The sequence below is a fragment of the Lynx rufus genome, unplaced genomic scaffold, assembly GCF_022079265.1.
Source record: "Lynx rufus isolate CCGP_SWC_20201006 ecotype Redwood Valley unplaced genomic scaffold, mLynRuf1.p SCAF_5, whole genome shotgun sequence".
Classification (NCBI taxonomy): domain Eukaryota; kingdom Metazoa; phylum Chordata; class Mammalia; order Carnivora; family Felidae; genus Lynx; species Lynx rufus.
Window position 1 is genome coordinate 111,574,957 of NW_025814867.1, and position 144,179 is coordinate 111,719,135.

At 38.7% G+C, this 144,179-nt stretch overlaps 1 protein-coding gene across 1 annotated transcript; it reads right to left on the reverse strand.

Moving 5' to 3' along the window:
• Positions 1 to 60,538: 60,538 nt before the first annotated feature.
• Positions 60,539 to 105,289, reverse strand: LOC124527252 (non-histone chromosomal protein HMG-17-like). Its single transcript, XM_047100452.1, has 2 exons — positions 105,196 to 105,289; positions 60,539 to 60,789 (listed from the first exon to the last, which is right to left on the reverse strand). The coding sequence occupies exons 1-2, from the start codon at positions 105,287 to 105,289 to the stop codon at positions 60,539 to 60,541; spliced, it is 345 nt and encodes a 114-aa protein (XP_046956408.1).
• Between the last annotated feature and the right edge of the window lie 38,890 nt (positions 105,290 to 144,179).

Genomic DNA, 144,179 nt, shown 5'->3' on the forward strand with positions numbered 1-144,179 from the left:
ATAAAAGCCCTAAAAGATGAGAGCTATGACACTTTAAGAGAAAACTGTGGGGGCACCTGGGTGGCTCAATCGTTTAAGTGTCCCACTCTTGGTTTCCACTCAGGTCATAATCTCACTGTTGTGAGACCAAGCCCCCCGCATGGTGCTCCACGCTGGGCTGCTTAAGATTCTCTCTTTCCCTCTTTCTCTGTCCCTCCTCTGCTCCTGCTCTTTCTCTAAAAAAAAATTAATTAATTAAAAAAAAGAGATGTAGGGGCGCCTGGGTGGCGCAGTCGGTTGAGCGTCCGACTTCAGCCAGGTCACGATCTCGCGGTCCGGGAGTTCGAGCCCCGCGTCGGGCTCTGGGCTGATGGCTCAGAGCCTGGAGCCTGTTTCCGGTTCTGTGTCTCCCTCTCTCTCTGCCCCTCCCCCGTTCATGCTCTGTCTCTCTCTGTCCCAAAAATAAATAAACGTTGAAAAAAAAATTAAAAAAAAAAGAGATGTATATATAAAGAGAGAGAGAGAGAGAGAGAGAGAACTGTGACTATAGAGTGGGCCTGGTGACAGCAGGAGGTATAACAAGGAAGGCATCTGCAAAGTTGGGCAGGCCCAGACCACGAGAGGCCTTACAAATCTCGTGATAGAGTTTGGACTCTAATTTGAGGGCCAAGTAATAGCTCTGAAAGATTTTCAACAGGGGTGAGTCACAACCTGGGCTGCACTGAAGAACACTACAGCTGCAATAGACCAATGGTGCAGATGATTCAGAGTCAAGGCCCCAGAAGGCAGGAGGGGTGGAGAGGTGCACCCAGAAAATATGTGAGAAATGTCTCTTCCACTGACAGGAGGGAAGAAGCCAAGGCCAGGATGGCCTGCAGGTAAGATGTGTGATGAGTAACAGTATGGTGAGAGTGGTTTTATGGAAACTTCCTCCCAGGGAGAAAAGAGTGAAGACCTTTGAAACGTCCTTCCAGCACTTTAGGTGATAGGGTTTTAGTACTGAGATAATTTCTTCAATTGGGTGATATGTAGGATAAGCCAGCTGCTCAATCTTAGTAGTCAAAGAATGACACTAGTGACTTAGAAATGTACCAAGACTTACATACATATATATTTCAGATTGTGAAAGTACTTTTGTACACTACAAAGTTGTATGACTATATTAGATAGCAACAGACTTTGAGAAAGCAGCATCTAAGAAAACAAAAATCATGACATCTGATCAATGATAGAATGTAATAACCAACTTCAGTATCAGAAATCTCTCAGTGAAGACTCTCAGTGTATCTTCAACTTTCTGTACCATGTACAACTTTTCCTCCCAAAAAAAGGATGGAACCAGCTTTTCTAGGAGCAAAGCTACACCATTTTCCCATTTGTCCTAAAGGCAAGTTCAAACTGAGAAACCATCTTAAGGCTTGTATGAGTAAGGTCTGACAAAACAAACAACAAAACAAAGCAAAATAAAAAACAACAACAACAAAAAAAAAACCCTGCAAACTCAAGATATCATTGAAAGGCAAAGTTCAGCCTCTTCTTCTGTCAGAAAGTTGATAACAGAAAAGGGCTTCAATGGGAACTGCATGCCTAAGCAGACTTTTCTAACACTGGACAGATTTGGACAGATTTGGAATGTGCTGTTCTTTCTGCTAAAGACGTTTTTCCACTCTTGGCCTTCCAAAACCCAGAGTTCAAAGCTTCACTACTACTTTTTTATGCGGGAGCAAATTGACCACAACACTATTAGAAAAAGACGTGAGTCAGTGTGTTTGGCTCTTTGTTTCTTTGTGGTGATCTTTGGAAAGGAAAGATTGTAAGGAAAGAAAAGCAGGGAAAGACTAGTTTGCATCTTTTCCTTGAGGGATGTTTGCTTAAAAAATAATAACCCCAAATCAGACTATTATTGGGACTTACATTAAGCATTTTCAAATTTTGAAACAGGAACAAAGTCCCCCAGACCCTTTGTTTTTCTCATTACACAAATAGATAAATTGAGTCACTGAGCAGTGAGGTAATTTCCCTGATCTCGGCTGCATTAGATGAAAAGAAAGCATGAACTCAAGGTTTTGGATTCCAGGTAACTACTTTGATCATGCTTTTATTGGAAGCTGACAACCAAAAAGTTAATAATCCGTTATACTGCATGTTAGGGACATGAGGTTTTCTAGCTTAACATAAATTCTACTTCATATAATTTATATGCATAAGTGTGCGTGTATGTGTTTACACACTCATATATATTAGAATAGCCTCAACCTTCCCAAATCTTTTAGGGAATGAGACATGTTAGATAATTAAAAATTTCCCAAAGCTGGTATTTTACAACTGTGAGGATCAAAATATGTTTGTTTTGATAACATCTACTTAAAATATGAAATTTCTTTAATTCTTAAAAGACACCACTAAATATGTCAATAATTACATTCAGCCATGATTCAGTAATTCCCTCAGAAATCATGGGACTTGACCTCATGACTTCTTATGTCTAACTCAGTGCTTTTACACATGACACTACAATGACTTCTCATAGATGATTTAAGATCTTTTGGTTTTTTGCCCCCATAAATGACATGCATTTTGGTATTAATCAAAAGGGGGTTTTAAAAATACCCTTTAAAAATTAGAGTCAGATTTAAAGTGGATTGTGTGTCCTTTAAAATCATAAACTGTACAGAAGACAACCTATAAAATGATTCCTGTTGATTATCAGTGGCGTTTCTTATGTCCCTTGTCCTATCACCACTACAAATCTGTTTGCTAGAGATTAGTAATGGGATGCTATGAGTGATTCTCTGGGGATAAAATGTCACTGATGTAGCAGTTAAAGAGGAGAACTCAGGAATCTCATCTACTGGTTTTACATTCTTGGTCCTTTACCCACAGCTATTTGACTTTGAGGAAGTTAGTTAACTTTCCTACATAGTTTCTTGTCTATAAGGAAAATGATTAGGATAAAATGCAATACTTTATATATATATATATATATATATATATATATATATATATATATATATATAAAGCTTTAGCATTCTGTTTGGCATGGAGTAAATCCACAATACACATTAATGCTATTACTGTTGAATAATATCTTATTTGAATTCTATCTTCTTGAAAAGCACATTCTCAGTCATTGAATCCTTTTTGCTAACTAACTCTTTCAGATCATTCTGCTTTCCTTTGCTGCAGTTTCTGCTTTATGCTGCCAGGATGATCTGGATGTGATACTGTTAAGGCTGAGCCTGAATTAGTAGAATGAAGAGGACTTCAGGAGTGGGATGAGCCAGGTTCATATTCTAGCTCCAACATTCACTATCTGAATGATGGGAAATTTACTTAATCTTTCTAAGCCTCCACTGTCTCATATGTAAATGTAGATAAAGTCATCCTCTAATACAAAGGAAGGAAGGTATATAAAACACACCATAAACTGTAAATTTCTCTACAAAGTTTATTATTGTCACTACCAATGTCTTCATTTTTATAAGTTCCCAAATTAAGATACTAACACTTTTGCTGATGTGGTGACAATGAATTCTATTTTATAGAAACAAGGTACTAAGCCTCTCCAGTGTTTTTGCTCTGTTGAGAAGGAGTCACGGATTCTTTCTTTAGCCACTGGCTCACGTCTGCAGATGAGAATTTTATTTATATGTATTCAAATGTGATTTAAACACATGGTGATTCTTTTATGGCTAAATATAAAAAATTTACAAGTTAAATGTTATTGCTATCTTTACCATTTACTTTAGAGCTTGCTCATGCTACAATTTGTAAATACTTTACAAGGCAGGGGAAAATACACACCCATAATTATTTCTCGATGTTGTCTGGCTCATGATAGTTGGGTAAATTCTTTTATTTTATTATTTAAAAAAAAAAGATTTCATTGAAAGTTTTTCCAGTCACTCCAAATAAACTTAGCTGTAAATGGAAAAGATACAGCTGATTGCTCTGGCTTCTTGAGCGTGTCTTCTGCCCTTGTCCCGCTCTTCACTGAGTCAGAAGGAAGGCATGCGGTGTGGCCGACCTCCGAAATCATTAAACATCTCCTGTAAACTGTTGCTGTTAAAGACTCAATCTGGTTTATTTTCTGAAGCCTTATTAATAAGTTAGAATCTAATCTGCAGCCAGACTGTTTGATCACTTTGCTCTTGGCTTTGCCAGCCACAGGATTTTATTGCATGGTTGGCCTGTTGGCATGATGATTCCTGAAGGGCCATTGGTAAGCCAGCAAGTGCCAGGGGCACATCATTGTTAAATTCCAAAGACATGTGACCTCCCTTGACCTTCTAGTAGAGGGTTGAGCCTTCTTCAAAGAGCCTCAGGGTGTTCACTAGAAATAGAGACAAAAATTCTCTGGGAAAATCTACAATATAGAACTACCTTCCTTCAGAAGGTCTTGGGGTTTCAAGGGGGGAGATAAAAGAAAAATCTATTACTGAACTTGTTTCAGATAACCTGAGATAGTCTTTCTCTGTAGAACAGTCACACATAAAATTGAAGCATTTCTACGTGCAGGTATTTAAAACATGTTTTTCCAACAAAAAGGAAAAAAGAAGAGGTGGAAATGAATAATGGAGATTTCTCTTGGAGAGATTCAGTTGAAATCAGTCTATATTTCATTTTATTTGTCTAGTGATAAAGAACCCACATAGCAGTACACTGCCATTCTGTGTGAGTTTAAGCCACTAAAAAAAAAGGAAATACCATCTGTAGTATTTTGTTAAAATTATATATGTAGGGAAGAGGACTTCTTTAAGATGATAGAACAACTAGAGGCAGGCATGTAGTCAAGCAATGCACTGAACACGAAATTTAAAGAGCACTGCTGTGGTCATGGCATTCCTCTGGGATACATAAAAGCTTCTTATTCAATTTTTTTGGTAGCTTATATGCTCATCAAGGGATACAAGACATAGCACATCAAAATGTAAATATTCTGTGTTGTCCAATACAGTAGGCACTATCCACATGTGGCTATTTGATTTTAAATTTAAAGAAATTATAATAAGGGGCACCTGGATGGCTCAATCAGTTAAGTGTCCAATTCTTGATTTCAGCTCAGCTCATGATCTCAGAGTTTGTGAGTCTGAGCCCCCCGTTGGGCTCTGCACTGACAGCATGGAGCCTGCTTGGGATTCTCTCTCTCCCTCTCTGCCCCTCCTCCACGTGTGTGTGTACACACACACACACACACACACACACATGCTCACTCTCAAAATAAATAAAGTTAAAAAAATAGATTATAATAAAATAAAAATTTAAAATTTTGTACATCAGTTCCACTAGGCACACTTCACGTGCTCAGTTGCCATTATGTGGTCGGTGGCTATCGTGTTGGGTGGCTCAGATATCGCAATTTTTCATCACCATCACTACAGAAAATTCTAGCAGACAGCTCCGATGTCTTCAATACAATGTACAGGCAACACATTAAGTGACATTTATAGTAAGTGCTTGTCAGTTGAGAAGTGAGAAGGATCAATGCAGACTGCAACATTTGGGATGACTTTAAGAAGACCTTGAGTTTATGGTTCCTTGGGCAAGTGGGGGACACTCAGTAGAGAAAAGGAAAGAGAATGTCTGGGCGAATAATAGCCCTTGTGGCTTAGGTCAAATTCCTGCTGTAGACTGGAGACAGGTGAAGATGGAAGCATGGGTTAGGTTGAGAGAGACTGAGATACTTGACTGGCAAATTAAGGTTTTTGTTCTATGTTTCATAATGTCACTCGTATTTTTGAGCAGAGTACTGACAGTCTTGGGACAGTGGCACCACCTAACAAGTAATTTTTCCTTACATAATTTTGTATATGGAAGGCCAATATTTAATAGTAGCTTACAAATGGGACTTCATCTTGTGCCCCATGGTTAGCTCCGGTGGAGTAACACTGTACGTCAATGTGTAACACTAGTAACACTATATGTGTGTGCACTGGTGTTAATGAACTTCGGTAAAACTATGTTTTCTTGGAACCATCTACAGGGATAGAGAAAAGCAAAGTAAGAGGCTTCTCATTCACCATCACTGTATTTTATTCCCCCGTCCCTTTTTTCTTTCCTCTTGTTCATATTTATTATGCTCCTATTATGTGTTAAGTATTGAGGGTGCAGAGGTAAATGAGACCTGAATCCTTCTTCAAGGAGCTCACAGCTCTGCGCAGAGAACAAGCCCGTGCTATTACAGAGTGGACACGGCCATGACGGGACTGTGCACATAGTACTAGGGAGCGTGGTGGAGGTGTGCAATGCAGCCTGGGGAAGGCAGGTTGTAGGCATGTCTTCTCCAAGCAGAAGATACCTGATCTGAACCTTGGAGGAGGAGTACACATTAATTCCATACATTTAGTGGGGAATACTACATGCAGAGAGGGAAGATCAAGGACAAAAGCAAAAAAGTATGCAGAATGTGATCATATGGAAAGAACCAGCCCTTGTTTCTTCTTTTGTCTTTGGCATAACACAAAGGAAGGGCTTGAGGTATACTTACTTCTATATAGACCCTCACAGCAGGTTAAGGAGCAGGTGTAGACAATACAGACACTTTTCTAGGTGACTCACATGGCTGAGGGAATCATTTAAGTTGTCTTGACTCTCGTCAGCTGGCTATGGATGCTAATAAAAGTAACGCCAAAGAGAATGATCTGATGAGCCAGATTCAAGTTTGTTTAACGTGCCGTAATGTCTTTGTTCTGTCTGTTTCTCATATAATCATGGGAATTTCTACTGCCTTAGGAATGACATGCTAGGTTGTCACTCTCTCTCCCAGACTGATGCCAAGCAACTTGGGATCACTTGGGGAGAATTTATGGAGAAACCTTAGCCCTTAAATTTACTCTAGGGAGAAATGATAGCTTTTTTTTTTTTTTCTTTTTGGTTTTTCTAGTTACACAGCCCTTACTTTTTTGGCTCCAAAATGACAGCATGCTTTTAGGAAAAAATACAGAAAAGAAAAAGAAATTAAAATCACAGTATTAAACAAGAAACAGAGCCAGTCGGCAGTGTCTAGGAACAGAGCCACTGAAATTCTCTCACTTTCTTTATGAGTCAGAAGCATTGTCACAGGGAATTGATGTTTTTTCTCCCTTTTATTAACACTAGAAGACACCATGAAAGGCAGTGTGGAGGAGCAGGAAGGCTGAAGTTTGGAATGTGACCTCGATGGGAATACTGGCTATGCCACTTCCTAGCTGTGTGACCCTGGGCAAGTTGCTTGACCAAGTAGAGGCTCCGTTTCTTTCCTCTTTAAATTGAGAATGATAATATTGCTCTTGTAGGGTTGATTTAAGGAATAGAGCTAAAGATACCAGTACAAGGTCTGATCCTATTAGACACTTAATAAATAGTATCTATTACTGTAACTACAAATGATGAGCTTCAGTTCTCCTTTGAGTGACTGTGAACTACTCATTTTCTTAAAGGAGAGGATGCTCCATTCTGACACTTTTAGGACACTGGCCTCCAGGTATAATCTTTGTGAAGGGGAAAGAGAATTACTAGAGTAAGGCTCTAAGAGAAACAGGGAATTTGATAGGGGTCGGAGGTCTGAGTGTTATCAATAAACCAAAGAATCCCTGATATAGCATGATATACTAGAATATCAGTAAGTGTGATCTTATTATAGGAGTTAGCTCCCTATTTATAGTGAGAAAGTAAATGCTCAAGGAAGAAGTTTGGCTAATGATCTTGGTCATTAATAACAGTTAAGGTGAAACAATGATCAGATCAGAGACTGTTGAGCTAATTCATGAAATTACGTAGGCTCCTTGTTTACCAAACTTGTTGCTTATTGATGATCATTACAATATCTAGACAATGAGAAAGAAGAAGGAAGGAAGAGATCATTTCAATCTGTCCAGTCTTCCTCCCTCCCTCTCTCCCTCCCTTCCTGCCTTCCTTCCCATCATCTATCTTCCTAGCTTTTCAAAATCTTAAATTATTCTGGCATTTCTGCTATTGCTTTTACTATGAAGAACTGAGCCATTGAACCAAGACAGGTTCATCATCTTCTTTTGTTCCTTTTTCAGCTGGGCTTGGAAATTACACTGGGATTGTTTCTTACTTTATGGTTTGACATAGCACATAATTTGTGTTATATCTGTGATACTCAATGTGTATTACATAATGACTAGCAATACTGACTTTACTATGTCCCAGTAGATCTTGAAACAATGACGTGGGACAGTGATTCCTAAACTGTTCCCAAATTTTTCCATAGAATACTGGTTCCAAGAGATGCTTCCCAAGGGTGGGAAGGTGTCAGCAAATAAGTTTAGGGCACACTACTAACTGTAACATTTTCGAAAAATGAAAATATAATTAGCATATTAAGGTCTTTGTGAAGTCTAGCAGTGAACAAAACTGATCACGTTGTTTTACTGAGTGTTTCTGAAATGTAATAGACCATAGAAGCTTTTTCTGTATAAACACATAGTAATATCTCAGGTACTACTGTTTCTGAAGCACACTTTGGAAAATGTTGAAGAAGTAACATTTGGGTTTTACATAATATAACATCATTATTGAAAATATCTTTCTTTAGCTAAAGTAGAATTTTAAAACCACAAAAACTCTTCCGTGTGTGGGGAATTAGCTTTTAATTGATGTCAAAATATGGACAAGTGAACATATAGGCCTTTTGAGATTCTTAAGCCATAAATTAATTGTTTCTTTTCCCTCTTCTACTTACCCTTGACCTTGTCTGGATTCTGGACACGTGAGGAATTGTCTTTCGTACTTTAAGAAACAAAAATGCTCTTGCTACATCTTGGAAGGTTATGTGCTTATTTGGAATTTTATTCCATTTTGACCTGATTCTGCATAAATACCATGAGCCATTACCAGGTGTTGTGAGTATAATCCATTCACTATATAAGTAACAGCAACCCTGTATGTTTAAGGAGTATCAGTCTGCAAAATAATTAGCAACACCTCAAGTGTCTCTAAATGACAAAGACAGTGGTTATTTGAAAATTGCTCTTCTATTTAAGATAAATAAATTAAGGCACAGAGATGATCAGTGGCTTTCCAAAGATCCCAGAAAGAGTCAAGGTGTTTCTGAGATTAAAACGCAAGATTTTCTCAAATGGGGACTTCTTAGGCTACGTGCACACAAACTTTATAGGTTCGTCTCCACTGACCTCAGAAATAGAAAGAGGACTGCTCTGTATTCCTGTGGATGTCATAAGTTTTAAAAAGCAAGCAGCCCTTCTCTGGTGTGCCAGGGATTTTTCTTTTATGGTCCTAATTGATCTCTATCCCCCAAAGGGTTCTGAATTATGCAAGTGTCTCAAGTCTTAACAAGCCATCCCCAACACAGCTGTGCAATGGAAATGTTCAACGGAAAGGTATTCACTTCAGTCTAGGCAAGGCTCTGGCTGCTCCCTGGAGAGACCCGGATCCAGGAGTGCAGATTCTGGGCCATCTCAGAGAAACCTGTTGGGCCCATTCTGCCTCCTTCTTTCTCTAGGCTCCCTTCCTGCTCTTGTTGACAGGAGGGTCTGGTCATGGCAGGACACCAGGACTTCCCCTTTAAAACTCATGAAATCTTCTCAGTGCTTGAGCCTCTCTGCTCTTCTCTCCCTGACCCCACCCCCAGCTTCCAGAGTTTCTTTCTCACTGAGTTGAGCATTTAGTCTGGAGCATTTAGTCTTGGCTGGTGGTGGCCTTGGAAAGAACATTTTCTAAGATTGCTTTGGTTTTCTTTCAAATAAACCTCTACAAGCCTGGACATTTCTGGCATTGTTGAAGTGCAGGTGATTTATTCCTAGAGGCTTAAATTGGTATTTTTTTTTTCAAAAAGAAAACCAACAATGTGATATGCTCCTATTGTACACTTTAGCCACTGGTAACAAAGGACACCTGGCTCTGTCTTTTATCAGAAGAATTCAAATCTAAAAGGCCCCCTCTAGGAACAAGTCAGTTTTTATTTTGAGACACTCAGCCCCGTGGCTCCCTCTACTGGTCAATGACTTCTCTCCCCACTCTTTCGAACCTGAGGGGATTGGAATAAACTGGGAGCTAGAAGGGGAACTAGACATGTCGTTAAATTAGGAATTATGGATCCAACAGCATATTTTTGCTAAAGATCTCCTTTTATCTCTTCTTCCAACCTCAATTTTGGCCACCTAAGCCACAAAGTCTTAGGTCTACCTAGCATCTCCCTTCATGTAGGTCTTGGCCTTATCTTTCATCTGCCTTTTAACAAGAGGCCACTTGTTTGGATTTATAGCACTGATGAACACCATGACCTCTGGATTTGAAGACTAATCGCTAAGTAAAGATCATTAAAGAAATATAATGGTGTACAGTCATCACTTCCAATTTATGAACCAAGTTTAGATTTATCTTTTTAGAGTTCACATGGCATGATAGTTGGAGGAACATATGAAGTGGATCAGCTGCTGCCAAGCTGTCTTCCTGCTGCCCCAGGACAATGCTCTTGAGCCAGATTTTAGGATTCAGTGTCCTCCTATGGAACTGAAGGCAGTTGTGACTTACCCACTCGGCTGCAGGGTAGCATAATTTCTGCATAAGCCAGCCATAGTTGCCCTAGTATATGAAACCTGAATTACGGAGGTCATTGGCCCAGTCTTTCAGAAAAACAGCTGTTTTATCTAGCTAACAGAGAGGACTGGAGAGGCGCCCCAACAGGCTGGACACATTTTATTTCCCAGAGAAGCCAACAGCTGACACCCACACCCAGGCCTATTCAGTTTGAGTTGGAAAAGTAGCACATGAAGTGATTGTCTTTAATCTCAGCACATCAAGTGATGCCAATGCCTAAATATCCTGTGATGTAAACACATCAATAGAGAGCTTAAGAGACGCAGTCTTCAAGAAATTTACTTAAAAGAATGTTTTCACGATGATGCTTAGTCATAGACTATGTAAATTTTAACATACAATAAATCAATTTCAGAAACAAAAGTACTATTTCAAAGATATGCAAACAATTGTCAGGCTTTAGGGGAAAGTGAAGAAGCATCTGGGGTAACATCTGTCTACTTATTCAGGGCAAATTGTTTCCAGAAATGATACAAGAATATTCCTTTTACCTTCATCATTTTCTATGTTGGATTAACTTTGTGTATCACCAAAAACTGTATTTGTATCTTAGCAGAGAGCATTGTGATGGCATGACTTCCATGGAGTTAGTATTGCTGGGTCAGTCAAGTCAGGGGTCAGATAAGGCTCTTTTTCCCAGCAGAAGTTCAGTCAAGGGTTCAGAAGAGTTTTAATAAGATGTAATACTTGTAAAGCTTTTACCCATGTGAGTCAGTCCTCAACTGGCGTTATACTGAAAGGAGGCTGACCCAAATAGGATTTTATCTCCCAAACATTTGACAGACTCTTGGATCAGACACATTAAAAATCGCTTCTTTAGCATCTCAACTCTATGGAGTTTCTCTCTCCTCTGTCTAAGGGAATGAGCCCTCTTAGCTACAGCATCCTGTCTCTACACTCTTGGCCCCTTAACGCCTCTCCTCTGACGTGACACATTTCATGCCTACACCCCTCCAACCATATGTCCCTCAAAGTCTCCTCTGATTGTTCTTTACGCATATTTTGTCTTTTTTCTCATTAAAGACCTGGGAAGGTGTAAGGTGGTTATATTGGCAACACATTGTCTATTGAGTGGGAGAAGAAGAAGGTTATTATACAAGAAAACATTTGTTCTGTCACATAAATGTTGGAACCAGATTTTAAGACATCTTAGATACATACTGTGGGGGAAAGACACACTATAGTTATCTAAGACAGACCACTGTTTGAAGAGTTTGACTGCACGAAATGTATTCCTGGTTCTGCTACACACGTCTGGGTGACCCTGGGCATGACATCGACCTCTCTGACTTTTGCTGTAAAATTAACATTAGTTAAAATTAGCCCCAAAGATCCTTCCAGCATTTATATTCTGTGTTTCTCTCAATAAGTTTAATACCCAAGAAAGGGGAATAAGGACTAGATAAAGTGTTTAGAAACGTCACTGCAGAGGGCCTGTTGGAGGCAAGTAGCAATTTTAAATTAGATTTCTTCTAGATAGATGAATGAAGATTGACAAAAATGTAAAGCCTTTTTATTTGCCGGAGTAAAAATTTACAGTCTGTTTAAGAGAAGTATGAGACTTTGGGTAATGAGAAAAGCCACAAATATGAGTGGTACTCTAGAAACTTGATCTGTAATCATTGAAAAGAGATTTCTTCCACTGAAAGAAAAATGGGGTAGCACGGGGCGGGGGGGGGGGTTGGTGGTGGAGGTGACATGTATGCATTTGCAAATCCCATGATGAAGGAGAAAAGGGCAGTTTTCATTTTCTGGGAAGAACCATGGAAGTGGACCCAAAATTAATAGGGGAGATTGAAGGTGAACCATCAGATGTCTTTTAATATTTTATATAATCAGCTATAGGTGCTGTGAGTTGCTTTTGCCATTATGCTACACTGAGCAGTTAGAATTCATTATTATTTTAGCTGATTACTCTATAATCAGTTTTGGGAAACATTTTTGTTTCAGTCACCTCAGTTTGATTCCATGCAATTTCAATGGCTTTGTGGATTTGCCTACACAGGGCCCCCAGATTATAGACATTCTGACCTTGTGTGACTCCCTTTAACCCCCATCCCACAAATCTATTTGCTTAAGGATAGATTCTAAAGAACCTCCTTCCTCAAACGGGGAACACAGTTGCCAAAGTGATAGTGGAATGTCTGATTAGTGCCTTCTCTGTTTGTTGGTGCTGAAGTGTGGTTAATTTTCTTTCCCACTCTTCACTCCTTGCCTCTCTGGAAAGGGCAAGTTTAGCAGAGCTCTCATTTAGTATTGTGGGGTATAAAATGGTGTTAATGACTGCCAGGTCATTGGAAGATCTTTTTCATTATATCCTTAGCATTTTGTAACCATTTGTGAGCTGATCTTTTTATTATTATTATTTTTTAAGTTCTACATGCTTTGGGTAGCAAAAGGTCCATTTCACAAAATGCTAAAGTAAAACATTCTCTAAATTCCAAAGAGCATTCATTCTCCCCTTAACCTTCTCCTTTCCTCTCCTCTCCTTTTTTTTTTTTTTTTTCTTTTCACTCATAATTAGAACAATGCACCTCTCAGAAGACTGGATTCTAGTCTCAAGATCTGTATCTTCTCTAAATTATGCATATGTGTGTTTATGAAGACTTGATGGATGAGAAGGAAGTCAAGGCATGAAAAAGGCTTGGTTTTCAGAGGATTACTGGGAGGACCAGAGGTTGGGAAATAAGTGTTTATCTCAATCACTCTGCAAGTTGCCATACCAAAGAGGGTGACTATAGATAAGAAGGAGTAATTTGCTGCTTCTAACTTCTCACTTGCAAATAATCACCCAACTTTGGGCCCTTTCAGAAGGTTAGGGGTGGGTTTGTTGATGTGAACCACCCATTAATGTTCTGAGGGTTTTTATACTCATAATATAGTTTTTAAAAAGCTGTAACTGGCGAAGTCCTAGGAGTTTTAATGTGAGGTAGACCTGAAATTGTTTTGGTCTTTAGAACTGGGCTATTCTCCTCTGTTAGAGTAGGGCACAGAAGAGATGGACCTTAGCGTATTGGTGGAAATATTCTTATTGATTTAAGGCAAAAACCAAGAGCAGATATGACTATTTGCTCTTCTGCACCTCTTCATATTTCATACAAATAAAGGCAAAAAGAAGTTGCGTTTGTAACAGATTCTGCTCTTTCTCTTCTCCCGGGGCACTTCCTAGGAGACATTCCTCTCGGCTTCCCACTTGGTTTCATCCCCATTCTCCTCTTTGATTTTCATGGGTATCAATGGACATAAAGTGGGATACACTTTCTGGTCGTTGGAAGAATAATACTGTTTTGTAATTGTGACAATAGGAAAACAATCCAAATGTGTGTTTCCCTAGGTTTAGCAGGCCCTTGAAGTGAGCAGAACACCTTCTCTGTGTCTCTAGTGAAAGGAAGCTGCTCATTTTTTCTTTTTTGAGAAACATTAAAGGAGTTGGTCAAGCCAGCTCGATTGGTGTTAGATAGGTATGGTCATGAACCCAATTCAGGAGCAGCTATATAACGGCAGAGAGCAAAGACTCGTGTGAAGTCTCCCCATTGTGTGCAAAGGAGAGACATTGGGATGGCTACTACGTGGAACCCGGCACTGATTTTTCTAAAGACTTAGGAAGTCTCATCTTGCCTGATATGTGCCCTCTAGGGAAAGACTCACTTTAGGAGTCCAGTAAAGGGCCCTGGGAAAGTTAGGTCATGAGCCATCTACATGATCTCACCCAGTTATTTAGGGTGTTGAACTTGATGGCACATGGGGAAGGCAGTTACTGTTAAATGGTTCGTAGCTGGTAGAGTGGATTAGCTGCCAGGAAAAGCAGAAGCAAACTCTGGGAGAACACTTTTCATCCCCAAATTTAGGAATAACAGGAGCTCTTTTACATTGGAAACACTTTTTTTTTCTTCTCCCAGAAAAGATAACTTCCCTCAAGGGAAATCTGGTGAATGAAGTGCATTTTCACTCTTGTGATGATGGGTTTGAGTCCGGCATAACCATAAAAAAGAATTAACTTGGGCATACCACACACTTGGTTTGGCCTTGTCCCATACCTGTGCTCTTGTCAAGGTTGATTACCCACTTACATCAGATACGAAGCAAGCAGTCTGCACTGTGGCTGAAGATGAAAGGTATTTTAATATGCTCAGGTCACATACTATCTCAGCCAATAGTAATTTTATATCATTTTCTTAAAGGAAACCACACTCCTTGCAATAATTTTTTCCAATGAAGCAAAATTTTACATGACAGAAACCTTTATATGTAACCCTTTCATTTGAATCACAGCATTGAATTCCTTCTCTGCCAAGCAGAGTTTTAATACATCTTTATTATTTCCTTTGATATGCAAATGATACGGAGAAAACTTTGAAAGACCCTCAGTTAAACTTCTGTTGATTCTACTTTCTTTAATAGTGAAGAATTATTTACAGCTCTGGTGACTTTTCCCTTTTTAAGTGAAACAATATACACAAACCAAAAAAGAAAAAAAAAATGAAGCTTTTCCTCTTTTACTTTAAGAATCTTAAGGGCTGAAATAGTGGGTTGGTTTCCTGACCAAACCTTTGGTTTGCCGTCTCTAAGCAGTCTTGTGCAATTAATTCCCCAGAGGAAATATTTGAAGAGGGTTTTTCTCCCACATGAGAGAGTTTCATCCCACACAGCCCACAGATTTTGATGACAAACTTCATGGACCAAGTGTCTGGTTTTACAGGAGCAGCTGTGGAGCTACTCACAGAAGCTCTCACAGGTGCACGGTACTCATTCTCCGACCTCAGAAACAGGAAGGTATGGCAGTCTTTAAATATGATGGTAGCTTAACTACTGCGTAGCTCTAGAATCCAGTCCTAATCGGGTCGATGTTAATTACTAGATGAGGGAAAGGAGGGTGGCAAGCAGGGTTCAAACTTCCAAAGCCTTCAAGCTGATTTTTTTTTTTTTACAACTGTCTGGTGTACACAGAAGAATTGTATAATCTGGCCTGTATTTTTCTCTTGCTGTGAAACATATTGAAACGCTTTATGTTTAGGTGTATGTATAGAAATTCATGAAGTTCCTTTATACACTTTCTGGGTTCTGACACCGTTCTCATTTTAGAAAGTCTTGAAAAGATAGCTTTGTGAGAGCACATTTTGCCCCAGCTTGTAAATTTGGGTTTGTTCTTTCCTATCTACCAGCCACCTGATTACTGTCCCTGTGCAAAGGGCACCCGTTCACATCATTTTTTCCAAGCACTTAAACCTGGAAAGATACTTTTTAAAGGACTCACAGAAGCTGTCTTAGGGGGTTTGGAAAACATCGCAAAATTGTTAGCAGACCTTTTGACTGCTATTTTTAGGAAACTAATTGTGTTCTTCTAAAGTACGTTTTTGACAATGGGACAAAGTTTTCCTTGCCCCCACTGATATATGAGATAGTTACAATGAAAAGCGTAAAACACCCCAAACAGATACATTTTAACTTCAGCAACAGTCAGCAAATGGGGAAAAGTGATTTAAAAAGAGAGAAGCTTTTTTGCAGTATTTATGCTGCTGTTTCTTGCCCAAAATGAACTTTTATTTTACCGTTCAAACAGAAGTTTGTTTTCCAACCAGTTGCTAGTTAAAGGAGCAGCTGATCTGGCATCCACAAGAATCAGGTCGAACCAAACGGTAAGCATGTTGACCAGAGGAGACGTATTTCCCACCCCCGCAGCAACCCCCATTAGGTCAGATGCCTGCAGAAGTGTTCTCTTACCTTGAGCACGTAAGATCCGGGAGAGAGGCTGGGGGCTCCCACAGGAGAGGACCGGGAGAGTGCTCTGATCCTCGGCTGGTAACATGCACTTGGCTTTTATGGGCAGGTGGGAGGGGCTGCTCCTCATAGTAGGTGGGCAGGAAAGGAGCGGCGGGCGGGCAGCCCTGGGTGGAGCTGGACACTCTTCTCTGGGGAGGGGCGGAGAGGGCAGAGCAGGAGCCCGAAGGAGGGAGGAGAGACGGAGGGGGGGGGTGTAGAAGCGGTGGAAGGAATGGAAACGGGAGAGGGAGGGAGAAACAGAAAGAAAGAGAGAGAGAGAGAGAGAACGAAGAGAAATAGAGAAAGGATGTAGATCACAGAGGGAAAAAAGGTTGGGGAGAAAATGAACAGAAGACAGAGAGACCAGCAAGATCTGGAAGGAAAAGGGAATTGAATTATTTTGTTTTTGTATGACTTTTTTTTTTTTTTTGAGAGGGGAGTTGTAGGTGACTGTGATGACTAAAGGTGTTTTCTGTGAATTTGAAACACTAAATAACGGTTCAGGGAAACGGAAGGGTTCCTGAGCGAGCCACGGAGGGGAAGCGGGGCGTCCGAGGAGCACGGCCCGAGCGCTGGCGGACACCCACCCGGCAGCGGCGGGCGCGGAGCGGAGTGCAGTGCGCGCAGCAGGCGCCCCCCGCGCCCCCGGCGCCCGCAGCCCCCGTGCGTCCCGCCTGCCCGCGGGTGAAACCCGCCCTCCACTCCTCACTCCCACCAGTGCTTATTTGACAAGAAAGGTCTCCCTGTGCTGCCGGTACTGTGCAGCATCCCGAGGCCCCTCTTGAGACTTCTGCAGCATTAAGGTAAATCCAGCAAAGGTTCGGGAGGATCAGCTGAGATTGGCTTGTGGGGAAAGGAACCTCAAACCCAGCCTCGGTTCTCCAACATCTGCTTATGTAACAGGATTTCAGGACTCTGCCCTCTGGTTATTTTCGGTATTTAAAAAACTCTCATTCCTAACAATTGGAAAACGTCTTGGTGCCACAGCTCACTCTCTGTGTGTCTTAAACATTCAGAGAGAATTCAACCGGCAAACGGCAGAAGGATCAGGCTGAAATTCTTAAGAAATACATTCAGAGAAAGAAAAACAAGCTCCTTTAGCTGCTGAGTGGTGACTCACTTCCCTGTCCAAGCTCGATTTTTGCCACCAAAGGAACTAAAACATTTAAAAAGAGAGAACCTGAACCTGAAGAATGGGCGGGGGGGGGGGGTACTGAGGGGAAAAAGGGAGGAGTGGGGTAAGTGGGCTGGGAAGAATAAAAGGACTTTCACTGAACAGCTCTCTACATGAATGTATCTATATATATATAGAGAGAGATACAATGTGATTCAGGGTTCACCACAACCTTATGAAGTAAGTATTGTGTAGTTTTGGTTGGTTGTTTGTTTTTAAAGAAGTTAATCTTACAGGGGTGAAGCAATTAGCTCAAACCAACAAGATGAATGGAGAGTCACAGCTAGTGAGCTTGCAAAACTCGTGCACTCTGTGCAGGAGGCTGTCCTGTAAAACACCTAGCCTGGTCTCAGGTTAGATCCTGATGTCTGTGGATCCCCAGGCTCTGAGAGAAGGAAAAATGACGGCCAAGAGCTGGGTTTCTTAAACTAGGTTCTATGACATCTCAGGCAGGGTAATTCTTTGTGGTGGGGACCTCTTCTGTGCACTGCACAATATTGAGCAGCCTCTCTGGTCTCTACCCACCAGATGCCAGTATCACTCTCCTTCCTAAGGGGTGAATACCAAAAATATCCCTATACTTAGTTAAATGTCCCTGTGGTGGTGGTGGGGGTGTGTGTGTGCAAAATTCTCTCCTCCCTGTAAGAAACATTGGTCTAAAGGTCACACCTATAAAAAAGGATTGAAAGAAATCCATTAGGAAAATACCCAATAGTGGCATTTGGGTAACAATAATACTAGTTGTCACATGTCTTAAGTTTACACTAGACTTAGTTTTTTTACATATTCATACTCCCATCTGTCTGCCTCTAGAGCCCAAAGCTTTGATTGCTTTATTTGTAACTAAGCTTATTCTCCGTTGGATACATGTGAAAATCAACAAAGTAGAACGCCATGTGCCTGGGTATGAAGGAGGATTAGATGAAAAATTTAAAGTTTATCATAAACAAATTTGACATTGGAATAATTATTCCAAATATTATGATTTTTTAGACATTGCTTATTTGTTTTAATATTTATAATTTTTCATATCTGTGTATCCCTGCTATTTTACATTATAGTCAGTAAATTTTTGGCTGCAAAGAAATTGTATCTAGTGGTTAACTAGCTAGCAGAAAATAAGTACTCACTGGATACATATCATGTAATTGAATAAACGACACTATGGAGCACTGACACATAGAGAGTGGGCAATATTTATTGGCTTAATGATTGAAAAAAAGAATGAATACTTAGAAAGGTAGAATTTTCACATTAACTTTCATGCCCACTTGCTGTTTGGTTTTACTGTTTTCTCATCCTCCATAATTCAGTTTTCCTCTTTCCAAATAGTATGTTTGTCTTTTGAGGATGTGGCCAAACCCATTAAATTAAGTCTATGAAATGAATAACCCTTGTTACTGGTCCTAGAAAGAGAACTGCCTGATGCTGCTGGGGCAGACCCCTGAAATCAGATGTGATTTTATAGGCAGGGTACCACTTCTGGCACTTTCCAACTTAGGAAAGAAATGTTTTCTGGACAAACTACACAGGACCCAGTTAGAGGAGCATCTGTGTGGTTAACACATTAGTAAACATCCTCATTAGGTTACAGCAAATCATCCTTTCAGTCCCAATTTTATGCCTTCCAAATATTCCAGTTTCATCACAGAGTTGTGAAAAATAGAAACAAAAGGCAAGAAAAGCACGTTGGAAGGGAAGGCAACTGATGGTTGTATTTTTCTTCTCCTTTCTCTTCCTTTACTCCCTCCTTTCAAACCTGAATATGCAGCCAAGATAACAAAAGAGCTCCTTTCATTTTGTTTGGATGGTGCTAATGGTTAGTTCATTTCTCTAGTTCACACTTGCCTGAATCTGATTCAGTAGCAGATCTGGACAACAAGTAAGGAATCCAGGAATGTGATTCCTTTGCTGGTTCTTAGCATGCCCTTCTAGAATCTCTCTGAAGGTGACTGAGGTTTGAAATGACCTAGTTTGGTCTTCTGTGGAAAGAAAGGAATCCAATGACAACACACTAGATGCTCTGAAGTTTCCATTGTGTGGATAATATAATAACAGCTCCAGATTATTACCTTATTTTAAACAGCTTTGAATATGGAATGCCCCCCTTTTTCTTTTTGCTCATTTAGAAGTAATAATTAACAAATATTTAAGAATGGATACCAGACAGTGTTGAGTATTCAAAGCAGAGGAAAATAAGAATGTAGATCTGTTCTCATAGAAGGAAAAAAAAAAAGCATGAAATCCTGTTAGCTGGGTAGCAGAGAGACTTTGAGGAGGAGCTGGCATTGAGCTCGGCCATGGAAAGTAGTGTTTGGATACATGCGTGATGAACAGGAGGGCAAGGAAGGGAATGTGTTCAGCTGAGGAAGACACAGGGATATTTGGAGGATAGTGAATTGGCCAGCATGACTAAAGGGAAGGGTCTATGTAGGAAAATAATGAGGCTAAGAAACAGGGCAGGAGAGGTGGGACCTGCCTATGGAAGGCCTTCTACGTCACCTCAGTAGTCTGAACTGTAGTAATAGTAATAGTAATAGTAGTCATCGTTGTTGTTGTCATAGCTGTGGGCCGTGAGAAGTCATTGAACACTTGTGAGCAGTACAATGGCATGATGGAAATGGCATATTATTAAGATTTCACTTTTCTTTGAAAAGGATCTTTCTGGTAGCTTTGCAGATAAATGTGTATGGTATGTCTAAGGCCATTAGCATACTTAGAGAAAAGGGAGTGTCTTTGTCCTGCGGTCTTGGAGGCCTGTCTGTGTGAGGTGGCAGAAAGAGTGGTGACATTGTCTCTGTCGGTGCCCTATGTGGTTGTAAGGAGAGAGAAAGACAGGACCCCCCCACCTCCCGCCCTCCCAGGGTATGGCCCGGATGACAGATGGTATTCATGTGAAGGGTGGTGTCTGCTCTGTGTCAAGGAAGCCTGACTCTTCTTTCCCTGTGGTAGCTTTGAGGTTCTCAAAAAGTATCTACTCCCAGATTGAGTAGGTCTGATGAACGAGATCACTGAGTTTTCAAGGGCTCCTGGATTAGAAAGCGATGGAACCTGGCATTAAAAGCTGTACCTTCACATGTATGCTTTTAAACAGCTAACTTTCAATTGTTTTATATGTGTTACCCTTGGCAAATTTCAGCCTCTGATTCTTTCTGACACTCCTAAGTACTTTAGAATGCAAATGAACATGACTTTTAGTCTAAGCAATAATCATTGACAACATGAAGTAAGTTTGATGTATAGACGTTTGCTCTCTATGTACCAAATGATCCATCGGTCAGTCAGCCTAAGCTTGTTCTAAGTATCACTAGATAGGATCTTGGCCTGCAAGGCACTCACAATTGCCAGCTCTCCCAGGGCATTTAAAATAGGGTTTTATTTACAAAAATTGAAAAGGCTCATAGCACAGGAGAAAGGCACACCTCTCCTGCATTCCAAAGGAAGGCTGGATTCTGTGAGTCACAGTTTTCCTTGTTGGCCCAGATGGTAGAGAGCTGACTTGGGTGATCCTACAGATGACTATCTCATAGCTCCCGCTGGCTTTATAAAGAGCACTGCACAGAGAGTCAGGAAATCTGGGGTTTAGTCCCAGCTAGGTCACTAACTACCTGTGAAGACTCGGGGCTGATGTTTTATCCTTTTAGGATTTAGTGTCTGTGCATAAAATAAGAAGGCTTAACCAGACATTCTCTAAACTTCTTTCTACCCTTCCGATGTCTACTTTGTGCCAGTCAGTAGATGATTCTCCTACTCTTCCCCCATGAAGTCAACCCAACATTCAGAGATGCACATGCTCAACTTTGGGCATGGGACTAAGAGCTCAGAACGCATTAGTCCAGTGTTTGCTACAAGGGGATTACACCCCAATATCAAACCTTGTCTGTGTTCTAGGTATAGAATCCCGAAGTGGGGTGTACTTCTGTCACTCAGCTGGCTCTTAACTATAAGCACTACTTACAGTGACCTTAAGTCACCCAGAAGTCCCCTGGGTTTAGCTGTCAGCGTCTAAACCTGGAAGCCCTTTAACTCTCTTTCTCTGAATCGAGTAGTAATCCTCGTTTCACCTGGTGGAAGTGGGACCACACCACACCTATTCCTAGCTTCTGAAAATTCTACCCATGGTGCCAGATTTACTTGATATCCAAATTGATCAATTTGATTTCCTAAGAGGCTCTCTATCTTCTCCCATTGTAAATTCCTTCATCTCCCCAGTGTCTCACCCCTTTATTACTTTAATGAGGAAAAGTTTGAATGCCCTTTTCAATATAGTCTAAATTGTTATAGCTCCTTTAGTTTCCCAAACTATTAGATTTTTCTAGCATCTCTGAGCCTTTTTCTGACCCTCACCTTCCCCATAACCAGTGACAACTAGAGTCACTCTGCTCTTTTAAATTATTAATTTTTAAGTGTTTATTTTTGAGAAAGGGAGAAAGAGAGAGAGAGAGAGCAAGCAGGGGAGGGACAGAGGGAGAGGGAGACAGAGGATCAGAAGCAGGCTCCGCGCTGACAGCAGCGAGCCCGATGCGGGGCTCAAACCCACAAACCAGGAGATCATGACCTGAGCCGAAATCAAGAGTCAGGCGCTTAACAGACTGAGCACCTAGATGGCCCATTCTGTTCTTTTTTTATACTTTAAAAAATTTGGGGGCACCTGGGTGGTTCAGTTGGTTAAGCATCTGACATCAGCTTGTGACTCTCTCCCTCTCTCAAAAATAAATAAAAATTGAAAAATTAAAAAAAAATTCACTGTAGGAATTCTCTCATGGGGGCAGTGCAATGAAGAAGGGGTAATATAGTCAAGGGATTTTTTTCTTACTCAGGAGTGGAAAAGTAAAGGCCTTCCAGGGTGCTAGTAAAATATAGTTCACCCTTACTTATGCATCTTAGACTCTGTCTACAGTCTGGGAATTGTCTTGATCCCAGGATTCCCTCGCTAAATAATTCTTAACTCTGCTTTATCTTCTACCCTCCGTTCTTTCTCATTGTGGTTTACTCTCTTAGGTCCTTGTTAATATTTACCTCCTGTTCAGTTATAATAAATCCTATATTTCCTGTTCTGAGTTATGTCTTACACAACTTAAGATTTTCATGAGAAATTCCAGTTTGACCGACAAAAATATTTATCTGAGCTGAGAGATCTAACACGTGTCCTGACCTTAGACTACCACATCCTATCTGCAGATCACCTTGCATGTTGCCCCAAAAGGAGTCTCCCTACGTCCAGCAGTGATTACATCATGCCTTCTTGCAGACACCTTTTTTTAAAAAAAATTTTTTTAGTGTTTATTTGTTTTTGAGAGACAGAGTGCAAGTTGGGGAGGGGCAGAGAGAGAGGGAGACACAGAATCCGAAGCAGGCTCCAGGCTCTGAGCTGTCAGCACAGAGCCCGACGCGGGGCTTGAACTCATAAACCATGATATCATGACCTGAGCCAAAGTCAGATGTTTAACCAACTGAGCCAGCCAGGTGCCCCCCCCCCAGCTTTTTAAAATTTTTTTTTCTTTTTTCTTTTTTTCTTGCAGACACCTTTGATGGCAGCACATTACCCGATTTGTAAAAGAAAAAAAAAATCTGAATTCGTATTCTGGTATTTAAGTCTCTCCTCCATGATTCAAGCCCAGTTTTCATTTCTAATCTCACTCACATACCCTGTGATTCTGTCAGGGGAGACCATTTGCTTTTTACAATGTCTGTGCCGTCGACTCTTCATCTTTTATATGGTGGTAGCTCCTATTGCCAGATTCGCCCATGAACACGTGCTCACATCCTTTATCCATTTACTTCAATACCACCTTCTTCAGGAAATGTTTTCTCTTTTACTGAAGCTCCAAGGGAGGTTGGTACATCTCTTATGACATTTTCCGCTATCTACTGGTTTATACATATGCTCACCTCTTTTCTCCTTAACTTCACTGCTTTCTCCCTGAAGGTTTAACCCCTTTTCTTGAAGCTAGGCCCAGCATAGAATAGGTGGTCAATATGTATTGTGGATTGTAGAACTTTAAAAAAAAAAATTAAATCTTCCCTATCTTTCTCTATTTGTACCCCTTACATTTAGCTCAAAAACCAACCAACCAACCAACCAACAACAACAACAACAACAAAACATTTAGAGCTGCTGGTATATTTCTGGCAGCATTATAGAAGCTGAAGTTCTAGAGACCAATATGGTTTGGTTCCCATTTTTGAGGATTTAAACAGTTTTGTAGGGGAGACAGATAAATACACCATTTTTATTCAACAGGGCCAATTCTACGGGTGAAATAAGTACTGGGGTCTATGACAGGGCTCAGAGGAGGCCTTTGCTCATTTAGGAGGGTTTTGAAATGGTTACTCAGAATGCTAAATGTAAGTCAGAAGATGGAATCAAGAAACATACAAAAAAGAAGCGCTTAGTTCTTGGTATTTGTTTGGGTGAAAATATAATAATATACTTTATGGTTTTTGGTCGGGGATCAGGAGGGACAGTCTGCATTTGGCCTGCAAACCAAGTCTTCCTGCTTGGTAAGTAAGTCCGCTGAAGTACAAAGGTTATTTGAGCAGATGTGTTTCAATATTGCTTTGAAATAAAAAGGGCCCCAGTGCACTCTCCTGGTATACACCCTCACAATCTAAGACTTTTGATTGACTGAATGAGTAAACAACAGTCTGCAGCTAATGCTGAATGCCCTTAAGAACTGTGGCCACTTATTTTTGGACCCTCCGTGATGGCTGGATACCATCTCATGGTGTCTCGTTCCCATCTATTTCCTTTTAAGGGAAACATTTTACAAGATGTCCTTATAGAGCTTCCATGACAAAAAGGGGAACAATTTAGAGTTCTACATACCTTGGCTTCTATGTTATTCATGAGTTTATTTCTTAAATGTGGATGTATAATGGTTAGCCCTTGTCACTTCTGCTTAGAGCCGCCATATGGTTTTGTGAATATACTCAGTGTGCCAATACCAGATCTTTTCATCTCTGGCAGCCTACTTGTTTTCCTAGAAGGAGAGTCACAGTCTTGGAGTTTCACTCCATGCATAAGGCAATAGTTAAGTCTATCTGCAAGAAACCTTAAAAACATCACTGCTATCGACATGTGGTTAAATGGGCTTTAGATTACTATGTAAGGGGGTAGGAAGAGAAATGACCTGTTAAGAAGTGAGACTTAAATTTCTATACAAAAAGTGGCCAGATCTCTTGAAACTCTTGTAAGTTGTTACTTATAGCTTTGTTTCCATTGGACTTTAGAGAAGAGTCTGTGCCACCCTCTTGTAGTCTCATATTATTTTTCACATCCTCATTTCTCCTGTGTTCTAATTCTTTATTCTCTTAGTTTTTCAATTTACTTTTATCTTGTGTATATTTTGCATCCTTTCTGGAACCTTGGTTTTTACTAGACTTTCTGTGTTAGACCTACTGTCAGAGAGTTCCAGGGGGATACTGGTATCGCATCTGGCTATGTGGCAAGGAAGAGCATTGTTCAGGATCAGATGGATTTCCTCCTTTCCCACTTTCAACAACTAAACCAAGACTATTTCTTACTGGACATTTCTGATGATAATGCGTGTTTGTATCAACACAAATGAATATTATTTGCTATTTTAATTTGTGTTATCTTGCACTAACTTCTGCCTTCTGGATTATAAACTCCTCAAATTGAGAAGTCAAAAAGACTGCAAGCTCCTTCAAAGCAGGAAATCATGTTGCTCAAAGCACTGGTGTAGGACTGACTGCACTAGTAAACTCTTGTTGCTTTATCTCCATTTTGAGACTATGAAGACTGCCATCTTTAAAAATCTATGGATATATTTTCATCTGAATATTCCTCTTTATGACAAAAGTATGTATAGGCATACACATAAAAAATGATAAATTATGGGTATTTGGAACATCCTTTTTATGTTCCAATCCGGGGCTTAATTTTTGAAGGGGATGTCTGTATCAGTAGTTTTACTCATAAATTAAGAATTTCACCTGTCATGTTGTTAGTATAGGCAAGAGGTTGGGGTCTCACAAGCGAAAGAAGTTGGCCATTCAGAAGTTCCTTCTGAATAATAATAATAATAACAATAACAATAACAACAACACTCTGTGGGACTCTAGTGCCTAGGAATATTAATAGCTGTTGTATAGAAAGGATATGTTCAAAGCATTTATGTTTCAGAAATTCTGGATTATTAAAATTAATGATTTTTATTATTAATAAAATTTCCTCATTGTAGGGCTATTCCAAGCCTTCAGTGGCTAATGTGCTCTTTCAAATTCTGAAAGGTAGACGTATTATACGTAGTGTTTTCTAAGATTATTCGAGTTATAGAGCCAAGCCCACACTGAGTTGACTCTTTAAGGGACTTTTCACAGAACTAGTTCTCTGTATGCCCTAAATGGGGAAACACTGTCAAAGAAATTGCCACATCCCCACCACTGGGACCACCACTGTCACTCCTCCCTCATAAGTATGGATGGCACTTGAAGCTTTTTGAAACATTTCCACATATATAATCTCATTTCATTTTCATTAGCTGTGATTAATGTAGGGCACCTTAGTAGATGAGAAAAGAGAGACATTATTCTAATAGTTGTTGCGTTAGTGTGTCAGAAAATTATTGAGTTGGGTAGAAGTAAAGAGAACACAGGTCCATGGCTAGAGAATTCTTGGAATTGTAAAGGATAGAGTTTTCTCTTTTTTTATTTTGCAAACATTTTGTTCCCTTTAAACACTCTTCCCAGAGAAAACTGTTCTACTGTGTGTGGTGATGCATAATTTCAGATACTGTCCCATGTGGAGGGAGATATGACTCAGTGTCAATGTGCCAAATCCATTTGTCTGTGTAAAACAGACTAATTCAATATTAGACCATAATATAATTGGGAGAAAATTGGAGAAAAAGTTTGAAATTTGACAAAAGCGTTTTATTTATAACAGGAAATTTTGTGCAGATTTGTTAGAAATTCTTAACATAGACAACTCATTGGGATGGTTTAGAAACTTCCCTCTGTCCCTAATTTGTATTTGGATATCCATATATTTTTGATGTGTATAGTTTGTGCTAAATTTCCATTAATATTTATGATTTGTTTTTCATTTAATACTAACATGAGGCTACTTTCTCTGGGTGGGTATAAATAACATGTTGTGGGCAAGCAAACCAGAGTTTTTTGTTTTTGTTTCCTCTTGAAGGGACATTTGGAAAGACAGCGAGGAAACGGCTTGCGAGTCTTCTAGACAGCATTTATCTAAAAACGCATTCCTTTCTACCCACCTAATCCATTTTTTCCATGTACATCCCAGAAACAGAAGGCAGTGGTATTGTGTAAAGGGAGTGAGTAGTACCAAAGAGATTCATCTCCTGATACCCCAGAATGGCACAGATTTACGCAAAGCTACTAAAGACAGAAATTTAAAAATAACTAATGTAAAAAATAAGTAAGTGCAATGGAGTTCTTCAACATAGTTTAGGCATTGACCTTTGAGAAATTGCAGGGTGAGTGGCTACAAATGCTTTGTAGCATCTGCCTTGGCACCAAAAAGAGACAATATAGCATGGGACGTTGAAGTGCCAACATAGGGCAGAGGTCTAACATTGTATAGATTTTCTCTATGCCCCCATTGAAGGCTCAGGGGCAGCTTGGTTCGTATGCTTGCCTGATGATCATTGCCAGTCCCATGACAGTGGGCCATAGGATTCTCTTGGGGCATTGAACTATTCAAGATGGAGGGGGCATAGCTGGAAGAATCAGTCTAAGATTTGATCTGCCAAGGAAAGTTGAGAGTCAAACATCTGTCTTGTTCTCCAGTACATTTCTAGTACTGTACACAGAGTTATTTCAAAAAACATTTATGGGAAAATATGGATCAACAAATTAAAATGACACAGGCACCAAGTAAGTAAGAAGATGGAAATCAGGGTGTTGTGCTACCAGTCTAAGAGGGCATCAAAGATTAAAAGATGAAAGCTCATTGTACCAAGTTGTCTGGATTAAGTGACATAGTGTTGGAGATAGAAACAGAAGAAACCCAAGAGTGTGTTAAGAGTATGACTGTAGCTTCCCTTATTAAAGGCCTATGGATTGGTGGTAAACTCCAGATAAATACTCTCATGTTTGTAAGTCATATGTATGTATACGTGCATGAGCTTGTTAACTATTCCATAGTAGGGGGGTCAGCTCTTCTCAAGTAATCTTTATAAAATCCCCAATTATGCAGGTCCCATTAGATATTGATAAAGTAGTAGAAAGACCCAATGGGAATTTCAAATCTTATTTCACCTCCTGTGTAGGTAGTGCTCCTAGGTAAGGCAGGACTCTCATCCACAGATTCCCAGTAAACAAGAATGTATTGAGTGGTAGGGAAAACCAGCATAAGGTTAAAGTTTAACCAGAGACAATCTAGGATAATGTACGTGGATATCTGGGAGAACTCATAATTCAAGCGACAGGCCAAATTGATTCTTTCTGGTTCTTGTTTTATCGATGTTTGTCAGTTCTCTAGATTAAGTTTCAAGAAACAAGAGGTTTAAGACTTGTGTCATTCTCATCAACTATCATATTGCATTAGGAATGCTTATAGCTCTGGATTCTATTTATACCATGGGACTGTTTTTAGCAAATCCAACTTGTGGCAGTTTGCCCATTATTTACATGTTGCTTTAAAGCACATTGCTAATGGAGAATGAATGGCTTGCTTTTCCTGCGATGAGAATAGAAATGTCTGGGTTACCATGGGACTGACCATGCACACACTTCACTTGTCACCATCTTATTAAGTCAATTTCCCAAAAGGAATTGCCCAACTTCTTGGCGTCCACATCTATCATCCATACATGGGAGTCATTAGACTATGTAAATGCTGCCTTTTTGGAGTCATCTGTGCTTTATGTTCACTGGGTGGAGTTACTCAGTAATATAAATAAACCACAGACAAAGTCTTAGACAAAAAGTTCTTTGGACTGGGGAATAATATAATTTAAAAAAATGTGTTTGTTGCTTCCATGTGAGTTTTTGTTTATGTTTTGGATTACAGCCATTGCCACCATTGTGCAAAAGCCAAAAAGAAATCTAATCGGGTGTTGCCCACAGGGGTTGTAATTTATTATAGTTTTCAGTTTTCTCTACATGTTACTGACTCAATCGATCCAGATGTGGAATACCTTGACTGGAGAGATCTAAGGCACACACATTCGGAAACACTGTTTCATAATTAAAACATGGTCCTGTCTCTTCAGATTTCTTTAAAGATAAAATCTCCTTTAAAAGTGATCACACTCTTCAAATTAGAAGTTTCCCCAATTCTTTCTCACAAATATTATGTCTAGTTTTGGTTTCCTGAAAAGCATATGCCCAATAATCCCTTTCTAAACACATAATGAATATGATTTCTTACATTTCTCTAGCTTACATCTATCTGCCAGCATATTTACGCCTTCAGCTATGTAAAAGAAATTAAAATCTGAAAAACAATAAAATTTTCAGAGCACAGTGGGGAAGAAATTCTGTGTAATTCTCTCCCATGTTTTTTAAAGGTCTAGCCTCGTACTGCTCCTAGATGCTTCATTGGTTGTCAAATATTTTTATTCTTCTCTTTCTTGTGCCTTCTGTATCCAGACTATTTTTGAGTCCTGTTTATTTGGTCAGCATTTCATTTACGTATCCATTCATTCAGCCTTATTTATTAAACTTCTGTGTTGTGCATGCCACGGGTTAATCTCAGGGCATTATGGGCACTGCTATCTGCAGTATGCATTCCCTATCACTAACAAAGTAAAGGCCTAATCACTTCTCATTCTTACCATTGAACTTACCCTTTTGGGGCCTCAGAACAAGAGCCACTGTGCATAGTGGGCTGGCCTGCTGTAGTTCAGAGTACATGAAAATGGAGCCATTCTCCCATCTTGTACCACACTCTAGTTTCTTGATACCTTGACTCTTCCTCACTCTTAATACTTTGTTACTGGGGTAGGCAGAATAATGGCTTCTCAAAGATGGCCAGGTCCTAATCCCCAGATCCCGCGAGTATGTTGCCTTATGTTGCACAAGGGACTTTGCAGATAAAATTAAGTTGAGGACATTGAGATGGGGTTATCTTGGATTATTTGAGTGGGCCCAATCTAATCACATGAGTCCTCACAAACAGAGAACATTTTCCTAAGTGTGTTAAGAGAGAAAGATGTAAACAGATGAAGAAAGGTCAGAGAAATGCTACCTTGCTGACTTTGAAGACAGTGCCAAGCAATGCAAGTGGTGGCTAGAAGTTAGGTGAGGCCCTAGAGCCTCTAGAAAGGAATGGAGACCTGCTGATCCCTTGATTTTAGTCAGTGAGACCAGGTCAGACTTCTAATGTACAGATCTGTAAGATAATGTTTGTGTGGTTGTAAGGTACTACACTTGTGGTAACTTGACATGATGGAAGTAGACAGTTAATGCAGTTCCCTTCCTAGCCATGGGCTTTTGTACTTCTCAGACTGACTTCTAGCGTCTCCTGCCTAGTGGCCACTTCCTGTCTTCAGCTATCTACCTTTAGTCCTTCTTGGCTCTCAAAGCAAAGGCATCATCCATGTCTCAGTGTCTGCTACTAATGTGCATTCCTCTGCTTTTAGTTTTTTCCTTCTAATAGTTTCTATGGATTTAATGCAATTACTCTTCCTTCTTGTAGTACTTGCCTCCTTCAATATACCTTTTACATTAGTGTGAATTTCAAGGCTTAGTATTATTTGACCCCAAACTATCTTTCTGATCCTATCATGGTCAAGCACATTTTAGTTAAATTGCACTGCTTCTAACACATAATATTGACTCCAAAGACTTGAATCAGTCAGGACAGGCTAAGTCATGCTATAGAAACAAAAACTATCTCAAAATTTCAGTGACTAGTGAAATCTCCACGTGGGCCAGTTGGGGGGGCTCTGTTCCACAGTTCTTCCTGTAACTGATGGAGCAGCTATTATCTCAGCAACTGCTGGTCTCTATGCAGCGGAAAAGAGAGGTGTGTATGAGATCAGCAATTATGTTCAATCCACAAGTAATATCTGTTCTTTCGACTTTCAACCTGTTTTCCAGAACTGGCCATATGGTCCCGCTGGAGAGGACTAAAGGATATAATCCTATCAATTATGTAAAGGTTGGTCATTTCTGTCAGTCTCTATCCCTCTATAAGAAGGATCGGGGAATGGCTTTCCATCAACCAAGTCTGTCCACAGTGATAATCTCCTGCAAAGAAAGTTCCTTGGGGTGCATCTGGTCATAAAATGGTAAAATGGCTAACTTTACTATATCCTCAATACTTTTCTCCCCAATAGATTATGAGTACTTTAAGGGTAAGAAAATGTGTGTTCACTCATATTCCACAATTATTCATTGAACTTCTACTGAATGTAAAGTACAACCAAGTTCTTTGAACTATAATGATGAACCAGACATCCTACAGAGATACAGTGTCCACCAGCTATAGTCAGGGGCTTTGGAGTAAACTGTTCTCCCCAACTCTGACAATCATGAAGAAGGTGAGCAAGAAGGCAGGTGGGAAAAATACAGGAGTCCCCTGAGCTTATCAGTTTTGCACAGCATTTGCATAAGCCTTTGAAGATAGGTTTGTTCTAGTTTACTTCACAACTTAGAGAGGAACTTGCAAGAAACTGAATTTTGTGGAGTTTGAAAACTACCTAAGGAAACTATGCCAGAATGGAAAGAATATATGCTTTGGGGTTAGGTATATCTGAACTGGATTTCCATGTCTGCCCTACATTATTGTGTGATATTGAGAAAATTAGTTAACCTTTTTGTGACTTTGGTTTCTCATTTGTAAAATGAGTAGTAGATTGCTTGAGAGATTAATGAGAAAATATAGAAAATGCATTGATTCTGGGACCTGACACAACTAGGCTCTAAATAAACACTAGGTTCCTTCAGTTTCCTTCATGAGACATAATAGGTACTATTATTTCTTTTTTTAAATGTTTATTTAATTTTTTTTTGAGAGAGAGAGCACACACATGTGCGTGTGTCAGTTGAGGAAGAGCAGAGAGAGAGAGAGGGAGAGAGAGAGAGAGAGAGAGAGAGAGAGAGAGAGAGAGAATGGATCCCAAGCAGGCTCCATGCTGTCAGCACAGAGCCTGACATGGGGCCTGATCTCACCAATCATGAAGTCATGATTTGAGCTGAAATCAAGAATCAGATGCTTAACCAAATGAGCCACCGAGGTGCCCCATGGGTACTAATGTTTCATTTTACTTTGTATGGGTTCTAGACTGTACCTTTAAAAAATTGTTTTATAAAGACACTGATTTCACATAATTCAGCCATTTTAGGTAGTTTCCTTGCATTTTTTATTGAGATATAATTCACATGCCATAAAATTCATGTTTTTGAGGTGTATGATTTAATGATTGTCATGTTAACAAAATCGTGCAGACCATTTAATTCCATAGCATTTCATCACTCCCAAAGACCATTAGAAGTCATTCTCCATTCTGTCCTTCTTCAAGCTCCTGGCAACCACTAATTTACTTTCTTTTTCTAAGGATTTTCTTGTCTTACACACTTTATATGAATGGAATTGCACAATATGTGGTCTCTTAGGTCTGGATTCTTTCACTTAGCATGATGTTTTCAAGGTTCATTCATGTTGTAGCATGTATACATGTAATATCAGTACTTCCAACTACCTTTTTATTGCCATACTACTTTTCCATTGCATGGATATACCACATTTTTGTTTATCCATTTATCAGTTGACGGACATTTGGATTGTTTCCACTATTTGGCTATTGTGAATAATGCTGCTTTGAACATTGATGTGCAAGTTTTGTGTGGTCATATGTTTTCATTTCTTTCGAGTATCCTAGGAGTAGAGTTTCTGAGTTATATAGTAACTCTTTGTTCACTGTTTGAGGAACTGCTGGACTGTTTTCCAAGTGGCTGCACTATTTTATATTTCCACCATCAATGTATAAATTTCCAATTTCTCCAAATTTTTGCCAACATTTGTTATTGCCTGTGTTTTTTTTATTATAGCCTTATTGTTTGTCTTTCTGATCACAGACATCCTAGTGGGTATGAAGTGGTTTTTGTTATGGTTTTTATTTGCATTTTCCCAGTGACTAATGATGTTAAAACATCTTTTCATGTGCTTATTGGCCTTTTGAATATCTTCTTTAGAGAAGTTTCTGTTCAAATCAGTTTCTTTTCTTTTTACACATCTCCTCTTGTTTTAAATTTTGTTTTTGTTTTTTTTTTTTATACTGCTGGTCTTTCTGGTTATCCCCAAATGAACACAGAAGTGGGGTTTGGGTGAGGTACCATTTTTTTTTTTACCTGCAAGCTATTTTGAAGGCAAGAACACTGAACTGTGAGCCTGAGATCCGGGGCCTAAATCTGGCTTTGCCATACCTGTTTGTGAGACCTTGGACAAGTATTTGTGAACCTCAGCCTCCTCATGCAGTTCAGCCAGGTTTATTCTTTACTCCACTAATGTGGTATTTAGCACCAGCTATGTGTCAGATGTGGTGCAAAGTCCTGGGAAACAAAGATGAATAAGGTTTGGTTCCTGTGCCTGATGCCTCGTGATATGTAGACATATTTAGATGAATATTATAATGGGTCTGTCTGGGTGGCTCAGGAAGTTAAGCATCCGAGTTTTGAATTTGGCTCAGGTCATGATCTCATAGTTCATGAGATCGAGCCCCACATCAGGGTCTGCACTGACAGTGCAAGCCTGCTTGGGATTCTCCCTCTCCCTCTGTCTCTGCCCTTCCCCTGCACGCACACTCTCTCTCACAAATAAGTAAACTTAAAAAAAAGGATATTGTAATGTAACAAGATGCAGTCACAAGGAAGAGAATCAAATACTGTGGAAGCTCCTACAAGGGGGCAGCTTGCTGTCCCTGAGGCCATCTGAAGTGACTTCAAGAACAAGCATATCTAAAGTGTCTCCCACATTAAAATTCCCTGAATCTAGGATATCTGTCTCTTTCAGTGTGCATATTTTGTTGTATTTAATGGGGAGATTATATTGTACATAAAAAATATACACTTCCACTTATTAATGTTTATTGAGTTCATTAGAAAAACTGACTAATAGTAGTGTGCTCTCCAGTTCCTGATTCCCAGTTTTGGGAGGCTTTGTCTTTGTACTTCAGTCTTCAGTGTATGTTGGATGAATGAATCATTTCAGATAGAGGGGAAAATTACAGACTAAAGTTTTGGAGGCCTCAACTATAATTTTTCTTTTCACTTGAGCTCCAAATAATAGTAAGATTCACTTTTAGGGTACTTTAATCCTTAATAGGAAAAATTCAGCTTCCTTGTGGAGAATTCCATAATGTTCATTGTTAGCAAGTAGTTATCATTCCCTATTATCTTTACAAAGTGCTTTATACATTTAGCCAAACTGACTACAAATCTGTTCCTTTTCCTCCAATATTGCAAGATTCTTTTGAATTTAAATGTTTAGAGAGTTTGTAAATGGAGGAAAACTTTGGGGTCACTTTAAATTTCAGTTGTTCATTTTACTGAAGAGTAACTGAGCATCAGTTATGTCAGATGATACTGTCCAAGATCCTGGCATCCAGTCTCCCCTTTACCGGGCTCCTTTCTCATCCATATTCTTTTTGCTTTATTAAAAAAAATCAGGTTAAGACTAAATAAGTGGTCTGAACAAAAGTGAGTCTTTAACATTTTTAAAATTGACTTGAAGTTTACAAAAAAGTATTTTGAGCTCTCAAATGCCTTGATAGACTTCAAAAAAGTCTTACTAAGACTAAATGTGTTAGTCGGCTAGGGCTGCAATAACAAAATACCATAGACTGGTTTGCTCCGATAACAGAAATTTATTTTCTCACATTTCTGGGGGCTGGAAGTCTGAGTCATGGTCAGGTTCTGGTGAGGGCTCTCTTCCTGACTTGCAGATGGCTGCTTTTTTACTGTGTCCTCAAGTGGCGAAGAGAGAGACCTCTTTCTTCTCCCTCTCCTTATAAGCCACTAATCCTATCAGATCAGGAACCCTCCCTTATGAACCCATTTAACCCCAAAGCCTTATTTCCAAGTTCAGTCACATTGAGGGTTAGGGCTTCAACAAAAGAATTTGGAGGGGTATACAATTTAGCCCATAGCACGAATGGACTCATTCTTTTAGTTTAACATTTTCTTCCCTCCTTCTCTCCCTCCCTCCCTCCCTTTCACCCTTCATCCTCTACTTACAGGGAATACTGGGGGTGAGGTATTTTATAACATATTTTGAAGGAATGCTTGTCTTTCTTCCTTCCTTCCTTCTTTCCTTCCTTCCTTCCTTCCTTCCTTCCTTCCTTCCTTCCTTCCTTCCTTCTTCCCTCCCTCTCTCCCACCCTCCTCCTTCTCCTTTTTCTCTTTTCCTCCCTCCCTCCCTGTCTCCCTCTCTCCCTCTCTCTCCTCTCTCCTTGTCTCCCTCCCTCTCTTTCTTTCTTTCTTTCTTTCTTTCTTTCTTTCTGCCAAACATTGTGTGTGTGTACATATATAATAACTAAGATACATATTACTATTTCCTAACCAAAGTTTAAATATTGTTTCCAATAACCCCTCAGAGCTTCTATTTGAACATGGAAAAGAGCTAAACTAGGGCACCATAAATTTTATTATTGTAGTAGCTAAGTATTGGCTCTGTTATTATTCAGAATGTTCAAGCAGGATCTGGTTTGAGTGAATATGTCAGTGACCGGCTAGAGGAGATTCTAGTATTGGGTAGTTGTTGGAATAGATAGCTTTGGAGATTACTTCCAATATTAAGATTTTATTATTCTCAGCAGAATTTTGGATGGATTTTTTACCTCCTTTTTCCTACTTTATAGAGAGGCTAACAAGCAATGAAATGCCCCCAAATGCAAGTAGCAGAAGGGTGCAAGGACCAAAGCTAGGTTTCTGGAAAATCCACTGTCAAAATATGGATTAAGAGGTGACTGCGTTATTAGTGATGGTCAATAAGTAATGATGATTTTGGAATATTAATACACTAGTGTTGAAAGGTGAAGATACTATGGCCATCCAAGGAGCAATGATTAACAAAGTGATGATAACACAGAAACAGTTACTAATAAAAGAAGGCTTTATGTGAAAGGAACTGCAAACATTATTAGATTTATTCAATATTTTGGTATAAAGGAAATATAGGGAACATTAACTATCATCTTTGAAATAAATATTATAGCTTATCTTTCTCAACTGGTAGGTGACTATTATTTCACAAATCTATGAAATCCTTGGGAAAGCATGTCATATTCTACAAATATTTCTGATCCCAACATCTAATGCAGTGCCTCACACTCAGTAGCCATATGGTAACTATTGAATTAATTAATTAATGACATTATCTGCATAATATGGGTTACTTATTTCCTATATTTATTTGAAAATTATTCATTTTTGAGTGTATTTTTTGAGAGTTCTATTGAGTTATAACTGACTACAGTAATCTGCACATATTTATAGTATACAATTTGGGCATGTACACTCATGAAACTATCATCACAATCAATATGGTGAGCATATATATTGCCCCGAAAAGTTTCCTCTTGCTTCCTTGTAATTACTTTCTCCTGTCCACATAATTTCTCCACAGGCAACCCCTAATCTTATTATCAATTAGATTTTATTTTCTAGAATTTTATATAAACGGAATCATACGGGATGTACACTTTTTTGTATGACTTCTTTCACTTGGCATAATTATGTTGAGATTCAGCCATGCTGTTTGTGTTGTTGCATATATCAACAGTGGAGGGAAATGTATGTCAATATGGTTTTAGGAACAGCTTCAGCAGGGAGATAATAGCTCATGTCACTAACTCTCCTCCTGTAAGTTGTACTGGAAATTGTAGAACTTCCAGAATTCTGGAGAAGCAGGGACCAGATGGGGTAAATTTAATATAAGAAACAAGTGGACTCAGCTGGGCAAGGGTGTACTGTAGAAGATACTGGTGGTACCCTGCTCAAATCCCTTTTACTAGAGGTATATACCAGCCCCCTGCTGCTGCAGATACTGGCTGCACATAGTTCTTTGCATGATGGTCCTGGACTAAGGGAGATGACACTTTTCTTTCTCTGCCTGGGGCAGCTCCTAGGCCATGGAGTAACTATGCAGGGGTATAAGAGCTCAGCCTTCTACTGTCTGGATGGGATAGCTTTTTAATACACTTTATCCTCCAGAGCTCTCTGTGGGATCAGGCTGGGCTAGACTTCCTCTAAAATCACATGTTTGACTCACTTTTTCTTCTGCTCTGGCCTGATTCCCTCATTGCCCTTACAAGTTTCTCCTGAGAGCAATCTATCAGTAAATCATATATGCAGGAATTCCTATTTCAGTCTCTGCTTCTAAGGAACTTGACTTAAGGCCCTCATTTTTTAAGCATTCCAGATTGTAGTTAATTTAGTTACTACTCCTTCATCAGGTGTTAATTACCATGCTCCATCAGTGTTCCAAAAAGTTGTTGAACTCTCTCAAACTCTGTTGTTTTCTTTCGCATTTTTTTGTCCTTCCAAGATGTACATTTTTTAGTTTCTTTGCTGACATTTAGCACATTTTTGAAGAGAGGAGTTATATGCATGTGGCCAATCTTATAAAGAAGTTTAAACTGTTACAGACATTCAGGTTTATTCTGTATTTTCTACTTAATATGCCATTTCCATTAAAGATATTGTAGGTTCCATTAAAAACTATTTACATGAAAATAATGAAAATTAGAAATTGTAATCCTTTAATTTTTAACAAGATTGTCAGGAATCCCAACGAACAATGTGTTAGGGGTGTAGTCATCTATTTTGCTTTCAGTTTAAGTGCTTCCAAGAAACATTTAATTTAATACAGGGACATATATGAAATGTCTGTCTACCTTGGACACGTTTATTGATCTCTGTTAAGGTAACAAATGCCAACACTTTTATTAGTGACATAAGACAAAGTCATTAGAGTTATAATTACATGCCACACTGAATTTTCCCCACGTTTACTCAGTTATGTATTGCTCTTTTAAAAATATTTAATTACCATGGTCATATTTCTTGACTTGCAATATATGTGTGTGTATATACATATCATTTATGTGTATGTGATATATATCACAGTGATCTGATCATGATAAGCCAAAAACCTATTTGGAGTTCTTGGAGAATGTCATATCAGTTATTTGTGGGTCAATCCCTATTGCATTTTGCTGTATCTATTTGTGTAAGTCTTGTCTCTTTTACAGAGTTGAAGGCAAGAGCTATGCCTTATTTATCCTTCCAGTCCTACAGAGTCGGGTATATAGTCGATATTCAACTGGATATTAGTTTGAAACCTAGCAGATATCTCTGAGAAATTTCCTAATCACCAATGACTTGCAAGTTAGTTGTGGTATTTTGCAATGTCTAATCTCCTACAGGTAAATCATCTCTCTTGCCTCTCCTAACATTTTCTTGTTCCAACTAAAATTGGATCAGAGATTGGGGCACAGCTGGTGTGAGTACAAGGCACCAAAGCACAGCTCAAGTGAAGTCAGTCTTGGTGCAGCTGGCTGGTTCATAGTCATTCAGTTTCACTTCACAGAGCCCCAGTATTTATGTTCTTCCACATCTGCAGAACTCCTTTCAGAGTCAATGAGAATTGCAGGCTTTTAGCACACTGAGATGTCGTATGAGCCTTTATGTTGTGCTTATGGTTTTTTTTAATTAAAAATTTTTTTTTTTTGCCAAAGAACAGGATTAATATTTGGGTGATACACAAATAGTGTTGTAAAATCCACATAATCAAACAACTTCTCATTGGGAAGAGACTTTAAATTTCATTCAGTTGAATGTCTACCACCCTGTTTTACACGTAAGAGAATTGAGGCTTAAAGGCTTCAATTTACTTGATTAAATATAGTTACTGGTAGATGCAGAATTGGTGAGGTCTTCTCAGTTCAGGCATATTTTAGGGAACTGACACTTACAAGTCAGTTAAATGACATATAAGTCATTTAGCAAAGCAAGTTATAATAGATTTCCACTGTATTCAATATTTAAACATTTCAGTTAACTGGAATATTAGAAGTTAATGTTGTCTGTTTCATTAATTTTTTTCCTGAAAGATTAAGAGATCTAACAATTGAATCAAATAATTGAAAATTATTTCAGCATACATTGATATCTGCTACTACCGTGTGTTTGTACAAGGCCACAGGGCCATTTTAATCTTAAATAAATGAAGAAAAGAGGATCATTGCTCCAGGATCATTGGTGTGAGATTCTGGAATTGACTAGATAGAATGCAAGAGATCTTTCTGAATATGTCCTGACCCCAGAACATATATCTAGGAGAAAATTTTTAGACAAAATTCTTTATGTAAGTCTGTTTTAATGCCTTTTAATTTTCGGACAAAATGTTGAAAATGTTATAAAAATGTTTGGATTGTTTAGAAGTCAGAGTTATGTAGGTTCTGCTAATTTATGAGCAGTTCTAAATGTTAATGAATGACTTTTGATCATGCTGGTATCAGAGGGGTTTTATCTACACCCTGATATTGTTTTTAAGACCTCATTCACATGTCTTATCTGTCAACATTAATTTCTTTCTAGAATATCAGGAATAGAAGATACCGGAATGTCAGGAGGGTCTAGCAATGACAGTATCAAAGGCACAATTGGTGAAGTCCATAGATAACACAAGTAGGTATCTTGAGTTAGAGTCAGTAAGAAATGAGGGCTGCAGAGGCAGTGAGCCCAGACCAGGAAACAGAGAGACCCTTAAAGACTCAAGGGTCCAGGCAGTATCAGAAAATGTAGCCTTAGTAATACCAACCGTGAGTCTGTACAACAAGGGGCTAAGAATTTGACTGAAAAGATCTGAAAAAGTAAGACCACACACACCAGGAGCAAGAATGAGCTTTAGCAGAGATGAAGTATTGGTAGGGAAAATTTGAAGTAAAGACTGCTCTTTTTATGTTTCCTTCCCAGCATCTGGGCTATATCTAGTTCAAGTCAAAATGAGACACTTGGATGAAGGCAAGTGCACTGACGGCTGAGCAAGATGGCTTCTATACAGGGACTCTGCTCTCTTGTTTCTTCTCTAAGTCCTTCTATTCCTCACATTGTAGTTATTCCACAAATTCTCACTAAGTGAAAGTTGTATGGATGAAATGCATGCACACGCATGCACACACACATGCTTCCTTCAAAGGAACTCTGGACTGAACTTGAGACACATGTGTTTAGTAGTGAATGGGTTAGTTGGATTAAAATTTTGGATATAACTACATGCTTTACTAAGCCTAATTTGCCATAATTTTTGCTGCTCAGAATAAGAGTTACCATCTTTCAATTATTACATGTAGCTTCCCACTCAGATCTCCTGTCATATGCAGCTCTGTATTCACTGAGGTCACTGCTGACTTGTGTATTCTTTTATGACTCTCTTAGGACTGTTGATAGAAAAGATTCCCTGGGTCCTCTGAGGTCAGTGAGAATTTGAACAACGAAAAGAATAAAATAATGCATTAGGTCTTTAGAGTTCGCTTTTGTAGAGAATCTGATCAGGAAGATGAGCCATCAATAAACATTTTCAAACAGCATAGACTTTTGTTTTAACTGGAGGACACCGTGTAAGTTTATATGGAAATTTTTCTGGGTTATAATGTTACAGAATTTAAGGTGTCATCACAACTAAATGGGAAGCCTCATGATCGTGTGAGGGGGAGCTCAGCAGTTGCGATAAGAACCGTTTTCTTGTTTAGTCCCACCACAATACTGCAGGATGATTTGAAAAAATTACTTCTGTGGATCCCAATTTCTTTGTCGGAAACATAACACTTTTAGACTGAAGCTGTAGGGTCCCTTTCAGCTCTGTTCATGATGTATATTTTGTTTTTCTCACAAAGTTTTACCAAATAACGGATGCTCATTCAATTAATACTGTCTTACTGATGCTGGCCCTCACAAAGCCTTGTGCTTCTAGGAGAGAGAAGTCATCCCATGGGTTGGGTAAAAAAAGGAAGAGGATGTGAGGATGGGAGTGAATAAATCTACAAATTGAATATCTCACTGAAGTTTATCATAAGGATGAACCTCTGGGCTCTGGATATCTGATTGCATGCATAACTGCTCTTGACAAGTCGAATTGCTGGTGACAAAAGTTATGTCAACATCTGAGGTGTAGATTAGCAGTCCCCGACTTCTTAGGGAGGGCTGATAAGTGAGACACAAGGAAAATAAGGTCAACAGGAAGGGCATCCAAGTCAATTGGAATGAAGTCCAATCTACAGAATGTTCTCAGCAGAGGTGTAAGACATTCAATTGTAATTGGCAGAGAAAGTATTTGCTCTCAACATGAGAAGAGCCAGCGAGAACAATGGAAGGTACTGGACAAAAGAAGTGAGACATTCCAAAAAGATAGAAAGACTGATACTGTCATGCAGCACAGACACTCTCCTATAACAGTTTATAACATCTCACCTCTTCTTTTCTCAAAAAGTTTCCTTTTTTTCCCCCTCATCCTTTTGTCTTCCTGTTACCTCTTACAAGACTTGAGATTTAGATGATAGCCTCTATATACCAATGGAAATTTGTACTTGAACCATTAAGTTGAGAGATGCTCACTCAGAGGCCTCTGATAGATTCTCACAACAGAACTGCTTCTGGGGACTTGGGAAATGACCAGTCTCTTTGATTTCCTGGGGAAAGCCACCACAACAAAGTCCTCAAGGTCAAAGCTCAGCTTTACACTGAACAAGAAATTGCAAATTTCGACTTTCTGGTGGGTTCACAGAGAGGTCACCAGGACTAGTTCCTACACGCATTGCCAGTAACAACAGACTAGTCCACAATACAAAAAAAAAATCTCCAGGATATTGTTGCAAAATCTCTGTGGATGAATTTTAAAACTTGATGAAATGATTGATCAAGTGACTGTAAAATTTGATTAAATGGCTTGGAGTATAACAGCTAACATAAACTTAGGTGCAATAAGTCAAAATTTCTCATTTCTATGACTTTTGCAATATTAAATTTATAATCTTGTTGTTGTTTTCCAAGGAGAGGCACAGTGGTCTCGGGCCTCTCCCTGTGTCTTTTTTGCCCTCAAATGTGATTTGATGTCCTTCTACTCTCTTGAATCACTTTTCACTCTTCCCTGCTATTTCAGGCAGTAGTCTCAGTGAACCTTGGAAACCAGGTCTAAGCCTGCATAGACAGACTGTCTGCAAAGCTCATAACTTTGCTGCAAGTCCCGGTCATCACTGTTAAACTCAGGGCTCTTTCTTGGTCTGGCAAAGCATCACAGCTATCTCTGTGTTTGGAGAAGCCAGGTTGTCTGAAAGGAAGCATTGTTCATTTACAGCATTCTGTTCAAAGCATCCTACTTGGAAAGGTTGTACCAGGGGTCACTAGACCTCTTCCAACTACGAGTCTTGGGCAGGAGGGTAGAAGTTTTCACAGGTAAGAAAGTTTACATTTCACCCAAGAAGAAATTCTTTATCTTCTAAAAATAAGGGTGCACATCTGAAACAAAACAGGCTTTTAATTCAAATGTATTTGGCAAATATAGTTTTATAGCAGTGAGGAGAACTTACCAACAGAAAACCCAGGCCCTTTTGGCTTGGAAAGCAAACTACCTATGAAAAGAGCCTGTGCTCTTTTGAGCAGCCTAATCCCATGGGATGAAAAGCCCTTCATACCTCCCAGTCACTTTCATGTAAGTTATGAGGAGAAAAAGTCTTTGCTTTTGATCTTAGTTGTCAGGCTTGGTGTTTTAATACATCACTGTTTTTAATGCAAATAGTTTTTAAAAGTTTAAGCCTTGTCTGAATCCCTGGAGCTGTAAGCTCCTTTTGTATCGATTAGGGGCTGAGGTCTGTGAGGCCTTGGTCGTGTTTTTCCTTTTGGTAGAGTTGTAATAAACTATTCTCCATCGTTTGGACTTTGGGAGTTGGCCCACTGAGCTCAGCAGCCATGAGCCCCTTGCTTTCCCGGGAAGCACGGCAGATAGCGTGCTGTGGAATGCACCGAACTCTGCGAGCTCCAGGGCAGCCTGCTGAGAAGGCCCTTCTGAGGGTCAGTTTGGAAGGGGCCACCAGAAAAAAGGGTGAGGGTTAATGACTCCCTTTGTGAGGCTTCCTGGCAGTGGTACTTCACCTCAAATGGAAATTTCAGAAGTTTCTGTACTGTTCACAAGAGCATTCCTGGAGTTGAGTAGCAGAAAGTTAGGCCAAGCATAATGTAGTGACTACTGAACACAGCTCTGTCTCCAGGAACTCATCATCATCATCAAATAGCATTTATTAAAAGCCCACACGCATATGGTGCAGAAAAAACCACATTAAACAAGCACAGTTGGGTTGCTGGTCCTCTGGAGGGCCACAATTTAAAACGCTAAGAAACGAACTCTTGCTTCTGTTAGGCTGTGTTCTGACAACCCAGGAACACAGAGAAAGGAGACTGCTTACACAGTAACTAATATTAACACTACCACTAATAAATTAGTGTATATATTGTTAACGAAAGACTTTCTAAGTGCCAAATCCAGTGCTATTTGCATATGCTTTTGCAAAATGATCCTTACTGCACTCAATGGAAATAGGCATCAGTAATGTATCTGTTTTATGTAAGAGGCAACTGAAGCTTAGACCGGTTGAATTTGCCCATGAAAACAAAGCTACAAGGAAGTGGAGCCAGGATTTGAACCTAGGTTTATTTAAATCTAAAGATCATGCTGATCTGTATTGCCAGTTTGCAGAGTTTAAAGTTGGCCTTGGGTGGGTTAGTAGAATATTTATATTTACAATATGATAACTTCTTTACTTTTTGTAGCATATTTATCTATGACTTTCTTAAAGTTCAGAAAATACCTTATTCAGCTCTCTTTATTTAAAATTGCACTCTTCCTACCATTAATGGGGTTAAGAATTTTCTTTGGCATGGCAAACAGAGTAAGTGGGGTTGGCGGATCTCAAGAGTTTTTGACTATAATAGTTGACACACCAAATTGAAAGAAGACTGATCTAGATAACTGGCCAGAATTTTGAGATGCATGCTTCCTATAATCTGTGCTAATAACCCTCAGATTGGGAGGAGATATTAGATTGGACTCAGGTAATTTCAATCTCTTTTCTTGGGTATTTATCTCGCTTGGTGTTTTCTGAGCTTGCTGCGTTTGGTGGTTTGGTATCTGATATTAATTGGGGGAAGTTCTCAGTCATTGTTTCCAACATTTCTTCTATTCCTTTCTTCTCTGTCTGGTATTCCCATTACACAAATGCTACACCTTTCATAATTGTCACATAGTCCTTGGATATCCTGTTCTGTTTTTTTAGTCTTTGTTCTTCAGTTTTGAGAGTTTCCTTTTTTTTTTAATTTTTATTTATTTTATTTTTTTAGAGAGAGAGCGTGAGAGAGGGAGGGGCAAAGGGAGGGAGAAATAGCACTCGAAGTAGGCTCCAGGCTCTGAGCTGGCAGCACGGAGCCCAACGCGGGGCTTGAACTCATGAACCATGAGATCATGACCTGAGCCGAGCCGAAGTCAGACGCTCAATTGACTGAGCCACCCACGCGCCCCAGTTTTGAGAGTTTCTTTTGAGATATCCTCAAGCTCAGAGATTCTTTCCTCAGCTGTGTCTAGTTTACTCATAAACCCATCAGGGGTGCCTGGGGGGCTCCGCCTGTTAAGGTCTGACTTCTGCTCAGGTCATGATCTCAGGGTTCGTGGTTTCAAGCCCTGCGTGGGGCTCTGCATTCACAGCATGGAACCTGCCTGAGATTCTTTTTCTTTCTGCCCCTCTTCACCCACCGAAAATAAATAAATAAACTTAAAACAAAACTTGAAAAATAAACCTGATATCCCTGCCACGTCTGGTTCTGATACTTGCTCTGCTTCTTGAAATTGTTTTTTTGCTGTTTCTTGTGCCTTATTATTTTTTCTTGGTGGCTGGACATGACGTACCAGGTAAAAGGAATTGCTACATAATCAGTCTTTAGTAATGTGGTGGTGAGGTGCTGGGGGAGTAGAAGCATTCTACAGTCTTTTGATTAGGTCTCAGTCTTTTGGTAAGCCTGTGCCTCTCGACTGTGAACTCACAAGTGTTTTTCAGGTTTGTTTTGTTTTTGTTTTGTTTTGTTGTTTGTTTTCTCCTCCCCTTAGGTGGTACAGGATGGCTAGAGAGGGCTGGAGTTGGGTATTTCTCTTCCCCAATGTCAGAAAAGAACAGAGCTCTCTGGGATATTTCAAAATGGTTCCTTTCTTCCTCCCTCCAGTGGAAGCAGAAGAGAGTGTCTTCTCCTGATGTTTTCTGAGGGAGTCTGGTTGGTGCTTGTGGAAGTAAATCTCACAATATTGTAAGGGTCCTCTGTGACGGGACCTGTGGAGTGTTTAACTCTCGAACTTGTCTGTGTGGAGCCTCCAGAAATCTGTCAATTACAGTTCCCTGTTTCCTACACTGCACTTGGTTCCCAAGGTAAGTCTCTGTTCCAGGGGGCCGTGACTCCCTGTATTTGCCTCTCTCTAATCTTGGGGGCAGTGGTTTTCCCTGTGTCCTCTCCTCTGTTACGGATAAATGATGAGTTGTTGATTTTTTAGTCTGTTCAACTTGTTGCTTGTTGTTGGGACAGAGTGGTGGCTTCCAATCTCCTTGCATGATGAACCAGCAACTAGATGTCCCATCCCCATCTCTTCTCTTTGCTAGTTTTTCCCAGTTAAAATAGAGAGATGACTGGATAGTATTAGTTGATGTAATTGCACAGAACAGTATCCATTTTAGAATCAGACCTCCATCATTACTGCTGTCCCTGCCCCTGAGGCAGAACAGTGAGTGGACAGAAGGTAAGCAGAGAAAATCTGTTTAGATACACTGTAACAACTGGAAGGTGGTTGGCCTGGGGAGACTGACTAACACTGCGCCTGGTGCCATGAGAGCTCATCTCAGCCAGAGTTTGTTTGGTCCTTCCTATTTTTACTTACTACTTGACTATATGATGATATCTTTCCATTTATAACAGTTTATTCTCACTTGTGTTCATTATGTGGACTTCTGTGAACACCTTTCCTGATAGTTGTAATATTCAAACTCCACTTTTGCTTGAGCATGTTGAATTCCCCATTTAGGATGTCATTTTTTTCTCCTACCTGATCGTCATATTGACTTTTATAAATATCTTTTCCAAGATATTTGGAAAAGTGTGTAATGTTGCTGTTGTGCAAGTGAGTAATGAGCACGGTGACGTACCATCCAGATTCGCCCTATAGGTCTGTGGCACCCATTCCCACACCTGTGGGGAATAATGGCTGTAAACAACTTACAGCTGAGTATCTCTGGACATTGCTCTAGAATAAAGGGAGCTGTCTTGTTCAAGGGTACCTCTCTTCCTGGAGACCGCTCATATTAAATAATTGAAATATGTGGGGGTACAGAGACCCTGCCTCCTTGGCTTAATTCTAGAAAACTCTAAAAAGCTATTTTAGTTCCAGGGCTTCTTGCAGGATTGGCTGAGGCCCCTGTTGCAACTGTACTGCAGTTCAACTTCCTCCTTTATGGGTGTTGTTCAGCCTGTAAGTCTGTTTTCTAGGGAACCCAGCTTAAATACTAGTTGGTCAGTGGTGGTCTGAGCCTCTACAATGGAATTTTAGAGCTGGATCACCTGCTAGCTGGAGGGCAGTGAGAACCCTGTCCCTGATGGTGGCTTGGACACTGAGCCTCTGGCATGTGTGGCAGTGCAGTTAGAACATTCTCAAGTGGTGAATTAAGATGGGATACAGTGGAAGGGAATATTCTGGTAGGAGCAATATCCCACGCCTTTGAGAAGTTGCAGTAAAGAAGTGATTATTAAGCCAATGGAATCAACTAGCTTTTGCTGTGCATAAGCACTGCGTTGGAGAAAAGCAATTAAAAGTTAAGGATGGCTAATCAAAAATTTAAGGTGAAGTGTGCAGGCCAGAGGGCTGCCTTGGAAGCATACAAAAAGAATTTTATCTCCTACAAGCGGAGGAAGAAGAATTTGAGGATCGAGCCCAAGACTTGATTATGAGCTTAGTGGAATTTCAGAGAAGGTTAATTTTCAACTGCCACAAGTCTACTTTAACAAGATTAGGGCCCTGGTTAGAATGCAGAACTTTGAGGCTTGAAATGGGAACATCTGTGTTTATGTCTTTAAAAACCTTGAATCTTCAGATCTTAAACTCTGGACCTGCAGAAGTGGCCAACCCCACATTTTAAATGCTAGTCCTCCTTGCTGCTTGAAGATGACACACAGGGTTTGAGAGACACTACACACTCTTTTCAGGAACCATCCTTAACCCTGGACACCAGACCGAGAACTAGGGCTAATTCACAACATAACCCAGCCAGAGAGGGCTGGGCCTGCTAAGGGAGCAAAGAGAATATATACCCAAGGAACTACTGGGCCCGGCTAATATGTACTGGCAGGAGCCAGGAGGGTGTGTATGATGTACTTATATCATGAAGGTGCTGGATCAAGGAGTGGAGGTAGAACATCAAGTTGGATAAGGGAGAATTTATCTACATGAGAGCATTCTTCCAGGTTATAAGATTTGACACCCTATCAAGAACCCAGGAGATAGAGCTAATATGCTGCTCAGAATCTTCAGAGAAATGACAGACCACATTAAGTGAAGTAGAAATGTTGGGACTCCCGTGGCAGATGGTAGAGGCAGGGATCAAAAGACTGAGGGATCAGGGCCTGCTCAAGTGGATATCTAAATAAGGCTGGAACATCTACCAGCTGACTATGCCCCATAGGAAGGCCTTATGGACATGCTATTTACCAAAGTGGTAAAGAATTTTGGAGACATGCACCTGCATGGCTGAGAAGCTTATTGCTGTCCTGTTTAAGTTGGGGATGGTAAAAACACCACCTGGTAGCAATTAACCATAAACAAGGTAGGTGCAGTTATCATAATGAATAGCATGGTTGGCTTGGCAGCCAGGGGACCTGACTTGCATAGATCTCTGGCGATGGTTAAAAAAAAAAAAATCAATGTTTCCAGGGGCAGGATAGATGGGCAGCCACTAAGAGTATTACCTAACTTATGCTAACAAAAGAAATCAAGAGTGGTTGATCGAGATGTCAAAGCAGACACCCAAAGGAAAGTTGTGCTTCCTGGACCCACTGACACAGGGAGAAGCCTGGTCTCCATGAGGAAGGAGCCCACAACACCGTGGCAAGTATATACAGCAATGATTTACTCAGCCCTTTCCCAAAGGGACTTAGAATATTTACTCAGGTAACTGTCCATTGGGAAAAAAGGTAAAACCTAGACATTTTGAGGGCTAGTGGGTACAGTGTCTGAGTTGACATTGATACTTTGGTATTAAATATCATCATGGTATCCTTATCAGAGTGGGGATATGTGGGAGCCAGGTAAGAGATGGAGTCCTGGCCCAAGACTAGGTCACATGGATTCACTAGAACCATAGACTCACCCCACTGTTATTTCCCCAGTCCCTGAATGTATAATTGGAATATACATACTCGGTAGTTGGAAGAATATACATACTGGTTTCTAAGCATGTTGGGTAATTGTTGTTATAATTTCCACTGGGAAGGATTTAGGGGATGCATCTGAAAATGGCCCCCACTCCACTGTCAAACCAGTGAATTTAAAACAATATATATCTCGAGTAGAGGGGGTGGTGACAGATTTAGTGTCAGGGGAAGGGTTCCTTATCACATCTTCATTTAATTCACCTATCTGGCCCCTACAAAAACCAGATTGGATCCTAGAGGAGAGTGAATTCAACCAAAGGGTAGTTTCAATTATAGCTGCTGTATTTTTGCCAGAGAAGAACCTCAGGTACAAAGCATGCAACCACTGATCTGAAAAATGCATTATTTTCGATACCTATTAGGAAGATAGAAGCAGGTCTCATTCACATGAGTGAAACAACAGTATACATTTATGGTCTTACATCAGGGCCCTATTAACTTTCACTTTCTGTCACAATGTGATCCCAACAGGACCTGGACCACCTGGATGTCCCATAAAACATCACATTGATTTATTGATGATACCATGTTATTTGGACTAGACAAATAAGTATGTTGGAGGCCTTGGTACAAAACATGGTAGGAAATAAACTCTGCAGATTCATTTTCCCAGCACACTAGTGAGGTGACTAGGATTCCTTTACTCCAATGTAAAGGAAACTCCTACCATTAAGAATAAAGCACAGTGCTTTGAGGGCCTCTCTGGTTCAGAGACAGCACACTTTATACTTGGATATACTACTCTGATAATATGTCCCAGGAACACAGAAGCCTGCTGGCTTTGAGTGAGGCCCAGAGCAGGAAAGGTTTTGGTGGCAGCTCAGCTATAGGATAAGCCCTGCCAGTTGGGCCTGCAGTTCAGGAGACCTTTTGGTAATAATGTATGTGTTGTGGGGCAAGATGTCCTGTGGAGATTATGAAAAACTCCAGTAGGAGAATCACAATGTCGATTGTGGTTTTGAAACAGGAATACCATCTGTAATTATTGTAATGCAGTAGATGTTGTAATGTATCTGCAGTAGAGAACTATACAAACCGGCTGGAAACAGCTCTTGGTTTTCTGCTGGGTGTGAGTGGAGGTGGAATGTCTCACCTTGAGACACAGTGTGATCTTGCAGCTAGAGCTGCTTATCATTAGCAGAATATTGTCAGACTCATGAAGCTGTAAGGTCAGACGGAGAACAGTAATCCTTTTTAAGAAGGGAGTAGCACATCTGGGGTCAAGCCTGAAGTGGTGGTCCATAGACACTTGCCATCTGAAACCATGTACCAGAGCCTCTCTCCTTCGTTTTACAGTCATGAGGAGTTCCTTAAAATCAGCCAATGGACAGAGAATAAAAGCAGAGTTTGTTTCACATACGTGTAGGCTTGATATATAGGGGCAAGCTATAAAAGGATTCCTGCTATCTCACCTGTGATAGTGCTGAAAGGGAGTAGGGAAGGAATATTCTCCCAATAAGCAGAGCTTTGGTCATTCCACTTTGTGTGGAAAGAAAAGCAGTCCAAAATAAGAATATACATGGACTCCTGAGTTGTAACTAATGGTTTGGTGGCTGGGCCAGGGTGGAAGCGGATATGCTGGATGGAGAAAAGGACGTCTGGGAAAGAGGCGCGTGGATAGACCTACGAGGTAGGAAAATATGAAAGTCTTTTTATGAAATGTTATCTCTTACCAGAGGGCATCACCCGTGGAATAAGCACTAAACCCCAGTGGACACAGTGTCTTGGCCAGTTATTGTCAGTTAGCCTTTGCTTGGTTTCTCCAGTGCTGACACAATGAGCTATGGTGGCAGGGATGGAGGTTACGCATAAGCCCGATAGTATGGGATCTCACTCATTAATTGTAATAGAGCTGCTATCACTGAAGAATGTCCAAAAGCCCACCAGGACACTTCTTTCCTATATCGTCTATGAAACAAAAGGCTTAATCTGTGTGTAGGGAAGGGCAACATTAAAAAGCCTATGCGAGGCGCCTGGGTGGCTCAGTCAGTTAAGCGTCTGATTTTGGCTGAGGTCATGATCTCATGGTTTGTGGCTTTGATCCCCACTTCAGGCTCTGTGCTGACAGCCCTCTCTCTCTCTGTCTCTCTCTCTCTGTCTCTCTCTCTGTCTCTCTCTCTCTCTCTCTCTCTCTCTCTATATATATATATATATATATAGGAATGGTTAAAAAAAGTAACTGAGAATACTAGGTCCTGACAGAGTTTGGAGCAGCTGGAACTGCTAGAAGATATTCAAAAATCTATAGTCACTTGGCAAATAGTTTTGCAGTTTCTTACAAAGTTTAACATGAACTTACCATATGCTCCAGAAATCCTTCTAGGTATTTATCCAAGAGAAATGAAAACTTGTGTTCACACAGAACCTGTCTGGAAATGTATAGCACTTTCATTCATATTTGCCTCAAACCGGGAACAACTAAGATGTCCTTCAGGTAGTTAACAGATAAACTGTGGTACATTTGTACCATGAATTACTACTCGGCGATGACAAAAATGAACTATGACTAACACGACAAGGATGAATCTCAAATTTGCTTTGCTAAATGAAGGCAGCCAGACCCCAAAGGTTACATGTTTTGAGTTCATCATATGACGTCCTGGGAACACTATATGCATGGAAAACATCAGTGATTGCCAGGAATTAGGGCCCAGGGGTGGAGGGGGAGCATGAGGGTATTTCTGCTGTGATGAAACTGTTTTCTGTCTCAACTGTGGTGGTGAGGTGACCAAAGGGAAACTTTTTTTTTTAAGTTTATTTATTTATTTTGAGAGAGTGCATACGCAGGGGAGGAACAGAGAGAGAGGAAGAGAGGCAATCCCAAGCAGGCTCCACTCTGTCAGCACAGAGCCTAATATGCAGCTCAATCTCATGAACCATGAGATCATGACCTAAGCCAAAATCAAGAGTTGGACGCTTAACCAGCTTAACCACTCAGGTGCCCCTGATCAAAGGAGAACTTTGATAAGTTTAATGAGATAAAAATTTAAAATGTTAGTAAAACATCTGTAATATAAAAGAAACCCTCAAAAATAAAAAGATGAACAACAAACTTAAAATATTTGCAGTAAATACAATAGACAAAGGATTGATATAATTAATATGTCAAGACTGATTATATCTCAATTAAGAGGCAAGAGATAGAACCTGAGAATTTTCAGAAGAGGAAAGACAGTGGCTATTAAAAATAGTAAACCATTTTATCCTTACAAGTAACAGAAATACAAATTAGAAGGAAATGAAACATTTCAAACATCAAATTAGGATAGGCTTACAAAAAATATTAAAATCTAGTTAAAGCCATATTTGTAGAATTGTAAATGGTGTACCTTTTTGGAAAAGGAATTTTGCAAAGTATGTCAGTAGCCTTAAACATATTTTTATGTTTATCCAGAAATCCTCCTTGTAAAGTATACTAATAATTGTATGTATATGATATATATAAGATACATGTATATATACAAATATATATAACAATTATATTTATATACGTACGTCAATGGAAGAGATTTTTATAATAGAATACATATGAAAAATCGAACTTTTAACAGTAGAAAAATGTCTAAATTATGATATATTATAAAATGAGGTATTAGTGTTCATATAAAGTATATAGTATTAATATAATAGTATTAATATAATATAGTATTAATATAAATAGAAATTAATATAATATATTAATATAATTAATATAGTATTAATATAAACATAAATAATTATATAAAATATAATTAAATACTATAAATATAGCATTAATAATAATATATATTAACATAAATATAAAATTATATTTATATTAATTTCATTCTTTTTTTATTATTAATTTCATTCTTGACATGAAAATAGTCAAGATAGAACTAAATATCATATGATGTCAACATGTGATAGACTTCACCAATATATTAAAAATGGTTATCTCCACTTGGTGGAGTCATAAGTAAATGTTATTTCCCTTTCTTTTTAAAATCTGTTTTAGCCCTGTCCCAAAGAGAATTTTTTAATTTTTATAATCTGAAGAAAATTTATTTTAAAAAGTACCTTGGGGTCTGAAGAATATTCTAAGAATCTTCTTTTCTGGTCCTGAGCTACCCAGATGGAAGTGAAGGGCAGATGAGTAAGAGCGGCTCATTCCCTAGATGGCCTAGAAAAAGTCTTGTTCTTTAAATTAACCGTTTGGCTGCTTTGGCTACTGCAGAGCAAGATCTAGTCTTGAAAATCTCATCCAGTCTCACACTTGTTATCTCAAATTGGGAAAAATGTGAGGTGTACAGTATGGGACTGAATTGTTTTCTCTAAGGATGTGAAAAGAGAAAATATCTTAAAATGTTAAAACCCAGATGCAATCTAGCAATATCTGAGACAAAACAAAACAAAAACCACAGACGTAAATCCTTCAACCCATCAATCTCTGTCCTGGAAATCGAATCCATAGGAATGAAAGCGTTGGCATCTAAAGATACACATGTAGTCACTTCTGCTGTAACGCTTTACTTTAAAAATGTGAGTTTCTTCCAGTGCAATTGATATATTAGGGAACACTTTGAGCATAACGTGAATTTTGCTTGGGCTTATGTACAATTTCCTCTGAAAGAAATACTAAGGGATGGCAGGAAACTGAACCAAGTGGCCTGGGAAAACACAAAACATGGACACCTCATACATCTCCAGCTACCTCAGTTCTCTGTGTGTGTCAGGAGCCACACCCACCCACATCTGGTGTTAAACTTTCCATCTGATTCCATATAACCCTCCTTCTACCACTTTACAGTAACTCACAAGGTACAGTGCTTCTGATGCCCACTTCCTCAAGGAAATTCCAGGTGGAGTGCTATATCTAAATATCTATTGTAATATTTATGTATTTCTTAACCACTTATCATATTTAAAATTGTGCTACCATTGTTTTTAGTTTATCTTTTTTTTAATGTTTTCTTTTTTTTTTTTTTTTGTATGTTGCGCCCCTGACCCTACCTTGACAAGCTCTGTCATTTTTATTGCACAATTATGCATATCCAGGTGATTTTTTTAGGGTAAGAATATATAAAATTAATTAATTAAATTATGTGCAATAGGAGGTTTTGAAAACAAACAAATGAGTGTCCAACTCTCGATTGTGGCTCAGGTCTTCACGGTTCATGAGTTGGAGCCCCACCTCAGGCTCTGTGCTGACAGCATGGAACCTGCTTGAGCATCTCTTTCCCCTTCTCTCTGCCTCTCTGCCTTTCTCTCTCCCTCTCTGAAAAAAAAAAAGAAAAAAAAAGGACAACAAAAAAAATCTTAAAAACAAACATAATCCTAGATAGTGAGGGCTTCTTAATTTGTTGCAGGATCCAGATTCATAAATAATTCACTATGATACGAATCAGATTGTGACTTCACAGGGGCTGACAGGCTTCCCCAAAAGACAAATGTTGTGCTTTACAAATGTAACTGAAGGAGAAATACTATTCTGACTTAACCTCCAGGTGTTTTAGACATGGTGAGGCAGATGAAATGCACATAGAATAACATTACTATGACAAAGCATGTGACAGATGCTAAATAAGAGATGTGAATGGGATATCCTAGGGCTTAGAAGGTTCCTTTTCTGGCTGAAGCCTGTAGGAAATCATCATGGAGGAGATGGATGTAGGAGATCTTTAAATTATAGAGGGGACTTTTATGTGGAAGTTTTAAGAGCAAGGTTACTGAGTTTGAGGAAACAAAATATTTGTTTTAAATAGGAAGAGTCTAAAGGAGTTGAGTGTAGGTTTATTTTACAAACATGTGAATATCAATATGAAAATCACAGATGAAAAGATGTGAGTATATGTGGAGGTCACATTCTGATTTCAGGAAGAACCACAATTAGCCACTTCTCTCATTGCATTTGTCAGTCAGAAAAACCACTCAGGTAGATGGGTCTTCAGAGTTCTAGTTATGAGCCACACTTTATTGTCTGGGGGGCATTGAAGCGGCCCTTCACCTCTCTAGCTGGAGATTTCTTATCTTTGAAATGAGGATGTTGAACAAGATGGTCTCAAGTTTAGAGTTCTGCAGTTCTTTGACAGATAAGTTTTCATTGTTTCCAAGGATTTGCAGGAATCGTGCTGTTTTGTCTCTGCCCTTCAACTTTACTGAAATAAGGGCTTTTAAGATCTGGATTTATTTGACATAAAAGAATAGTTATCAAATGGAGTCTCTTATTTGGGTGAAAGGAGATCCACGAACTGGCACATTCTAAGATGTTGGCTTACACCCACCAATTCAGTTCATTCTCTTTGCAGGAAGAAAGTAGAACCAGTTGGTATAATTTGTTACATTCACTATAGCTACTCAGAAATTGTGGGGCTTTTTCCCTTGAAATGTCACAATGATTTTGACAGTGAAAATTCATTACATGCAGCCATGAATATTAATTCTTGCTGTCTTCCAGAGGCCACAAAGAGGCAACTACTCAAGTTTCCTCTGTGCCTATGATAGTTCTTAAAGGTGCGCACACACACACATGTACATATACACACATGTACATACACATTTCCCATTTACGATTTAGAAAATGATAACTTAAGGGATAAGAAAATACAAATAATGTATGAAAATCAGAATTATAAACAGTTCGCTATGTGTACACATGGCTTCTTATATTTAGGAAGCAAGTTGCAAACTTCTCTTTTGGAGTTAGAAAGAATCAGAACAAGCCTTTAATGGAAGAGTAATAGCTTGCAATATGTTTTAAAAAGCCATTAGCAATGCCTTAATAGATTTATTTTCTATTTGAAACTGTCATGTTGAAGGTAACGGTTTGGCCTATTAACCCAGTCTCCTCTTCTGTTGAGCAGGTTGTAGTAGGTGGTCTCCAAAGACTTCGTTTACAAGCTTATGATTCTATGCTCGTTATAAACAGTTTCCTTTAAAAAGTCATGAATTTGTAACAGATGGAATATACATGAACACAAAATTTCTTTGAATGGCTCTCAGTTTAGAAATAGTTCTAGGAGGTGTATGAAATTTGGTTTTGCATAGTTTAATTTGCTATGAATTCTTGAATGATTCAAAACATACTTTGCCATTCAAAACACTTTCAAAATGACTCCTACGTGGAGGCAGAATTTGTCATGAAATAATCACAAAGTACACATAAAATTATACCTATACTGTAATAAACATTATTGAAGGGAGGGAGTGGTGTCTCTGAGCTAGCAAGTTAGGATTTTTGTTTCTATTGCTATTATTTTTGCTGACTTACAATTGATTGCTGTGACATTGTTGTTTGTCTTTTACTGATTCTCATTCTATATTTTTGAGGCAGAAAAGTTCTATCAATTTTAGAATTAAAAAAGGTCGAATTCCTAAGTGCACATTGCTACCAGTATTGCTGTAAGAGTCAATAAATAACTTGAATCAAAATATAAGGGTACTTAGCAGTAGCCACAAACCAAAGAATCCTCAAAATTCAATCTTTTCTTGTCATAATTCCAAGTTCTCATTCTAGAGTTAGGAGAAAGCTTTCTGCTTATGATTTCTATGTTCCTTTTTATTTTTCTTGTGCTTTCCCTCCATACAAAAAATACGTGATTGATTGACTACTTTGTTGACCCCTATTTTCATTTAAATGGAGTTTGGGGGCTGGCTGCCACTTCCCTTTGGAGCAGGTACACCCTGATTCCCACTGATCAGGTGGCTGTATTTATTGGTGGGAAAGTAGAAGAGAAGAGGGCCTGTTACCCTGGGGTTTGCTGCCTGATTCAGAGAAGAGAGCTTCTCCTCAATTATTTTACATTGGAGCTTAGGGATTTGCTCTATCCAGGCCAGTTTGGAAACCTCTCATGACCATTATTGTTTGTTTTGATTTATGTTGGATTGAGAGAAATGTTGAAGCTTTTATTTTATTTTATTTTCTGAACGGTTGCATGTTTGCGTTTCAGAGTTTTACTGTCGGAATTATCATGCAGCCTGAGCCAAGATTATTTGGTCCTTTTGGCTTTTGATTTCACATATGCCAGTTTAAGGGAGTTCCAGCAGATAATTTCTTGTTTTTCAAAGCAGTTAGTTGTTTGTCAGAGTTCTGATCATGCCTGGAGGAAGATCTTCTAAGGCAACTTGAGAAAACTATTATAATAAAAGGAATTTGGAAACTTGAGTTCCGTTGCTGGACTCAATCGCTGAGTATTTTGAATCAGAGTCTCCCCTTTCTGCCTCAGTTTCTCCATCAGGAATGTGGGAACGCAATAAAATATAGGGATGGTGTCATAATAGGCCATAAATTTAAAATACAAGGTCTTGGCAAATCCTTCAGGGTCCCTTTTAAAAGCATACTTGAAGCTACACTTAGGTAAGCGAAAATTATTTAAGATATTCAGTCTGAGAAAGCACCATAGGAATATATAAGCCAATAACCATGCCTGAAACATTATTCTAGAAAGCCAGCTGCAAACTGTACAGAAAACATAGTCAAGTGTGATGCACATGGAGAATTCTCATCAGACAACTGAATTAAATGGCAGATGGACATGTAAAATCTTGGTATGTGGGGAGATTTAAAGTGTAGGTGTTCACATTTATTCTAAGGGAGGTATTTTGTGGCTAAATTTTCCGTTGATTGGGATTAATGCAAACACACAATAGTTACATTACTCTGCTTTTCCAGTATTTCTAATAAAGATATTTTGTCTCTGATATGAACAGAAGTAAATTAAGTTTGGGACTAGAAATTCAGGTCCTGTGTTATATGGAATTCTTTACAGGAGTCATGATACTCGTTTGGCTATTTCTTTTGCATGTGCTTTGGTTTCATGAGCCTTCCTGCTTCTTGATCTGACCTTTTCAGTACCACATTAAACTGTCAGTTTCTAGTGCTTATTTGGAACATTTTCAGAGTGAGCATATGGATTTTATAGTAAGTCATTATAACACCATTTTGACTCCTTGGTAACTTTTTCTCATCATAATATTATTTGCATTATATTGAATCATGTATATTTTGCTGGGCCAGCATGAGATTAGGATGTAATATAGAGAACGTGTTTTAAAACCATTTATGTAAAAATGAGTATCTGGATGAATGCCATTGCAGTCTAGCTATTGACTGGCAGGATATATAATGCACACTACGGGCATGGAACATAATTTGAAATGATTTAGTAGGAAGAATAAAACATCTTTACTGAAATCCAAGGGGCAAAGGAATACTTTTCACTACAGTTTTTTTTTTAGAACTCGAGCAAAGAACATGAATATTTATGTACATTCTTATGGAATACATGAACTGATATCATTTAATTTGGATGCTCCCAGATAATAGAATACATGAGATGGACAATTCCCTATAGTTTAAAAAACCATGCAATTATTATTTGTCTTGCAGTTCTCATCTTTGAAAGCAACTCTGGAATGCTAATTACTAGGAGGTCTGTCAGGAAGAAGCAGGACAGAGATTTGATTTGGTTTCAGTTAATTCATGCTCCACCCAATACTAGATTCAGACAATGAAAGGTCTGCCTGAGGACTGGATAATGGTCAGGTCAGGACCACCCAAATGTTGGACGGTTAGTGGAACTTAATCAAAGATCAGCAAAGGACCCCCACTAATTCATTTAACACCATCTCTTGCATAGTGATTTAGAAATTTAAAATGCTTTCATATCCATTTCCTCTTTTGAGCTTTACAAGGTCTCTCTTGTCTAAGTACGACAGATAAAAATATTCCAGTTTCATAGGTGGGGAAATTCAGGCTTGAAGAGACTAAGTAACTTGCCCAAGTTACAAGATAGTGAGTGGTATCAGGCTCATTTGCAGTTCTTGGGACTCTGAGTCCTGTGTTCAGCCTATAGAAGACATAAGTACGGTAAGTCTGGGAATATAGCTGTGAATTGTGGAAACGACTTCTTTTTTGGTTTGTGCTGAATAATAGACTGAAGTATTCTGGACCATCTTAATTACTTAAATATCCAGATGCTCAAAATTCTCTTTAGTGCTGCCTTACTGATGTGGCCACTTCTGTTTTTGTGTGAGGGACTGGAAAAATCTTCCAGTATTCCAAGTCATTAGTAACACCAAATGTGCTAGCAAAAGCATATGATAGCTTTCAGTTATAGAGTGCAATTCCTCTCAGGTGAAAAAGGCCCCCGTTGTATCTGTGTTTAATAGGGATTATAGTTTGTTGCTGAGTTAAGGAACATGAAAGGAAGAGAAAAGCCACTAGTATGGCAAGCACTTTCTCTCTTCCTGCACTGCTTCTCCTCTTATCAACTCCTCTCCAAAAATTCTGGGCATGAAACAAAAGGGGTAGACTGGCAAATGCTGCTTGTGGAGTCAGAATTGCTTCCCAGATGGCTCCTTAAATCTTGATCAGTGCTGCCTCAGCTTTTAAATGCTTTAACCTTCCTGCTATAATCTTTATTTCTTCCAACCACTACAATTCTGACTTAACCACCTCGAAATGTCATTCCAATATAACCCTGGGAATGCCTCTTCAAGCTCAACTGTTCCTCACAGGAATTTTATCTCTACCCATCCTGGTCAGTTAGTGTTTTCCTCCAGTGGGCTGTCTCACAGAAAGTAGGAAATCCACCGACTTTGACCCAATCTGAAAGGGAAATTTCCCAGAAAGTCTTGAAAGAGACTTTCTTTTGAAAGAGAAAGTGATTAAAAAATGACTCTAAATGACAAAAGTAACCAGTTAACAATTCTGTGGTCACACAGATAATTTTGGTTATAGAAATTTAAAGATAAACGTTCAATTTACAAATGTCTGTCTATATTTTTTAAAGAAAAGATCTTTGTGGATTTTTGAAGTATTTCTCTTTTAATAATTTGCTCATCAATCAGTAGTCCAGAAAGTTAAAATATATGCGAAGGCAAAAATAATTGATTTATTTTTCCTAGGACATCCAATTTTCATTTCCTATTTATTGGTCGATGTGCAAATCACTGTGTACTTTTCTGGGTGGGGTGGTTAAGAGGGCAGGAGGATACATGCTGATTCTTACCCTCAAGGAGCTACATTAAAGGAAGCTAAGAATTGCTCACTTAAAGCAGATTGGGACTAATTTCCCCCCACCGTCTCAGTTACTTGCGGTCACCTTCTGACTTACTTTCAGAAGGTAATTAGTAGCACAATGCTACGTCATTCACCTTGCTTCATCTCATCACTTCGGCATTTTCTCATTGCATATCATCACAGGAAGGGCGAGTACAGTACAAGAAGATATTTTAAGAAAAAGAGACATGTTCACATAACTTTTTTCCCCAAACCATATCCAGCTTTTTAAAGATACTTTTCACAAACAATCATGGTATTTCAGGCAGGACATGGGAGACAATCGTTAAGAGTATACAACAATTTTCAAACTCTTGTCTTCAATGGACTACCAAAATCAGAAAGCCACTATAAACCCCAATGAAGTCTTCATTTGATGCTCTCAAAAGGGAAAGTTTGGAATGAGGGTTGACCTCTGGAAAACAGTGTGGAGGTTCCTCAAAAAATTAAAAATAGACCTACCCTATGACCCAGCAATAGCACTGCTAGGAATTTACCCAAGGGATACAGGAGTACTGATGCATAGGGGCACTTGTACCCCAATGTTTATAGCAGCACTCTCAACAATAGCCAAATTATAGAAAGAGCCTAAATGTCCATCAACTGATGAATGGATAAAAAAATTGTGGTTTATATACACAATGGAATACTATGTGGCAATGAGAAAGAATGAAATATGGCCCTTTGTAGCAACATGGATGGAACTGGAGAGTGTTATGCTAAGTGAAATAAGCCATACAGAGAAAACAGATACCATATAGTTTCACTCTTATGTGGATCCTGAGAAACTTAACAGAAACCCATGGGGGAGGGGAAGGAAAAAAAAAGAGGTTAGAGTGGAAGAGAGCCAAAGTATAAGAGACTCTTAAAAACTGAGAACAAACTGAGGGTTGATGGGGGGTGGGAGGGGGGGAGGAAGGGTGATGGGTACTGAGGAGGGCACCTTTTGGGATGAGCACTGGGTGTTGTATGGAAGCCAATTTGACAATAAATTTCATATATTGAAAAAAAAAAGGAATGAGTGTTGACATTCACATTTAGCACGTTGTTCAATAACTTTTCACAAGCCAACCCTGACTTTCAGGAAATAACATGAAAATGGCAGAATTATCAATCCGAAGATCCATAAGCTAAAGAACTCTTTTGAGGAATGCCATCTCAATAGTGACACTAAAGTCCAGATTGCCTAATATACTGGGAACCATTTCTTGGAGTCAGGTTCCAACAGAGAGGGAGAAGAAGACATTAAAAAAAATGAACTTTAGTTTTTCCACACCACAAGGCATTTGTGCCAAGGTGGCTAATGTCTGTTGACATCAAGGAATCCTTCCTCCTGGGAACCAAGAGGAAGTTTCTCAAAACTAGCAAGGAAAGGTGTCCACCCTGCAAACCTGTTATCAGTCTAGCTTCAGAGATACTTAATTAGTGACATATGCCCTTCCCACCAAACAACAATATAGTATTATGTGTGCTAACAACATAGCTTTAAAAAAGTAAAAAAATTCTGCACTTTTATAGCACTTGATAAAAAATAGTGTTTCAAACTGTCCATTTACCAGAAATGCACAGTTATCAAAAATGCACACACTTCACTCGGCCTCTCCAGCACTTTCAGCTTTCTGTGCCTGGTCTGTTTTGACATCTCTGTTTTCTGCAGGATCATTCCCATCCTTACCAGCATCAGGTTTTTCCTTTTTCCCTTTGGGTACCTTCTCTCCCTTCTTTGCAGGGGACTTTTTAGGCTTGGGCTCTGGCTTTGGAGGAGCAGATTTAGTAGATAACCTTGAGGATTTTCTCTGTGGTTCATCTTTCACCGCGGCTTTATGTCCTTTAGCATCCCCTTTTCAGACTTTCACTTGGGCTTGGTGGTGACAGCAGTGGGACGTTGGCACTGGACACGGGCACGTGGACTTGGTCAGTTCAGGGGTTCTTCTCACCTCTTCTTCACACTACTCAACATAAATTTTATTACAGTATATTGTCTTCTTTTATTATTAGTTATTTTTAGTAATCTGTTACTAAATTTATATTTTAAAGTTTATCATATGTACGTATGTATAGGAAACATCATAGTATATATGGAGTTTAATACTATTTGGAGCTTCAGGCATCCACTAGGGGTCTTGGAAATTATCCCCCACAGGTGTCGGGGAGCTGCTGTATGTGTTAAGACCGTGAAAGTTTAGACCACAGAGAAGGGAGACAAGGTTCTGTAAAAGGAATAGGCTTTTCTTGAGATGTAATAACGTTCATGAAATTTTACTCATTTCATTGAGTTTTCAACACTTTCTTATTTTTCTTCTACTTCTGTCAAGAATTATTTTCAAATAAGGGTAATTGTTTGGAGTGAAACATAAGATAGAACAGATTTGCTCCTTCAGCTAGATTGGTGTCCTGGATGCCAGGCAGCTGACAGAGACTTTGGTAGGTCAAGCTGGTGAGGTATCACTTGTCATCCTAGTTGATGATCCTTGTCATCCCAGCTTGGGACCCATGTTCCATTGAGTTCTTGTCAGAACTCATGCTGGGATTCTCAGAATCAGCTAGATCCACAAGTGTAATAACTAAAGACCTCTAGCCAGATCATTAATAGGCCTCTAAAAAAGCAGAGGTTTTTCCTATTAACCTCCTACTTATATTTGGTAGGCTGTTTTCTGTATAAACAGAGGCATACTAGCAGTTGAGAAGACATCTTAAAGTTTCGAGGCATCATGTCCCTTCAGACAATAGTTTCACTAAATTTTTATGTGTTTTTTTTTATATATATGAAGTTTATTGACAAGTTGGTTTCCATACAACACCCAGTGCTCATCCCAAAAGGTGCCCTCCTCAATACCCATCACCCACCCGCCCCTCCCTCCCACCCCCATCAACCCTCAGTTTGTTCTCAGTTTTTAACAGTCTCTTATGCTTTGGCTCTCTCCCACTCTAACGTCCTTCTTTTTTTTTTTTTTTTTTTTTCCTTCCCCTCCCCCATGGGTTCCTGTTAAGTTTCTCAGGATCCACATAAGAGTGAAACCATATGGTATCTGTCTTTCTCTGTATGGCTTATTTCACTTAGCATCACACTCTCCAGTTCCATCCACGTTGCTACAAAAGGCCATATTTCATTTTTTCTCCTTGCCACGTAGTATTCCATTGTGTATATAAACCACAATTTCTTTATCCATTCATCAGTTGATGGACATTTAGGCTCTTTCCATAATTTGGCTATTGTTGAGAGTGCTGCTATGAACATTGGGGTACAAGTGCCCCTATGCATCAGTACTCCTGTATCCCTTGGGTAAATTCCTAGCAGTGCTATTGCTGGGTCATAGGGTAGGTCTATTTTTAATTTTCTGAGGAACCTCCACACTGCTTTCCAGAGCGGCTGCACCAATTTGCATTCCCACCAACAGTGCAAGAGGGTTCCCGTTTCTCCACATCCTCTCCAGCATCTATAGTCTCCTGATTTGTTCATTTTGGCCACTCTGACTGGCGTGAGGTGATACCTGAGTGTGGTTTTGATTTGTATTTCCCTGATAAGGAGCGACGCTGAACATCTTTTCATGTGCCTGTTGGCCATCTGGATGTCTTCTTTAGAGAAGTGTCTATTCATGTTTTCTGCCCATTTCTTCACTGGGTTATTTGTTTTTCGGGTGTGGAGTTTGGTGAGCTCTTTATAGATTTTAGATACTAGCCCTTTGTCCGATATGTCATTTGCAAATATCTTTTCCCATTCCGTTGGTTGCCTTTTAGTTTTGTTGGTTGTTTCCTTTGCTGTGCAGAAGCTTTTTATCTTCATAAGGTCCCAGTAATTCACTTTTGCTTTTAATTCCCTTGCCTTTGGGGATGTGTCGAGTAAGAGATTGCTACGGCTGAGGTCAGAGAGGTCTTTTCCTGCTTTCTCCTCTAAGGTTTTGATGGTTTCCTGTCTCACATTTAGGTCCTTTATCCATTTTGAGTTTATTTTTGTAAATGGTGTGAGAAAGTGGTCTAGTTTCAACCTTCTGCATGTTGCTGTCCAGTTCTCCCAGCACCATTTGTTAAAGAGGCTGTCTTTTTTCCATTGGATGTTCTTTCCTGCTTTGTCAAAGATGAGTTGGCCATACGTTTGTGGGTCTAGTTCTGGGGTTTCTATTCTATTCCATTGGTCCGTGTGTCTGTTTTTGTGCCAATACCATGCTGTCTTGATGATGACAGCTTTGTAGTAGAGGCTAAAGTCTGGGATTGTGATGCCTCCTGCTTTGGTCTTCTTCTTCAAAATTCCTTTGGCTATTCGGGGCCTTTTGTGGTTCCATATGAATTTTAGGATTGCTTGTTCTAGTTTCGAGAAGAATGCTGGTGCAATTTTGATTGGGATTGCATTGAATGTGTAGATAGCTTTGGGGAGTATTGACATTTTGACAATATTTATTTTTGCAATCCATGAGCAGGGAATGTCTTTCCATTTCTTTAAATCTTCTTCAATTACCTTCATAAGCTTTCTATAGTTTTCAGCATACAGATACTTTACATCTTTGGTTAGATTTATTCCTAGGTATTTTATGCTTCTTGGTGCAATTGTGAATGGGATCAGTTTCTTTCTTTGTCTTTCTGTTGCTTCATTGTTAGTGTATAAGAATGCAACTGATTTCTGTACATTGATTTTGTATCCTGCAACTTTGCTGAATTCATGTATCAGTTCTAGCAGACTTTTGGTGGAGTCTATCGGATTTTCCATGTATAATATCATGTCATCTGCAAAAAGCGAAAGCTTGACTTCATCTTTGCCAATTTTGATGCCTTTGATTTCCTTTTGTTGTCTGATTGCTGATGCTAGAACTTCCAGCACTATGTTAAACAACAACGGTGAGAGTGGGCATTCCTGTCGTGTTCCTGATCTCAGGGAAAAAGCTCTCAGTTTTTCCCCGTTGAGGATGATGTTAGCTGTGGGCTTTTCATAAATGGCTTTTATGATCTTTAAGTATGTTCCTTCTATCCCAACTTTCTCAAGGGTTTTTATTAAGAAAGGGTGCTGGATTTTGTCAAAGGCCTTTTCTGCATCGATTGACAGGATCATATGGTTCTTCTCTTTTTTTTTGTTAATGTGATGTATCACGTTGATTGATTTGCGAATGTTGAACCAGCCCTGCATCCCAGGAATGAATCCCACTTGATCATGGTGAATAATTCTTTTTATATGCTGTTGAATTCGATTTGCTAGTATCTTACTGAGAATTTTGGCATCCATATTCATCAGGGATATTGGCCTGTAGTTCTCTTTTTTTACTGGGTCTCTGTCTGGTTTAGGAATCAAAGTAATACTGGCTTCATAGAATGAGTCTGGAAGTTTTCCTTCCCTTTCTATTTCTTGGAATAGCTTGAGAAGGATAGGTATTATCTCTGCTTTAAACGTCTGGTAGAACTCCCCTGGGAAGCCATCTGGTCCTGGACTCTTATTTGTTGGGAGATTTTTGATAACCGATTCAATTTCTTCGCTGGTTATGGGTCTGTTCAAGCTTTCTATTTCCTCCTGATTGAGTTTTGGAAGAGTGTGGGTGTTCAGGAATTTGTCCATTTCTTCCAGGTTGTCCAATTTGTTGGCATATAATTTTTCATAGTATTCCCTGATAATTGTTTGTATCTCTGAGGGATTGGTTGTAATAATTCCATTTTCATTCATGATTTTATCTATTTGGGTCATCTCCCTTTTCTTTTTGAGAAGCCTGGCTAGAGGTTTGTCAATTTTGTTTATTTTTTCAAAAAACCAACTCTTGGTTTCGTTGATCTGCTCTACAGTTTTTTTAGATTCTATATTGTTTATTTCTGCTCTGATCTTTATTATTTCTCTTCTTCTGCTGGGTTTAGGCTGCCTTTGCTGTTCTGCTTCTATTTCCTTTAGGTGTGCTGTTAGATTTTGTATTTGGGATTTTTCTTGTTTCTGGAGATAGGCCTGGATTGCAATGTATTTTCCTCTCAGGACTGCCTTCGCTGCGTCCCAAAGCGTTTGGATTGTTGTATTTTCATTTTCGTTTGTTTCCATATATTTTTTGATTTCTTCTCTAATTGCCTGGTTGACCCACTCATTCGTTAGTAGGGTGTTCTTTAACCTCCATGCTTTTGGAGGTTTTCCAGACTTTTTCCTGTGGTTGATTTCAAGCTTCATAGCATTGTGGTCTGAAAGTATGCATGGTATAATTTCAATTCTTGTAAACTTATGAAGGGCTGTTTTGTGACCCAGTATATGATCTATCTTGGAGAATGTTCCATGTGCACTCGAGAAGAAAGTATATTCTGTGGCTTTGGGATGCAGAGTTCTAAATAGATCTGTCAAGTCCATCTGATCCAGTGTCTCATTCAGGGCCCTTGTTTCTTTATTGACCGTGTGTCTAGATGATCTATCCATTTCTGTAAGTGGGGTGTTAAAGTCCCCAGCAATTACCACATTCTTATCAATAAGGTTGCTTCTGTTTATGAGTAATTGTTTTATATATTTGGGGGCTCCGGTATTCGGCGCATAGACATTTATAATTGTTAGCTCTTCCTGATGGATAGACCCTGTAACTATTATATAATGTCCTTCTTCATCTCTTGTTACAGCCTTTAATTTAAAGTCTAGTTTGTCTGATATAAGTATGGCTACTCCAGCTTTCTTCTGGCTTCCAGTAGCATGATAAATAGTTCTCCATCCCCTCACTCTGAATCTAAAGGTGTCCTCAGGTCTAAAATGAGTCTCTTGTAGACAGCAAATAGATGGGTCTTGTTTTTTTATCCATTCTGATACCCTATGTCTTTTGGTTGGCGCATTTAATCCATTTACATTCAGTGTTATTATAGAAAGATACGGGTTTAGAGTCATTGTGATGTCTGTATGTTTTAGGCTTGTAGTGATGTCTCTGGTACTTTGTCTCACAGGGTCCCGCTTAGGATCTCTTGTAGGGCTGGTTTAGTGGTGACAAATTCCTTCAGTTTTTGTTTGTTTGGGAAGACCTTTATCTCTCCTTCTATTCTAAATGACAGACTTGCTGGATAAAGGATTCTCGGCTGCATATTTTTGCTGTCTAGCACCCTGAAAATCTCCTGCCAATTCTTTCTGGCCTGCCAAGTTTCAAAAGAGAGATCAGTCACGAGTCTTATAGGTCTCCCTTTATATGTGAGGGCACGTTTACCCCTTGCTGCTTTCAGAATTTTCTCTTTATCCTTGTATTTTGCCAGTTTCACTATGATATGTCGTGCAGAAGATCGATTCAAGTTACGTCTGAAGGGAGTTCTCTGTGCCTCTTGGATTTCAGTGCCTTTTTCCTTCCCCAGTTCAGGGAAGTTCTCAGCTATAATTTCTTCAAGTACCCCTTCAGCACCTTTCCCTCTCTCTTCCTCCTCTGGGATACCAATTATGCGTATATTATTTCTTTTTAGTGTATCACTTAGTTCTCTAATTTTCCCCTCATACTCCTGGATTTTTTTATCTCTCTTTTTCTCAGCTTCCTCTTTTTCCATAACTTTATCTTCTAGTTCACCTATTCTCTCCTCTGCCTCTTCCATCCGAGCCGTGGTGGTTTGCATTTTGTTTTGCATTTCCTTTAAAGCGTTTTTCAGCTCCTCGTGACTGTTCCTTAGTCCCTTGATCTCTGTAGCAAGAGATTCTCTGCTGTCCTGTATGCTGTTTTCCAGCCCAGCGATTAATTTTATGACTATTATTCTAAATTCACTTTCTGTTATATTATTTAAATCCTTTTTGATCAGCTCATTAGCTGTTGTTATTTCCTGGAGATTCTTCTGAGGGGAATTCTTCCGCTTGGTCATTTTGGATAGTCCCTGGTGTGGTGAGGGCCTGCAGGGCACTTCCCCTGTGCTGTGGTGTATAACTGGAGTTGGTGGGCGGGGCCGCAGTCCGACCTGATGTCTGCCCCCAGCCCACCGCTGGGGCCACAGTCAGACTGGTGTGTGCCTTCTCTTCCCCTCTCCTAGGGGCGGGATTCACTGTGGGGTGGCGTGGCCCGTCTGGGCTACTTGCACACTGCCAGGCTTGTGATGCTGGGGATCTGGCGTATTAGCTGGTGTCGGAAGGCAAGGTGCACGGCGGCAGGGGGGGCAGGCTTAGCTCGCTTCTCCTTAGGTGATCCACTTCAGGAGGGGCCCTGTGGCAGCCGGAGGGAGTCAGATCCGCTGCTGGAGGTTTGGCTCCGCAGAAGCACAGAGTTGGGTGTTCGCGCTGAGCGAGCAATTTCCCTGGCCGGAGCCGGTTCCCTTTGGGATTTTGGCTGGGGGATGGGCGGGGGAGATGGCGCTGGCTAGCGCCTTTGTTCCCCGCCAAACTGAGCTCTGTCGTCCGGGGGCTCCGCAGCTCACCCTCCCTTTGTCCTCCAGCCTTCCCGCTTTCCGAGCAGAGCTGTTATCTTATGACCTCCCAGACGCTAAGTCGCGCTTGCTGTCGGAACGCAGTCCGTCAGGCCCCTCCGCTTTTGCAAGCCGGACTCGGGGGCTCTGCTTGGCCGGCGAGCCGCCCCTCCACCCCGGCTCCCTCCCGCCAGTCCGTGGAGGGCGCACCGCCTCGCCGCCCTTCCTACCCTCTTCCGTGGGCCTCTCGTCTGCACTTGGGTCTGGTGACTCTGTTCTGCTAATCCTCTGGCGGTTTTCTGGGTTATTTAGGCAGGTGTGGGTGGAATCTAAGTGATCAGCAGGACGCGCGGTGAGCCCAGCGTCCTCCTACGCCGCCATCTTCCCAGAATCCCCTTTATGTGTTTGTTTTTAAAATAACATATCAAAGGTGAGAAATCACTTGTCATTAAACTAATTTAGCATAACTAGAAGTTACTGAAATGATCTATATTCATCCTTCATCCTTTCTCCAGAATGATTAATCAGTCGTTATAGATTCCATGCCAGTCAAAAGGTGGTTGTTATTTTTCAGGACTTCACAAAAAGAAAATAGCTATTTTTTAAAATAAAAGTCCATGACTTCCCTCAAGCAAGAAAATGATAGAAAATTGGAATTGTCTTTCATTTCTTAATTCTCAGACTCAACAAAAAAGGCAACTAGAATTATCTTTCTCTCAGTGTGTGTGTGTGTGTGTGTGTGTGTGTGTGTGTGTGTGTATACTTTACAAATACCCCAAACATTCTTTATGAGGAAAGAAAAGAATACTGGTCAAATATCTACATAAGAAAATTTCATGGAAAGTTTTTTCTTTTTTTATTTGGGTTGGGGGGATGCAGAAAGTAGTCTATTATAAACAGAAAGGAATGCTTTAGGTCAATGACTTTGTTTCTACCTTTATCTACCTCAGAGGAGAGGAGGACTTCCTGAGTGCAAACATATTTTGTGGGGTCTTTGTTGGAAAAAAAAATAGTGGAAAGAATGGATACTTGGAAAATACATATTTCAAACAGTTGGACAAAGACAGCTGGTTCATTTTTTTCTTCCTGCCAAGCCATTTCCACTTACAATTCAAAAAACCACAGTTTGATATTGGATTTAGAACCAAGTTTTCAAAGAAACACACTGCCAGGGAACATGCATGGAATTCCCACTGATAATAGCATAAAACACAAAAGGATGGAATCTGACCGCCCACGATGGTTTCTACTTCTGGCATATCAGGTAACCATCTAATAGCGTATCTTTGTATATAACAAATTCATTGCTAGATTGTAAGCTACTTGTGGATAGGTGCTGGCTTGATTTCTCGTTTACCTTTTATACAGCTCTGTGAGTAACAGATACTCAACAATTATCTATAAAATGCTATATTTAAGACTACAATTTCAGTGAGACTCCTGTGTTAGCAGGGTCTGCTAAGAATCAGATAGGTTAAAAAAAATAGATACCAAGACAGAATTAAACTTGCAAGAAAATTTTAGGAGAAATGCCTGTGAGCAAAAAAGGAGAGGAAACTGGGAAAGTCTGGGAGAGACTTCAGACTAATGCAGGTCTGATACAAAATGAGGGAAAGAGGGAAGGAAGTTTGGGCAAAAACATCTTAGACTGATTCTAAGAAGAGTTTGGTGAGGCCACTGAGGAGTCCTCAAGCCAAAGTTTCTTATCAAATGAATCTCACATCTCCCAGGAAAGGGCTTGACTTTAGTGTCCCTTTTGCACTCAGTCATTAATTGGGAGTAGCTGGTGGAAATTGTGACCTCAGAGTAAAGGGAATGATGAAATTTCAGAATACAGACCCTAGGACTCTTAATTATACTCCCTGAAGAAGGAGTTCTGTGAGGCATTTTTTTTTTTTTATGGCCAACACATAGTCCTTGGTAAAAATTTGTGCATCTCTTCAGTGATAATTGAAGCTTTTCTTTTGGATAAGATCTATTGGTGGTTTTAAAGATTAACTGAGATAATTATATATATAATAATAAATATAATATATATTATATATATAATATATATAATATATATAACATAATATATATAATATATGTATAATATATAATATCATATAATTATATATAATATATAATATATATTATAATATATATTATATATATAAAGGGCTTAGCACAGTACATAGCACATACTTGTCAAGCTACCATTTATTGAACGTTATTATTTACTAAACACAATGATGGCTACTTGATATGCAATGGGACAAACCAGAAAGAATACTTGTTTTGGTGGTAGACAGAATGAAGTTCAAAACCAGGATGGGGCACTTACCAGTTTTGTGACCATATTGGGTTATTGAAAGTGTCTGAGCCTCAGTTTCCACATCTGTAAGACAGATATAAAATGCCTATAATAGAAGATGGTAAAGAAGAAATAAAGTACGAGTACCTGGTGCCTATCAGGTTTTTGGTATTATCATTTCTAAGTATCTCAAGAACCTAGTAAAATTGTCAGCCTTGAGAGGCTGACCTGTATAGACTACATCACCAGGGTTCTCCAAGCCCACAAGCTTTCTTTCAGGTTTGGCCAAAGGGAAGCCCTTACAGGAAGCTGTGGGAAGGGGATGACAGCGAGCTCATGGGGTATATTCCTTTGCCCTCTTCCCTGTGAGACCTGGCTCTGTGTCCCTTTACCACAAGTCACAATTCTTCACAAGCTAGCAGACTGCACCCAACTCTCTCTCCTGCTGAATTCCGATAACTCTCTCACCTTTCTCTTCAGGTACACCAGTGGTAAGACCTCAACTGCCACTGTCTCTAGGTTATTGCACTCACCTTTGTAGCTCCCCTAAATCCACACATTAGTGAATCATCTTGCTGAAATACCTCTCTCTGAATCATCTTACTTAGAGTAGGTCTTCACTTTCTTTTTGGGACCACCAATGGATTTTACTTCCTTTCTCCTCAGCCCTACATCCTCTCTCCATGAAATATATGAGCATTAGATGTTCTTTTAGTTAAAAAGAAAACATTTTAAACAATGAAGATGAAAGACAAAAAGAGTAGTGAAGTGGTCCTATATTTGGAATCTGTTACCAAGATAACTGGTTTGACTTATGAAAAAACTTACAGAAAATAGTATTTGTAAACAACCATGCTGAGACTTAGGAAGAGTAGTGTGGACAAGAAACTCTACCCTTGACTGCTTAACCCCTGGTTGATTTAGGGTGCATCCCCTAACTTCTCTCACCCTTAAATCATAATGTAGGCAGATGTGTGGCTGAGACCCTTTTGGCTGTAATAGTGCTGGCCAACAAATTGCTATCTATGGAGGGAGGTTTCATTTTTGGGTTCTTGGAGAGGTGCTTTAAAATTCTTGGTCAAAGGACAAATAGATCAAGGCAGATAATTTTGTCATCTGTGAGGGCTTGGAATCCACTTGGAAAGATCTTCTGGCTGACATTGAGGACATTGCCAGGCAAGATCAGAGTGACTCCTGGTGAGTACTTAGGTGGGTGGTAGACCGGCAGGGGAATGTGCCTGGGAAACGTTTGCCTGTTTTTCCAGCTGGAATGAAGCCTAACAGCCCTAGAATAAAATAGCCTGAAATAAGTGGTCCTAGGTAGAAGAATATTATTAACGAAAAGAATGGAAAATCAGACACCATCAGTGTGAATGTGAAAGCTCTAGCCAGCAGACAATTTCAAACAGCTTTGCAGAGACGTTTTCAGGAGCTATTCAGATGGATTCTGTGTTTTCTTGGACCTCGAGGACTAGATACCTGTATCTAGTACACATGATACCTGTAGACTTTATTTTTATTTTATTTTATTTTTTTTAACGTTTATTTATTTTTGAGACAGAGAGAGACAGAGCATGAACAGGGGAGGGTCAGAGAGAGAGGAAGACACAGAATCTGAAACAGGCTCCAGGCTCTGAGCTGTCAGCACAGAGCCCGACACGGGGCTCGAACTCATGCACCGCGAGATCATGACCTGAGCCGAAGTCGGACGCTTAACCTACTGAGCCACCCAGGCGCCCCGATACCTGTAGACTTTAGACAGATGACCTGTGTTTTCTCGGACCTCGAGGACTAGATACCTGTATCTAGAACACATGATACCTGTAGACTTTAGACAGACGACCTGTTCTCACTCTCTGCTTTTTGGCATTGAGAATGAGCAAGGAGAGCTCTCTCCCTGGGTGGGAGAGGTTTTCCTAATGGTTAAAGGAAAAGTTTTGGTTCCTGGTTTGGAAGTGGCCACACACCACCCTGATTAATTATGTTTTAAAGGATGTGAGTGAAACTTTCTAATTGAAGAGAAACTGGATGGGCTTTGCTTTTTTCTAGGAGAAGAAACTCAAAGTGCTCAACACTTGAAACAATAGATGCCAGGAATTAGCAGAGAATAACAATAACATCTGACTCAGATCTGTGAATGGGGCAAAGTCTTCCTTGCTTCTTCATATACCTCTGATTGCCTCATCCTGCTGTCTTTCACACATCATTCAGGCATCTTGTGGCTTTTCTTTATGCTGCTATTAATCTCTTTTTTTGAAAGAAGTGACACACTGCAGACACCTCACACTTTGTTGTCTCCACAGCCTAGTCACTCTTTTCAATCTCAGGTTCCAAGAACACCAAGCATAAGGTCCTTTCTGGAAAAATACAAGACCAGGTGTGTGTGTGTGTGTGTGTGTGTGTGTGTGTGTGTGTGTCCCCCTTTGCCAGGGAGATCTTAACTCAGAAGAAGAAATATAGGATTTGGAGCAGATGTTCTTGTTAAATATTTACTATCTATGCCATTTGGACAAACCTCTGCCTCTCTGAGGCTCATCTGTAAAGTGAGGCTGTTATTAAAACTCACCTTACATGATTGCTGAAATGAGTAAATTGAACAATGTATGTAGACATGCTTTGCAAACTATAGTTTACTAGGTAAATATTAGTTGTAATTAATATGATCCATGTAAGAAAAAGACTCTCATTCCTTTCCAATTGATCTGTTTTCACATTGTCCTTTGATGGAATAAGCGCTTTGGGGAATTTACCTTTGTGAAATTGATTGATTCATATTTATTAAACATCTGCTTTGTTCAAGGACTTGTGCTACATGCTATGGAAGATTAAAAAAAGGTGACTAGCTAGCAAGCATGGTTCTTGCTGTCTTGGATCATACAAACTAGTCAGGGATTTGAGACACTCAAAAATAACTAGTTTTCTCACCACAACCTGTTTTTTCCACTTTATGTGGCCCTAGTAGTGTTGTGATCATGAAGCACTCTCTCCTTTTCTCTCCTTTCCTGTTTTTAAGGGTATTAGCTGGAGTTCTTTGATTGTTAGGCAACAGAAATGAACTCTGGCTGAGGTAAGCAAAAATGAGAATTTGGGTGGGACAGTAAGGCAGTTAGAGTTAGAAAGTGTTTTAGGTAAGTTCTCCAAAAGCAGAGCCTGACACAAGGATTGAAGTGTCCATGGTTTATTGAGGGGTTGCTCTTCAGGAAAACTTGTAAGGAACTGAGGGGAGTGGTATAGCTAAGAGCAAAGAGCTATGCAAAGATGTGGTCTTAGGTAAAGTCTACATTTGGCTTGGAGGTGTATATATAGCTCCCTATCAGTCAATCATTGGCTACCTCAAGTGGGGGACACTGAAACCTCCCAGGCATCTCCGAATGAGATATCCCAGTCAAGGGCAATGTGCTAGAGAAAGTTGCAGGTATAAGCTGTTAGATGCAGCACACACAGAGGCTGGGTAGTAGATACACTAGCTGATAAAGGGGTTATAGATGGGGTACCACAGAACTACTATAGAGGAGCAAGAAGTTAAGAGTCAGGAAAGGTCAAGACCCAGAGTGCTTTGAGGGATATAGTGGGTCTCAGTATCAGAATGAGTTATTATGGTATTAGCATGAATGAGAACCAACCACCTTCTCATTAACTTCTTTCTTTCTTTCTTTCTTTCTTTCTTTCTTTCTTTCTTTCTTTCTTTCTCACGTTAGATAACACACTGTGTAGTCTTGGCTTCAGGAGTAGAAGTCAGTGATTCATCACTTACATAAACACTCAGTGTTCATCTCAACAAGTGCCCACCTTAATGCTCATCACCCATTTCCTTCCCCCTTCCCCATCAACCCTCAGTTTGTTCTCTGTATTTAAGAGTCTCTTATAGTTTGCCTCCCTCTTTCTTTTTTTTATCTTATTTTTCCTTCCCTTCCCCTATGATCATCTGTTAAATTTCTCAAATCCCACATGTGAGTGAAATCATGTGATATCTGTCTTTCTCTGATTGACTTATTTGGCTTAGCACAATACCCTCCAGTTCCATCCATGTTGTTGCAAATGGCAAGATTTCATTCCACTTCATCACTGAGTAGTTATCCACTGTATGTATGTGTATGTTTGTGTGTGTGTATATATATATGTACATAACACATCTTTATCCATTCATCAGTTGATGGACATTTGGGCTCTTTCCATAATTTGGCTATTGTTGGTAGTGCTGCTATAAACATTGGGGTGCATGTGTCCCTTCAGTGACTTTTAAATTAGGGATACAGAGGGAATTGGAGGTCGAATGGTCACTATAGGTCCTTCTGACTTAATTATACATTGAAAAAATTACAGTCCAGCTGAATCATATGGTTTGCCCAAAGTCAGCAGTCAGCAGTGGCAGATCCAAGCCCTGAGGCAGGTCTGCCTTGCAGACCCATGCACTTTCCACCACCTTACATTACTTCTGGTGCTGCTCTTCACTGTGCCATCATTCTTAAACATTGACTCTGATATCACGTCTGATGCAGATGTGGTTCTCACCACTGGGTTTCAACACCACCAAATCTAAGAGTGTGTCTTTTGTGGATTTAAATCTTTCTTTCTTTCTCTTTCTCTTTCTTTCTCTTTCTCTTTCTTTCTTTCTTTCTTTCTTTCCTTCTTTCCTTCTTTCTTTCCTTCTTTCTGTCCAATTTAGTTAGCATATAGTGCTATGATTTCAGGAATAGATTCTAGTGATTCATCCCCTATGTGTAACACCTACTGCTCATCCCAACAAGTGTCTTCCCTAATGCCCCTTACTTATTTAGCCCATCCCCCACCCACAATCCCTCCAGCAATCCTCATTTTGTTCTCTGTGTTTAAGAGTCTCTTATGTTTTGTCCCCCTTCTTGTTTTTATATTATTTTCCTTCCCTTCCCTTATATTCATCTGTTTTGTATCTTAAATTCCTCCTATGAGTGAATCATATGATATTTGTCTTTCTCTGTCTAATTTCATTTAGCATAATACCCTCTAGTTCCATGCATGTAGTTGCAAATGGCAAGATTTCATTATTTTTTATTGCTGAGTAATACTCCATTGCATATATATATGCACATATTCTTTATCCATTCATCTGCTTAAATTCAGAGTCCAAAACATGAAACTCTGATTGGACATTAGAATAAAGAAGTTCCTCTTTTCTGTGGGTCACTAATCTGGGAGGATACAAAATAGGAATTGAAGTAAATCAATCTGTAGTAGGAGAAAATGAGGCCATTCTCCCCATACCTAGAAGGGGACAAAGCTTAGAGACGGAGTCTAAGATCTAAATCTTCAGGCATGGTTTCATCCATGATAAAGGCAGCATCATTCCTTAACTTCCCAGTTAGTAAGTCCCTTTTGGTTTAAACTACCATTTATACCACTTGGAATCAAATGATTTGCAGTAGGCCGAACATTTTGGCCCTCTGATGCTGCTCCTGTGAATGTTATGCTACATAGAAAAAGGGACTTCACAAATGTAATTAAGGTTGCTAATCAGCTAGTCTTAAAATAGGGAGACTATCCTGAATTATCTGGGGCTGGCCTGATCTAATCACACAAACCCTAAAAATGCAGAGATCTTTCTGCCTTGTAGCAGAAGAGTAAATCAGAGATTTGAGGTGCTATTGGCGGGTTGAAGATGAACCACATGTCAAGGAAATGAGAATCTTAGTCCTACATTAACAAGGAAATGAATTCTACCTCAAAGTGGAACCTTCCTCAGAACTTCTAGATAAAGTCCCAGCCCAGCTAATACCTTGATGTCTGCTTTATGATCTCTGAGTAGAGATATTTTGAGAGATGTTATGCCTGCACCTCTGACCCACAGAATTTCAAGATAGTGAGTATCATTTTAAGCCTGTGAATTTGTGGTTATTTGTTACAGCAGCAATAGAAAACTAATATATGGGCCAAATAAGTGGTACTTTTTCATTCAGCAACATTTATGGAGCCCCTGCCTGGTGTCTAAATGTCTAGAGCCACATGGACACACACACTCAATACTAAAAGTAAGAAATTATACAAGGCTCCTCTTCGAGGCTTTATGGCCTGTTGATAAAGAATGTTTGCTCCAATACTAAGTTCCATGTTTTATTCGTCTGTTTGGTGAAAACTTCCTGGCACACAATAGGTATCAGCTCCTATTTGTTCTATTAGGCTGAAGGGTTTTATAATACTGTTGGCTCAACAGTACACAGTGCTAGAGAGTAAAAAGCTAAAGACTTCATTGTATGTTGAAAATCATGCTTTAGAGAATACTTTCTGGTTCCTGGTTTGGCTTTCAATTTATATTATAGGTAAAGATGAGAAAAATCTTTTAAATGAAAAGGGTTTTTTCTCTCTCATAAAATACAGTATTTCTACTTTGGTTCTGGAACTAAGATTAACTGTGAGTCTTTATGGCTCATGATTCAAATTCTCTAAACATCAGCACATGATTCAGGTGTAAAGGAAACTCAACAATTATATCTGCTCAAAATTTTAATATAATTATGCATAATTAGTGCTCTTGCCTTAGTGTGACTCATATTAGTGTCCAATCCAGTTACCAATATTTATCCCCCTGTAACTATTCCAGATTGTGCAGGGTGTTCTGGTCCTGCCTTTGCATTTTGATACTCTAGAATAAAGTTCACACATATGCCAGGCAGGTGTCTGAAGCCTGCCTCCTCATTCTTTTGATCTCCACTAGTTCAGTTATCAGTTCCTCTCCTGGGGCTGGTTTTGGGAACTTGCAAACAACTGGTCCTGTACACTTTGCACTAACTCCAAACTGTCTCCTGACTGGCTTATTTCCCCTCCTTTTACCACCTATCTCTCAGTTGAGAATGGGGATGCATCTTACATGACCCCAAGCTCTCTTTCCTTATGATTCTTGTACTTGTGAGGAAATATCCAAGTGCTCATAAATGTTTATATCTTTCCATAGGGTAGTTAACTACTGTTTCATAATTCAGAGCTGTTAAGAGTTTAGGGTTTCAGTAACTTTGATCCATATAACATATCTGGTCAAAACCAAACAAATAAATAAAAGAACTATTCTATCATGATTGATTCTGTTTTTACAGATGTGCCATTCTTAACATACTGCTGTCCTTGGAATCATAGCTTCACATCTGAAAAGGGGCAATAGCATTAAGTAGAAGTTTGGGTCTTTCTTTGACATATTCCCTTGAGAAGTGTTAAATGTTGCCATTCTTGACAGTTCAAAAGCAAGTCATATGGTTGATATTTTGCCAATGAGATAAATGTGGAAAAATGTCACTTTTCCTTTAATTAGTTCTGTCAGTAGAAACTTGGCAAGAGATGATAGTAAGGAGATATTGGCATTTAGGCATGTTCATATTTACTTTTGTGATTTAGAATTATGACGACTTTCATGTATCCTTACAGTGACCCTGTCTGGTTTAGAACTTCTGAAATTCCAGCATCAAACCTCTTTCCCATTCCTCCAGACAGAGACAGCAACATTCACCAACATTGGAGTTTTGATCAGGTACAGGTACACAGCCATGAAACTCATTTTATTTTATATTAATCAAATAAAATTTATGACTTGAAAAATAGGTCTTTTCTTTTCTTTTCCTGAAGAAATTTGCTGCATAATTTGATCTGTGTTTAGTTTTTTGTTTTGTCTTTGTTTTTTCAACTCTTCACTGTATTTTGCATGATAAAAGGTATTGTTTTCAAATCTAAAGTCAGTGGAGCTGGTTCCTTTTTCCTGTCCTATTAGAGAGCCTTGGAACACATGTATGACTATGGCTTTTTTTTATGTTTTTATTTTTTAAAATTTACATCCAAATTAGTTAGCATATAGTGAAACAATGATTTCAGGAGTAGATTCCTTAATGCCCCTTACCCATTTAGCCCATCCCCCCTCCCACAATGCCTCCAGCAACCCTCAGTTCTCTATATTTATGAGTCTTTTCTATTTTGTCCCCCTCCCTGTTTTTATATTGTTTTTGTTTCCCTTCCCTTATGTTCACGGGATACAGGTGTGCTGTTTCGAAGTGACTATGGCTTTTTGCTTTTCTGGTTCAAATTACTAGAATTCAGAACTTAGCCTTGGCATTCTATTAATAGAAAAACCAATGAAGACTTGGTTTAAAAACTGATTTAAAAATATCTAATTTGATTAAAATACATGATGATTCCATGAGGAAAAGAAGGTAACAGGCTAGTTAGGCTAGGAGAATGACATTGAACAATAGTAACAGGTAATCTTTATCGAATGCCTTATCTGTACCTGAAAATTTACATGAATAATTTTACCTTTTGTTTCTTATAATATGGTGGGCCAGGTATGCAGAAGTAAGGAATTATCAGGCTAAAATCAAGACAGGTGAAGATAAAAATCCAGAGAGCTAGGCTACCTCTAGATTTTCATTCTGTCTGGAGGATATTTAATGAAGCTAGTAACCTTCAGCTTTCTTACAGAGTTGAGACAGGACACAAAACTCAGGTGTGAAGTCTAATAAAGGAGCCTCTTTTAGAAAGCTGGGACAAGAGCACTTTGCCCTCAGTATAAAGGTGAACTGGAAAATGCTGCCTGCCCCACTTAGAGACAAATATATGGAACATATGGAAAAGAGTAAGAGACACAAAGGAGAGAGTGAGATATCTACCACAAGATTAATTGGCATTTTATAAAAAGATAATACAGAGAATGGGAAATTTTTCCAGAATTGTTTAAAGACATAATTACTCAGATACATAAAGCTAATGAATCCAAGCAGATATTTAAAAAGAAATGTTCACTGAAACACGTTAGCTTGAAACAAGAGAACACAAAAGACAAAGAAAGTATCTGTAAGGTAGTCAGAAGGAGCAAATGGATCACTAATAAGAGATGGTTGATGGTTGATAGTTGATTTCTTATGGCAATAATTGAAGCCAGAAGCCAGTGAAAATAATTGCCAATGAAGAATTTAATTTAATGTGCAGCTGTATTTAACTTTCTATAAATGGAATCATACATAATGCATGCATAATATATTTTAAAGTCAGTTTTAAATTAAACTTTAATTTTGACATAATTGTAGATTCACATGCAGTTGTGAGAAATGCTACAGAGAGATCCCTTGTACATTTTACTTTGTTTATCTCAATGGTGACATATTATAAATCTGTACAACTATGTACAATAGCAACAACCATGATGTTGACATTGAAGTCAAGGTAGAGAACAGTTCTGTCTCTGCAAGGACACCTCATATTGCCCTATTATAGTCACACCCACTTCCTCCCACCCTCCACTTCCTATTTAAGCCCTAGCAATCACTAGTGTGTTCTCCATTTCTATACTTTTGTCATTTTAAGAGTATTATGTAAATGGAATCATGCAGTATTTAGCATTCTGCAGTTGGCTTTTTCACTAAGAATAATTCTCTATGGATTTACCCAGGTTCTTGCATGAATCAATAGTTTGTTCCTTTTTATTGCTCACTAGTATTTCACTGTGTGAATGTAACAAAAATTAGAAATTCTTAACTCAGTGAAAATATCCTATGAAAACAAAGGCAAAATAACATTTTCAGGCAAACCTGTATCAATATTACTTCCAAAAGATTATCACTAAGATAATTTCTAAAGGATATATTTAGGCAACGATGTAAATGATTCTAGATGGAGAATCTGAGATTTCGTAAGAAATAGTGAGCAAAGATATTGGTAAACTTAGAGATAGGGATGAGAAGTAGGTTAAAACCAAAATGCTGAAATAGCAAAGCTAAAATACTAGAAAACAACCAAACTTAAGTTGGAAGGGAAATGAATGAAGTTAAAATTATGTTGTGTGGGGAGGTAAAGACATTTATTTTTATGGCATATATGCTGTAATTTCTAGGAAGACCAGTAAAGGAATAGAAGCAGTACACAACTTAAACTGCTAAAGGAAAATAGAAGTGAGAAAAAATAATCAATTTTTAAAAGATAAGAAATGAGAGGGAAAGGGAATATGGAAAAAGCAGAATGCATAGAAAACACCAATTAAGATAGCAGATATAAGTAAAAATGTCAATTACAAAAAAAAATATACATGTAAAGGAAATGCTTTACCTAAAATATGAAGGTTATTAGACTGGATGATAAAACAAAAGAAGATGGAAAAATGTATCAGGCAAAGTCTAGCCAAAAGAAAGATGCTGTAGCTATTTTTATGTCACACAAAATGTACTTTAAAGTATAAAGCATAATTAATCTCTTCTTAGTAATAGAATATTTAATTCACTAGGAAAATATAATAATTTAAAATTTGTGTGTACCTGATGACATATATCAAAATGAATAAAACAAATTGACAGACCTAATAAAGAAATAAGTTCACAATTGTAGAAGATTTTAATATACTTTTCAGAAACTGAGTGGTGGTACAGACAGGAATACAGTAAGAAAAATGAAGATTTAAACAATATGATTAAAAATCATGTCCTAATGGGCATGTATAAAAACATGCCCATGCAATGCTTAATATACATTATGTATAAGAATAAAAAGGACACTTGCAAAAATTGGCCATATACTAAAATCTCAGTAATCTTCAATGTTCTGTTTTGTTCTTTGAACACAGTGAAGTTAGAAATCAATAACCAAAAATAATCAATGAAACCCCATATAGAGAGAAATTAAAAAATACATTAAATCACAATCAAAGAAAATATCTATTTAGAAAACATTTAGAATGGAGTGATAGTGAAAATACTGCTATCACAACTTATGAGATGGAGATAAAGCAGCAGTTAGAAAGAAATTTTAGCTTTTAATGATTATATCAAAACAAAAACAAAGATTGAAAGCTAATGAGTGATGTATTAAGAGGATCAGCAAAGAAGAGCAGAATAAATGCAAAGAATCTGGAAGAAAGGAAATTATGAAGACTTGGGCCAAAATTAATGTAATGGAAAATAAACATGGACGAACAAAATCTTAGTTGTTTGGAAAGTCTAATAAAATTGACAAATTTTGACAAGATTGATGAAGAAAAAAGAACTGTTCCAACTAAACAATTTGAAGAACATAAAAGGGGCTGTAACTGCCAGAATTAAGGAGATAATAAAAAGATAGTATGAACAACTTTATGCCAGTTAATTTGAAAATTTATATGAAATGGATAAAATCCTAGGAAAATGTAACTTAATGAAATGGAGTCAAGAAGAAAAGGAACACATGGAAAGTTATCTGACCACTAAGGAAATTGACAGGTAGTTGAAGATCTTCCCACAGAGAAAACTCCAGGCTTTTGATGGTTATATCATGGAGCCCAACCAAACGTTCAAGGAACAAATATTTTCAATCTTACACGAACTATTTCAAAATAGAGTAAAAGAGGAAATATTTCCCAACTCATTTTATGGTGCTAGTGTAACTTTGACCCCCCAAATCTGATGTGGGCAGTGGAAGAAAGAAAAATTGCTGGTGAATATCATTCAGGAGCATAGATACAATAATTAGCAAAGCCAATTCAGCTATGTTAAAAAAATAATCCATCATAGATATTTAGTTGTGTTTATCCTAGAAATGCAAGATTAAAAAAAATAGAAAAATCAATGTCATTCTCCACATTAACAGATAAAACAAATAATGTGTCAATACATACTGAAAAAAATGAATTGATAGAACTCAGCATCCATTCATGAAAAAAAAACTAGAAATAAAAAGGTTTGTCATTCTTGAATTAAATTTAATTTTATTTATTTTTTAAAATTAAATTGAATTTTTAAAAAGCCTGCAGGGGGCGCCTGGGTGGCGCAGTCGGTTAAGCGGCCGACTTCAGCCGGGTCACGATCTCGCGGTCCGTGAGTTCGAGCCCCGCGTCGGGCTCTGGGCTGATGGCTCAGAGCCTGGAGCCTGTTTCCGATTCTGTGTCTCCCTCTCTCTCTGCCCCTCCCCCGTTCATGCTCTGTCTCTCTCTGTCCCAAAAATAAATAAACGTTGAAAAAAAATTAATTAAAAAGCCTGCAGCACATAAGCCAAATAAACTAAATAATGAAACACTGAAAGTTTTCCTTTCAGTATTAGGAATAAGACAAGTGTGCCTGTTTTTATAATTGTATTCAATGTTGTACTGAAGGCTCTAGCTAGCACAGAAAGTAAAATAGAGAGGGGAAAAAGCACTAAGATTGGAAAGTACTAAGCAAAAGTATCATTAACAGATAATGATTCTTTGCATAGAGAATAAAAAATTAGAGATAAAATATTAAAATTAACGAAAGTTTAGCAAGTTTTCTGTACATAAATTTAATTGTATTAACAAAAGAAAAAAGATACCACTTATAGTAGCATAAAATATAAGCTATCTATTAATAAGTCTAACAAAAGATATAAAAGTCCTTTTTGGAGTGAATTCTATATTATCTCTAGTTTTTATAGCAGCTCTGCAAGGTTATTAATATCATCCATCAAAGAGGTAAAGCAATTTACACAGATACCACATATATGGGAAGTGGAGGTAGAGGGATATGAACTTAGGCTTCCTAACTCTACAATCTGTTTTCCCCAAAATAGTGGCCTGATTTGGGGGCTTCCCAGATGTGCTCAGCTCTACATGATTCCGGGGCCTCGGCTGCTCCTTCCACTTCCTGGCTAGAGAACAGTGCCAACTTGTGTCATCTCCAGGGTCTTAAAAACCAGCTGCCATAATCATCCCTTCATCTCAGGTTATTTCAGGCTCTCTTAGGGGTAAGATCTGGGTGTCAGCATCTCTTCCATCTCTTCCCCAGAAGCATTGGCATGGGGTCTGACCTTACTAGAAGAGATTCTGCCTGCAAGAACTGGGTGACACAATCCAGAAATGTGGGGGGAGGGAATTTGAGGGGCAAATTTTGACCAAGAGGAGAATACCCATGGGAAAGAGCTTGCCTTCCTCCTCCACTCTCCAAAAAGGGCTCCATACAGACATGCTGGAGATGTCCGTCCTTTGTGACTGAGTAACCAGCTGTGCTTTCCTTTGGAGCTGTGGCCAGCTTGGCAATGCACCATTTTGTATGTGTTCTTTTTCCCTGACTCACTTCCTTTTCCTCTCACTCTTGCTTTCCTGAGATAAAACTTCCAAAGCCCTAAAGCTTTGCCTTGGGGTCCAATTTCCAGGGAACCTGGACTTTGACATCCACAAAGGCTCAACTCCTCCAATATTCTAACAGGTGTCCCCATCTATTAGTAGGCTATGAAATCATTTTCAGTACACTGCCATTAGCATTTGGAAACATAATGAAATATAAGAGAAGCAAAATATCAGAGTGTATCATATGTAGTGAGGTCAAGTACCATTTCCTGAAACTGTTATTTCAGTTATGTGTGTGTGTTTGAGGATGTGAGTATGTATATTGAGTTGTGATGTTAAATGTATGTTTTACAGTATGTCCTGGTCAAAAAAGTGTGAAGGCCACTGGTCTAGGCCAGTGGGAACAGAGTTCATGAGTTCATGTGATGACTGTGCCTTCTGGTTGCACTGTCACAAATGTCCTGTGGAATTTTTTGATGACCTATCTCCTTACTTTAGCAAATATTAAAATGTCACAATAGCCTTCATATAGTTTAGCCATATAGGGTCAGATTATATTTGTTAGCTGCCATGATAGGGAAAATATTTTGAAATATGTCCTTAAAACTAAGTGACATGGCCTTGTTTAGAAAAATAAAGGGGGTTACTAGTGAATGAAATTTAATGATGTCTAGATGTGTTTACAGTTACACAGGCAGACCCATTTTCTAGTAACAATCATTGGTAATCCAGGTAATCAACACAATATGCAGCATAATTTTCCTTAATGATGATTATGTCTTTGAAATCTATACTCTCTTGCAAGTACAATGATCTGCCTGATCTCCTTGGAACATCCTGGTTATTTGGAGAATGCTGGGGTGGGGGGGGGTGAGAATCTAAGTCTCAAAGCTGTGCATGCACTTACTGACTTTAAAAACAAACACCCCAAGCAGGTTTTAGTTTGTAGTATGTGTACTGATTTAACCTGAAGATATTAACTGAGAACAGCTGTTGAGTTGCACTTGGTTAAATATTCTGAGATAAAATATTCTGGAAAGACACATAAAAGAGAAAAACAAGTAAGAAAGTTTGTGAAGACACAGAACAATCTTTAAGGTATGATCCAAAAATCAAATAAATGGCAAGGGTTGTCTTAATTCCTCTATGATTCTAGAAAATCATACTCAAGAAAGCCAGTTTAAATGGATTCATACCCTTTTCAAAATTCAAGGATATGATATTAAGTTGCCAAGACCCTACTGAATTGCTTTTAATTTTATAATAATTTCTATGTAGCCAAATGATAGACCTAGATTTCTCACTTGGTAGTCATAACACAATCACTTCTACAATTACTGCCAAACCTACTGAGAATTTAATGCATTTGGAAATCCCTGAAGAGAAATTTCAAAGTTCATTCTATCCACACCCAGATGGTCAGATTGTCAAAGCCTGGCAAAGACAGAGAGCTTGTTTATTTTCCATGTAATTATTGTATAATAACTAGTGAGTACACTCCGTGTCCAGGTAATAAAAGATTTATAAGGCATTTGGGATATTTTTACTCATTCACATATATTAGTGGTATGCTAAGTGAATTTAAAGACTAATGTTTCAGGGGAAGGATGAACACCATTTCATTCTTAAAGAGCTATTTTGGAAGATATGCCTTGACCAGATGATATTTGATTAAATATTCATTCTTCTTGCTCTGGAGTCAGTAGTAACAAAGTACTGGTGTCATATGAAAGGAATGCATTTTGCAGAAGCAACCCTGACCTAGGACAACAGGTCTGCTAGTAATCGTCACATCTGTGCAGAAGTCTCATTATGGCCAGCTTCTCATTTGGTGTGCTCGTTGATCACCTTTGTGGCAGATCACATTCCCTGTACTTCTCTTCTTTGCCATGTAACTATTCCGTTTCTCCTGTTAAAGGCCTACAGTTTATTTCCCCATCTCCTGACTCTAGGGTTGGTTCTGAGGCTTGTTTTGGTCAATAGCATCAGGTGTAAGTGCCATGTGCCAGTTGCAGGCTTAGGCCTTAAGAGTATTTGTATGTATCCACTTGCTTTTTTGTGCTTCTGCTATATTTATGAGAACATTCCCAGACTATTGCTAGTCTCAGGAGAATGTTGAGAGACGTGTGGAACAGAACTGTCCAGCCAAGTCCAATCTGAATTAGCTAACCTCCAGTCAATTTGCATTGCATGAGCTAAATAAGTGCTTATTGTTGTATGTCAGTGATGTTTTGTGGATATTTGTTATGTAGTATTATTGTAGTATTAGTTGACTGACAGATTCTGCAAATCCACTTAGGATTTTCAAGAAATTTCTTGGCCCTGTCAGATTTTGGAAAGTTATCTTTGTTTTGTGGATGTTATGAGGGATTGAATTGGAGCTCTGGCTTTGGTCTTGAGCTCTAAATCCATGTGTCTACTCTTTCTGGGGTTCACAGGGACTTCAAATAGAGATCAAGTCTGGCGGAGTATCACTTGACATCTATACACTTATAATTCCAAAATAAATGTGTTCAGCTACTCTGGCCAAGACTTTGTCTGTAGTCAGTCAGTTCCCATGAATATACTTTCACTAGTTCCTGCCCTCCCTCCCCATGCCTGAGATTATAGAAGGTTTCATGTTGGAAACCCAGCTGAGTTGGTAGAACATTAAAGACATCATTACTTCAAGTAATTTTGACACATACAGAAGTTATCATTGCATGTATGGAGAATATTGACATGATTAGTACAATTCACATAGGAGAAACTTTTTTTACCTAGGTGGTGTTTCTGGTCCCAAATTTTTCCATGAGCTAGGGCAGGTAGGTTGGATAATCTAGTGATCACTCAGCAACAACCCAATACTCTGTGTTATAGCTAGTGTTCCCAAACCAGAGTATCTTCTAGTGTCTCTTTTTACCTGAGGAGTCTTAACTGGCTCCTTAAGCTTCCCCAGGGAATATGGACTCCCCCAAATGTAGCATCCCTTCCTTCTGAACCACATTACAACTCAGTCACTTGTGGTTGCCCACAGAGGACATATAAGCCTGAGATGGGAATGCCAGAGACTGTCTAAAATATACCAAAAAAAGTGGGATATGTCCTGATACATGCTCAAATAACTCTAGAATTGCTAGTTTAAGCTTCTAAGGTATGTCCAAACAGTACTGGAAGTATATATCCTGACATTTTGGAAGTTTATAGAAGTATCAACAAAATCTAGTGAGGCCCTAGAGGCAGTGAGGTAGGTATTCCAGGAGCTCAACCTAGAATATTCAACTCAGACCAGGATGGACTCATACTGATGCAGAGGTTATTATTCTCTTCCCACCCCCTTCCATTATTGTAAGTGTACCTAAGCAACCATCTGAGATTTATTAGATTAGAAAACAGCAGTGGAGAGTCTTTGATTTGTAAGTGCTAACTTAAGACTGGATGAAACATTTCCTGTGAGCCTCTACTGACTCTATTTATCTACCACTAGACCTTGAGACTCTGAAAATATTATAGCAGATAAACTTAATAGTTCAGTCAGACTCTGATATTAAAAGCCGCGGTGAGGGTGGGAGATTTGGAGAACCTCCTAGCTACCAACTAAAGTCCTGCAGTAAAACCACAACTGGGAACCACGCTAGGAAGCCCCAGGGAAAGGAGCTGTCCTCAGTTTTGGTGCTGACTGCCCACAGCTTGTTTGCCCTACAGGGAACAGGAAAAAGTGTGTGTTAATCAGCTGGTAGTGTTGGTGAGTCCTATCTCGAGGAATCTGGGGAGAGAAAAGAATACGAGATGAAGGGAGAAGAAAGGAATGGAGACGAATAGCATAGATCTAAATCTAAATTGGGTAAAGATGTCCAGTTTGGTGGCTGTTTTTCTAGCCCCTTTCCAGGTAATCAAGGGAGAATCTCAATATCAGCTTGACTATATGAGGGAAACCAGACACAACCTGATCCTGGAATTGTTTTGCCATATATCCAATAAGCTATTGAAGGAAACAACCTTGTGAGAGGTCAGAACTGTAGTAAAAGGAAGTTTAGTTATAACTTTATAGTTTCAAGCTGTTGTACAATTTAAGAAGAGAAGGTGGGGGTTGTGTAAAAGGGTATAGGCACTCAGAGGTTTAGAAAAAAGAAGACAAAGACAGCATAATATTTTGTGTCTCATTTGGAGCCTCTGGTTGTATTGCTATTAAGCAAACTCAGCCAAGCATATCCAGACTAATATCCTACATCTGTAACTATCAAGTGCTAACCAGTGGAAAGTATAAAATCTCCTGCTGCTGTTGGGAAAGGTTGCAATAATTCTTGCCATATTAAGGATGATGCCCTGGAATTGATGGTGCCAGTCCTTGCTTTGATTCTCTTTCTTTGAAGTCTATAGCTATCTTATGTGCACCAAGTCATTTCCCCCACCAATTGGACTTAGGATTTAGGGCAATGAAGGGAAGGTCTCTTCCTTCATATCGTATAGTTGAAGCATTGTTCATGTCTATACACTGGTTTGAAGTCTTATTTTTTGAGAGCTGGATACTGGGTAGATGTTGGCTGACCCAAAGATTCTTCTAGCCTTTCCTGCTAGCTCTTGGCCCATTGTCTGATGTCCATTCTTGTATGGATACATCACCCAGAACAGCACATATTGCCTATTTGGGTGCTAAAGTTGACTTCTGCCTGGTACCACTATTGCTATGTCCTCCTCTTTTCTACCTACAGACTGATTCTTTTTTTTTTTTTTTGATGTTTATTTATTTTTGAGAGACAGAGAGAGACAGAGTGCAAGCTGGGGAGGGGCAGAGGGAGAGTGAGACGCAGAATCTGAAGCAGGCTCCAGGCTCTGAGCTGTAAGCACATAGCCTGACACAGGACTCGAACCCACAAACTGTGAGATCATGACCTGAACTGAAGTCAGATCATTAACTGACTGAGCCACCCAGGTCCCCTACCTACAGACTGATTCTAATCACAGCTTTAACTTCTATTTCAACAGACATTTCAAGACAAAGAACTATGAGCAAAGTTTAATATAGTGGTTAGGACGGACTCCAGAGCCACATTGTGCTTGGGTTTAAATTTTGTCTCTGACTCTGACTAGCTCTGTGCCCTTGAGCAATTTGCTCTCACTCTCTGTGCTTCCATTTATCTGTTTATAACACAGAGGTGGTAATAATAGAGCCTACCTCACAGGACTGTTTTGAGTATTAACTGAGATCCATTCCCTACAAAGTGGGCCAACAAAAGCATAATCCAGTCCCTTATGCTAAATACCTTACATGAAAATTGTTTTTTTTATCCTTACAACTCTCTAATGTAAGGCCATTATCCCCACTTGACAATGTCAGAAAAAATTAATAACATTTTGAAGATTAAACACCCACCAACATGTATGGCTAGGACTTGAATATAGGCTTGACATCAAAGACTAAGCTTTTAACATTATATGACATTGGATTATTAGCTAATTACCCATTCCAGGCCTATTTCTGCAACTCGGTTGTATTTCTAAGCCTTTATCTCACCTAACCCTCATCCTCTCAGATTCCTGGTCAGCCCTGAAATTGTGCAGTTTACTTGATTACAGTGTCGATAGAGGGCATTGATCATAGTGAACAGTGTAGAACAATAATCCTTTTGTCTTTTTTGTCCTGTTGAGTTCAGCTCGTTCAAAGTTCAGTTCACCTAGCTGCGGTCTTGGTTGTGTGGGACAAGAGAGCTTCTACTTCACCCAAGGAAATCCAGATGGATATAACAAGGTGCTATCTTGTGTGTGTAGTGATATTCTTCCCAAAACCCAATGTGAGTGTGGATCAGCAAAAAAGGTAGGAGAAATTTAATAGTGGAAATGAAGGAAATATTTTCTTTTGAAAGTCAGAAAAGAATTTCAGCTTAGAATATATTGAACCACTTTGAAAATATTCTGTCAAGACCTGGGTTAGCACAATGCAAGATGTTTCAGATAGAAAGATTGTTTTTAATTCAGAATAAAAATGAAAGTAAATTATGAGGGCATTTTATTGCAATGAAATCTAAAGAATAGGCAGTGAATTGCTCTAAATCTCATTGAGTTTGAAAAAAAGCTATAAGGTGTGCGTGTATGTGTGTGTGTGTGTGTGTGTGTGTGTGTTATGTATGGACTGAATGTTTGTGTCTCCCCAAATTCATATGTTGAAATCCGACCCTCCAAAGTGATATTAGCAGATGTGACCTTTGGCAGGTAATTAGGATAAGTGATTATGTCAGGAAGGTGGAGTCTTCATGATTAGTACCTTTTAAAAGAGATGCCCAGAGAGCTCCCTCACCCCTCTACCATGTGGAAAGACCATGTGAGGACCCAGTAAGAAGTCAGCAACTGAACCAGACATCCAGCCATGCTGGCACCCTGCCCTGACACTTCCTAGCCTCCAGAACTGTGAGAAATCACTGTCTGTTGTTTAAGCCACCCAATTTATGGTATTTTTGTTATAGCAGCCTGAAAGAACTAAGATAGTAGATGTGTGTGTGTGGTTTGTTTTTTAATCCCCTACCTCACAAAGTGGGGTGAGAAGCCGGTTTGAAACTGGCAATGTTGTGGTTCTTTTAACCCAAAGAAGGTCCAAAATTGCTAAGCTATTTATATTGCTTTTTTTGGATCTCTCACAGTGGAACTTATGTGTTTTAAAAGTGTTGAAGGAAAAAGGAAACCTTCAAAGTACTCAGAGATTTGAATTGCAGTGTTATCTAAAACTGTACTTAAGAGAAAGATTTATAAAACAGTAAAAGGAATTAATTAAAACCTTCCATGAAAAATCAGGCAGCTAAAAATAAAAACTCCCGTAGAAAATAAACAATAGAACTCTTCAGATTAAATGAGTGTTTCCAGTTCCTACACTCTAAAGCACTCTGAAGGAACATATAATTCTGTCATTGTTGCTATTATTATTGTTAGATAATTGCTTCAACTTAACAAGTTATTAATTTTCTGTTCAGTACAGGATGTATTACTGTATAATTAAGTGTCCTAATATGTGTTCATGGTTGCTGGTTCAAAGTGTGGCTCTATATTATTTCATTATAAGTTAATAAATGAAAGAACTAATACTTTTGCATAACAAGTGTTTTCCTCCTACAGAAAAAAATAATTTATTGCTTTTAAATATTTTAAACATGAAAGGCAACATTGATATAATTCATCTTGATGTTCTCTTTGAAATTTATAGGGCTGCTATAACATTGTTTAAAACACCTCCTGCGGCTTCTTTCTGCACATTATTTTTTCACAGAGCCACTCTCCCCCTAACTGCCCACACCTGGTCTACCAGTGTTAACTTTATTTATTTATTTTTTTGCAACTGGATGAGTGTTCATATTATCTAGTGTTATTGCATTCGATTCTGGTGCTGCACAGAGTGCCTTTCTGGGAATCAGTCTTCCACATCTGTAACCTCATCTCCTCCTCTTTCTTTAAATTTCAGACACCCTTTCCTTCCCCATGTTCTCAGTGGATGACCTTGTTATATTACTGGAAAAAAAGCAATCAGATTGGGCTTGCCGTCTTTTATGCCACCAAATTATATCTTCACCAGTATTCTGCCTTTCCTCCCTTTCGGATTAATGACACCTGCTTTGTTCCAAAGCTAAGGTCTCCACTTGTGCAGTGGATTCCATTTTCTTTAGTCTAACTGTGACTTTTCTCTTATAGGTGTCCTGTTTCTTTCCATGAATTCCTCCACTTCTAATGGATCTGCCTATCAGCATACAAGCTTGTTGTAATGACCCTCTCCTAAAAAAATAACCCCAAACCCTTCCTTGATTCCCTTATCTTCTTCAAATCATTCCCCATGTCTTTACACCCTTTATAGCAAATTACCCAGAAAGATGTGGTCGATTCTTGTGCCCTCCCCGTCCTTTTTTCTCCTTTCCTCTTGAACTCATTCCAGTGAGGATTTTGTCTCCATCATGCCACTGAAACTGCACGTGTTAGTGTCACCAATGACCTGTGCGACCAAATACCATGATTAATTTTCAGGCCTCACCTGACCTTTCAGGAAAAACTGAAACAGTTTATCACTCCTTCCTTTTGAAACACACTTTCTTTGCTTGGCTTCTAGGATACCTCAATTTCTGGTTTTCCTCTTGTCGAGCTTTTTTGCCTGTACTGCTTCATCTTAGGCCACAGTCCTTTGCTGGTTCTTCTTCTACTACCCTCTGGAAACACTGGAATGTCCCGGGGGCTCCTTGGACCCCATCAGTTCCCTATCAATACTTATTATTTGGGTGACATTGTAGTGTTCAGTGGTTTTAAATAGTATCCCTTATATCTCCAACCTTAATATCTTCCCTGAGCTCCAGACACTTCAATTCTACTGCTTACCCAATACAGTATTTCCATCTGAAAGGCTAATAAACAGCTCACATGTAACATGATCAAGACACAATTCTCCCCACTGAATCTGTTTCTCTCTGAGAATTCACCACTATTTATCTGGAGAGTTGAAGCTAAAAACTAGGAGCAATTTTTGGTTTCTTTCTTACTAAGTATACATATCCAAACTTGAAACTTTTTGTTACTTCTATTTTCTTTCTTGTTGTTGTTGTTATTGTTGTTTAGAGAGAGAGAAAGAGAGAGCAAGTTGGGGACAGTGGCAGAGGGAGACAGACAGACACACAGAGAGAGAGAATCTTCAGTGGGATCCACCCTGACACGTGACTCCCTGGGATCATGACCTGAGCTAAAATCAAGGATCAGGCGCTCAACCAACTGAGCCACTCCGGTGCCCCAATGTTATTTCTGTTTTCAAAACATCACCCAAATCTACCCATTTCTCACTGTCTCTAGTACTGTTATCCTAATACAAACCACTGTCACTTTTCCCCTCTGTCTCACTTCTCAGGTAGCCATTCATTTAGTAAACACCTCTAAGACCTCAACAATGTGCCAGGCACTCTTCTTGGTGCTGATTTTGGAACAATGAACAAGCTACATAAAAATGTCTGATCTCAAGGAACTTAAATTCTGTCTTAGAGAAGTGCCTCCTTATTCGGCTCCCTGGTCTCCTTCTCTCTCCCCTCTGTTTAATCTGTTTACCTAACAACCAGAATAACCTGTTAAAAATCTAAAATCAAGTTGTTCCCCTTCTGAAAGCCCTCTATTGGCCTCTCTGACTTCACCCCCACTGTTCCCTTTCATTTAGTCCAGGCACACGCCCCTTCCCCATCCAACCCCCCAAGCACACTAAACTCATTCCAGCTTTCTGGGCTTTGTACACACTGTTCTTTCTGCCTGGAAAGTTCTTCTCTCAGCTGTTTGTGTGGCTTACACCCTCACTGCATTCGGACTCTGCTCAAATATCACCCCAGAGTTTCCCCAATCACCCTCTCTCTTAAATAGCTGGCCCCCCACTATCTTTTGACCTTTGTTTACTTATTCTGAGGCATTTACCACTACCTGACATAATATTATATATTTATTTATCTGAATTTGTTATTCTCTCCTGTTAGAAAGTAAGCTAATTGAGGTAAAAGATTTTTCTTTCCCTCACTCCTTGTTCTTTTTCTAGCACTCAAAACAGTGATTGCCATATGGTGGGTATTGAATAAATATTTGATGTATAAATGAATTAATGAGGGAAAAAATTTCTATGTCATCATAGGGGAAAAGGACACTAAACTTGGAATCATACGAAGTGGGTTATAATCCTATAATCCTCAATGAATTCTGTCATTGAGTAGTTATGAGACATTTGGCAAGTCATTTTGACCTCCTTGGGAGTCAGTCACTGTCCAGTGACAAGTTTGAACTGGGAGCCTTAAGATCCCAATTCTAATATTCTCAGATTCTGTAATATTCTAGAGACCAACTTATATGCCTCATTTGGCCTAAACACAACTGACGGCATTTTTTCTAGAGCTGCTGGGAAGTAGATACTGAGATTTTTCTTTTCTCTGTATCCTGTCAGGGTTGAAATTCCTGCCAGAAGGAAGTCACAGCATTTGCATCTGCACAAACATTCCAGTCAAGAACTTCCCCAAGTTGCCTACTTAAGGGAAGGAGCCAGAGTAGGGACTATCACAAGGGAAGAGACTCAATGATGCTTTGATCAGAAAGTTCATTACATTTGCTTTCGACACAATGCGTCCTCACTCAGGTCTGCAATCACTTACTCTGTTAGGCAAAAATCCTAGCAGGAAAAAAATAGCATGTGGCGCACAACTCCATCTGTGTGAGACCCTGCCAGAAACATTTATGAATCACTCGTCTCCTGATAGACAACTTGCTTTCCTAGTTTGCAATCATATTTCCCACAGATGTTGCCTTTGAATTAACCATTGTCCCATTTAGTTGTGAATGTTTTCTCCTATTTGAGACTGTATCACGGGCAAATCCCAACCTACTATCAAAGCTGGCGGTCCTTGCTCAACATTAAAGGAAGGAGACATTTGGGGCAAGCCAGGGAGCTGGAATCCTGAATCAGGGATAGATGCTTCTCCACAAGTTTGGAGTTTGGTATTTCTCAAGTCCTGGCATCAAGGATGTTTATTCTCAGGTTATGCGAAAGCTCAGCTTGGGTTCTGGAAAAAATGATCTGACAGCATTGTCTGAAAGGAGTTTCTTGTTAATTCCTGGGGACATCTTGCTTTTATTAGACCATAGCTATTGTTGTGTTGTCTATCCTGAGCAATGAGGATATCACTCACTCTATCAAACTGATACCTAACATGGCCTTCATTGTCTGGAATTTACATTCTGTAATACATAAACCTGCTTATGGCTATATTGTCTAAGGTCTCAGATGTTACTGAGAAATTTTGGAAAGTACATAGATTTTCTTTGGGGCGTATTTAGAAGCTAGCACATTATATTAACAGAAACATATTATCTTTAGTTTTGAGTCACCTTGTCATCCAACCTCTGTTGATTCTTCATTAATTTCAGTTAGATTTTCCTTCTCTTTTCCTTTAGAGATGAAATATTAGTCAAAACCATATAGACCAAATGTTATTCATTTATAAATACCATGTCTGAGTGTGCTGATGGTGTGTCCAATTTCAGACACATGAGCTTGAAGTTAAATGCAAATTTTAATTTCCTTTATAAAGGAGCTGATGAAAATCCATTGTGAAAAGGTTATGAGAACAAGCTTATCTTGTAATTGCAGCCAAGATTCAAGCCATTATTTAAGACGTGAAGCATTTGGCAACAAAAAGATTGTTGTCATTAAAAAGGAAGCCCAACACATTACTCTTGGGCTGAGAAAAAATAATTTAGCTGTCATTGTTACTTAAGGAACGACACAGGAAGATGGCAAAAATTAAAATGAGCAGCTTTACTTTGAATACTGTAATATATATTTTTTTCATCTAAGAAGCAGAAATGATTAAACATTTTGTGATTGGTCTAACCCATTAGAGAGGGATTCACTTACTGGCTAGTACTTGACATTTAGTTGAATTTGTATTCCTTCATGCATATAGCTAAGAGGAAGCCAATAGAACTTTACCATAGTTGTGGTAAAGAGATAAGAATTTCTTCTTTTTCCCTGTACTGCTAGCAACCTGATGTCTGTAACTTAACAAAATTGTAGCCAAAGTGGTTGGTATTCTTATAAAGTTTTCATTTTTGGAAAGAAGGTCTAGAGTGAAGCCACTGAGGTCATCCTGGCTGGGGTTACATTAGCCTGGATAAAGAAGGAAACGAGCCCTGGATATTTGCATAGAAGGTTTTATTATTTTGGGGGACTGCAGAAAAGTCCAATGCACTTATCAACTCCTCCCAAATAGTTCCTCTGGGTGTCCCATCCGTTGGTGGTTATCCTGAATGAATCATTGACTAAAATGTTTCTGACCATCTCTTTTCTTATCTTCCCCCAATGCATTTTTGTTTCTCACTCTCCTTGATATGGTGGGGTGGGGGGGCGCCTGGGTGGCGCAGTCGTTAAGCGTCCGACTTCAGCCAGGTCACGATCTCGCGGTCCGTGAGTTCGAGCCCCGCGTCAGGCTCTGGGCTGATGGCTCAGAGCCTGGAGCCTGTTTCCGATTCTGTGTCTCCCTCTCTCTCTGCCCCTCGCCCGTTCATGCTCTGTCTCTCTCTGTCCCAAAAATAAATAAACGTTGAAAAAAAAAAAAAAGATATGGTGGGGTGGGGTATGTGGGGGAATCCATGGATATACTCCAAACATGTTTTCATATGGGTTTCGTGTTCTAACATACTATCTCATAAATATACTTTTTCCTTGTCAAGCATGCCTTCCTTAAGCTTGCATTGCACTTCTGTGTTTTTTTCCATTTTTTTTAGTGGGGGTGGGTGGTGTGCAAAGTGGTGGCACATTCAACTTAGGCCAGTAAGGAACAATTAATGAAGGGGCTATTTTCAAGGTTGTGGGCAAAGTTAACGGAAACCAATAAGGGATAGTGAGGCACCAAAAACTCATTGGTCCTTCATTTTCTGATCTCCTACCATTGCCTCCCATTGACCACACCCGACTGAAAACTCAAGGGAACTCCTTGATGTAGGTCAACCTCTGAAGCACAGGACAGGGTGGAAAAGATTAATGTATATATCAAGATGGAAAGATAGAGAATATTTAGCACATGAATTACTGTCGGAAAACTATCATTTTCCTCCTTTCCTAGCACTCTTTGGGCTGCTTTCTTATTCTGTCACTTTGTGTCTATAGCAATTCAAAAATAATACTTGTATGAGTGTTAAAATGAATTAAGGAACTGACATACCAAGTAAAGGAACAAAATAAGGGCTTTTAGTGTATTTGCTTCTAACCCACAGACTTAACAAACCTAAGCAGAACTTAAGAATGTAAATCTGCGACACTGTATTGCCTTCTGTTGTGGTCTGAAGTACAGTAAAAATGAATCTGGAATAGTGTGTTATAAATTCTTTAAGAGGTAGGTAAAGAGAACTCATCATATTCCTTTTTCTTAATGTTTATTTTTGAGAGAGAGAGCGAGCAAGCAGGGAGGAGCAGACAGAGAGGGAGACACAGAATTTGAAGCAGATTCCAGGCTCTGAGCTGTGAGCATATTGCCTGACACAGGGCTCAAACTCATGGACCATGAGATCATGACCTGAACCAAAGTCAGACGCTTATCCAGCTGAGCCACCCAGGTGCCTCTCATCATATTACACTTTTAAACTTACAGTGGTCTGTTTCATTTAGGGTATACCTTCCTTATTTACATCCCTACCCCAATCATTTTTCTTTCTCTAACCCCATGTTATTTTCTCATGTCCTTTTAAATGAATGTCTCCCCCCGCCAACTTTTTCTGACATTGCTGTTGTAATTAGTTGAGAATCTATCAGTGTTTTTCCTTCACTGTCCTTCCAGAGTAGGGGAGTTATATGCTAGTTTCTTAAGAATGTGGGAATTCTTGGCCAAGTAAGAGAAATATTTTAAAGGTGGACTCTCTCTAAACCTGAACCTCCACTCTGGAGTAGATTATGGAAACCTCATCTGCCTCATGGAGGATGTAGATATTCTTCCAGATTTGTGGGTGACCCTGTTTCTGCTCCTCAGCTTTTCTCTTCCCTGAGTCCTCATGCCCCTCTTCATCAGATTAACTTCTGGCATTCCTTCAGGCTTCATCTAAATACTATTTTTTTTCAGGGAAGCTTCCTCTAATTCCCAATACTGGGATAAATACCTTGTTGTGGAATTCACTACACTGTAATTAATCCCACATCTGTCTTTGCCTTTAGTTCATAAGAATCTCCAGAAGGGCAGGAACAATAAGTGTCCCGTTCAGCTCTATACACGCAAAATGTATATACAGCTCCAAACATGCAGTAGGTATTTGTTAAATACTTGCTGAGTAGAAATTGAAGTCTGTTGTAACCAAAGACCAACAGGCTGCAACTAGGGTGGTTTGGAAACCCAAGAGCTTTATCAGTTATGGTAGGCCACCCCACACTGTCAGGCTTTTTAACAAAGTCTTCTTTATTTTATTTTTTAAGAACTTTTTTCGATTGTTTGGTTGGTTGGTTTTTTGGTGGGCAGGAGAGCTAAAAGTAGAATTGTGCTTTTAGCTGCTAGTATAGTAAGTAGTATTGCAACATTACTGCAATTTATAAAAGCTCCAGGAGATTTGGTGAATATTGTTGCCTTCTGCATTTTTTTTTAATTTTAATTTTTTTTATTTTTTTATTTTGGGAAGAGGCTGCAAATTTAACTTTCTTTTCATGGTCCCTTTCTTGCTTTATTTCTGTCTGAAGGGAACTGATATGAAATGAACTGGAAACTTTAGCATTTTCTTTGTTCTTTTTTAGCTCTATTATCATAACAATGTGGAAAGAACACTGGACTTGGACTGATAAGCCCCAGAGTCCAGGCCCCAATCAATCATGTTTTTTCATCTTGAAAATAGAGATAATAATACCAGTTGCTTAAGGGTTTTGTGAGGATTAAATGAGATGATCCACATTAAACATAGTGTACAGCTTGGCAAATAGTAAGTGCTCACGAAACGATGGTGGTGATGATGATAGATGTTGAGTCGTTTAACATATCTATAAAATACTTGCTATTTTATATCCATCACAGGATTAGGAAGGTCATGTAAAAATGGGGAAAAAATACGTGAAAGCACTTGTTAAACTATTTAGACACAACATTACTAATAGTAACAATGGTAGTAGTAAATAACGGTAAAAATAAATGTGTGTATATTTAACCCCTATTCCAAGTAGCACTCAATTCTGTTCTGAACATAACACACTCTTTCTTTCTGTTTCCTTGCTTGGGGAATCAATGGTTATGACTGGGAATGGAATTTAAATGAGCTGACAAAACTCTCATCAACTTGATGTGTCAATTTCAGAACCAAAAAAGTTAATTCCACATTTCACAGGCTCCTTTACCTATATAGCCTCATGAATGCCAAGAAGGTTGTTGATTTAACTTTGTATTTGTGAGAAGTAACACTTAATTGGCAAACAAATAGTCCTGAATTGAGGGCGATAAGCTTGCTAAAAATTTGCAAGTCATTGCTTCTGGTTTTGTTTTGTTTTTTTAGAGGAAAGACTATTGGTTGGTTTCATTCTTATCACAAACAGCATGAATTTCCCGATTGCCAGCTGTGTTGGGGTCTCTAGCAGAAGTTGATTGTATTCTCTACCAGATTTTTCCTTCAGAGGTGCTTTTGCAAGAAATCTTTAGGCATGCTAGAGTTCTAACCTCAGCTAATTCTTTCTGTTGAAGTGCCACAGAAGGAGATATCTCAGAGAATTTAAGAATGTGGACAACTGTGTGGATAATCTCAGAGCTTCAACTTTCTCCTTCATTAAATTTGACTTATCAGAACTCTTCCTTTCCTCTTTAATTAGCAGCATTCCAGAGAAATGAGTACATGATAAAAAGGCAGGAAGAAAAAAGATTAAAAAAAATAAGAATATGGAATACTGAGAATTGATAAACAGGATTTTGAAACTCCTGTTATTTGGTAGATGCTTTCTGAAAAGTTGTCTGCTAATCAAAGTCATAAAATGGTGGGGTGCCTGGGGTGTTTGAGCATCCGACTTCAGCTCAGGTCATGATCTCGTGGTTTGTGAGTTCGAGCCCTGCATCATGCATCAGGCTCTGTGCTGACAGCTCGGAGCCTGGAGCCTGCTTCGGATTCTGTGTCTCCCTCTCTCTCTGCCTCTCCCCTGCTCACCCTCTGTCTCTCTCTTTCTCAAAAATAAATAAACCTAAAAAAATTTCGGAGTCATAAAATGTTAGCCTTGAAGTCCGTAAGTTAACCTCCTTCCTTTGCCAAGGAGGAGTCAGTTCAGTCGCTGCCAGGTGCCCCTCATCTACGCATGTTATGTTCTTCTGTGCTCTTCTGCATCTCTCTCTTCTGCACCTCTCTGCATCTCTCTTGGGTCTAGGTTATCACATAAACACTTGCCAGCAGTCAGTATAATCGGTGTTGGCAAAACATAAATGTTAATGCCTTTTAATCAGCTAGGCTTTTAGAAAACATGGGCCGAAAGCCTGGAATAATCCTCCTTAGCTCTAGAGATGAATGGTGCAGCAAGTTTTAAGAATTTTTATTCTGATTAATGACGGTGGCATTCGTGTTCACAACGATAGAGGAAAGTGCAAAGTCATGCGTTGTGTGGGCACGTGGGAGTGTGTGTCCTGACCTCACCACATGTTTCCCATTCCCAACTTTCTTGTTGCATTTCCTTCTAGAACCTGTATTATTTAGCAATAAGCCTGGGTAGAAGGCAATGCCCCTGCTACCAAATGTTACTGGAGCAAATCAACCATACCACTGTTGACTGTTAATCTTTCCTTACTCTATGAGGAAGTGGGTCATCTGTGCAATCTGTCTTTTCTGGAAGCCCTCATATGGACTGAAATCGACCAATTCTTTCTCAGAACTAAAACTCCTTTTTGGCCATGGGCCTAACCGGGTTTCCTCCCTTCCCTTTCATAGCTTACTGATAATAAGTGTGGGATTCGGCTCCCTGAGGCCTGAGAGGGTTAGGATATTTCTACTGCTGGCAATCTAGGTCAACATAGTTGGAACCTAGGCTTTTGGTTTAAAAAAAAAAAAAAGCCATTTAGCCACTTAGCCTTTGACTTTAGAACAAATACATGGTAAGTAATCAAGGTGAATATTAAAATGGATTTTATTAAATGTAAAAGAGCTGCATTTCAAGAACTGTGTTCACCTAAAAAGAAAGCATCCGTAGTAAGTACCTTCTGGGTTTTTGAATCTCACAACGAGGCATGTATCGGTGGTTACCTTAAATACTTTTCCACGGACAGAAACGTGTCCCTGATGAAAATGAGCACTGCAGGGTGCCCCTGTCTAATTTCAGCCAAGTACTCTCTTGCAGTTCATGGGTTCAAGAGTACTCCCCCTGGGGCTTTTGCTCCATACTCTACAGAATCTTTGTGGGACAAGAACTGTACAAGAGCCTTCAAGGAGAGCTTAAAGTATCCCAGGCTATATAAGACAGAGACGAGTCTGTCAGCTGCCTTTGAATTGGAGATGGGAGCGGCAAACTCTGGGCATAAGTGAGCTTCACTTTGTTGGGCATTTCCAGTGTGACCTGCAGGCAGCTGTGGACGGATGGAGCTTCCTGAAAGAGGAGAGCAGCTAGCATGACTCCTTAGCTTAGCTTGGGGAACTCACTCTTACCACCTTGAGATGTGAGGGGAGGTTTTGGGGCAGGGGGTAACCTGCAAAAGTGGCTTTGCTCTAGGTTCTAAGAGAGTCCCCTGAGCTAGACAAACAGGCTGGGCTGTTTTCCAGTGTGCTAGCTGATTTTTCATCATGTGTCCCACCTCAGTTCTCTTCCCAAGGTTGATTAATTGCTCTTCTTTAAGAAACACTTCATTTTTATACTGAGATTATGACCTTTCCCCATTTTTAGTATTAAAATACCTTCCTTTCATAAAATGATGGTGATAGTGGGTAGTATGACTTGTTTTGATTGTCCACTTGGCAAAATTGGTGCTTTGGCAGCCTTCTGCCAATTTTCCGCATTGTTTTTGTGTTTAATTCACAGGTTCTCAAAGTCCCAAAGTCTGGAATACCAGGATGTGTGGGCCCTTAGGGTCAGGGGTGGCCAGGAACATTTGTGGAAGAAGGAGGATCTTGCAGACACTGTAGATAAGGTAGATAGGGGTACTGAGTGTCAAAGAAAGGAAGGAACAAGCAGATAATTGACAGGAAGGAGGTTAAGTCAGAGGAAATGTAATGAGGCTTGAAGGAATGGGCCTTATAAAACCCAGAGCATTGCAAGTGGAAAAGAAGCAACCTTTGAGGCAGAGTCACAGCAGAAGGGTATACTAGTAAGGGTGTAGGGCTCTTTCCCTGGAGCATGTTAGTCACCCTGGGCCCTGAACAGATGCCATGTAGATACAAAGCTTGAAATCCCACAATTTCTTGCAATAATGGTGAAGAAATGAGTCTGTCACTCACTAGGGGCTCCTGCTGTAAGTCTATGTTTCTGTGGAAAATCAACTCAGGTTCAATTTCAGTAACTTCTTTCAATTTAGAACACACACGGACAGGCTAGCTATGGAGTCTGTGTGCTTGCACAATGAAGGAACTGTGATACCAGCACCCCTGACTGGCAGGACAAGGGGAAGCTGGCATCTCTCCAAATATCCTAAGAATAACAGGAAACGGGGGGATTAATGATGATGGTAAATGAGAAGTAGGTACAATTTAGCCAATGGGATCCTCATGATCTACTCTTTACTCTAAATGTCTTAAATTACACAAGGATAATATGACTATATTCTTATTGTGAAAGATTAAGATAACCAGAAATACATGGAGTAAAAATGTAAAAGAAAACACAGGGAAAATAGGTAAACATTAAAAAATGTTATCCTTTATAACCATTTCATTTTTTTTTTCATCTAAAATGTCAAATGTTTTTCTAAATGGAAACTGTTGAATTCCCCCTAAAAAAGCCTTACCTAGTGTCAGTCACAATTAATAGCACATGGTAGAAAAGGCCATTTACCAGCATCTTCACCTAAACCAGATATTGTTAATGTTTTTTAAGTCTTGCATCTGAAAGTAATGGCTGAAAAAACAGATAATACGTTACTGTTTCGGTTTGCATTTTCCTGATTAGTAGAGATTCAACATCTTTTTTCATGTTCAGGGTCATTTGACCACATTTTGAACTTGCCTATTTGAAGCTGACATTTAAGTTTTCACTGTGTTATGTATCAGTCAGTTCCCGGTAATTAAGTTTTATCATAGGATAGAATAGGCCATCTTTTTTGACTTGATGTAGCTGTTCTGAGAGGTCAAGATCTTGATCTTGGATTCAGAGAGCCTGGGTTCAGTTCTTGGCTCTGCTTTTTGGTGGGTGATTTACCTCTCAGATATTTAAGTACACATTCAGTAAAATGGGAACCTAGTCCATAGAGTTACTGTGAAAATTAAGTGATGAAGTTCTATGTAAAAGACAGAATTTTTTCCTTTAATAAGTTCCATGTAATACAGAATTTTGCATATAATATGAATGAGAGTGACAATGGTTAATAAGAGGAAATTCCTTACAGTTATTTTTTTTTAATGTTTATTTATTTGTGTGTGTGAGAGAGAGACAGAGTATGAGCGGGGAGGGGCAGAGAGAGAGGGAGACACAGAATCTGAAGCAGGCTCCAGGCTCTGAGCTGTCAGCACAGAGCCTGATGTGGGGCTTGAACTCATGAACCATAAGATCATGACCTGAGCTGAAGTCAAATCCTTAACCAACTGAGCCACCCAAGTGTCCCCATACATTTAATTATAAAGACCAGCCCCACTCCTCTACCCCAATCAATATGATTCTACCTCTTCAACCTCAAATGCACATCAGGTTTAGATACTCTGGGAGTTCTATTTTGAGATAGCTGAGTTAGCTGCAATTCCTTATGAGATATTTCTGCACATTAAGAGAAGTGCTCCCTTCACACCTATGAATGACCTCTTGTAAACAGTTTAAAGACTTGAAAATTACTGTCAAGTTGAAAGGTGAGGATTGTTGCTGTGTGGACCTTGACTGAAGCAAAGCACAGAACTAAATGCATCACAATAACTATTCTGGGTTGTAAATTCTAAGAGCAAAACTAAGTGGATGAAGATCTGAATACATGAAAAAGAGAATGAAGTTCCACAGTTTTCTGCTAAAATATTCTGGAGAATTATTTGTCATTGTTGACAATAATCATAATCTGGAAATATATGTAATTAAATACTACCTTTATAGAATGGGCTATGGCTAAAGTTATTTCATAAAAGCAGAAATTAGTAATGTCTCATAGGAATTTTGTTAAGAAAATGTGCTATTCTGAATATTTATGAGAGAAAATATGCAGTGTTCCTTCTTTCTCTTATTACTGAATTATAATGTGTAAAACTATAAAGTGTTACATAAAGGACTTATAAATGTCACTCTAGTCTCCCTTACCAATAACTTTTATTTGTGAAACTGGAATTTCTATTAAATGCAATGTGTAGAACTGGGAATTTACAATAATCTTGATATCTCCATGCTTCAGAGACTTTTTTCCCATTGATCTTCAAAATTTACATGGGATTTTTGAGAGAAAGCAGATGTTATGTTCTCTTGGTGGATATCAAATGCTTGTGACCATGAAGAGGCTTACTGTGTGAAAGCACATGAGAAACCAGGCTGGTATCATAATCTAAATCCCTCAGTTCTCAGAATTGGAGCCCTGGAGCTCAAACAAGACCAAGGTTGAGGCAGGTTGATGATTACTTCAGCTACCCAGCTTCTTGCATCTCTAAATGATACGTCCATTGGCTCTAGGAAAATGAACAATTATAAAACAGGGTTGGGATTCAGGTTTAACTCTAGGGGGCCTTTCCTCATTATAATCATATATGTTGTTGTGACTTATTATTAATCTTCAGTTATTGTAGAATAAAGGAGTCCTAGTTATTCTTTATTCTAGAGGGAATTTGTTTTCTAGATGGGAATGTATTTGGATAATACACATTGGCATGACCATATCTAATATCTGACCATCACTGAGGAACACCAGACATCTGTAGGCCAGATGGGCAGGAATACACGTGGAGACAAAGCTTATCTTAGTGGCCTGACACCATGGCGATCAACCCATCTGACTTGGGACTTGATGGTTCAGTTTGGATCATCTGACGAGGAGCACCAGGAAAATCACCTCAAGCCTTTACAGCTCCCTTGTTACACTAGAGTTTTGTCTTTCTGACTCTAATATGTGCTGCTCTATCATAGATTTGATGACCTCGATGAAAAGTAGGTGAGATATTATTAAAAAAGAAAAAAAAAGATATGGATGAAGTATATAGAGGGGACTTTGTTAACAGGTTTCCTTTCAGGCAGTGGGAAAATACAGTAAATTTGGCTACTCAGGAAAAACAATGCGCAAAAAGTTGAAATTATTTTAATTGAAAGATCAGTGTCTTAAATAACTCTTTTTGTTATACAGTAGCACAAATTAAATGTGGCCAAGCCATGTGTGTGACCCAGGATGTCACAAGTGAATGACATAACTATAAGGAAAATATAAGGAAATCAAACTTCTGCATACCCATCGAGGTCCAGGTGATGGTGCTGGCAACAGCTGTAAAGAGACCCAAGGGACCTTGGTGCCAGGTTTCTAGCACACTGCCTTGTATCTTGAGGTGAAAACCAATCCAGGAGCTCTCACTAGGCGATGGGTATACAAGTCACTGAACAAGATCTTGTGAAGATGGAACAATGCAGCACTGCAGCTAGACAGCATAGGACAAAATAGAAAATATCTGGACTGTACATAGAAGACCTGGGTCTTAGTTTGTCCTTCAGTAGCTCTGAGATTATGAATAAATCCTTACATTTTTTTAGTACTCCAGTTTCTTTGCTTGAGAAACCAGGAGATGAGACTAGATTATTTCCAAGGTCCCCTTTTAGCTCTAAAAATGCTAATGGCTAGGGGCACCTGGGTGGCTTAGTTGGTTAAGTGGCTGACTTCATCTCAGGTCATGATCTCATGGCTCTAAGGCTCATGAGTTTGAGCCCTGCATTGGGCTCTGTGCTGGCAGCTTAAAGCCTGGAGCCTGTTTTGGATTCTGTGTCTCCCTCTCTCTCTGTGTCTCCCCTGCTCGTGCTCTCTGTCTCTCTCAAAAATAAATAAACATTAACATTTATTTTTAATGTTAATGACTTCTAGCTTTGACAGGCAATCATTACCCTCTTTATTTTTTTTTTCTTTTTTTTTCCAGGAAAAACATCTATGTTCATTTTTAAAGTGAAGGAGTTAAATGTATAATGTTTTCTGTTGGTTTATTCATACATACTTTGCTTTCAGCAAGGAAGAAACATAATTGTCCTTTAAGCGTTACTACAGACATGGTGTCCATCTTTCTTCAGGCTATAGTTCTGTAGGAATAAAGAATATTCTATGATATCTTGGATGCAACCAAAATTCCACAGAAATAGGACAAAACAGTGCTCAGCCTAGTTGCCAGAAGGTTGGCTTTCATTAAATGCATAATATTTCTGGTGTTTTTGATCTCAAACTCCACCCTGCTGCAAAAATGCAGTTGGGGCCAAATACCACATCCAGGGATGAGGTAAATTTAATCTCTTTTTGTTCTGGATGGGATACAACTGATATATTTTTTTTACTATTTTGGTGCAATCTTCAATAGGAATCATTATCCTCTTTAATAGACTATATTTTTCAAAACTGTGTTGGCAGAAAAGATGGTACAAAAATGATAACTACCAAGTTAAATCTTTCTAATAAACAGTTGGAAGATACAAATTATAATGTGAGGCTAATTTATTTTGGGTCCCTACTTTATTAAAAATGCTTTAAAGTATATAATGTATATTTTACCGTTTTCCATCTATCTACGTCAGGCTCATTTCAGTTAGATTTAAGCAGACATTCCTTCTTTAAAAATATTGTCTTCACAGTCTTGTCTGCTCCTATGTGGGCATTTCACCAAGTGTAATGTTCATGTTTTCTGTGAACTCACAATCATCTAAAACTCTCTCCATAATAAAATAAAGGTGCATGATATAGTCACAGAGATAATCATACATGGCATCCATGTGGTAACTAGCCACTCACTTAAATAGTGACTGAATGTCTGCTGTATGTTGAGCACTGTATTATGCACTGGAGATACAGCGGTTATGGTGGCTAATTTTATGTGTCACCTGGACTGTGCCACAGGGTGCCTAGATTAAACATTACTTCTGGTGTATCTGTGAAGATGTTTCTTGATGAGCTTAGCATTTGAATTGGTGGACTCGGTAAAGAGTTTGCCCTTCCCAGTGTGGGTGGGCATCGTCCAATATGCTGAGAACCTGAATAGAACAAAACAAAACAAAACAAAAAAAAAATGGAGGAAGGAGGAATTTACCCCTTTTGCTTCTAGCCTGTTTGCTTGGGCTGGGATATTGATCTTCTCCTGCCGCTAGGCTGGGATTTGCACCACCGGCATCCCTGGTTCTCAGGTCTTTGGAGACTAGAATTATACCACTGATTTTCCTAGATCTCCAGCATGAAGAAAGCAGATTGTAGGGCTGAACAGTCTCTGCAGTTGCATGAGCCAGTTCCTCTACCTATCCATCCATCCATCCATCCATCCATTCATCTTTTACTAGGATATATACATCTTATTGATTCTGTTTCTCTGGAGAACCCTGACATACAAAGAGTGAGCCAAAGAGACACAGTTCCTAACTTACATGACTTATTATCAACAGGAGAATGATTGCTCCAGCTGCGTATTAACCTCTTCCTTCCTTGTGACTCTCACACAACCCTGGGAAGCACAGTGAAAATTTCCTCTGTCTGCTGTGGACCAGCAATGCTGAGGCTGTAAAAGAGAAGGAATCTAAAGATGTTTTCTGTACTTTTTAGTTGGCTTGTGTACCTACCTATGGAGTCCAGAAAAAAATTTGGATAGTCACACATTCCTGTTGGAATAATTACCCATATGTAAAAATTAGGAGGAGTTTAAACCTCTGAACTTGATTGTTATTTATTTGGCTTCCTATGCTTTTGTAGCATAAAAGGCAATATGATCAAATAGCTAAGAATTTGGATGCTGGAACCAAGCTTACATGGGTTCAAGTCACAGCTTTGCTACTTTTAGTTCTGGGACCTTAGACATGAGACATATCTCAGTTCACTCACCTATAAAGCAGAGAGGATGCTGATATATACCCAACTGATTCATTGTGGCTTTTTGTGGGGATTACATAAATTCATACCCATAAAATACTTAGAGTGGTCCTTGGCACATAGCAGGCTCTAATGATAAATGTTACATATTATACATGATGAAATCTACCCCTTCCCCTAGGAGATACATACATCTGAGAATTGTTTTATTTACATTTCTATTATAGTAAATTATTTTGGAGTCTTTTTTTTTTCCCTTTGGTGTTTAGAAGAACTTTTGTGAAGGATGAAAACCATGCCTTAATTTGGTAAGTAGTAAGATGGAGGTTATATTTTGGGTGCTTCTTTCCCTGAAGACTCTCCATGGCTTAGTTCCTGGCCAGTCACTTTCATTCTGAGGGCTTCAGATTCCCTGTGCAACAAAAACACAGAACAGATGTTAGGAGGCTGAGCTAATGGTGGCCCATAACACCAAGTTGGGTTCAAAAGCTTTCTTCTAGCAATTTGAGAGTGCCAAGAATGAGTGAGCCAAAAAGGAGAGTTATGGCTCTTTGCAAACCCATAAGGAGTAGTTCTGAGTCTGCACTTGACAAGTCTGAGGGTTTAGAAGACCATTTTGTGGTACGGCTGAATCCCCAGTGTGCTGTGTTCCCAGGGAAGAAAACCAATAACAACAGATCCCACAACTCATACCATTTGCTAAATGGGCTTCCTCGCAAGTGGGGCTCTGGGAGGAATCTCACAATTTCCTGCCGCTTTGTCTCTGAAGGGTAAGCAGGGAGAATTGTTCTCATTTCAGCTGCTTTCATTTCTTGAGTCTGTGGAGAGTGTGGAAATGACTTTGCTTTTCATTTTTGCTTCTCTTCCAATGCATGCTTTTATCAGCTTTACCTTTGTGTTGCCCAATAACCCTCAAACTTTACATAAAATTCAAGTCAAACTTCAGTATTTCCCTGGTTTGGGGTTTTCTCATGGAAGAATTCCCATAGCTATCTTTTAGTCTCTAAGAAGATAGAAAAGTGAGGGAGGCATGATGACAATGACCAAAATGAGGCAACGTGTCTCCACCAACCAACATGTCACAGACTCAAATGATTCACACCAGAGTCTCCAAAGAACCATTTGTTACATGAATTTACTAACACTAATTTTTTCCCCACTGGAATATGCTTTCATGTGATTCTAGAATAAACAGAATTTAATATTTCTCTAGAGGCCAGATTCTGGTTTCTGGCAAGATTTTATAATCAAGTCCTTAAAACAAATTTTCTCTGACAAACAGTGGTGTTCTAAAGACCTAACTTGCTATATTTATAAAGTTCAAAATGGCCCAGTTTCATCATCAAAATGCAGAAATTCATACTCAACAAGCTCTTGACCCTAACCATCTGATCTTTTATGTCATTTTTAATACTTTTGGGTCTCACTCATCACTTGAGTGAATCCCTGTGGCTTGTCAACTTACCCAGCAAGGAAAATACGTGGAGTCTGAAAAACTTGAACTAATGATTGTCTTGGCCTTAGGAGTATAATATCATGATTTGAGTGACCTTACCCTTTAGATACCTACTGTTCTCTTCCTGATTTAAGAAATGACTAAGTCATCATTTCTGAGAAATCAGGACCATAATGTATTGATTACACTGAGCTTTAGGGAAACTCTTTTAATATTTTTAATTAAATATACTTGACACATCACATGTAAATTTAAGGTACAAAACATGTCAATATGATACAACTTATATATATTAATATAATTGCCATTGTAGTGATAATGAGCACCTCTGTCATGTTACATAACATAGTATCCTTTCTTTTTAATGTTTGGAATGGAGAGGCCTCTTAGTGTGTTGGATGATTATAACATAATATTGTTCCCTATAGTCACCACACACTGCATTAGATCTCTAGTGCTTATGTGCTACACATTGCAATTTTGTATCCTTAAACAATATCTTTGCTATCTCCTGCAAACTCATCTCCAGGCCTTATGTTTAAGTCTTTAATCCATTTCAAGTTATTTTGGTGAGTGGGATGAGATAGAGATCCATTTGTATTCTCCTTGTGTTTCTCAAGTTTTTCCAGCACCATTTGTTCACTATCTTTTTCTCATTGGGCATTCTTGGCTCTCTTATCAGATATTAGTTGATCATATATTCTGGGATTTAATTCTGGGCTTTCTATACTGTTCCACTGGTCTATGTATCTACTTTTATGCCAATACCGTACTGTTTTTTTTATTTCTATGGCTTTGTAGCATAGTTTGAAATCAGGAATTATGATACTTCCAGCTTTGTTTTTTATCCTCAGGATTGCTTTGGCTATTTGGGTTGTTTTTCTTTTGTTCCGTACAAATTTTAGGATTTTTTTTTCTATTTATGTGAAGAAGGCAATTAGTACTTTAAGGGGATTGCATTGAATCTATAGATGGCTTTGGGTAGTTTGGACATTTTAATTACATCATTTATGATTCATAAATATTAGATATCTTTCCATTTGCTTGTGCCTTTGATTTCTTTCAGCAAAGTCTTATGGTTTTTATTGTACACATTTTTCACTTTGTTAAATTTATTCCTGGATATTTTATTGTTTTTGATGCTATTGTGAATGAGCTAGTTTTCTTCATTTCTTTTTCAGAAGTTTCATTGTTAGTGTATAGATATGCAGCTGATTTCTATATGTTGATTTTGTATCCTGAAACTTTTTTGAAGTTATTGATAAGCTCCAATAGTTTTTGGTTAAGTCTTTGGGATTTTGTATATACAAAACCATAATATCTGCAAATAATGACAACTTCTTTCTGATTTGGATGTCTTTTATTTCTTTGCCTTCACAAAAATTCTCATTTATTGCCAAATATATGAGAAAGACTAGTGAAATGATCCTGAAAACTTCTTCTTTTTTTAGGTGAGAAAAGTGAATCATAGGACGTTTGTATAATGTAACAATAATGCTTTTTTTTAAAAAAACTATCTCTCTCTCTCTCTCTCTCTCTCTCTCTCTCTCTATATATATATATATATATATATATATATATATATATTTAGGACTTTGAGATTACCAGGGAAAAGTTTGAGTTCACTAAGGGTTAATATATATATAATATATTAATATAGTAATTATTATTTTTATATTATATATACATATTATATATGTGTATATATATATATGTGTGTGTGTATATATATGTGTGTGTGTGTGTGTATATATATATATATATATATATATATATATATATATATATATTTAGGACTTTGAGATTACCAGGGAAAAGTTTGAGTTCACTAAGCGTTAAGGAGTGTTTGAAAAAAAAATTTCTATTGAGGAAATAAGGAAGCATAAAGATATTAATAAATTCAGTGGATGGGTGATGGGCATTTTAAGGGGGGCACTTGTTGGGACGAGTACTAGGTGTTATATGTAAGTGACGAATCATTGAATTCTACTCCTGAAACAATTATTACAGTATCTATTGACTAACTTGGACTTAAATTAAATCAATCAATCAATCAATCAATCAATCAATCAATCCAGTGAAAGCATAATAGAAGGAATACAGGAGGAAGAGGACAGGGCTGCATAAAACTGAAAGCAGTGAAGAGAAAAGTGGTAGGCATGTTGTTCTAGACTCTAGAGCACTGATACTTCTTGGCACAGGATTGCTTAAGATTAACCATCTGAAACTTTTTCCAGTGATTGGTATGTTCTAGGTGTTCAGTATATATTTGCTCCATTCCTCTTGTTTTGCCATCACCACATACCATCAAACACCCTTTCTGCTTCTTACACATGCTCAGTAATGCTCAAGCTAAGGGGAGAAGGATGGGTAGAATTTGAACAGACACATTAGATAAAGAGGCTATTGAGAATGGTATGAGAAAAGAATTTGGCAAAACCCAGGATATATGTGGGTAAGAGTAAATATACCAGTAGGTTAGGGAAAGGAGGAAGTATAGCTGGAGAAAATATACACAGTCTTAAAAAAGGTCAAAGCTACTTTTTGGTTTCAGAAGCTCAGAAGCCCTAAGAACTTGAGAGTTCTGGGGTACTCTAGTTCTGTCTTATCTATGTATTTCATGGATGCATTGGCCATTGTAAAGATATAGAAATCTACAAGATGGGTTTAGTAACTTTTGTCCCACTAGTTTTCATAAAGGTCTACTGTGTGTTTTTTTTAAATGCTAGAATATCTGAGCTTTTCCTTCTTTTAATACGATGTAAAGAAAGTATACTCCCAAGTGTTATCTTGCATGCTGGTGTTCTGAAGACTGAAATAAAAAGTGAATGTTTGAGTCATTGCCAAAGCCGATGGTTATTTTCCAGTTTTCTTTCTAACATGTGGTCATTAATGTGCTATGATAAAACACATGGCTCTATAGTTTAGCATGTTTGCTTGTTATTAACGAAGCCAGGGTGTTTGAGCATGCCTCAAACTCCACTGTCCATCATGGGCCCATCCCACATTCCTTCCTTGTCTCCTACTACACGCACACACTATGTTTTAGAAATTAAACTAAACTTACCCCTTTTCCTCCAAACAGTTCTCAGTGCCTTTGTACCTGCCACTTTCTCTTCTTAAAATGCCCTTCCCTTTTTCTATGACTGGGAATCTACATATTATGCTTCAAAATTTATTTAAAATTTGGCATATTATGTATAACCTTTCTTGACTCTCTTGGGATGAATTAATGAATCACTCGTTTGGGATTGCCAACTCTACGTCCTCACTGTATTTCCTTGGCTTTTCTAGCTCAGTAATATGCCACTAGAACACTAGAATCTCAGCGAATTGTCATATTTTCCCATTTCTGTAAATGATTATTTAATGCAATCTTTCTAGGGAAAACACTATAGTTAATGTACATACAATTTTTAAACCAAGAGTATTTTAATATTAAAAGCAAATCTACATATCACTTTCCTTAACATCCCAAAGTTTAGTTGCATTTTGCACATTCCTCAAGATTCTTCTGGATTATCTTTGGAGGTAGTGTTTAAAGTCCTGACAACATTGTTTCTCATAAGCCATGCTGGTAATTTAAGCAAGTATACCTTTAGAATTGATAGAATGATTTTGAAATGTGTTGAAGGATACTAGAATTGTATCTTAATTTCCTATTTGATTAAACTCAAATTTTTGTTTTTTTTTTCTTAATTGAATTACATGTCACTGAAAATTAAATAGCCTCCTGAAAGCTTTAAGTGGCCAATTGTTCAGAATTTGCCTGATAATATGTTGAGATCTATGTACTCCCTTAAACTCTTAACTTTGAAACTTTTATGATATTTTCTGAAATCTGACAATTTCTGCCAATTCTGCATGACCTGTCGTGACTTCAGTTGACTGCATATAGAACTTTTATTTTAAGGCTGCATTATAATTTATTTCTTTTTGAAGACCATAAAAGCAAGAGCAACCTAAAATTATGGTAATGTTCAACAGTTTCACCCTCATACTCCCTCTCCAACATTTTATTCTTTTAATTTCCTTCCTGGGAGGAGATTTAAAGAACCTCTAATGCTTCACAAGGATCAAGGGGAGAATACAGGGATTACAGATAGAGGCCAGTGTAAAAGTCCTAAAATATTAGGGAATCAGTTCCCAAGATTTCTTCCCCTTAACCTTAAAACTTAACTCATTAAAAAAAAGAAAGAGAGAGAGAGAAGAGGGCATTTCATTTTTCCTTTACAACAGTGAGAGCTGAGCAATAACAGTGAGAGCTGAGCAAAGCAGAATTGTTGAAATTTTAGGAGTGGGATAGACACCCTTGTTTTAATAATGAGAAAACTAAGAACCACAGAGGTTAAGGCCTTGTCCAAGGTCATCCAGCCAAACTATCTCAAAAACCTGAAAGTTTTTAGAGGCAAGTGCTTTGGCCTGGCCCAAACAGAGAGGATCAGGTTTTATTTAGTTTTGGGAGCATAAAAGCATTGGTATGTGTAATTGCCTTGGGTATAAAGATGCACATATTGGTTACATCTGCATGTCCTTCAAAACACTCCCATACATATGGGTATGAATCACAAGTAACATTGATTGTGAGATATATATGAAATGAGTTCCATGTTTCAGTGACTTAATTTTAAATCCCATGTCCCACTTATGTTCTACTTTTAGCTGTATTGCCTCTGGCCCAACACATGCTAACTGAATCCATTCAGATACCAGACGTGTAAAGACAAAAGCTAAGCAGTTTTATCAGCATTCCCTCACCCTTATACTGTATTGTTCATAACAACAAAAACCTGGAAACAGCCCATTTATTCATCAAATGGAGACTTTGAAAAATGAATTGTGACAAGCTTTCCAATGTATATTGTTAAGTGAAAATGAAACCAGAGGAAAAATAATATGTATATTGTGCTTGAGGACAGTTAAAAATATTCATGTATGTGTGTGGAAATTTCCCATAAGTATGCACACAATAATTAACAGTTGACACCTCTGTGGAGAGATACTGCAAGTATGGGGTGACAGAGAAACTCATTTCTTATTATTTTTCATTTTTATGTAATGTGCCTTTTCCAAATTTAAAAATAACTAAATAATCACATGCTTTGCCTATAACAAACATATTTCTTATTGAGGGCCTCTAAGGGAAGTATTGGAAATAGAGCTAATTTTCACTTTTTCTCCTAATCTTCTTTTTGTTTTGGTTGCTGTGCTTAGTTTTTTGTCTATTGCCTTCAGATCCATTTCTCTCCCTTATGCTGAATTTGCATTTATGGGGTAGGACACCATGTACATTACATTCCCATGAATGCTTGACATTTGACTTCCATTTAAGTTTGGCGAGTGAAAGGCATAGGAAAGATAGCAGAAGGAAGAAGCAGGGAAAAAGCTAGAGTAGCTCTTCCCACCCATATGTTCCTGGTGGTTTCTCTGGTTGAGTTTCTTCTGTGACTCTAGCTCCTTCTATATTCTCAGCTTCCAACAGGCAGTCCTATCAGAGTTCCTCTTTCTGTGAGGGTGCAGGTCCTGGACTCCAAACATGCCATCCCCTCCCCTTGTCATTCCAGCCTAGGGACATTAGCAGCTTTGTGCTATTACTGATGTTTTGGCAACCCTTCCCGTGTTGCTCTTTCAGCTCTTCTAAAACCTTCACAACTAGTTCTTCTATTCTCTGTATTTAATTATGTCAGAATTCTATTTTGCTGGTTAGGCCCTGACAAACTTGCTTTTGAAAATGAAATTTTCCTGTATCTTCAAGTCCGTTACTATTATAGGACAGGAATTAATTTTATATATGAATGTTATTATTTCTAATCTTATTTGTGTCCTTATTTTCTTTTTGAAATTATTTCTAAAGGATTTTACCTGGTGGCCTTTCCTGGGAAATGGAACCAAGAATCCTCAAGGTCTCAGTCTCCTTATCTGGCTTTTTCTGTTTTGATTTCCTGTTTGACTCAAGAGTTGTTGGAGAATGTAGCATTTATGGATGTGTTAACTTTAGTTTTATTATTTTATTGAAATATGATTTACATATATATTGTATAAGGTATAGGTGTACAACATATTGATTAGTTTTTATTATGTGTTTCTAATGTCATGACATTTTGGTTAGAAAATATTGCCTATGCTATTTCACTTTGGAGAACTTGAGACTTTATTTAGGGGCTATTAAACTGCCAACTTTAGTATATTTTCCTTGTAACCCTAAGTATTGCTTTTTAAAATTTTTATTTATGTGTACATATGTATATCACATTAACATTATTAATTACGGTTTTTAGTTATTTTTTATTGATACTTATTTTTAATTTATACCATCTGTCAAAAATTGTGGATGTATTTTCTATTACTGTTCATTTATGTACACTTCTTGCATTTTTAAAAGATTTTGCTTTATGTGTTTTTTCATACATTATTTAGTGCTTAGAGGTTCAGGATAATTAGATCTTCATTATGGAGTATATACTTCTTCATAATGTAATCCTTGTCTTAGACTAATTTCACACATTTTGCCCTAAATTCAAATTTCATTCTTTATTAACATGACTTGGGAATGTTTTCTTCTAATATAACTTTAAATTTTGTTTGCAATTTGTTTTGTTTTCTTCACGGAGAATATCATTTATGTACATGTGGGAACGTATTTGTCTTCCATATCCCTTTTAATGGCTCTTTAATAATTTTCTCTAATGCTTTGTAATTCTTTATTCTTGTACTATTCATTTTATTTAATTTTCTGAAGTCTGACCAGTCTGTATTTTTGGTGGTATCCATTATAAAAATTTCTCTTCAAAAATGGACTTTATGCCTGAAAGTCACATTTATTTCTTCTATTTCCTTGTTGAATTCTTCCAGCTCACTTTTAGTATCCTTCTCTTGGCTTATCTTTTCTATTTGGAACTATTCTTTCTTGTTCTAGATACTTTTTTTTCAAAAAGACTTTGTTTTCTTTATTTTTTTTTTAATATCACAGAAAACTATTGGGGGGATGATCTCTATTTCTATAATTGCTATGTCTGATTTTTTGTGTGCTTTTTAAATATATTTTTAAATTTTTCTTGCTATATCTACATCTGTTGGTTTTATGCTGGTTTCTTTGTGATATTGTTCTCATCTTTAAATGGGGCCATTCTTTTAGGACTATTTGCTGAACAGCAGTCTGACAAACGGCTAGGGGAGTAAGCTGGGGCAGAAGGTAGCTTTATTATATTTATGCTGCTTCAGTTCTCTTTCTAAAATTTCTGCTAGGGGACAGAGTTTTGTGTACTTCTCTTAAGGATGTGCTCATTTAGTTTGTTTATCTTGCAGTCAAGCAAGTGGGATTTTGTGTAAATTTTATTTGTTTTAATTTGAATTCCTATAAAATTTATTAATTTTACTTTGCCAGTTTTGAATAGCAACTCAAATAGCAACTGATTGTCAACCCCTATCTCTTTGCTATATTGCCAGCCTACTAGGTGCAAAGACTGTGTGTCTACCTCATTCTTTATTTGGTCTCACATTGCCTGTCACTCTCCACAACTTGCTATTTCAAATAAAAAATCACTGGTCAGGTGCCTTAGGGCTGTGTCTCCTTCCTTTGTAGAATTCCATGCCCTGCCTGAGGTCTGTTAAGGTATGCATCTATTATGCTTAATTGAATTCAAATCTTACTATATTCCTCATAGTTTTTGGTTTGGTATTATAGTAGCTATTATCATTTAAGATGGAATTTCCTTCTTTTTGTTCCTTACTGTTCTTTTCAGCCAGTTTCAGAGAAGAGAATAGAGGTTGAAGCACCCTTACTTTGCAGTCTTCTAACAGTCTGGTAACACAGATTGTGGAGCCCAACCCCAGAGCTTCTGCTACAGTGGGTCCAGTGTGGGGCCCTAGAGTATGCATTTCTAACTAGTTCCCAGTTATGCTGATGCTTCAAGACCTTGGATCACACTTCTAGAACTCCAGGTCTAAGCTACTTATTTAATACTAGAGTCATCTCTGGGCTTACATAATAGGAAACAAATTTGAGTCCCAAGTCACGAATGTCATGTCAGTTGGAATTTTGTTAAATTCTTTATGTCAGAATGGAAATAAATATATGTTTGGTGATATTGGTGCGTAAAGACTTCTGAATGTTCAGTGTATATGTTTATAGGTAGTGACTTAGTAGGGACAGCTTTGTCCATTTTTTCCCTAAAATATCCATTCAGTTTTACTCAAGATTAAGCTAGCTCATTTTACAGTTGGCCCCAAGTTTTCTAAGTGTAATTAAGTGCTCACGTTATTTATAAATAGACACTTCTTGGCCCTGAATTTCTACCCATAGTTTTTAGCTCTGAACTACTCTGTAGATATCTGACATACTGAACTGATCTTTACCATATAGCTAGAAATATTCTACCCGAATGCTTTTCACTCTGGCCAGTATATTTTCAGTTTGACATTTTGATGGCTTTTTCATCTCTGTTTCAATTCCCCTCCCTTCCCTGGTATAGGATAGAGATTGGCTCGGTAAATGCCATAGTTCATGTGGCAGAAAGCCCACACGCATTTGAAACTGTGATTCAGGGTCATCTGGAGGAAACTATAGGTTTGATAGAGATAATAAATTTTGTGATTACATATTAATAATGAAGCCTCTGCAGTTGTAATAAACCTTACAACCTTGGTGAGTGACTCATTTAAAACTTGAAAATTCAGAAGCTGCATCTGGAGAAATAATTTACTGTTTTGTTTGTGGTCTATGGTCACTTCTCTCAGCGGTGTCATTTCTACTGCCTACAAATTGTAAGCTGCTGTACGTACAATGTTCAAACCTGAACCTACACGGGGAGCTGAAGGGTAATTCTAGTATTTGTTAGTCTACACCAGAAATGTTGGTCTGTAATAATGGGAAGCTTTAATGCCTGGAAAGTAATATAATCCTCTTTCCAAAAAATTGTAATGCTGACAGTTCGAAAAGGGCAGAGTGGGTCCTTAATTTCAGCAGAGGTTCCAGAAACTTTTATTGAGTTTAAACTGAGTTCAGAGCCATGTGCCTGGGAAAGCTATTTGAAGATATGCACAGTTGTCAGAAGAGCCAAAGGAGCAAGGATCTCATAGAACTTTTGTACTTGTTTCCTTTACTTACAATCTTTGTCTAATAGACACAGCCCAGGTCTATGCAAGTAACTGTTGTTTACAGAAAAACTGTTATTTACAGAAATACTCGTGAAGATCAATAAGCAGAAGAATTAAGAGTAAAGTAGGAAGGTTGCTTTAAAAATCAGCATGAATAAAAACAAAATATTGGTTAACTAACAAGATGGCAACTATCCTTCCAAAACATTGCTCTTATGGGACCTGACTTGTGGTTTTCAATGTAGTCTGGAGTGTAAGTGCTGCTGTGTTTTCTGCCATGGACTTTCTCCAGCCCTGATGAGCCATCACACTCTCCATCACTAAAAAGAGGAAGACTCCTCTCTCTTATTCAGTGAAAAGCTGTAGTTGCACTCAATCAAATTTAAGCCAAAGGTGTGCACTTGCATGCTATTCATCCCATCTTCAACCGAAGATCATTCTTAGTGTGTCATTTCAACAGTTCTTTGCATTTCCAGGGAAGGATATAGACTTTCCAGAACACGGGCACAGAATTTCTGCTGGTATCTGGGCGAAGTCTGGGCTTTGAGATCTATCTGCTCTGTGTTCCTTCTCACCTGCATACTATGTTTTCTCAGTTGTGCCATTACTTAATAGAAATCTGTTTATTCTTCCCACTCAAAATGCAATGCTGCTACTACAAATAATAGCAACTGTTTTACTTAGTTTTTATCTTTAACTTTCCTAAGAATTTTAGTAGTACAGGTCTTAAATATGAGAAGTGGACTTGGTTTTCCATAAAAGACCCTTGCATGATTTTTCAAACACCCCAGTCTAAACTTACATGATGGAGATTGAGCCCACATGAACCCACCAGACAGAAAGCTGTCCACAGTTTAGGTGGCCAGTTTTGTACAAGTTGAACTGACTTAGAGCTTAGGATAAGAACATCTGACTCCATGAAGGGGCTGACCGGTTGAAAAAGGCTACTGTCCTTACAAATCTCAGAGATTTGACCAGGGAAGTATAAAGCGGATTTAGCTTGGCATGTGAAGCTGCAGATTGAAAACATTTCAAGTATGCACCCGAGACTTGTTTTTCCCCCCCAAAAAAGGACTAATATGGAAATCTAGGCTCATAGAGACCCCTCCGGAAGTTCCTCACATTACTATGAGTATCATTCTTTTTCATAAGCTAAATGTTCATGCAGCTAAGGAATAAAGCATTCTAGCTATGTGTTTGTTAAAGATTATGCTTTCATTGGAATTTTACAGCATCAGTGGGAACAATAATAACAAAAAAGAATTCATTGGATAAGAGCAGGTAGTAGTTTGGGAGTGCTAAATCTCATAATTAACTGACTTCTCAAAAACTAGGACCAACTTGATATACAAGACCTGATGTCCATGCCATTATATTTAACTAACAGCCAGGAGTTAGTTATAAATATTGATACCTTTATTTAAAAAATAGTGGAAACCCCACCAGAATAAAGGAAATCAGAGCATTTCATTAAAGCCTTTCAAAATATAAATATATAATTAGCCCCATGAATCCAGAATTAATTTCTCTTTAACTAGATCCTTCCACTTTGTAGTACTTCTCACAGCAAGAAATTTTGACAGTAAGAACATTTGTGCACAGTAAACGTACTTAGATTCTTTCCATAGAGTTCAGGTTTTATGAAAAATAATCACAAATAATGACAAGGAAAACCCAAAAGGGAACTGAGAAACATAAAAGAGTAATTGAATTCTTTTAATCCCTATGGCTAAAGTAAATAAGATTTTTTTAAGTGAACATCAGAATGCTCTTTTTTTTTATAGCAAAAACGATTTTTTATTGAACTATAATTGTCATACAATATTATGTTAGTTTCAGGTGTACAACATACTGATTCGATATTTTTATACATTATGAAATGATTACTTCAAAAAGTCTAGTTAATGGAGCACCTTGGTGGCTTAGTTGGTTAAGTGTCCTACTCTTGGTTTTGGCTCAGGTCATGATCTCATAGTTTGTGAGTTTGAGGCCTGCATCGGCTTTAGTGCTGACAGTTCAGAGCCTGCTTGGGATTCTCTTTCTTCCTCTCTCTCTGTCCCTCTCTCTGCCCCTCTCTCTGTCTCTGACTCTGTCTCTCTAAATAAATAAACTTAAAAAAAAAGAATTAAAAGAAAGGTTTAGTTACCATTTGTCACCATACAAAGTCATTATAACATTATTAACTGTATTCCCTATGCTGTACAGTACATCCCCATGGCTTATTTATTCTAACTGGAAATTTGTACCTCTTAATCTCCTTTACTTATTTTACCCATCCTTCTGCCCACCTCCCCTCTGTATCTGTGACTCTATTTTTGGTTTTTAGGTTCCAGATACAAGTAAAATCATAAGGTATTTGTGTTTCTTTGTCTTATTTATTTCACTTAGCATAATACTCTGTGTATTTGTCCATGTTGTCACAAATGGCAAGATTTTATATTTTTATGGCTGAGTAATGTTCCGGTGTGTGCGGTGTGTGGTGTGTGTGTGTGTGTGTGTGTCACATCTTCATCCATTCATCTATCAATGCACTGAGATTGCTTCCATATCTTGCTATTGTAAATACAGGGGTATGTATATTTTTTTGAATTAGTGTTTTTATTTTCTTCAGATAAATACCCAGGGGTAAAATTGCTGGGTTGTATGGTAGTTTTCTTTTAATTTTTTTGAGGAACCTTCATACTGTTTCCCATGGTGGCTGCACCAATACATTCCCACTGTCAGTGTACGAGGGTTCCCTTTTTTTCCCCAGCCTTGCTGACACGTTATTTCTTGTATTTTTTAAATAACCATTCTGATAATTATGAAGTGATATCTCACTGTGGTTATGATTTGCATTTCCCTGATGATGTTGAATACCTTTTCATGTGCTTGTTGGCCATTTTTTATGTCATTTTTGGAAAATGTCTATTCAGGTCTTCCACATATTTTTTATTGGGTTACTTTTTTTCTGTTGTTGTTATCGAGTTGTATGAGTTCTTTGTATTTTTTGGATGTTAACCCCTTATCAAATATATCATTGTCTTTCATTTTTTTGATGGTTTTCTTTGCTGTGTAGAAGCTTTTTAGTTTGATGTAGCTTCATTTGTTTAGTTTTGTTTTTGTTGCCCTTCCCTGGGGAACAGATCCAAAAAGATATTGATAAGACTACTGTCAAAGAGCATGTATACTATGTTTTATTCCAACAATTTAATGGCAGGTCTTACATTTAACTCTCAAGTCTATTCAGACTTAGAAATTTTTGTGTATAGAGTAAGAAAGTGGTCTAGTTTCATTCTTTTGTATATATCCAGTTTTCCCAGCACCATTTATTGAAGAGACTATCTTTTCCCCATTGAATATTCTTGCCTCCTTTGTCACAGATTAATTGACCTTAGAAAGAAGCATATATATTTCTGGGCACTCTATTTTTTCCCCATTGATCTACATGTCTCTTTTTGTGCTCATGGCATACTCTTTGACTACTATATCTTTGTAGTATATTTTTAAATCTGGGATTGTGATGCCTCCAACCTTCTTCTTTTTCATGATTACTTTGGCCATTCAGGGTCTTATGTGATTCCATGCAAATCTGAGGTTATTTTGCTCTAGTTTTGTGAAAAATGCCATTACTATTTGCATAGGGATTGCATTGAGTCTATAGGTCCTTTGGGTAGTATGGACACTTTAATAATATTATTTCTTCCAATCCATAAGCACAGTGTATCTTTCATTTATTTGTGTAATCTTCAATTTCTTTCACCAGTGTCTTCCACATATACGTCTTTCACCTCTTTAGTTAAATTTATTCCTAGACATTTTATTCTTTTTAAGTGCAACTGTAAATGGCATTATTTTCTTAATTTCTCTTTCTGGTTGATTGTAATTAGTATATAGAAATGCAACCAATGTGTATATTAAATTTGTATCCTCCAACTTTACTGAATTCATGTATTAGTTCTAACATTTTTTGGTAGAATCTTTGGGATTTTCTCTATATATCAGTTCTAACATTTTTTGGTAGAATCTTTAGGATTTTCTCTATATAACATCATGTCATCTGCAAATAGTGACAGTTTTACTTCTTCCTTTCCAATTTGGATACCTTTTATTTCTTTTTCTTATCTAATTGCTCTGTATAGGATTTTCAATACTATATTGAACAAAAAAGGTAGAAGTGAGCATTCTGGTCTTGTCCCTGATCTTAGAAGAAAAGCTTTATGTTTTTCACCAATGAATATGATGTTAGCTGTTGATTTTTCATATATGGCCTCTATTATGTTTAGGTACATTTCTTTGTACCCACTTTGTTGAGATTTTTTTTTATCATAAATGAATGTTGAATTTTGTCAAATGCTTGTTCTTCATATGTTGAAATAATTATATGATTTTTATGCTTTGTTTTGTTTAATGTGCTCTATCATGTTGTTGGTTTGCAAATGTTAAACTGTCCTTGCATTCCTAAAATGAATCTCACTTGGTCAAGTTGTATGATCCTTTTAATGTAATGTTGAATGTGGTTTGATAATCTTGTGTTGAGGGTTTTTACATTATGTTCATTAAGGATATTAGCCTTTAATTTTCCTTTTTTGTTAGTGTTTTTGTCTGGTTTTGGTATCAGCATAATGCTGGCCTCAGAAAATGAATTCGAAAGTGTTGCTTACTCTTCAATTTTTTGGAATAATTTTAGGAGAATAGTTACCAACTCTTCTTTAAATGTCTGTTGAATTCACCTGTGAAGGGAGTTGGACATTCGTTTGTTGGCAGTTTTTAGGTTACTGATTCTTTCATTAATAGTAATTGGCCTATTCAGATTTTCTGTTTCTTCATTATTCAGTCATGGAAGATTATATTTTTTTGGAATTTATTCATTTCTTCTAAGCTGTCTAATTGTTGGCATATAATTGTTTACAGTATTCTCTTACGATTTTTTTTCTTGTGGTATCAATGGTAATTTCTCCTCTTTCTGATTTTATTTATTTTGGCTCTCTTGATGAGCCTGGGTAAAGTTTTTTCCATGTTTTATTTTTCAAAGAAACAGCTCTTAGTTTCAATGATCTTTTCCATTGTCTTAAAAAATTTTTTTAGGGGCGCCTGGGTGGCGCAGTCGGTTAAGCGTCCGACTTCAGCCAGGTCACGATCTCGCGGTCCGTGAGTTCGAGCCCCGCGTCGGGCTCTGGGCTGATGGCTCAGAGCCTGGAGCCTGTTTCCGATTCTGTGTCTCCCTCTCTCTCTGTCCCTCGCCCGTTCATGCTCTGTCTCTCTCTGTCCCAAAAATAAATAAACGTTGAAAAAAATTAAAAAAATTTTTTTTTAAATGTTTTATTTATTTTTGGGACAGAGAGAGACAGAGCATGAGCAGGAGAGGGGCAGAGAGAGAGAGGGAGACACACAATCTGAAACAGGCTCCAGGCTCTGAGTTGTCAGCACATAGGCCGACGTGGGGCTCGAACTCACAAACCTCAAGATCATGACCTGAGCAGAAGTCAGATGCTTAACCGACTGAGCCACCCAGGTGCCCCTTTTCCCCTGTCTTTTTAGACTCTGTTTCATTTATTTCTTCCTTGATCTTTGTGTTTCCTTCTTTTTACTAACTTTAGGCTTTGATTTTTTTTGTAAACCCTTTAAATGCAAAGTTAAATTACTTATTTGAGGTTTTTGTTTCTGGAAGTTGGCCTGTGTTGTTATGGATTTTCTTCTTAGAACTGCTTTTGCTGCATCTCAAAGATATTTGGAACTTTGTATTTCCATTTTAATTTTACTCAGGGTATTGTTAATTTAATTTATTTTTAAAGTTTATTTATATTGAGAGAGAGTGCACGTTCAGGGAGGGGCAGAGAAAGAGGGAGAGAGAAAATCCCATGCAGGATCCTCACTGTCTGTATTGAGCCAATGCGGGGCTTGACTCACAAACCGAGAGATCATGACCTGCACTGAAATCAAGAGTTAGATGCTGCTCAACCAACTGAGTCACCCAGGCACCCGTCAAGGTACTTTTTAATTTTCTCTGATTTCTTCATTGATTCATTGATTGTTTAGTAGCAATTTATTTAGTTTCTTTGTATTTGTGTTTTTTCCAGTTTTCTTCTTTTATTTGATTTCTGTTTCACACTCTTGTGGTCAAAAAAGATGCTTGATATGATTTCAGTCTTTTTGAACTTATTGAGACTTGTTTTATGGCATAATATTTGATCTATGCTGGAGAATGTTTCATGTGCACTGGAAAAGAATGTGTATTCTTCTGTCTATGGATGCAGTGTTCTGTATGTATCTATTAAATCCATGTGGTTTAATGTGTCATTTAGGGCTGATGCTTCCTTATTGATTTTCTGTCTGAATAATCTATCTATTTATGTTAGTGTGGTATTAAAGTACCCTGCTATTGTATTATTTTTTATTTCTCATTTTATTTCTTTTAATATCTGCTTTATATAAATGGGTACCTACCCTCCCTATGTTGGTGCCCCACAAAGACACAGCCTCGCCAGGGCCCTAACACAGATGTGGTAATCCCACAATCAGAAGTGATTCCAAAAATATGGAACTCATCCTTGAGGACTGAAGGGATTGTGCCCCATATCAGGTACTCTTACCCGGGGACCCAGCACTGGAAAGATAACCCCTTTGAAATGTCTATTTTTGCAAATCAGTAGAGATTAAAACAGGAGAATCATAGATGTATAGGGAACAGAGATCCCACTCTTAAAGGGCTTAAGAGAAAATTGACTTACCCTGAGAACAAGGGAAAAAGCAACAGATTTAAAAGCATCTAGATCATAGGCAAGGAAGACCCACTTACTATTTTTAAGCCAACTGCTAGAGAGGTAGGGAACTGCAGGGATTTTATCCAGTGAGAAAGCACTATCAGAGGCCATCTTTATAATCTCATCCTAATTTGCTGGTGACCAAGCCCATAGGCACCATGTTTGGTGCCCTCCCTCTGGCCTGCTAGCACCAGAGGGCATGCTCTCCCCACCCTACACTATAACCAGGATGGGCAAGTGCCCCAAGATTTATGCACCCCACTTACCCCACAATAGGGCCATGCAAGCTCAGAGCCCCACCCCACCAACACAGAGACTGAACTGCAATGGGGACAGGCAAGCATCCTGAGCCCCAACCACCCCAGGCAGCAGCAAAGCCAAAACTGGGTGAGTGCCCCACAACCAGGACAGGTAAATACCACCAGCCCTGCCCTCCCCACATAGCAGTCAACACACGACTAGACTGGGTACACATCCTGAGCCCCACCCAACACATACAGAAAATGAGTCCCACTCAATCTGCACAGAAACTGAGCTGCAACCAAGATAGGCAAGTGGCTTGAACCCTGTTCTACCCTCAATGGCCAAGCTATACCAGGCCTAAACCTTCCCATGCAGTAGACATGACCCTATAAGAGCTGGCAGGCATATGCAGCCACATGAGGGGTACATATAGAGAGGTGACCAGGGGAGATTGCACTTCTGGGCCATTGGCTACAGCTCTTATACAAGACCACTTCTTCAAGAGAGGAAGGTGGCCATTTAACCTCATACGTATAGATAAACACAGAAAGAGGAACAAAATGAGGAGACAGAGGAATATGTTAAAAACCAAAGAATAAGACAAATCCCCCTAAAGGACCTTAATGAAGTAGAGATAAGCAACCTACCCAACAAAGACTTCAAAGTCATGGTCATAAGAAAGTTCAGCAATCTTTGGAGAAGAATGGACAAATACAGTAAGAACTTCAACAGAGAGAAAATATAATAAAGTACCATACAGAAGTTATAACAAAGCTGAAAAATAAACTAAAGATGGTTCAATGGCAGAATGGATTAAATAGAAGCACAAATCAGCAAGCTGAAAGACAAGGCAATGGAAAACATCCAGACAGAGCAGTAAAATGAAAAAAAAAAATTAAAAGAAGTGAGATACCTTAAGGGATCTCTGAGACAACATTAAGCAGAATAGCATTTGTATGATAGGGGTCCCAGAAAGAGAAAAGAGGAAAAACAATATTTGAAGAAATAATGGCTGAAAACTTTCCTAATCTGCAAAAGGAAACAGACATCCAGGACCAGGAGACCCAGATAGTCCCAAGTAAGATGAACCCAAAGACAAATGCACTGATATATAATTAAAATGGTAAAAGTCAAGGATGAAGAGAATCTTAAAAGTAGCAAGGGAAAAGCAATTTATTCTCTATAAGAGAAATCCCATAAAGCTACAAGATTTGTCAGCAGGAACTTTACAGGACAGAAGAGAGTGGCATGACCTATTCAAAGTACTGAAAGGAAAGAACTGCCAACTAAGAATTCTTTACCCAGCAAGGTTATCATTCAGAATCAACAGAGATGAGAAATTTTCCAGATAAATAAAAGATAAAGGAGTTCAATATCACTAAATCAACCTTACAAGAAATATTAAAGGGACTTTTCTAAGCCAAAAAAAAAAGAAGGTTCTACTAATAAGGAAACGTAAGAAAATCTCACCAGGAAAGGTAAATAAATAATAAAGGTAGTGAATCAGTCACTTATAAAGCAAGTATGAAGGGTAAAGGACAAAAGTAGTAAAATTAATTTAAAATATAATTAGTGGATTCTGGGAAGATGGCGGCGTAGGAGGACGCTGGGCTCACCGCGCGTCCTGCTGATCACTTAGATTCCACCTACACCTGCCTAAATAACCCAGAAAACCGCCAGAGGATTAGCAGAACGGAGTCACCAGACTCAAGTGCAGACGAGAGGCCCACGGAAGAGGGTAGGAAGGGCGGCGAGGCGGTGCGCGCTCCACGGACTGGCGGGAGGGAGCCGGGGCGGAGGGGCGGCTCGTCAGCCAAGCAGAGCCCCCGAGTCCGGCTTGCAAAAGCGGAGGGGCCTGACGGACTGTGTTCCGACAGCAAGCGCAACTTAGCGTCTGGGAGGTCATAAGTTAACAGCTCTGCTCGGAAAGCGGGAAGGCTGGAGGACAAAGGGAGGGTGAGCTGCAGAGCCCCCGGACGACAGAGCTCAGTTTGGCGGGGAACAAAGGCGCTCGCCAGCGCCATCTCCCCCGCTCATCCCCCAGCCAAAATCCCAAAGGGAACCGGTTCTGGCCAGGGAAATTGCTCGCTCTGCGCAAACACCCAACTCTGTGCTTCTGCGGAGCCAGACCTCCGGCAGCGGATCTGACTCCCTCCGGCTGCCACAGGGCCCCTCCTGAAGTGGATCACCTAAGGAGAAGCGAGCTAAGCCTGCCCCCCCTGCCGCCGTGCACCTTGCCTACCCACCCCAGCTAATACGCCAGATCCCCAGCATCACAAGCCTGGCAGTGTGCAAGTAGCCCAGACGGGCCACGCCACCCCACAGTGAATCCCGCCCCTAGGAGAGGGGAAGAGAAGGCACACACCAGTCTGACTGTGGCCCCAGCGGTGGGCTGGGGGCAGACATCAGGTCGGACTGCGGCCCCGCCCACCAACTCCAGTTATACACCACAGCACAGGGGAAGTGCCCTGCAGGCCCTCACCACACCAGGGACTATCCAAAATGACCAAGCGGAAGAATTCCCCTCAGAAGAATCTCCAGGAAATAACAACAGCTAATGAGCTGATCAAAAAGGATTTAAATAATATAACAGAAAGTGAATTTAGAATAATAGTCATAAAATTAATCGCTGGGCTGGAAAACAGCATACAGGACAGCAGAGAATCTCTTGCTACAGAGATCAAGGGACTAAGGAACAGTCACGAGGAGCTGAAAAACGCTTTAAAGGAAATGCAAAACAAAATGCAAACCACCACGGCTCGGATGGAAGAGGCAGAGGAGAGAATAGGTGAACTAGAAGATAAAGTTATGGAAAAAGAGGAAGCTGAGAAAAAGAGAGATAAAAAAATCCAGGAGTATGAGGGGAAAATTAGAGAACTAAGTGATACACTAAAAAGAAATAATATACGCATAATTGGTATCCCAGAGGAGGAAGAGAGAGGGAAAGGTGCTGAAGGGGTACTTGAAGAAATTATAGCTGAGAACTTCCCTGAACTGGGGAAGGAAAAAGGCATTGAAATCCAAGAGGCACAGAGAACTCCCTTCAGACGTAACTTGAATCGATCTTCTGCACGACATATCATAGTGAAACTGGCAAAATACAAGGATAAAGAGAAAATTCTGAAAGCAGCAAGGGGTAAACGTGCCCTCACATATAAAGGGAGACCTATAAGACTCGTGACTGATCTCTCTTTTGAAACTTGGCAGGCCAGAAAGAATTGGCACGAGATTTTCAGTGTGCTAGACAGAAAAAATATGCAGCCGAGAATCCTTTATCCAGCAAGTCTGTCATTTAGAATAGAAGGAGAGATAAAGGTCTTCCCAAACAAACAAAAACTGAAGGAATTTGTCACCACTAAACCAGCCCTACAAGAGATCCTAAGGGGGACCCTGTGAGACAAAGTACCAGAGACATCACTACAAGCATAAAACATACAGACATCACAATGACTCTAAACCCGTATCTTTCTATAATAACACTGAATGTAAATGGATTAAATGCGCCAACCAAAAGACATAGGGTATCAGAATGGATAAAAAAACAAGACCCATCTATTTGCTGTCTACAAGAGACTCATTTTAGACCTGAGGACACCTTTAGATTCAGAGTGAGGGGATGGAGAACTATTTATCATGCTACTGGAAGCCAGAAGAAAGCTGGAGTAGCCATACTTATATCAGACAAACTAGACTTTAAATTAAAGGCTGTAACAAGAGATGAAGAAGGACATTATATAATAGTTACAGGGTCTATCCATCAGGAAGAGCTAACAATTATAAATGTCTATGCGCCGAATACCGGAGCCCCCAAATATATAAAACAATTACTCATAAACAGAAGCAACCTTATTGATAAGAATGTGGTAATTGCTGGGGACTTTAACACCCCACTTACAGAAATGGATAGATCATCTAGACACACGGTCAATAAAGAAACAAGGGCCCTGAATGAGACACTGGATCAGATGGACTTGACAGATCTATTTAGAACTCTGCATCCCAAAGCCACAGAATATACTTTCTTCTCGAGTGCACATGGAACATTCTCCAAGATAGATCATATACTGGGTCACAAAACAGCCCTTCATAAGTTTACAAGAATTGAAATTATACCATGCATACTTTCAGACCACAATGCTATGAAGCTTGAAATCAACCACAGGAAAAAGTCTGGAAAACCTCCAAAAGCATGGAGGTTAAAGAACACCCTACTAACGAATGAGTGGGTCAACCAGGCAATTAGAGAAGAAATCAAAAAATATATGGAAACAAACGAAAATGAAAATACAACAATCCAAACGCTTTGGGACGCAGCGAAGGCAGTCCTGAGAGGAAAATACATTGCAATCCAGGCCTATCTCAAGAAACAAGAAAAATCCCAAATACAAAATCTAACAGCACACCTAAAGGAAATAGAAGCAGAACAGCAAAGGCAGCCTAAACCCAGCAGAAGAAGAGAAATAATAAAGATCAGAGCAGAAATAAACAATATAGAATCTAAAAAAACTGTAGAGCAGATCAACGAAACCAAGAGTTGGTTTTTTGAAAAAATAAACAAAATTGACAAACCTCTAGCCAGGCTTCTCAAAAAGAAAAGGGAGATGACCCAAATAGATAAAATCATGAATGAAAATGGAATGATTACAACCAATCCCTCAGAGATACAAACAATTATCAGGGAATACTATGAAAAATTATATGCCAACAAATTGGACAACCTGGAAGAAATGGACAAATTCCTGAACACCCACACTCTTCCAAAACTCAATCAGGAGGAAAGAGAAAGCTTGAACAGACCCATAACCAGCGAAGAAATTGAATCGGTTATCAAAAATCTCCCAACAAATAAGAGTCCAGGACCAGATGGCTTCCCAGGGGAGTTCTACCAGACGTTTAAAGCAGAGATAATACCTATCCTTCTCAAGCTATTCCAAGAAATAGAAAGGGAAGGAAAACTTCCAGACTCATTCTATGAAGCCAGTATTACTTTGATTCCTAAACCAGACAGAGACCCAGTAAAAAAAGAGAACTACAGGCCAATATCCCTGATGAACATGGATGCAAAAATTCTCAGTAAGATACTGGCAAATCGAATTCAATAGCATATAAAAAGAATTATTCACCATGATCAAGTGGGATTCATTCCTGGGATGCAGGGCTGGTTCAACATTCGCAAATCAATCAACGTGATACATCACATTAACAAAAAAAAAGAGAAGAACCATATGATCCTGTCAATCGATGCAGAAAAGGCCTTTGACAAAATCCAGCACCCTTTCTTAATAAAAACCCTTGAGAAAGTCGGGATAGAAGGAACATACTTAAAGATCATAAAAGCCATTTATGAAAAGCCCACAGCTAACATCATCCTCAACGGGGAAAAACTGAGAGCTTTTTCCCTGAGATCAGGAACACGACAGGGATGCCCACTCTCACCGTTGTTGTTTAACATAGTGCTGGAAGTTCTAGCATCAGCAATCAGACAACAAAAGGAAATCAAAGGCATCCAAATTGGCAAAGATGAAGTCAAGCTTTCGCTTTTTGCAGATGACATGATATTATACATGGAAAATCCGATAGACTCCACCAAAAGTCTGCTAGAACTGATACATGAATTCAGCAAAGTTGCAGGATACAAAATCAATGTACAGAAATCAGTTGCATTCTTATACACTAACAATGAAGCAACAGAAAGACAAAGAAACTGATCCCATTCACAATTGCACCAAGAAGCATAAAATACCTAGGAATAAATCTAACCAAAGATGTAAAGGATCTGTATGCTGAAAACTATAGAAAGCTTATGAAGGTAATTGAAGAAGATTTAAAGAAATGGAAAGACATTCCCTGCTCATGGATTGCAAAAATAAATATTGTCAAAATGTCAATACTCCCCAAAGCTATCTACACATTCAATGCAATCCCAATCAAAATTGCACCAGCATTCTTCTCGAAACTAGAACAAGCAATCCTAAAATTCATATGGAACCACAAAAGGCCCCGAATAGCCAAAGGAATTTTGAAGAAGAAGACCAAAGCAGGAGGCATCACAATCCCAGACTTTAGCCTCTACTACAAAGCTGTCATCATCAAGACAGCATGGTATTGGCACAAAAACAGACACACAGACCAATGGAATAGAATAGAAACCCCAGAACTAGACCCACAAACGTATGGCCAACTCATCTTTGACAAAGCAGGAAAGAACATCCAATGGAAAAAAGACAGCCTCTTTAACAAATGGTGCTGGGAGAACTGGACAGCAACATGCAGAAGGTTGAAACTAGACCACTTTCTCACACCATTTACAAAAATAAACTCAAAATGGATAAAGGACCTAAATGTGAGACAGGAAACCATCAAAACCTTAGAGGAGAAAGCAGGAAAAGACCTCTCTGACCTCAGCCGTAGCAATCTCTTACTCGACACATCCCCAAAGGCAAGGGAATTAAAAGCAAAAGTGAATTACTGGGACCTTATGAAGATAAAAAGCTTCTGCACAGCAAAGGAAACAACCAACAAAACTAAAAGGCAACCAACGGAATGGGAAAAGATATTCGCAAATGACATATCGGACAAAGGGCTAGTATCTAAAATCTATAAAGAGCTCACCAAACTCCACACCCGAAAAACAAATAACCCAGTGAAGAAATGGGCAAAAAACATGAATAGACACTTCTCTAAAGAAGACATCCAGATGGCCAACAGGCACATGAAAAGATGTTCAGCGTCGCTCCTTATCAGGGAAATACAAATCAAAACCACACTCAGGTATCACCTCACGCCAGTCAGAGTGGCCAAAATGAACAAATCAGGAGACTATAGATGCTGGAGAGGATGTGGAGAAACGGGAACCCTCTTGCACTGTTGGTGGGAATGCAAATTGGTGCAACCGCTCTGGAAAGCAGTGTGGAGGTTCCTTAGAAAATTAAAAATAGACCTACCCTATGACCCAGCAATAGCACTGCTAGGAATTTACCCAAGGGATACAGGAGTACTGATGCATAGGGGCACTTGTACCCCAATGTTCATAGCAGCACTGTCAACAATAGCCAAATTATGGAAAGAGCCTAAATGTCCATCAACTGATGAATGGATAAAGAAATTGTGGTTTATATACACAATGGAATACTACGTGGCAATGAGAAAAAATGAAATATGGCCTTTTGTAGCAACGTGGATGGAACTGGAGAGTGTGATGCTAAGTGAAATAAGCCATACAGAGAAAGACAGATACCATATGGTTTCACTCTTATATGGATCCTGAGAAACTTAACAGGAATCCATGGGGGAGGGGAAGGAAAAAAAAAAAAAAGAGAGGTTAGAGTGGGAGAGAGCCAAAGCATAAGAGACTGTTAAAAACTGAGAACAAACTGAGGGTTGATGTGGGGTGGGAGGGAGGGGAGGGTGGGTGATGGGTATTGAGGAGGGCACCTTTTGGGATGAGCACTGGGTGTTGTATGGAAACCAATTTGTCAATAAACTTCATAAAAAAAATAATTATATCACATAAAATTAAAATATATATATATATATATATAATTAGTTAAGGGACACTTGAAAGATGAAACACTTTTCATCAAAAAATATAAAACATGGTTGGGGGGAGTAAAAATAAAAGCTTTGGAATGTGTTCAAAATTAACTTCCTAAAAACTCAGAGTAAATGCACAGAAGAAAAAGAGAAAGTAATCTAAACATAACACTAAATACAACAACGAAACCATAAGGGAAGAGAGGGAAAGAAAACAGAGAAACTACAGAATAGCCAGAAAGCAATGAATAAAATGGCAATGAATGAATGAATGAATGAATGAATGAATGAATGAATAAAATTGCCTTCAATAATTACTTTAAATGAACCACTTAATAATCAAAATACATAGGGTGGCTGGGTTAATTTTAAAAGACAACAACAAGATCTTCCTACCTGCTGTCTACAAGATACTTCAAACCTAGGACACTCACAGACTGAAAGTGAAATGATGAAAAAAGATAGGCCCTGAAAATGGAAATGAAGAGAAAGCTAGGATAGCAATGTGCATCTCACACAAAATAGACTTTAAAACACACTGTAACAAAAGACAGAAAGAAGGGCCTTACATAGTGATAAAGTGGTCAATCCAACAAGAGGATGTAACATTTGTAAACATTTATACACCCAACCTCCCTGACTCCCCAGTTGACCGGGCTTCTCTCTTCCATGTTGGCCCAAGGCATTTTGGACATAGAACAGTACTGGCATTTATCAGTCATATTTATATTTTCATCTTTCTTGGTAGGCGGCAATACGTGGAGGTCAGAGACTGGGTCTTAAATAACCTCATAATGTTCCCCTTCTCCTCAATTACTTATTGCTACTAGGAACTTTTACATCTCTTGATATCTCTTGTCATTTTCATTTTGGTGGGGGGGGGGGGCTGGTGGGGAGTAAGAGGTGGCAGGACTAAGCAGGGAAGTGGGGGAGCAGAGGTGAGGGTCACCTACTTCCATTTGGTTCAGGGGACTGTTTGCAATTCCTATTATTAATAGAGTACCAAAGAACAGGCTGTTCAAGGGAGTTTTGAAGATTCTGGTTGGCAGAAATTCCTCAGAGCCCAGATGGATAGTGAGATGCAGAGTTAGGGAGGAACGGTCTTGTACCCTGCAGACAGAAAGGATGCAGCTCTCTTGGCAGGCACGTTAGAGTTCTTAGAGGTAGCATTGCCAGTAGTACTTCCCAGAGTATCATGCTGCACCTTTATGCAGTTGACCTTTCCTTGAAGTCCCTGGAAGATTCTTGACTACTTCAGGTTCCTCCTCATGAGAAGAGGCAAAGCAGGGATGGCTTCCAACACAGAGTCTCAGATGAATCAGCCAGCCATGTTGCTGTTATTGCTCTGAGAAGTGACAATTTGTGGGGACTGTGTTGGGGACTGGATTGCTCTGATTGTACGAGGAACAAAGAAAATCTGCATTGGAGGTAGGGGATGTTATAGCCAGTATCAGCCAGACTTGTTTCCATTTTGGAGGAAGTGATGAAGAAACAAAAAGACCCAGATAGTCATCTCTCCAGAGAACAATACTGAACTCTATGGAGGCACATGGGAAAAAAGTTCTCTTTTCTCCTCTTCAGTTTTTCCTTCCTCTCTCCTTTCTTTCCTTTTTCTCTCTTTCCCTTCCCTCTCCTCTCCTCTCCTCTCCTCTCCTCTCCTCTCCTCTCCTCTCCTCTCCTCTCCTCTCTTCTTAACCCCAGAGTTTTGGTTTCTATGACACCTTTGTGAAGGATGATAGAAAACAGTGGGTTATAATCCCTGTCAACTTAATTTAAACTGTTGCCATTAGTGAATATTCAACCAGGAAAATACAAAACACTAAAGCTATTTAAAATGGTAGGAATTTGGGGAGCCTGGGTGATTCAGTCAGTTGAGCATCTGAACTCTTGATTTCGGCTCAGGTCATGATCTCATGGTCCATGAGATCCAGCCCTGCACTGGTCTCTGCACTGACAGTGCAAAGCCTGCTTGGGATTTTCTGTCTCCCTCTCTCTGTGCCCCTCCCCTGCTTGTGCGCGCGCTCTCTCTCTCTCTCTCTCTCAGTAAATAAACATTTAAAATAGTAGGAATTTAATAGGGTGAATTAGGTATAGATAAGATGGAAGATTTGAGAAACCAAATAGGAGATAGAGTGGCAAGCCAGAAATCAGCAGCAAAAGAAACTATAACAAGAGAGATAAAGGGAGAGTTCTTTTTTAAATTGAGGTATAATTGACATACAACATTGTGTAAGTATGAAGTATACAAGTGTTGATACATTTGTGAGTTGCAATATGATTTTTATTGGATCCTGGTCACTGGAGTCATGTAGTGGAATTTAAAACTGCAACTGACTTTTCTTGCCATGAAACCACGTGAGAGACGCAACCTGAGGCAGAAAAAGAGGTAGAAATGCCCAGGCTTTTCCTTTTCTCCCGCTCTCCAATCTTCCCATGAGTTGCCTGTCCTTGGCTAAAGCCAGAGCCAGCTGAGAGCTCAGGGAATGTAGCCTGCAGGGGGCAGCACCACCTTGTTACAGAGCTGCATGGGGGAAAGGAGAAAAGATTTGAAACAGACCAAGGCTCAGTGCAGTCTTCTTATAGTAGCCTTCTGGGTAATATGATGGAGGAAAGGTGTGTGTGTGTGTGTGTGTGTGTGTGTGTGTGTGTGCGCGCGCGCGCGCATGTGTTGTGTGTTGTAGGGCAGGGATTGGGGGCAGTGGATAGTCTGAAACTGAGACAAATTCTTAACTTTCCTGCCAGAAGAATTGAAGTTTATGCTGGCTTGATACTTAGTTTTCAGACCAAAGGATCATATTCAACATGAATTCATTTCACAGACTTTAATAAAACATTAGATTTTGCCACCAGTTTAAATGAGCTAATCTAAGACTGTGTTCCAAATGAGTAGTAACAATGTACAAATAGCCAAACAATTCAACCAAGTGGTGCTTAGTCTTTATACTGAAATGGTAATATTCATTTCTTACTGTAGTTATCATGGAAGAATTAGACTTAGAGGAGACATATGTGTTTATTTTCATTTATTCATGATGTTATCACCACAAGTGGGCAAGCTTGTTTGGATAAAATACAAATTGGCTTAAAGGTTTAACATAAAAATTAGCTAAATTACCCTTAAACAGGGCTGAAACTTTTTAATTAACCTTTTTTTCCCTTTTTCATTTTTATGTGTCTCTTGCTTTTTCTGTTTTCAGCCAAGAGAGACAGTACTGAAATGTCATTAAAAAATGTCGATTTTGCAATATTTCTCTGCCCTTGGGAACAGGAAATACCTAGAATTCTGCTAGTAAGATGGTTCTTAAGAAATTTCTCTTGTAATTTTTATAATGAAGGGGATTAAATATGTTTGGATGAGTATCCAGCATTGGGAACGTTGTCACTCTGATGCTCCAGACCCATTGACATTTTCCCAAAATGTTCCTTCTTCCATATGTTAGGGAATTACTTTTAAGATCAAGTAATGAGTATAATTGAGTCTGTGCTGGTTTTGGATTACATACTCCTTATGAATGTGAAATAGATTAAATAGGGGACACTTGAGAAGTAATGAATTCCAACAATAATATCAACTGGTATAACTAAGAAGCTGAGCGAGGGACTTTTGACAGCATTAAAGTGGTATTGGCATTTTCTTCTCTTCAGAGGAGAGAAGTTGGGGCTAGGTCGTAAATGACAATCGGCTTTCTGAAGGCCTCCCAGGCTACCCCGACAGCTTTTTTGGCTGCATGGTAAACCTCTAGTCACTGGAGCCGTGGAACTGATTTAGCAACGAACGTTAAAATACTGTCACTAAAGGCCAACATTGAAAAATTATACTATTCTCATATCTTCCTTTTATCATGAGAATTACTTCTGTATCATAAGATATCCATGTCTTATGTTTATACTATCGTTGCTATAGATAATTTGATTGGCTTAGTCAACACTTGAGAGAAAAAAGCAGACGATTAGTCACTGAGTATCCACTATGTTCTAGTGGCTGTGTGAGTTGCTTGGCAGTGCTTAGGAGGAGACACAGGCATTAACCAATGGACAGATGGATGATTTGTCTGTCACAGCCACAGGCTGCACTCAGTTATCACATGGGATGCAAATGACAGAGGGTAGCAGTTGTGTCTTAGTGAAGTTAGTGTGGGCTTTGGAACCAGTTGCCTGCTTATTCTCAAATCTATTTCCTGTCCTTCCTCTGCTCCCTTCTCTGTGTTAGTAAGAAGCTATTCTTGTTATTCCCAAAACTTTACCATTCAGCTTTGCCCTGGGAATGGAACTGGAAGACACTGGCAACGAATAGGAGGGATAGAGCAAGGAATAACCAGGGTACTTACCTCTACCTCTCTCTGCTTCGAGGATATCTTTAGTAGTGACTGTTCTGATGCTCCAGCTCCTGCCAGACAGCTTGCTCTTCGGCCCCAACTCCCACTGTCTGAGCCTGCTGGGTTCCAGCTTCTACGTGTCTTCTTCTGAGTTTTGGAGACATCCGTTCCTCCCTTTGCCCATCCAACTCTGGGGATAATTGCGGCCTCTTGTATTAGAAATTCCTCGTTTCCTTCCCTCCCATGTTTTCTGTTTGGGCTCTTCTAATATCTTTGTGACAAGTATCCCTTAGAAAACTCCCTCTATTAAATTACCGGGTACAGGAATTGGTGCTCTGGCTGTACCATAAATGATGCTGAATCTGAGAGATGTAGGTTAAAGTCTACTTTTGATCCACCATGAGGAATCCACTTGAGCAAGTCATTTAACTTTCTGAGGATGTTTTCTCATTCATATTGTGGGGTTAATATGGACCTCCAAAATTGTAATAGAGCTTAAATGAGATTTCTATCATGGTACCTACCACAATGCAAGCATCCAATAAATCTTAGCCCTTAAGCCTATGATTTAAAAACGAGGGTAGTGCTCTCTAAAGTATCTAATACAGAGAATCCTAGGGAAACAAAAGCATCATGATTATATGAGTAAAACATTCATTTAAGAGGGTGTGTGGGTTGTTGGAAAGGTCATGGAATACAAATTGGAGTTGTTTGGACGTACTGTCTATGGTGAAGAGCAGATTATCTGGGAGCAAAAGATGAGATTAGGGTGTATTCCAGGGACGGGGTCAACTGGGAGACAAAAGTTGGCTGAAAGACATTAAGGCGTGACTGGAACAAGAACAGTGGGCAGCAAGGAGTTAGAAAAGCTGAGGGCACATAAGGATAGCTTCCGGCTGTGGGAACCATCCACAGATTTACGCAAACCCATAGTATTAGAGGAGAATACTCCCTACTATAAAAGAAGGCAATGTTGCTTATCCCATGTTGGTATACAATTTTTGCTAATCTACATTGAACATGACATCAGAGCTCTTCTATGGCATATTTGGTGATTGCAAATGGGCAGCTGCCTTAAGCAGAAAAGCCCAAAAACTTACCTCAATTTCTAGAACCTTATATAAAATGTTAGTCATCCAAATCTTAATTGATCTAGATATATTCTTAACCTCCTTCCTTTTACTGGAAATGTCATATAGAGAAATGTATTTTATTAATCTGATAGACATGAGATTTATAATATAATGGATCCACTTGTCTAAGGTTGTAATGGAAAAACATTTTGGTTAAATTTAGTAGATATGTTTAGACTGTGACATGGGCTTGGAAGATAGTAGGTGCTCAATTAGTGCTTGTTGAATAAAATGTTTATTAAATAAAAACATTGGCAACATGAAATGACACATTTTCCAAGAACTTATCAAGGCAATCACAAAGGAGCAACACACTGCATTTTTAAATAATGAATGTGAAACTATAAAATGTGATACAAATGTAAGATGTTATTATTCTAAAAGAATCTTGTGAAACATAGCAAGAGTTGTTGGTATTAAATAATGATTCATAATTTTAGCCTTGTAAATTAGGGAGTGTCAGGTATTTGTATCTCTGATTTATATCTCAGTAAATCATGGTAGAATGTAGTGGGCCTGGAAAACAAATCCAAAGCAGACTTGAGTCTATTTTTGATGGTACTACATTTGAGTGGAATGCAGACAACCTAGTTTAAAGGTATTGTGACAGACTTTATTATCTACACAACAAAACATACAGGTTGAGCCCTGCTCTTTAGAGAGCTTGCCCTTTTCCTGGTCACTGAGAGCAAGAGGATCACCCTGGCTCTCCCCCAAGCTGGCTCACAATATCTTCTGGCTATATTTATCCTCAGGCTAAATCTGGTAACAAGGAGATTGTACATGTAGTTACTTTGGGTGCAGTGCTTGACAAGAGAAACTGTGTGTGTGTGTGTGTGTGTGTGTGTGTGTGTGTGTGTGTGTACAAAGCACTTTTCTCAGCTACTATGGTAGACACTTGTTACCATTGCTATTGGGTGATACTCGAGGAAACGTCTTTCAATATAGTCATCACCATGAAGGCACACTCTTACATGCTTCAAGAACATTGGAAGTACTTAGAAATACAATTTTGGGGATAAAGACTTGGAAACTTGAAGTCAGAGAAAAAATTGCAATGGTTCAGTCTTGTTTACACTGTGGTTGACGTTTATAGCATTTAGTTAACCATCACTTCATATAGTCTTCCTTTAAATGAATTTACACTTTTTCATAGGACCCTTTTACTAATTCTCCCTACCAATATTCTCTTTTTCAGTATTTCATATAAACTAGGAGTTATTTAAGATGCTGCCTAGATACAGCTGTTATTTTATATCAGGGAAAACAACACAGAGTCCTAAGTGAAAACAGAATGGCATTCCTTTCCAATATACCAATATGCTGGGAATTTTACTTTCAATATGACTGCCCTGAAAAATAAATACAGTTTCAAATAGCCAGTTTGAATATCCTAAAATGCTCTAAGACACTTTGGCAACATTGGTAGAAAATTAATTTGTGGTTTATTCATATTACTCTGCATGAGGAGAAAATAGCTCAGTCAATGAATGGAAACCAATTTCTTAATGTTTCTCATTTGCCTAATTGCTTTCCCAAGGAATAAATAATAAACAATCAAAGAAAAAGTTCATGAAAGGTACAAGACACGCTGATGGCCATAGAGCTTTCTTCAATTCTTTCTTAGTTTTACAGGTTCTTTTCTGAAATCAGTCACCTCTACTGTCACCTCCATCATTATCAACATTAACAAAACACAAGAGTCACCCATTTCCAACTTCTTGTTTCTCCTTTTTATTCTTACATCCTTCTTCTCTTCCTTCTCCTTTTCTTCCTCCTTCCTCAAATCTCCTTCTCTGCCTTCTCTTTTCCAATGAAATAGAGTTCATTGAAGAGTTTTTGGGGAGGAGGGATAGTGGAGGAATGTTCAACAAACCGTGAATCTGTCAGTCTGGCTGGAATGAAGCGAAATAGTGGAAATAATGCAGGGAAGGTAGGTGGGAGCCAAATTGTGAAAGCCCTTGAAGGACAGGTTTGGATTTCATTCTGTAAGCAATGGAGAACTGTCAGTGGTTAAATACGAACATATGCTAAAGAGTGATTTTGGAAAATATACATATTAGTAAAAGTATAGATTCATCTGGTCTAAGACAACCAAAAATGAAGGTGACTTAAGTAAGATTAAAATTTATTTCTTAGCCTATTAACAGTCTAGGCTTAGGTAATCCAGACTGGTAGATTGGTTTGACAGAGGGAGAGCTCCAGGACCATTCTATCCTATTGTTTCACCATCCCTAAGACTTGTCCTAGAGATAGTCCACATGGGCCATGACTGCTTGCCTCCACTTCCCCTTGTCTGAGGCAAAGAAAGGGAATGGGGAGTACAGGTGTCCAGCTCAAGTACAGAGGTCCTTTTAGTATAAAAAAATACTAGCAAACAAGTGTCCAACCTGGCAGGCAGCAGTATGCAGAATATACTGGAATAGAGTATCTAACTTTGTCTCTGTAAATTCCCTAACTATTCTAGCACCAGGTTTCTTCACCCCTTAGGGGATAAGTATACTATCCTTGGACAGATTCCCATACCAAGGAGATGCAAAACAGTGCATGGAAGAAATAGTAAACCAAATGTTAGGGGAGTTAGGTTTAAGTCTCAACTTATTACTTGTAAGTTGGGTGACTTTAGGTAGATTGCCTAAACTTATTGGATTTCAATTTTATTTTCTATATATGTGGTTAGAAAAGCTACCTCTTTTGTCACAATGTTTCTCATAACAATTAAAAAACAGCAAGGTACTGTCATTGCCTTTCAATTAGTATTGGATGTAGATGTGTGTGTGTGTGTGTGTGTGTGTGTGTGTGAGAGAGAGAGAGAGAGAGAGGGAGGAAGGAAGAGAGAGAGTTGGAAAAAGGATAAAAGTATAATATCAGGGAACAAGTATGAAAATGACTATGATTATGGCTGTGATCTTTATTCATTTCTTTATCTCCAGTGCCTGCCATATGGCAGACCCTACACTTATTAGTTGGGTTTATTTCTTAAGTTGCAAGTTTGACTTTAGAGCATCACATCCAAATGCTTTTAGGGAAATTATTTATGTTTATTTTGAGTTTTTCAAGCCTTCCTTTACCTCATTTTCATCAACTGTCTAGAGTAGACCACATTGTAGAGAATAAAGGTATGGTTTAATATAAAACTTCTGTTGTTTCTCATTTTATCAGGGAGACATCTAAAAGTGTGTCAATATTTTGAAAATGTGTAACCGTTGTATTTTATCATTCTTTTTGGTTTTTTTTTCATCATAAGTGTACTCTTTAATCCCCACTCTCTATTTTCCCCCATCGCCTCCCATCTCCCTTCCCTCTAGTAACCATCAGTTCTCTATAGTTAAGAATCTATTTCTTGGTTTGTCTTTTCTTTTACTCATTTGTTTTATTTCTTATTCTGCATATGAGTGAGATAATATGATATTTTTCTTTCTTTGACTGACTTATTTCACTTAGCATTATACTCTCTAGCTATATCCATGTTGTTACCAATGCAAGATTTCATTCTTTTTTTATGGCTGAATAATATTCTGGTGTGTGTGTATCTATCTATCTATCTATCTATCTATCTATCTATCTATCTTCTTTATTCATTCATGTATCAATGGACATTTGGGCTGCTTCCATAGTTTGGCTATGGAAGCAAATAATGCTGCAGTAAACATAAGGGTGTATGTATCACTTTGAATTAGCATTTTTGGATATTTTGGTAAATACCCTGTAGTGCAATTATGGTGTCATAAGGTAGTTGTATTTTTAATTTTTTGAGGAACCTCCATACTGTTTTCCACAGTGTCCGAACCAATATGCATTTCCACCAACGTTGCAAGAGGGTTCCTTTTTCTCCACATCCTAACCAACATTTGTTGTTTCTTATGTTTTTGATTTTTGCTATTCTGACAGATATGAGGTGATATCTCATTCTAGTTTTGATTTGCATTTCCCTGATGATGAGTGATGTTGAGCATCTTCTTATGTGTCTGTTGGCTATTTTTGTGTCTTCTTTGGAGAAATGTCTATTCATGTCTTCTGCCCATTTTTAATTGTATTATTTGTTTTTTGGGTATTAAGTTGTATCAGTTCTTTATGTATTTTGGATACTAACCTTTTATCAGATATATCATTTACAAATATCTTCTCCCATTCAGTAGGTTACCTTTTTAGTTTTGTTGATTGTTTACTTTGCTATGGAGAAACTTTTATTTTGATGTAGCCCCAGTAGTTTATTTTTGCTTTTATTTCTTTGCCTCAGGAGACATGTCTAGGAAAATTTTGCTACAGCTAGTGTGAGAGAGATTACTGCCTGTGCTCTCTTCAAGGATTTGTATGGTTTCAGGTCTCACATTTAGGTCTTCAGTCCACTTTGAGTTCATTTTTTTTTCATTCTTTTTTAAACTATATTTTCATGAAGCTCTCCTGTAAGATTAAACCATGAAGTTTTTTTTGCCCTGGGAATGAGTCCCTAAGATGACTTTTTGAGTCCATAGTAATAGACTGGTTTTGAAATCTAGTTTTCTTGAGAAATAAAAGAATTTATTAAATTTTCAGTTTTCCCTCACTATAAATATCAAAAACCAAGCCTGGCACACTTGCTTCATAGAGTTTTATTATAAGTCATATAAGTATATAAATGCTGAAGTCTGTTGTAAGGAAAGTTCCCATTAGGGTACTTAGGTTTGTTTTTTGGTTTTGTTTTGTTTTCCCATGGTGACTGGAAGGTAGAAGAAAGAGAAACAAGAAGTCAGATTTTATTGTCCTAGTGTAATTCTCTTGGAGAAAATCCCAAGAAGTGGAAGTGAGAAGTAGAAATTCATAGATAATTTTTGGAAGCTGCCTGTGCAGGGGGCTTGCTCCTTACTTCTCAGACATATTGAAGCCAGCCCCTTAGATAAATTGTTTCTTTCTGTATATGCCGAAGCATTATGGTGCCAACCAGTTAAGAATTTTAAAATGGTTGTGTCAAGTCAGATAGGCTAGACCTGATGTGCTGGTAACCTGTAGGTTAGGTTTGGCCTTTAGGCAATCTAAATACTTGTATATGCTTGAGTAGGAGACACCTAAGTACTGAATCAGAACAAGAAATCAGCAGATGTTGTTAAACTGATGATATGCCAGGGATCAATTTAATCTCAACAAATATCATGGAAGCATTCCTAGGGGCAAGACTAGTGGTTGGCAGGACCAACCACATGTGCTAGAGAGGGAAGAAAATAACAGTGAAGGATATGGAAGCATCTCCTGTACCTAGGTGCCAACTTTGGAAGGTGGAGTTTGGGTGGGGGAACCCCTAGAGAAGGAAGAAACTTAAAGTTTACTGAATTAACCCAGAGGAAATAATTTTAATTTGGAAGAGAAGGGTTTTTACCCCTGCGTTAATAGGGGTTCGTAAGTTATAGGGGCACCTGCATGGCTTAGTACGTTAAGTGCTCAGTCCAACTTCGTGGGTTCAAGCCCCACTTCAGGCTCTGTGCTGACAGCTTAGAGACTGGAGCCTGCTTTAGATTCTGTGATTCCCTTGCTCTCTACCCCTCCCCTTCTTGTGCTCTGTCTGTCTGTCTCTCATAAATAAATAAACAATAAAAAAAAAGAAAGATAAGTTATAGATGATGGCAAAAGGTGTAGGATATATCTGAGTTGTTTCATACACAGTGGAGCCTACTACAAGGACTTAAAATGTTCAGTACTATCCCAAAGTAAACATTGACATTCACTAGTGCTTAAGGTATATGCTATTTTGGTCAGTGGTTGCATGGTAGGATATTCTTTTTTATAAAAAAGAAGCCATTGATTCTAGAACTTTCATAACTTCTGAATTTCTTCATGACTAGGTGGTAGGGTGGAGAAATTTAAACCCCTCAAAAGAATTCCAGCTGGCCTCCATGAGCACTTGTCAAAGTACTTGGAACTTCCAGGGGTGATCACTGAGCATCTTGTGAAGGGCATAAGAAGGAGGGAGAAAATGCCTATTGCCAATCAAAGGTAGGAGACTGAGCCAGAGAACCCACTCCATTTGCTTTTGTGCTTGCTGTTTGATTTGGCAAAAACAGGCTCCTTGCAGGAGGGAAATGGTTTCTACGTTGGTCTGCAGACTAAAAGGATGTGGAGTCAGTTGTTCTGACTAAATTAGTTTGGTTCATTTCCCTGGGACCTCCCTAAACACACTGACATTTTTACAAGAATGAAATGAAGGCAATGATGACAAAGAAGACATTATAACTGCCGCCTAAATTGCTAGTATAATATTTATTTGTTAGTGCTTCTGAAATGGTTTGTAAAGAAGGAAAATTTTAAATAAGTTATTTAATCTATCTTTCTGGTGGTGTAGAATTACCAACTACTATTTATTAAGGGTTAGGTAACAGATTTTAAAATGTCTAAGTTATGAGGGAAAATAATTCCATATATTCCAAAGGAGATACCTTGGGCAGCCTGGTTCTATAATTAAATGTATTTGCCAAAGAGCTCATAGTCTAAGGAGATAGTCAAGGAACATGCACTTAAAATGTAATAAATTTTTTAGTATTTTGTCATTCATGTATCCAAGTGTTATCAAATGCCATTATTGTGCCAAGTATTGGGCTAGATGCTGGGAATGTAAAAGCTTGCTATCTAACTGGAGTGATGAATTTGGATGATTCACTAGAATAAAGGAAGTGCTAAGAGAGGGACTTACAGAGCCATAAAGGAACATGAAGAGTGAAGACTGGGGAGCAGATTTGGGGAATCAGAGGAGGCTTCAAGGAGGAGGTATTATTTGTGAGAATCTTTTATAGAAAGCCACATGAAGTCACTTCTATAATGTACTTCAAAACATGTACTTTGATGAAAAGGCCATTTTGGGGGTTTTCTTAAAAACAAAAGACTTAATCAACTGGAGGGAGTTTCTTTAGTATTTGCCTTAAGACAACCTGAAATGAGGAGAGCAAGCCATTGTTTAATGATTTTTAAATTTACTTTGATCATCATTAAAGTAAAATCACCTCCACCATGTTGCATTGTGCTAGATGGCTTGGGAATGTCATTATGAAAGCCAGATCTCCTGAACCAAAAGTGAGAGGAAAAGTGGAGTTTGTCTAAGGGTGTTTTCTAACAACTTCACCTTGTGCCCTTTCTTGGCCCCTTTTCCTCTTCCCTTTAACCATTGTGATGGATATCTAGGGTTCTCCCATTCTTTCTTGTCCCTTTGCTGGGTAGGAAACCATTGGCATGGTAGTCTACTGTATGACTACAAAATCCTAGTCATGGTATTTTTTAAACTCTAAAAACTGATAAATAAATCTAATTACTTGAAATGTACATATATATGTGCAAATTCTCCATTTTTATTCCCAGTGTAGACTTGAGTGATAAGGGGAAAGGAAAAGGGAATGACAGGAAAAAAAAGTATAGGTATATATATGTTTATAATATAGCTATATGTATATCTATGCATACATCTGGATGTTATATACCACACAACATGTTATTGTGTTAAATGATGTTGATTATGTTGCCAAGAATCATAGAGAAAGCCTGGAAAATTTTAATTCAACTTATTATC

What these genes read in the sequence shown, in the direction of transcription:
- LOC124527252 (XM_047100452.1), bottom strand. Translation starts at nt 105,289, where the DNA reads ATGCCCACCCACACTGGGAAGGGCAAACTCTTTACCGAGTCCACCAAT. An exon ending in TCTTCACAGATACACCAGAA is followed by an intron (nt 60,790 to 105,195) that starts GTAATGTTTAAT and finishes AAGTCTGAAAAG; the next exon opens with GGGATGCTAAAGGACATAAA.